The sequence below is a fragment of the Aspergillus karnatakaensis genome (genome assembly GCF_047715665.1).
Source record: "Aspergillus karnatakaensis strain CBS 102800 unplaced genomic scaffold BJY04scaffold_11, whole genome shotgun sequence".
Classification (NCBI taxonomy): Eukaryota; Fungi; Ascomycota; class Eurotiomycetes; order Eurotiales; family Aspergillaceae; genus Aspergillus; species Aspergillus karnatakaensis.
This window is the reverse complement of record NW_027395723.1, coordinates 414,524-546,397: the sequence shown is the minus strand read 5'-3', so window position 1 is coordinate 546,397 and position 131,874 is coordinate 414,524. Positions and strand designations below refer to the sequence as shown.

Below are 131,874 nucleotides of genomic sequence, written 5' to 3'. Positions count from 1 at the left end.
CTACAGCAACAACGCTTTTCCCAACAACAATTTGTGAAGTAGGCGGTAGAGATGTATACAGAATCTCGAGCAGCCTGCGACGTTCCAGAAATGCAAGGGGTAATCCAAACCTTCCATCCTCAGAATCAGAATCAGTGAACACTCCGCCAGAAGCAATACAGCCACAAACTAGGTAGATTGGCAGTTAGGAAGTAGGTACGGGGAGACTAACCGCTCAAGAATAACCGTCGGCGACCGATTCGTATGGCGAAAGCCATCCGGGTACGCTACATGCGCTGTAGTCAGCGGCTCGACATGTCTCTCAATCTCGTCAAAGAGGCCCAATTGGTCGAGGATGCGTCCGCCGTGCGGCAAGATCCCGATTGAGGCGCCCTCCTGGGGGGCGATTTCCGCTCGCTTTTCCAGGACGATAAAGTCCACGTTTGGGAGCTTGGTGAGGCAGTGGGCGAGGGTGAGGCCTGCGATCGAGCCGCCGACGATTATGACTTTGAAGGTGGTTGAGGATGTGGATGACATCTTGCGGACAGCTGAGGTTCCTTTCTCAGAGTATCTTTTTCTATCTCCTGGGGTAGGGGGTGTACTTCGAGCTTGTCTGGCTTTGTTTGTCTGGTGAGATGGATTTCCCTGGTGTTGGAGTACCTAGCAGTTGAATCCTTCTGGCTCTCCCTTGGAGACACGGCCCGTGTTCCCTGGCGACGTGATATGGATGTTATATTGCAGTAGCCCTTGGATAAACAAGAAGATATCTACATGGCTTTTGTATGGTATTGATGGTAATTTGCAATACTAGGCTGCAGAAAGAGAACAGGGGTATCTGCAGCTAGCCCTTCTCTGCAGGGGTAGGAATCCATCTGCTTTGCTTCCCCGCGCGGGGCCAAAAATACAGATGCTGGAGGTTTTCTTGTTTTGCATGTTTAGTGTCTAGTCTTCCGTCTTCCATTAGGTATGATTTATGATGTGATATTAGACAATTGTCTTATGTAGTGCTAACTAGCCAGAGTCATTCCAAGGCCGACACCACCATAGGAAATCCAACAATGGCTCTATCTCTATACGACGTCTTTACTACTTCAGTGACTGACCCTCGCCATCTGACCCTGGGAATCCTGTCTATTTCTCTCCCATTGATCTGGTATCTGCGACGAGGAAAGCAGAGTCAGACTGCGCAGCAGCCTCAGAGCAATGTTCCCGCTGCCTGGCCGTTCAACCCGGCAAGCTTAGATCGAAAGGAGGTATTACTCCAGTTTCTATAAACTCCTCCCCAACAGAATGAGACTATAGATAAACTAACAATCCCTCTCGCTCAACCAGTCCGAAAGCCCAATCCTCACCTTCGGAACCAATATCATCCTGCCAAACCGCTACGCGCACGAGATCCGGAACAACGACATTCTCAGCTTTCGCGATGGGTTGGAAAAGGTGCGTACCTACTTTCCAGTCTCTCAAAGACACAGTAAAAGGAACATCTGGTTGATCGATTGATTGATACTCCCCAATAGGACTTCCTCACCACAGTCCCCGGCCTCGAAGCCCTCTTCCCGGGAACATTCCACAACCATATAGTCTGGGACACAGCATCCGCATTCTCTCGCAAAATCGCTACTCTCATCGAGCCCTTGTCTGCCGAGACGGGCATCTTCCTGCGTGAGAATTGGTCTGATGATACAGGTACCCCACCCTCCCCCTGCTCTCTTCACTTCAAATTTGGTCCCCAAGTCCAGAGTTAACGTGCATTGCGGTCTAGAATGGCACCCCATCCCCCTCCACCCAACAACAACCCTCCTCATCGCCCAACTCACAGCACGCATCTTCATCGGCGAGGACCTCTGCCGCGACAACGCCTGGCTCCAGAACGCCATTGCGTACACGAAACATCGCACAGCCGCAATGAAGGAACTCCATGGCTACGGCAGGCTAATTCCGCTCGTGCACTGGTTTCTGCCGTCTTGCAGGGCGCTCCGTGCTTGTGTCAGGGCTGGGAGGCCGTTTGTTGAGCGGGTTTTGAATGCCAGGAGGGCTGCACGCGCACAGGCACAGGCACAAGGAGCAGAAGGAGAAGGTAAAGGTCAGGGTGAGAATAGCATCGATGCACTATCCTGGATCGACAATGTCGCTGGTGAGAACGGTACGAGGTATGATGCTACGCTCACGCAGCTGCGGCTTGCGTATGCGGCTGTGCATACGACGAGCGATCTGATGACGAAGGTAATTGCTGTGCTCTGTGAGCATAAGGATCTGGTACAGCCGCTTCGCGAAGAGATAGTTGCGGTTGTGAAAGAGCACGGGTGGAGCGAAGCCGGTCTGGCGAAGATGGTCCTGCTGGATAGTGTTTTGAAGGAGACGCAGAGGTTGGAGCCGCTTGCTAGCTGTATGCCAGCCCCCCCTCTCTTTTCCTAACATTATGCATTATGGGGTGCAATTGCATGCAATTTTGGTGACTGATAGTATCATGTGCAGTTACGCTCTCCCGCATCGCCCGCGAGCCTCTCGTGCTGGACGACGGCACCCGCATCCCGAAAGGCGCGCAGGTCCGTCTGACGACGGAGAATATGTGGAATTCCTCTGTGTATCCTCATGCTGCAGAGTTTGATGGCTATCGCTTTGTAAAGCTCCGTGAGCAGGAGAGGGATGCCTCTGCTGGTGCTGGTGGCGGAGGTCTTTCGTTCGTCAGCGTAAGCGCTAACCATATGGGCTTTGGATACGGGAAGCATGCGTGCCCTGGGCGGTTCTTTGCCGGCGCGGAGACGAAGATTGCTCTGTGTCATATTCTGCTCAAGTATGAGTTTGAGCTGGTAAATGGGGCGCTGGCGGGGGCGCAGACGGATGGGATGATGATTTGGAGGGATAAGAGGGCGACGTTGAGGGTTAGGAGGAGGGAGGCGGAGATTGATATTTAGTTTCTTGGACTGTGTGATATTTTGTTGGGTATTGAGAATGAAATGGATACTGGGTGAAGTTCAGGAGAAAGTGGTAGCCAGCCCTAACACCACAACAAGGTGCAAGTAATTGGATTCCTCATCTCGATCTCGAAATGTATGCTCAAAATTGCAGACTTCTGAAGAACATGATTGGATACTACTTGACATTCCACTTAATCCTCATCAACTGATCGATCACTATCGAAAAAACCGCCTGAAGCAGCCAGAACCAACCCACCACCCCTCTCCCCAGCTATTCAGCCATTCCTACCCTACTGCATCAGCTACAGAACCAACTCAACCGCACAAACCCCCACCGTCCAAACCCCCAACAGAAAATTCTCCCTATGCAACCCACCCCCACTCTCCGGCTTTGCTTTCTCAAACCTCCCCAACTGCCCCAGGAAAGACCAAGTCCAAACCCCCATCCAACCCCCCCAAAGCCACCCCGACCCCTGCCCAGCCAGATACCACGCCAACGCCCCCAGCGTCAGCCCAGCAAGCAACACAAGCAGGTAGTGAATATACGAACCAGCAGCTACATACGACGAGTTCACGTTCATCTTCCGGTCGTCTTCGATGTCCTGGTAGCTGTATGCGGTGTTGAGGTAGAGCGTCCAGGTAAAGACCATAATCGCGAGCGGGAGGGATTCAGACACAGAAGCCGAAAGGGGCTGTGTAAGACCTTTTATAGCCATCACACCGACGAGAGACGGGTACGCGAGCGTGAAGCCGAGGAGGTACTGCGGGTAGATGTGTAACCGGCGGAACAAGGGGCGTTTGGCGAAGGGGTAGAGGATTGTGCTGAGTGTTACGGGAAGGATCGCTGCTGGTCTTTTTGTCCTTCACTGTTAGCCTTGGACAGACTCTGAAAGGTAGGAAAGAAGCAACATACACGTTCTCCCCCTCTAGCATATATGAAACCAAGAACCAGCTCGCCATGTACTGGGCGGCCATCCAGAGCAATGCTTCGGATGTTGTGACGGCGCCCCGGGCAAGCGGGCGGTTCTTCGTGCGTGCAACCTGCCGGTCGATGTGGAGGTCTATCCAGTCGTTCCAGACCATGCCGGCGCCGCAGAAGATGAAGGTGCAGGTGAAGCAGAGGAGGGCTTGTTGGAGGACGTATTCGGGCGAGATTGGGGTTGTATCTGCTTGGCTCTGGGAATGGGTAATTCTGTCGGATCCGGCGAGGAGGGTGGCCCAGACTGGAGGAGAGGAATTAGCTTGGTGATAGTGGAGAGAAAGAGGGTTGAGTACCTCCGGCGAAGGTGGCCAGGAGAGGGTTATATCGGTTGAACCTGGAGAGAACGAGGAGGTCGATGGCTAGTTGGGATGGGTCTCGCTTGATGTGTGTCATTTTGTCGTTGACTTGCTGGAGAGGAGATCTGAGATCAGTCAAGGTGCTTTCCTCTGAGGTATGAAGGACTAGAAATAAATATTGAAGGATCTAATCATGAGGACTCACGACGTAGTATTGCTCCGTTACCTTTCGCGGCTTCTACGGGAGTAGTGTCCTGTATGATGATCAAGCTAATTTCCGTTATCACTCTGTCAAATAAGCCATTGATCCTTCTGACCGTTACAGCATGTCTGAGAGCATGGGCTAAAGATGATATAGACCCAGTTCGTCAGGGCGCCCGGACCGTCAGCCCGTTAGCGTCCAGCCTGCAGATAAATTACTAGATCGTTTGCAAATACAAATTCCAATAATGAATTACTCCTTCAGCTCCAGGAAATCCAAGATCCCAAGCAACCCCGCAGCCCCCGCCGTCTCCCTCTCCCCCTCCCTCTCCCTCTCCCTCAGTCCAGCCAGCATCTCCCTAGCCCTGGCTGTCAAATCCCTCAACGTCTGCCTGGTATACTCAAAACTGCCCGTCTTCTCCAGGATCCGAATCGCATATTCCTTAACCGCTTCGTCCTCCGTCTTCTGCCGCAGAATATTCAACAGCTGCAGACTGCCCTCACTACCGCTGCCACCCCGAATACTATGCACAATCGGGTACGAGAACTTGCCCTCGGTAATATCCTCTCCAAACCCTTTATTCTTGGCATACTGCTCGCTCTGCAGATTCTGGTAGTCGTCTCGGATCTGGAAGATGATTCCTAGCAGGTCTACTAGCGGGACGCAGTCTCTGTATTATAGTCAGTCAGTTAGTCAGTCTGCTGGACTCCTGCGCTCGCTGGAATGGTAGAGGGAACAAACTCATCAATGTCACTTTCCAACTGTATCAGCTTGATAGCAAGCCTGAATAGCCCGCCTGTCTTGTTCGCCACCATCGCCAGGTACTCATCTTCGCTGGGGCAGGTGAGGGAGTCTCGCCAGTACAGATCCATGCCCTGACCTCTGTGCAGACGTAGAAGCTCATCTGTGAAGATCCGTAGGGCGTCTTCGCACCGTCGCAGTTTCAGCACCTCGCTTTGGGCTTGGAAGTAGGCGTAGTTAGCGGCGTTGATGGTCTGCGGGATGCCGAAGATGCTATGGGCGACGGGAAAGCCGCGGCGGAGCTTGGAGTAGTCTTCGATGTCGTCGATTCTGCGTTCACAAGTTGTTAGTTTGTTCTTTCTCTGGTCTGGTGGATGTCTTGTTTGCTGGGTCGGGGCGACGGCCTACAGCAATGAAGCGACGTGCAGGAGCCCAACTGCCCGCTTGATGATCTCCAACTGCTCGTCTGGGATTTGGAACCACTCGTTGAAGGCGGAGATCAGCTTTCCGCGGATGTCTTTGCCTGGGAGGGTGGTGATGTAGTGCACTGGGGCGGAGATGATTTCTTCTTCTTTGTCTTTGGGGTCGAGCTGATGTTGGTGATCTGCTCCCTCTCCATTGGTAACTGCTACTGCGGGTTTACCGTTTGGAGTGGCAGAGTGTCCGTTTGTAAAAGGGAGGGATGGGTGGACGTGCCACCGGGGTGGATAATGCTCTTGATACGGCTGGGGCGCGTTGAGAGTATCGAACATCATTGCGGGAGGCATGACGTGTAGACTGCTGGGATTGAGCCTTTGGTTTTCCTTTGCTTATATATCTAAATGGTCATTTTGTACGCAGTGACACTTGTGCTTTGAATATCTGGCGCGGCGGTTGATACAGGATACCAAAACCAAGAGCGTTATCCGTTGACAGTACGACAAGAACTATAGTCAAAGTAACGATACTAGTCTCTGCAGCGTCTAGAGTGAATCCTGCCCTAGAGCTGCAGCCTTGGCCGCCAACGACAAGATGCGCCGCTGGTCGCAAAATCGACACGGAGGCCGGTCCGAGCGTTGGTCCACTAGACATGCAGGGGTCTGATTTAGCCGTAGTAAGTCCGTCCTTTATGCGAAGAGTGTATCTTCACAGCATTCATCTGAGCGTCCAACTATCCGCAATCTCTCAACCCCAATTCCCTCCCAGAACCTCCCAAACCAGCCCCCAATCGAACTTTCTGAATCCACTCCATCACCATGGAAGAAGGCTGGGACTTCGACGCCGCCCCGGCCGAGTTCAAGCAAGTCCAACCCATCCTACTAACCCTCCTCGCAGCCTCCGGCACCGGCTGGCTACTCAACTACATCACAACGATCCGCACAACCCTTCAAGATCGCACCCCGGGGGTTTCCCTAGTAGCCCTGACCAATAATCTTGCCTGGGAGTGTGTCTTCGCCATCTTCCACCCGCCGCCGCTGCCCATTGCAACCATCATCGTCCGCTCGTGGCTTCTCGTCGACATCTTCGTCATTTACACGACCGTCAAGTTTGCGCGGGTCGCACAGGGGAAGGGAAATGCAGGTTCGCCGCCGCCTCTTGTCAAGCACTACCTGCCGCTGTTTGTTCTTGGTGGAATCTTAGGCTTCTTCTCGGGCCATTGGGCCCTCTCCGTGCTGCTTGGTCCGCTGCATGCTTTCTACTGGAGTGGTATGGCGTGTTTGGTTGTGATGAGTGGTACGGCGCTGGGGTTGCTGGTTCAGCGGGGACATACGCGTGGGGCGTCGTGGGGGATGTGGTAAGCCTACTCCTTAATCCCAAACTGGACTGGATGCTCTGAGTATAGATGGCGGATTTTCTGAACTATGCATAGGCTCTCACGATTCATCGCATCGATATTCGCGGTGGCGAGTCTGTTTCTTCGCGCCGCCTACTGGCCGCGGGTTTGGGCGTGGTCGGATAATATCCTCATGCGCTGGTTTGCAGGGGGGTTTGTTGTGTTGGATGTTCTGTATGGGGTTTGTTTTTGGTATACGCGAAGGCTGGAAGGACAGGCGCGCAGACAAAAGGTTGCGTAGGAGTGGGGTGGTGGATTGGATAGTTTTGCACAGTATGCGAGTCGTGGACCTCAGCGAGCTGGGTCTACATGGGTCGATATGTGGCTGTCATTGCTCAGGGTCACGCTATGCTCTGTGGCTACAGGCCAGGTTACAGAAAGTCTCTATTGGAGGTATGATGGAGTTCAACAAAATATCATTAGCCCGAGATCAAACTGATTTTCCGCTTCATTTTCAAAAGAAATTGGCGTCGTGCAACCGAGTTACACATTCAAGTCTCAACTGATATCATGGTAGCCCCAGCCCCATCCCATCAGCCATCTACCTATCTATCTAACCCAACTTGCCCTGCCTTACCTACCACCCCCAATCCCTAGATACCACTCCCTCCCCTCGTCTCATCCTTAAAAACAATCTCGAAAATCAAGCAACAACCTCCCTCCAGTTAAAAAACCACTCCTCCCCACCCCCACCCTCCAGCTCCTCCACAACCCCCTCCCCAATCCCCGCCCCAACCCCGCCAATTACCCCTTCGCAACTCCCCTCCCCATTCCCCAAAATAGAGATAACCCTCCCCTGCTCGCCATTTCCATCGCTCGACGCAAACGTCACGCCAAGCGGGGGCTCCAAAACCCCATCTTCCACGCCAGCAAGTTGCAGAATCTGCGCACCGTCGTTGCGCGTCCAGTCCCAGGAGAGCCAGGCCTTGGAGGTTGAGAGCGCGCCGTCGACGTGTTGGATCCGGATTGACGTGCAGGTTAGACTGGGGCAGGGGGAGTCGCAGACTGTTGTGCAGTCGGAGGAGGTGCGGATTGCGAAGCCTGAGACGTCGGTGCAGGGGACTGCGAGGGTTGTGGCTGCTAGGGCGAGGAGGGATAGAGTGGTGGAAAACATTTTGGTGTGTTGGGCTGGTGGTGATGAATGAATGGTTTGTTGGAAGTGGACTTGGGTGTCGCGATAGTCAGATGCTGTTGGTTTGGGAGGTTGGATAGGAGTGAGGGCGTAGGGGGTTTTATACTATTTTTCTTGCCTGCGTTGCTGGATAGTGCACGTAGGAGACACTTGTCACGTAGTTAGTGAGTGAGACACAGTGATTGCCCAGCCATTCGAGGGATATACGTGTAGAGGGCCCGGATCCGGTGGATTCTAGGTAATGAGACACGCTAGTTCCTCGAGAGTGAAACATGCAAGGGCTATTAATGCTGCGATATACTATATTTGGTGTCCGGCTCGACTAGCCCCGGAGTCACGGTTCGCAGTGTAGATCTCTGCTAAGTTGCGCTCGGATTCCGGGTAGTGTAGGTCTAGCTCATGTTTCCAGGGCATCTATGCGCCCCGAGGGCCTGAGTGGCAGGGCATACTAGTCCTCCTGATAGTCAGGTTACGCAGCGGTGAGTCTTACTAATATACTACAGGATCTTTTCACCTCATATCGAGCTTCACCGGGTTTGTTTCAGTCTAGATCGTCCTTCATACGCAAGAAGAATCTCGGATGTCCGTCTATACCCCCGAATTCCTTTCTAAGGATATTGAACTACAATTGGGAGCTCAATGGCCAACTTGACACTGCCGTGTGTCATTTATTCTGAGAGAATGGAGAGCATTGGAAATTACTGGCTCCAGTCGAAAGAAGGGCACAGAGCAGCTTACTCCGCAGAGGCCAGCCCCAGCGGTGCAGCCACCGTGGGGACACATCATAAGAATAGCGTCACGATTCTGAACAAAGCCCCCCTCCTGTCGATCATACTATAAGTTAGCAAGACATCTGCGGAGTAGTCAAGACATGGCGTTCCTGAGGGCACTAGTCCACCCGGAACCCCGGATTCTGCTTGTCCCAATATGGAAAAGCTCTTCTCAAAAGCCCTGACTCTTTCTTATAATTACGCCTAACTGTGCAGGGCGGCAGTAGTCCTATCAGTGGATTTTCAAGGGAGTGGCGGTTTGCTCTGGTTTGGGAAAGCTGATTCCATGCTACAGAGCATCGAGATCTGCGTAAGTCTTCTTCCGTAGGGTCGTCGTCCGGAGAAGCGGCTAACTAAGGCCATAAACCATGCGAGCAGGCCTCGGCATAAGGCACATGTTCAGTAGATGGGGAATCAGCTAGAAATTCTAGAGTATCAGTTCACTGCCTGCTAGTCCTAGATGATGGTTGGTTGTCGCCCAACAACCTATATGAGAAGTGCATAGCTTCCAACTACCTAGCAGTGTCTGATGGATAGCCTTAGAAAATCTCCCCCAATCTGTGAGCTAACTCCTCCAGCTAAACTGCGCCGTCAGAGAATTCCCAAACATCGCATCGTCCGAGTTATTTGCTCGATAAGTCAACGAGTCGGCAGCCCCACCATGAGACACCCGCCAGCCCTCGGTGTTGAAATCAACAATAGACATTCCATCACCTTGATAATACACGGCCATATCCACCGAGCTCTCGTTCTTGATGCAGTCAGGAAAGTCAATATAGGTCTCACGGCCCCATCTGCCATTCGTGTATTCATTAAAGATGATCTGCTGGACATGGCGCCGGAACGAAATATGCAGACAGATGCTACCGCTCCCGGTGTAGAGGTTGAAACTCGTATTGTCGTTCTTGCTCGACCGGTATGAGGAGGAGTAGCCGTTGAGGTAGCAGTGGACGATCGTATTGCCGACGTTCATCTCCTGACCGAACTCGAACGCTCCGGATCGGACGTAGACGGTCTCTTGGGTTTCGTGCCATTTTACACTATGGGGGTCTCATCCAATTAGACGTCTTTTGATCATAAAGCTTGAACGAACGTATTAGGTGCTCCTCAACTTACAACATATTAGGGGATTCGGCAACAGGGGACACATGGTGGTGGGCTTTGTTTGAAAGGCTGGCCCTGATACGCTGAAGTTCATCATCGCTTACACGTTCCGCTTCTTCTGAATCTAGATCCTCGGGGTAAGGAGGAATAGTGAAGGATTCCTTGACGTTCTCGTGCGACGTTTCTGCCATAGTGTCGACTTCCCTGGAATCAAATTGAAAGCGGACAATGTCACGGGTGGTAAGCTGGCCATGAGCTTTTCTTCGATGGAAGAGGGGGTCTTTATATAACCCGAGTGAATATGTGCGAAATGGAGGGGCGGCACAGAGAGAAAATTCCTAGCGACAGCATTGAGGGGTTACCCATGGCTGGCTGAGCTCCACGAAAAAAAAATAGAAGGCCGACCTTCGGAATCAATCTCCGCCAGTAGTTCGTGTTGGGGTTGTGCAGAACTCGCCAACTCATGCATAAAGCGGGGTTCTTCAGCTCTGCTGACGAACGCCATGAAGATATAATTCCAGAGCGAGAACTCGTTTCACGGCAGTGTTTGAATGGTGAGTTGGAGCACGGTGTGGCTGTCACTGCGAGAGCTGGCTCGGTGTTCAAAGTAGGAGGAACTGTTGCTACCTGCATGGAAAGGCTGGCTGATGACTCGAACACCAGACAGATGGCTGGATGATGTCTCACACAGTAGGTAATCCTGAGTAATGGTCAATAACCGACTAGAGGACGCTGTAATATAATTTGATTACCTAGTTCCGAGATGCTTTGTGTCCGTGACTCCGTTGCAGAGATGATTTGATGCAGGCTCAATGTTCTCATAGTGAGAGAGCACGTGACCCGCTTCTTCCGGAGTTGGCCACTGCAAACCTGCCTCTCTCTCTCTCTCCTACGACAACCCCCCATTGCCCAGAACCCATGCTATCGTCCAAACGCCGTCAAAATACCAGCTGTGACCCGTGTCGAAGAGCCAAACGCCGCTGCTATTTTTCTGCCTCTGAAAATGGACTTGGTGATGTGGCCTGTGCCAACTGCAAGACCCGAGGCCGTTCTTGCACCTTTGCATTCGCGGCGTCCAAGCTAAACGATCGACGATCACGAAGGCTGTCATTGAAATCTCACCAGGCAGTTGGAGATAATGAGCTAAACACTCTGGATGAAGAGTTCCAGGCACTCGCTGACAGCGAAGACCACGACCCGTTTTCGGCAAATCCGGATCTCCTGGCATCATGGCTAGATATGGATGCCGGGCAGTCTACTCTCTCGGGTGGTGATCTCGACCCTACTGAAAGAGTAGTCGCTTTGAATACGTGTTTTTCTCCATCCTGTAAACACGATACAGGCCTTCAGGCGCAACGCCAGAAAGCCCCATACACACCAGAAGATCGAGCCTCACTCTTGGCTCTGAGCACACCTCAACACCTCGCTAATATTTCATCAAGCAGCCCCATATGTCTCCTGAATACCAAACTGAGTGCGACCGTCCTTGACCAACGTCTAGCTCAGGTTCATAACACCATTGTCTCCGGATGCGCGTCAAGATTTGTTGATTTCGATTGCAATTTATACGCAACAACGTCACGCTATCGACTTGCAGACGGAGATGATTTACATCCGTTCTACGAACAAAGTAGCCACTTCCCTAACATGTTCCCCGAAGGAATAGTTGATGCTTCACGACCTGTGGGAATCCCTTCGCAATCGCCACAACCCGACGACCCTGGATACCACATGACCGTTCTCGGAGTTGTGCGTTTTCTGGATCATTTTGGGAGGTTGTATGGCAACCGACTTTCGGCATCTGCTCGAAGTCAGTCCGATGCAGTATTGAAGGCTGTGCTTCGGATCTTTTCAATGCAATGGTTGTCTACATCAGAAACCGAAGCAACTGCAACGCCCGGCTCGTTGACAGCCGCTTTTCATGACGCTTGGTTTCATGCAAGGGCTCTCTTACAGAATGCTCAATATATTCGATCTTTCCGAGTTCTGTATGCAATACTGCTATTTGAGGGCATCAGCATTCCAAGAGAAGCAAGAAACTCGGTCCCAGCGCATAAATTCCTCGGTCAGGGCTTAACGAGCTTGCAGTACCTGAACAAGCTTATCCAGGAGTATTGCTCCATTCTAGGCCCCCATTCGATGTACTCGTCTCTTCTCAAGGCATGTTTGAGCGTCGTCTGCTGGGGTGGGTATATCCGGGATATCGGTGCCGCTCTTGTTTCAGACCACTGCTGCAGGCTTCCATGTGCGAGCCCTCCAAGTGGATTAAAAAGCGCCGTCCAATTGACCTTGAGCACGAACCGCAAGAGCATATCTGATCTGGCCACCAAGTCAGCAAGTCGGCCTAGCACGGATCAATATCCGGACAACGTTGTCCCCGCTGTATGCCGAAGAGCAGTCGCGGAAGCGTTCCATGCTTGGAAGCAGATAACCGACACAAAAGAGCTCATCTCTTCTGGTGTATCAACTTCACAAATATGCGATGCTGCCTCCTCAGCGGTAATTGCGGTTACCGCATTCAATGACACCTTCAGCGATTTCATCAAGCATTGTATAAAGAATCTGGAGCGGCTGTCGACTGCTTCGAAAGTTTCGTCTAGTATGCACACTCCCACCAATTTTTGAACAAGAAATATTTTCGCTAACACCTAGCAGTCTCCATAATCCTGTTCTGGAACCTCAGCATCCTCATACTCGCCGAATCAGTCCTTCAACCCACCACGAATATCAGGAGCACCCCCACGCTCCCCATTAGGTCAACGATAATCAGTCTTCAAGCCGAAGCAACTTCAACAATAACCCGAATATCCCAGCACCTCCTCTCTCTGCCCTTGGAAGAAACTTTCAACATTCACAATGGCCTCAGCTCCGACGTCCCAATCATCGCCTATCACATCACGCCCAGTCTAACCGCGACAGTTTTTGAAAAGGCCATTGAAGCTATAGTATCCCAACATTTGTCTGCTGTTTCTGAGAAAGAGCAGATGATGGATGATAGCTGGAAACATCAGGTTGATACTTTGATGAAGGTGCTCAGCTCACTCGATGCCACAATTGGGGGTGAGCAAGCATCAAGAACGGCAATTGGTTTTCTGATGAGGCAGTACGCCGACACTCTGATGGAATGTTGGTCTGAATCGTTCGAGACTTGAACAGTATGTCGCTGAACTTCTCGGAATGCGGTATCGTCTTGTGTATCAATATGATTCTAATGTATGTACGAGTCTTGCCGAAAGACGCCTCTGGTATTTCCTTCCTTCCTATCTCAACCAGCTTTCCCACTCCCCCAATAATAGCGCCTATGCCAATGCTCGACGTTCTCTCCCTGCAAGTGGTGACCTTTGATGCCGAGATCGAATAAATCCTCACCCTAATACCGGTCAGTCAAAGCATCAAAACAATTGGAAGGCCCAACCTGACCTGGAAGGTGGCAATCACTTCCACCACCCGCTTCATCTCCAGCTCCAGTTCACGGTCGTCGATGAAATGGAAACCAAAGAGTTTAGGTAGCGATCTCGGATGCGCCATTCGATTCCGCAGCACATTCATCGAGCTAATCCCCTCCCAACTCCTACGCAGCCGAAATCCCCGCAAAGATTCTGCCGTGGCATCGACCAAAACACGGACCCCATGGCCATCAAACGGACAGCCCAGCGCGGTGTTCCCATACTGATACTCCTCCAGCTCCTTCCTCAGCGACTTGGCGCTCCGCTTCTTTGCCTTGCTATACCGCACCCCAAGAACCACCCTGCTACCATCCTTGTCGATGAATTCTATCCCAACAATGCGCGTCGCACTCTCCCTTGGTTTTGCCCATTCAGAAAGCCTAGGTCTTCCACGAGGACCTACCCAGCTTCCCCAGAAGAGCATCGGCCCCGAGACAATAGAGATTGCGATTTTCGCAAGATTCGGCGAGATCATGGCCCGCTCGACCCTTTGGCCTGGGATACAGCAGTCATTCGAGTAAGACTGCAGTGCTCTTCCTGCGAACTCGAGAGGTTCAGCTACTGAGCCGTTGCTCGCACGCACATAATCTTTTATCCATTGAATGACCTCCCACACTTGTATCGTGAACTGGGTCCTACTCCCAAGCTGTGTACAGGCCTGATACAGCATCCGCCAGTTGACAGGAACTGGCTCGCCTTTACGAGCGGCGTCTGCGGCAGCCCGGGTCACAAGATGCCGATAAAAACCTCTCTCTCCGTCCCTGCTAAACCGGGACTTCCAGAAGTGATTGTCGTCGAAGATGCCTGCCATTGCCCGGGACGCGAGGCGGAGCGTCAAGAAGTCGTGTGTGTATAGGAGAATCGCAATTTGCTCTCGCAGCTCAAGAGACAGGCGCCCGAAGCAGTCTGTCGCATTTGACGCTTCCGCCACGCTAACACGGGATGCCGGGAAAGGCTTCGCCCACTTAGAAAGTTTCTCGATTGTGGGCCTGCGGTATGGATACTTTCCTGGATCATTCACAGGTACTGGAACAGCACAATCTGGTCAACACAGCACACAATTCCTCTTCCGTGGTATAGAGAAACGGTGCTCTCTTCCGGAATCATAGGCGGAATACAGATTACGAACATGGAATACTCACTACCTGGCCTCGCCAACTTCCAAAAAGCATCAAATATTACCTCCAAGTCCAGCTCCTCCTCCCTCTCCCTCCCCGTCTTCCTCATCCCCACCACGTCCGTCCCCGCGAAACACCTCACAAAAAACGGCCAGCACTCCACATGGAATATCACCAGCTTCGCAGGCCCACTCTCAGAGCACATGATCCTTATATTCGAGAGATGGTCCCACCGTATCCTCGCCCCGGGGTTCATGTCTTCTTCTTCCGGGCCCACGTGCCGCCTTCTTAGCGAGTATGGGTCTGACAGAATAACCGTGCCGTGCCACTCATAGACTGCGCGTGTGTGATGAGAGACATTAGCCTAGCACGGTTTTCAGAGGGGTCTCATCATCCCGCCCCCGGGTTTTATGCTAGCATTTTCTTTATTATGGAATGGAAATCATGTGCGTGAGAAAGTGGCAGGGCAGAGCAGGACGGGGAGTCGCTTCTGGTGGAGATTTGAGATGGATCTCGCGGGGGTAAGAGAGAACTTACGGACTCGGATGCAGTCTGTGAAGACGGCGTGATTGCCTCTTGTGTCGCAGCCGCAGAGCATGCACCGCGTGAAATGGTAGGGGAGGGCGATGTCGATCCGGTCGGGGGTGTCGGAATCGGTAACGGACGGCATTTTGCGGTCGGTATTGGGATTTAGAGGGTTGTGACAGGGGAAAGAAAAGATGTCTACGTGTACAGATGGCGTTGGAATGAGGGCGACGTCGGTTTGGTTCGCGAAGGTGGTGTGCAAAACCCTATATGGATTGTCGGAGGGGAACTGCCGGTGCGTAGGTTTGGGGGTTTTGGTGGTCACCTCCATTGATCTGGCATATTGCTGGCAAAGTACAGATGATTAGATCGCTTTTCTCTATTTCTATCTATTGCTAGTTTGCTATTTGCATAAAAGGATGCGTTGCTCGGCTCCTGCGACGTTCATACCGTGGTTGTTATGCCTCTTCCTGCTAACCCCCAAGCTCTCAACTAACTATAAGCCGCACCGGAGCCGCTCAGGCAAAGGGTTACAACCGGGGAGAAGTTTCATAGTCCTGGTAGTGCAGCTGGTTGTATTAGAGAAGATGTAATAACAGAAACCCTCGCTTGCTCTCATGCCAGACGCGAGATCCCCTGGCGTAGTTGTCGTTGCGTGTGAGCCAGATTCAAGACGCTCAGTTCACGGACTCGCGGCCGCTCCATTGAATGGAAAAGTGATCTTCTCGTTGGATTGCGAGAAGAGGGAGAGACGTCCCGAAGTAGCCCCAGCCCAGCCCGTGTTGGCTGGTCGCCTTATTCAGAGCATCAGAAGCTGCAGTTAGGCTGTCAAATGGTGTCCGACAGGATGGTCTTTGTGTGCGTTGTACGTTCTTCCAGTCCAAATACGCGATCGTTGGATTGGATTCGGCCGCGGGGGGATAGCATAATAGCATAACAGGGAGGAAAGGAACTAGATTTGGTAACTATGTATCCGGTCAATAGCGCGCCACCGGGTGCAATTATGTATGTATGGATGATCGTCGGGAACTTCCTTCTAGGGGGACTTGCAGTGACCATGTTTCAGAACTTGCGTGCGCACCTTACTCTCAGGATGGATGTCTGTGGTAACTGCCATCGCAGGATCTCCAATTAACCTATTCAATTCCACTCCTGTGTGTCTGCTCCAATGGACCTTACCAGGTACTCCCTGCACTCCGCATGGATAAGGACGAGCTTGAAGGGAGAAGACGTATTGATTCTCGGCCATGAAAGCTGCTTCCAGTATATCCCATCAAACGGCACGGCTCGGTCAGGTTCGTTCGGCAGTATTTGGTGGAAGAGCCAGTGGACTGATGGTGTAGCGGAAGCTATAGACTGCGATGGAATCAGTGACTCGGTAATCGGGCCGTCATCAAACGAACGAGAGAACGAAGACTCACGGACGCCCCCTCATAAGGCCAAGTTCTAGATCTGTTTTTGGGTATGCAGCCATGGGGCTTTCATGTGGTTGAAGTGGAAGAGATCAGGAATGTCAATGGGATATGAAGAGCTGGACGCCATCGCTGATATAGCCCCGTAAGGAGCAGGGGTGGAAGAGAAGACCAGCAGTTGAGCCGTTGAGTTGTTGTGTCAGAAACCGAGTGAGGCCCGCGGAAATCGCATCCGACAAAGTTACCGGAAGAAGCTGCCGGTACCTACGTCCTAAGGGGAACAAATGTTTAATGAACGGACCATGATTCAATGCATTGGGTCGTTAAATAAGCTACCGCCAGGGCGTTATGGCAAACTATGGGTATTCAAGATTCTCTCCGACCAAGACAGCCATTGCAGAAGGATCTCATCTCATCTCATCAACAGAACATGCGTGATGCGTTTCCAGAAATCATCGTCAATAGCCCCCGTGTCCTCTCAAGCAACTTGGGTATCACAGAGCATTGCATATCATTTACTGCCAGCCGCCACCACCGCCACCGCGGTTGTAGCCACCGTTGTAGCCGCCGCCGCCACCGCCGCCGCCGAAACCTCCGCCAGCGCGACGGTCGGTAGCCTTGTCAACGCGGATGCGACGTCCGTCGAGCCTGGAGTGAGGAAGATCCGTCAGTAAAGTGATCAGGTGCGGCTGCCAGAAAAGCCAGAAAATGGAAGGAAAACTCACTCCTGGTCGTTCAGAGCGTTAAGAGCGGCGTCAGCTTCCTGCTCGGAGGCGAAGGTGACGAAGCCGAAGCCCCTGGAGCGGCCGGTATCGCGGTCCTTCATGACGATCTGTAAATTTTTCCAGTCAGAGAATGTTAAAAATGATGCGGTGGTGCGGGAGACAAACAGCATCAGTGACTTCGCCGAACTCAGCAAAAGCAGCGCGGAGGCTGTCGTCGCTAGTGGCCCAAGCAAGGCCGCTGAAATCAATATTAGCAAAACCATCACATCTGAGCGAAAACTCCAGAATGAATAGCACCAACCCGATGAAAAGCTTAGACATGGCGTGAGAAGAGTGTGTGTGGTGATGAGTAGGGTGGCGGGGTAAGGACAGAGGGAAGTTGAAAAAGAAAGGATCGATTTTCAGGGACAGCGGGAGGCCAGAGACCAGGAAGAACAGTCAGCAATTTATATCACTCCACTTTCGGTAAGGGAAGCTAAGCTGCAACAGTGCAAACAACCTGAGGGTGACGCGTGGATGACTGGCAGTGGCTGGTGTGGTGAAGGGTGGGAAGATCAGCAATCGAGGAGAGAGAGGCCCCACGAGATGCTCGTTTGCCATCTACCCCGCCTTGGCTGATTGAGCGCATGGGCCATTATTAATTGTCCATTCTTCACGATTTAATAGAAGCGTCATCTTCATTGTTCTCTACGATTACACGTAAAATTCATTCTATTATGCTCTTCGTCCACACTGTAGTTTCAGAGATGAATCAGATTTTTCCGCGGGTGTGGTGCGGGGCACCCACGAGGACCTCGGGAGGGAACCAAGATGTTTTTTTTTTCGATCTTTTCTGATCCGCAGCAGCAGAGTTTGAGGCTAAGGTGGTTGTTATAAATAAATAGGGCTCGAAATTCAGTTCTCTACCCGTGTTCTGCACTGCTCAACGCATTGGAGTATCTACCTGGTTCGCTTTCTTCTCGGATCTGGGCTATCCGCAGGCACACTTGGCCTCGCTTAGCGTTTCGAACATGAAATTCACGATGACTTAGAAAGAGAAAGACAGTTGATTCGTCTGCCTGTTTGATTACTCGTGGGCTATAATATGGTTGTACAGCAGCGATTGTGTTTGCTAGATTTTGCTATTCGCAATATATATCTCCGGTGTCGCAAAGAGACGAGGCCGGATGCCCCGCTTATGAGGGGTCGTCTTACCGTGCGCATACTCTTGATTAGTACGAATTGGAACTAAGTTGCATGTTCTCTCTTTTTTCTTGTTCTCTTCGATAAAGAGGCCAGAAAGAGCAAGCCTCTCTTCCTAAACAGATTAGTGCGCCTGGTGGCCTGTAGGTTCATTTTGGCGGCTCATCCTGAAGCTGGAGCTGGCGTGCATTGACCAGTAAGAGCCCAAAGCGTTCAACGCGACTCTCTGACCCCGCCAAATCGTGGTTACACTATGGGCGAACCCATGTCTGCGTGGTCTTCGTCTCGGAGTAAACTGGCCTGCCTGTAGATTTCGATCACTTGCCTTGGTGGTTACTGGATGTCACATGACATTGATGCAAAACATGAGGCCATAGCGGACGCACGGGGACACAGTAGAACGGGGTTTCAAAATACCTGAGCGGGGCTTCAGGACTCGACCACAAAAAATTTCTGATTTTCAAGCCCTAATTAGCTTTCGGCCCTAGATTAAATTCTTAGCCCCTGTTTAGTAAAACAAAGAAATTCTAAACAAGAAATTATTTTAATTAATCTACTTTAGCTATATATTTATTTTTTACTTAGCTTATGCGTAGCATAAATTAAAGGTAGGGCTTGTTAGTACTAAGTATTTATATAAACTCTAAGAACCTCTTACTAGATAGTATATATAATAGTTTAAAAAGTATATTTTAAAAAATATAAAATACTAATATAAAACTTACTTAAATAGAGTATATTTAAATAAAAAAACTTTTTTTATTAGGGTACGGTCGCCTTTATTACTATTATAGTAATAAAGCAAGTAAAATATATATCTTTTCCTAAAATTAAAATAATACTATCTTCTTCCCCTTCGTTTCTTTTTCGATCTATTTTTTATTCTCTTCTCGCATATACTTAGTATATATATAAATAATAGCGTCTTTACAGCAAGTATCTACTAACTTTATCCTAAAAAACTAACTTAATAATCCTTAAATCTAGAATACTATAAATCTATCTAAGTTCGGTTATTACTATAGTATTACGGAAGAACTAACCTCTGGCTTCTTCCTAACCCTGGTAACCTCTCGTAAGCTCGTAATGCTTAACTTAACTTACTTAATCCTTTCTCTAAATAGCTTCATATCTAACTAGTATAAAGACTAGTTATAGTTAGGGTTAAGCTTAGTTAAAGTAAGCAAGGCTAAGTATCCTACATATAAGGTACTTATAGAGTAGTTTATACGAGTATATTACTATTCTAAAGATAACTCTAAGATAATAATTTATATTAATCACAAAAAATAAGTAAGACTTAGATATAGTAGTAATAAGCATCCTTAAATATTCTTTTGCGTTGTATACTATCTTATATACTTTTTTAAGGTATACTAAGTAGTATACTTAATAAGAGTACTTTTTTATTTATTATTTCCCTACTAGTTCCTGGTCTGCTAGATAATATACGCACGTGATTTCTTTTATAAGCGTATTACTAGGTAACTTTTATTATATAATAATTAGTATCCGCCCGTGCCTGTTAATATTATTAGGTCTATCCTAATATTAAAGATAGTTAATATATCAAGAGCCTAAATATTATAATAACATAATTTTCTATAGCTAATAATATTTCTTTCTTAATAATAGTATCCTAGGATACTATTATCTTATTATAATATTATTAGTCTATATTATTCTACCATATAGACTACCTTAGCTAGGTTCTTAATACTATCTCCCTCTTTTCTTATTTTTTATCCTAGAAAGTATAAGTATTATAAGTTCCCCGCACACCGTGAGTTCTTAATTTCCCTTTTCCTTTTTTTCTTAAAATAGCTTATTATACTTTTTAAGTATAACTATCTTGCTAACTATATTACCTAGTCTAAGAGTATTACCTAAAATAATCTTTTTATTTTAAACTCTTATAAATACTACTCTACCCGCGGTATTATATATATTATAGACTTGAAGAGCTAGAACTACGTATTATATACTTATTATAATTAAAAATATAAAAAGTAATTTTATAGTAAAAAATAATAGTCTAACTTAAAACACGATAAGAAGTAAATAAAGTATAAAATAGCTAAGGCTAAAGAGGCCTCCGCTCATCTATTCGCGAAACTATTTTATCTCTAAAAATAATAGAAATTCCTAAAGGAGCGTGGTATTAAGATATTAGATTATAATATAATAGTAATAGATTAGTTAGATAAGGAGGATCCTTTAACTACTAAGGATTATTTTAAATTTAAGTACCTAGCTAATAAGTATAAAATTATAGTTATTTAGCTAGCTATAATATTAGACTAGACTAGTTTAACTTAGATAATTAGGTCCCTAATATTCTAGTAAAATATAAACTTTTCTACTTTTAAGATCCTTAGTAGTACTCCTAAACCTTCTTTTAATAACCTATTAGGTTTTTAATAGGTTCCTAGGTATTTTTAGAGGTATTATATTTTTTTTACTTTACTAGGTATTAGGTTTTGCCGCTAACTTATTTATAGTTTAGAATTTTTTTAACTTTATATTCTACTTTATTTATTTTTTTAATTTTTATATATTTAGTAAGTTTAGTATTAATAGGTACTAGTTCTAATAATAAGATATAGAAAACTAGGTATATATATTTTATTAAAGCTAGTAGCTTTAATTAATAATTAACTAGTCCTAGTTATTTCTTAATTTTAAATAATCTTAAGCAGACGTGGTCTAGCTTTATACTTAATTATTTTATCTTAATATTTTATTATAGGAGGAAGACTTTCCCCCCCTCTTCTAGATCTAGTTCCTTAGATCTTTTCTTATTATAGTAGGTTACTATTTATATATTAACAAATTCTAAGTCTCTTAATAATTAGGCTTAGATTATTTTTAATTTATTTATAAAAAGGTTAGCTTCCTTAGTTACTAGTTCTTTTTATAATAATTTCTTATATATATTTAGGTAATACCTATAATTAGCTTTAAATAGTGTTATACTAGTTATACTATAAACTAAATTATTATATATAAACTAGGTTATTAGTAGATTATCCTCCTAGTTATCCTGTATATAATTTATATAATATTATAAGTATTACTTAATAGTTTAGTTTACTTTTTTTATTTATTTATTAGATTATAATTAGTATATAGTAATTATTTATAGCTTGATCCCTATTTAATCTATAACTAATTTCTAGAATTTTATAGTAAATAATTTATTTTTATCTAATATAATATATTTTAGCGTGCTATAATTTATAATAATAATATTAATAAATAGGCGACCCATATCCCTTGCGGTTATGGTTATTATTATTAATACTAGGTAAATATATTTTATAAGTTTATCTATAATAATTATAAGATAATCCCTTCCTAATACTATAATTAGTAAAGGACCCACGAAGTTAACTATAATTTATTCCTATAGTTTTATTAGTACTTCTAGGTTTTATAGTTTCCTATATAAAGCATGCCTCGCAGGTTTATTCCTAATATAGCTTTTATATTTGCTAATATATTTTTTAATCTTTTTTCTTATATTTCTAATATAATAGTTTCTTGTAATCTTTTTACATATTTTATTAATTCTAAGGTGTCCTTTTATTAGACTATTATAATATAATAAAATAATCTTATTAATTAGTATAAGTAGAATATAAATTAATCCCTTAATTTAAATTATATTATTTTAGTATTTAATCCTGTTATTTAATACTTCTAGGATCTATTATATAAGTTTATTATTTTTTAAGGCTTTTCTAACCTTATCTAGGATTTCTAGTCTACTAACTTCTATTATTATAGCTAGGATTATAAGGTTATTTCTAAGTATTTTATCTTTATTAACTTGTAGGATTACTAGTTTTAGATTTTTTTTTTATTTTTATAATCTAGTTTTTAGCTGAGGGCGTCTACCTGCGTGTTCTTAATTTTTTTATAATATATTATCTTATAGTTAAATTATAATAGTAGTTTAGCTTATCTAGCTTGTCTTCTTATTAATACTTTAGTTATTATAAAGTAAGTTAGATTCTTATAATTAGACCTAATTATAATTTAGTATCTTATATTTTCTAGGTAAATCTTTTAATATTTAAATACTACTATAATAGCTAGTAGTTCTTTATTATAAATATTATAATTTACTTCTAGTAGCGTGAACTTCCTTAAGTAAAAAGCTACTAATTTTTTCTTACTATTAGTTCTGGTTTAGGTTATTATAACTCTTAAAGCATAGTTTAATATATTTATTTCTATTATTATAAGTAAAGCAAGATTATACTATTTCTAAACTAGTAGATTAGTTAGCTTCTCTTTAGTTTTTTTAAAAGTTTTGTTAAGAACCCAGCCAGGCGGCCTACGCGGCAGAAACTCGAGCAAGGAAGAGGACCAGGGACATTAGCCTAGGAGCAGAGAAACCCCACAAACAAAGACCCGGGGAGACACAGGGCCCGAGAGGCGGGAACCAGGCAGGAGGGCCTGGGGCCACGGCCATAAATAAAAGAGAATAAACGGGAGTAAAACTAGTAGCAGATGGGGTGCTAAAAGCCAAGCCAAACTAACTATAACCTTGATCACTACCTAGCGCAGTGTCTCGGTAGTTACGTGCGTATACTACCTAGTATACTAAATAATAGTAGGAGTTTAGTATATAAGGAAGGCCATCCTATTAAGTATACTACTTAGTATACCTTAGAAGGGTATATAGGATAGTATACAACGCGAAAGATATTTAAGGACGCTTATTACTACTATATCTAGTCTTACTTATTCTTCGTGATTAATATTAATTATTATCTTAGAGTTACCTTTAGAATAGTAATATACTTATACAAACTACTCTACAAGTATTCTATATATAAGATACTTAGCCTTACCTACTTTAACTAAGCTTAACCCTAATCGTGACTAGTTTTTATACTAGTTAGATATAAAGTTATTTAGGAAAAGGATTAAGTAAGTTAAGTTAAGCATTACAAGCTTATAAAAGGTTACCAGGGTTAGGAAGAAGCCAGAGGTTAGTTCTTTTATAATATATTAATCACTAGTTAACACGAGTATCTTGTCTTAACTTAAAACAACTATTGCTATAGCTTCTAGAGGAAATCAGCAAGCTAACTAACCCTCTACTAATATAAAGTAACTCTAGTCTATTATTTGCACCATACAGGAGTAGTTAAATAATTAAGCCACGACTATTAATAGCTTAACTAACAACTTTAACTAGCATAACGCTACTTTTACTAGTAAAGCCTAAGAAATAATTAAACAGCTCTAGGAGCAGGTCCTCAAACTTAATAACAGACTTACCGCAAAAACTATAAAGCTTAAAACCCCCGAGCCTTTTAATAATACTTAATCTAAGCTTAGGTACTAGCAGACCTAGATAAATACCTATCTTAATATTAATAAGGATAAATTCGCGGGACAAGGAGATAAAGTTCTTTTTACCTCTACCTACCTCACCAGGGCAGCTTACGAATAGTTTAAACTTTTTATAAGAGAATACTAAACCACCAACGCGGATGATATGGCTAATAATACTAAGGAAATCTTTGCAGACTACAGTATCTTTAAGAAATACTTAGAAAATATCTTTAGTAATATTAACGCTACTTAAAATACTAAATAAGAGATAAGACAACTAAGGCAGACGGGTAATATATCTTACTACATGTCCAAGTTCGCGCAGTTATAATCGCGTATATCTTAGGACAACAAGGCCTTTATTAGGCAATTCAAGGAAGGACTTAAGTAAGAGATCCTCGAGAAGATAGCTATTATAAATAGACCTAAGACTATTAAAGAAATAGTTAAGCGAGTGGTACGAATTGATAACTAACTCCGAGACCTGCGGGCAAGGAGAGGAGATCACCACTAGTACCAGCGCAATAAATACTAAGTACCACATTTTTATTAATCTGGCAGGACCGGAGGAAACCGCACTAATACTAGATAATAATTTTAACTAAGAAATTAGGGATATAGTAATCCTTACGGACCTTAACTAATAGACCTTAATATGATACTTTCCGAGAAAAAAAGGGAATAGCGCTAAAAAGAGAATTTATACTTTACCTGCGGTAAATCAGGCTATAAAGCAGCGGACTGCTCTTAGAGAAAGAAGCGGGGCTGGAAAAACTATAAAGGTTCTGAATAAAGAAAATAACTAAACGCCACCGCAGAGCCAATAACGCTCAACGCGACTAGGGAAAAAGACCCTTTTGCTATATCCCCGGAAGAAGCAGAGCATGCGGAAAGTATAGACATGCCTCTAACCTACGAAAAAGCTGTAAGAATTACCTAGGAAATAAAAGAACTAGTTAGGTATATGCTGTACCAAGCTAGGGGGCTAAGAGTAAGGGGACGCCTAAGTAACTTACTTCTAGATCAGAGTAAATAAAATAGATAAGCCCTTAATAGTATAATTAATATAGAGCTGGAAGCCTACGTGCGTGTCTAGGCTAGAAAATATAATACTAGTTATAGCAGCAAGGCCCGTAGGCCCATATATAAGTACTATACTAAAAAATGTTAACTCTAACAGATTTCGCAAAATAACCAAGTTAAGAGGTCAGATAGGACCTACAGAAACAAATCCGTTACTAAGCTAGTTTAAGGAAGGGAGCACAGCGAATTCCTAGCTATCACGTGGGATTTCGACCCCCTTAACAAATAATTCGGCACTTAAGTAGAAGGCCCTGATCCTAGTAGGGAGGAACTTATTAAGGTACCCGAAACCCCAATTAAAAACCCTATTCAAGAAAGATTTAAGAATTCTTTCAGACCACCAGGCAACAGAAGAAGGCCTGACTTCACAGAACAAAATTACTAAGAACGCAGGAAAATCAAAAGCAAACAAGGACAATAACAACAACTCTAATAATAAATCATATCTTAGTATTACTATATCCAGCTAACATGCTAGGAAATAACACACGAGGATTGGGCAGAACACGAACAAGTATATAATAAGCACCCGAGATTCTGCAAGACGTGCGGGCGAGATAACTAGGATTATTACAACAGCCTAAAAGATACTAGAAAAAGATAACTAAGTTCTTCTAACTATAAGTACTACTACTATAAATAGTGTAATTATAAGTATCATACTAAGCACCCGAAGCACGAATAGTAATTATAAGTAATATGCTATAATTAGACGTGCCTAGTACTATAGTATAATACCCTAAAAGAAATAATAGGCTATAAACTAATTATGCCTAAATATATCTAATATAATACCGAGTACCTATACTACTAGATAAACTATTCATGCAGAGGGTATAAGCGATACCCAGGCTATGCGCTCGAGCCTTGGGCCAGATACTTTAAAATGCCTTGCATTTACTATGATATAATAAAGAAAGAAGTAGGGATAGCACCCCTACCTATGCTATATTAAACAGCACCCGACTAGGAGCTAGAATCCCTAGAAGGCGATAAACTAGCTTCGCCAGGATTCTTAGCGGTAATATAGTAAGGATAACACCTTAAACTATTAATCTAGGTCGACGGATGGCCAGTAAACGCTATAATTAACTTAGGAGTAACTAGTAATTTTATAAACCCTAAATTCATAGACTTTCACAAATTGCCGAGCGTGAGGAAGGAAATACCCACGCTAATTAACGGATTAAATAGCGAGAACCTAGGAACTCTCGAACTAACAATTAAATTAGTACCGCTGCCTATAGTAGTATATAGGAAATACTACGAACTAAGTTTTAACGTGACCTCTTTAGGCAAGTATAATATAGTGTTAGGGATCCCGTGGCTTAAGGATTATAACCTAGATATTAATTAGAGCAAGAAGACGCTTTAATAAAGAAGGAAACGCCCATAAATAAGAAGAAAGATACTAGTTAGGGCTGGCAGCCAGCAACACGCTTAGAACAAGGCCGAGTAGATAGTTGAATAACCTGCAGGGAGGTTAATACCTAGAGGTGATTATATAACCCTAGAAGAAAGAAGTCTAGTTATTTCTGTTATTACAGCGATAAAGTAATTATTAGAGCGAGCATGGTTAATGAATATCCCTAATTAGGCTACTAGTGAAACAAGATAATATTATAAAATTATAAAAAATAAAGAAAGAGATAGGGAGGAGGCTTAGTAGCTTGTGGTAGTCACGAATAATACTAAGCTACTTTAAAAAGTCCTGAAAGAGTATAGTCGATTTTGAGATATTTTTAGGAAACCTGAGAACCCGGCGCTACTACTATACGGGCCCCACGACCATACTATACCTATTTAGGAAGGAAAAGTATTGGACTACTAATAAATAATCCTATTAAACGATAAACATAATAGGTTACTAAAAAAATACATCGACGCCAAAGAACCTATTAGGATTATCTGGAAGTTAAAGTCTCTAATAGGACACGAGGTCCTATTCATCCTAAAAAAGGAGGGAGAAGAGCAACTTTATATTAATTACTAGCTACTTAATAATATAATAATCAAGGACTGGTACCCTTTACCCTTGATTAACAGCATCTAAGACAGGCTACGCGGGGCAAAATAGTTTACGAAACTCGACATAACCAACGCGTATTATTATATTAGGATCAAGGAAGGAGAAGAATAGAAGACTGTTTTTAGGATAAAATAAAGTCTTTACAAATACTAAATTATGCCGTTCGGGCTAACTAATATACTAGCATCATTCTAATAATATATTAAAAAAGTACTATAAAAGGTTTTACCCAGGTGCACATGTGTGTATATTAATAATATTATTATTTACTCAGAAACCTTCGAATAATATATACTAGATATATAAGAAATACTAGCAGAGCTGCAGAAAGCAAATCTTAAATATAAGCTTAAGAAATACAAGTTCTATGTTAAGGAAACAGAATTTTTAGGGTACTAGATTACTGAGGATAGTATCCAGGCAAAAGTATTAAAGGTTAAAGTAATTTAAGAATAGCTAGTACTAAAAAATCTTAAGGAACTATAATAATTTATCGGTTTATTAAACTATTACTAATACTATATTAAGGGGTACGCCTATAATATAAAACCCCTGTTTAGGCTATTAAGGAAAGACGTCCCCTATGAATAGATAAATAAGTAATAAAAAGCTTTTAAGAAGACTAAAGAAAAACTAACTAATCTACTGGTTCGGAAATAGTATAATCCTGCTCTACTTATAATAGTAGAAATAGATATATTAGATTACGCTTTAAGAGTTGTAATAACCTAAACTAGAACTAACAGCAAGAAAAGATTAGTAGCTTTCTACTTAAGGAAGTTCACGCTACTAGAAGTGAATTATAATATCTATAATAAAGAACTACTAGCTATCGTAGCAGTATTTAAATATTAGAAAATCTACCTAAAAGGTGTAAGATACTAAGTTATGGTCAGGTCCGACCACAAGAATCTGACTTATTTTATAATAACTAAAGAGTTAATAAGAAGATAAGCTAGATAGGCCGAACTACTATTATAGTTTAACTACAAGATAGAGTATTATAAAGGGACTAAAAATATACAAGCAGATGTTCTCAGCCGAAGACTAGATTATAAAAATAAGGAAAGAAGTCTGAAACTAGTAATCCTGCGAGTTAACAAAAATAGGACGCTTGGAAACAACCTAATAATCCTGGCCGTAATAATAGAAGTTAGCAGACTAGAAGTCTTGGATAAGGTTAGAAAAGCCTTAAAGAATAATAAACTTGTGTAACAGATCTTAGAAGTATTAAATAACAGGGTCAAGCACTAAAACAGCACGATTCGAATTAAGGGATTAATCTATATCCTACCTATACTAATTAACAAGATTATTTTATTATATTATAACGGTCTAATAGAGGGATACTTTAGGATTAATAAAACATGCGAAAAGATCGCAAGGAACTATTACATTAAAAACATGAGAAAAAAGGTTAAAAAATATATTAGCGAATACAAAAGCTATATTAGGAACAAGCCTGCGAGGCATGCTCTATATAGAAAATTATAGAACCTAGAAGTACTAACAAAACTATAAGAGTAGATTACAGTCGACTTCATGGGTCCTTTACTAGTTATAGTGTCGGGAAGGGACTATCTCGCAGTTATTACGGACCAACTTATAAAATATATCTACCTAGTACTAATAATAATAACCATAACTATAAAGGATATAGGTCGCCTATTTGTTAATACTATTATTATAAACTATAGTACGCTAAAATATATTATATTAGATAGGGATAAACTATTCACTATAAAGTTCTGGAAATCAGTCGCAGACTAAATAGGGATCAAGCTATAAATAATTACTATATACCAACCGCAATCTAATAAATAAATAGAAAGAGTGAACTAAACTATTAAGCAATATCTATAATATTATATAAACTACATGCAAGATAACTAGGAAGATAACCTACTAATAGCCTAGTTCGTATATAATAATTTAGTTTATAGCGCAACTAGTATAATACTATTTAAAGCTAATTACGGGTATCACCCAAGCATGCATGGGGAATTATTATAAAAAGAACTAATAGCTAAGGAAGCTAACCTCTTTATAAATAGATTAAAGATAATCTAAGCCTAACTATTAAGAGACTTGGAGTTTATTAATATATAAATAGCAACCTACTATAACAAGAAAAGATCTAAGGGACTAGATCTAGAAGAGGGGGGGAAGGTCTTCCTCTTATAACAAAACATCAAAACAAAACGACCAAGCGCAAAACTAGACCACGTCCGCTTGGGACTATTTAAAATTAAGAAGTAACTAGGACTAGTTAATTATCGACTAAAGCTACTAGCTTTAATAAAATATATATACCTAGTTTTTTATATCTTATTATTAGAACCAGCACCTATTAACGCTAAACTCGCTAAATATATAGAAGTCAAAGAAATAGACGAAGCAGAATATAAAGTCAAAAAAATTCTAAGCCATAAGCAGGTTAGCGGCAAGACCAGGTACCTAGTGAAGTAGAAAGGATACGATACCTCTGAAAACACCTGGGAACCTATCAAGAACCTGACGGGTTGCTAGAAGAAGGTTCAGGAGTACTACTAGGGATCTTAAAAGTAGAAAAGTCCATGTTCTACTAGAATATTAGAGACCTAATTATCTAAGTTAGACTAGTTTAGTCTGATATTATAGCTAGCTAAGTAACTATAGCCTCATGCTTATTAGCTAGGCGCTTAAGTTTAAAGCGATCCTTAGTAGTTAGAGAATCCTCCTTATCTAACTAATCTATCACTACTATATCATGATCTAATATCTTGATACCATGCTCTTTTAAAAATTTCTGTTATTTTTAGAGGTGAGATAGCTTTGCGAATAAACAGGCGGAGGCCTCTTCGGCCTTAGCTATCTCATACTTTATTTACTCCTTATCACGTTTTAAGTTAAACTATTATTTCTCGCTGTGAAATCGCTTCTCGCACTTGTGACCGTGGCGGGTATATAATATGCAGTTCCGGCTCTTCGAATCTATGATACACGTAATACCACGGGTAGAATAGTAATTATAAGGGTTTAGGATAGGGAGACTATTTCAGATAATACTCTTGGACTAGGCAATGCGGTTAGTAAGATAGTTATGCTTGGGAGGCATAATAAGCTATTTTAGAGAAAAGGAAAAGGAAATCAGGACTTACGGGTGTGCGGGGAACCTATAATATTTATGCTTTCCGGGACGAAAAGCAAGAAGAGGGGAAGATAATATTAAGAACCTAGCTAGGCGGCTTACGCGGCAGAAACTTAAGCAAGGAAGAGGACTAGGGATGTTGGCCTAGGAGCAGAGAAACCCTATAAATAAAGACCCGGGGAGGCGCAGGGCCTGAGAGGCGGGAACCAGGCAGGAGGGCCTGGGGCCACGGCTATAGATAGAAGAGAATAGATAGGAGTAAAACTAGTAGCAGACAGGGCGCTAAAAACCAAGCTAAACTAATCATAACCTTGATCACCACCTAGCGCAGTGTCTCGGCGGTCACGTGCGTATACCACCCGGTATACTAAATAATAGTAGGAATTTAGTATATAAGGAAGGCCATCCTATTAGGTATACTACTTAGTATACCTTGGAAGGGTATATAAGATAGTATATAACGCGAAAGATATTTAAGGACGCTTATTACTACTATATCTAGTCTTACTTATTCTTCGTGATTAATATTAATTATTATCTTAGAGTTACTTTTGAAACAGCAACACACTCGTATAAATTATTTTATAAGTATTCTATATATAAGATACTTGGCCTTGCCTACTTTAACTAAGCTTAACCCTAACTATGACTAGTCTTTATACTAGTTAGACGTAAAGCTATTTAGGAAAAGGATTAAGTAAGTTAAGTCAAGTGTTACAAGCTTACGAGAGGTTACCAGGGTTAGGAAGAAGCCAGAGGTTGGTTCTTCCGTAACAAGTTTTTTATTACTTATTTATTTACTTATAAGGGATATCTTTTCTTAATAACTTAAATAAGGGTTTTATATTATAGGCGTACTTCTTAATATAGTATTAGTAATAGTTTAATAAACTAATAAACTATTATAGTTCTTTAAGGTTTTTAGGTACTAGCTATTCTTAAATTATTTTAACCTTTAATATTTCTGCCTAGATACTATTCTTGGTAATCTAGTACCCTAAAAATTCTATTTTCTTAATATAGAACTTGTATTTCTTAAGCTTATATTTAAGATTCGCTTTTTATAACTTTACTAGTATTTCTTATATATCTAGTATATATTATTTAAAGGTCTCTAAATAAATAATAATATTATTAATATACACGCATGTGTATCTGGGTAAAACCTTTTATAGTATTTTTTTAATATATTATTAGAATAATACTAGTATATTAGTTAGCCCGAATAGTATAACCTAGTATTTATAAAGACCTTATTTTATCTTAAAAATAGTCTTCTATTCTTTTCTTTCCTTAATCCTAATATAGTAATACGTGTTAGTTATATCAAGTTTTATAAATTATTTTATCCTGTATAGCTTATTTTAGATGCTATTAATTAAGGGTAAAGAGTACTAGTCCTTGATTATCGCGTTATTAAGTAGTTAGTAATTAATATAAAGTTGCTCCTCTCCTTCTTTTTTTAGGATAAATAAGACCCCGTGTTTTATAAGAGACTTTAACTTTCTAATAATCCTAATAGGTTCCTTAGTATTAATATATTCTTTTAGTAACCTATTATATTTATTATTTAATAAGATTATTTATTAGTAGTCTAATATTTTTCTTTTTTAAATAAGTATAGTATAGTTATAGGGCCCGTGTAGTAGTAGCGCCAGGTTCTTAAGTTTCCTAAAAATATCTTAAAATTAACTATACTTTTTTAGGATTTTCTAGAGTAGTTTAGTATTACTTGTAATTATTACTAGCTACTAAGCCTCTTCCTTATCTTTTTCTTTATTTTTAATAATTTTATAATATTATCTTATTTTACTAGTAGCCTAACTAGGAATATTTATTAATTATACTTACTCTAATAGTTATTTTATTACTATAATAATAAAAATAACTAGACTTTTTTTTTCTAGGGTTATATAATTACTTTTAGGTATTAACTTCCTTGCAGGTTATTTAACTACTTACTTAATCTTATTTTAAGTATATTACTAGCCGCCAGCCCTAACTAGTACTTTTTTCTTTATTTATAAATATTTTTTTTTATTAGAGTATTTTTTTACTCTAATTAATATCTAGGTTATAATTCTTAAGCCACGGGATCCCTAATACTATATTATACTTGCTTAAAAAGGTTATATTAAAACTTAGTTTATAGTGTTTCTTATATATTACTATAAGTAGTAGTACTAATTTAATTATTAGTTTAAGAGTTCCTAGGTTCTTACTATTTAATCTATTAATTAGTATAAGAACTTTTTTCCTTATACTTAATAATTTATAAAAGTTTATAAATTTAAGGTTTATAAAATTACTAGTTATTCCTAAGTTAATTATAGTATTTACTAGCTATTTATTAACCTAGATTAATAATTTAAGGTATTATTCTTATTATATTACTACTAAGAATCCTGGCGAAGCTAGTTTATTATTTTTTAAGGATTTTAGTTCCTAGTTAGGTATCTTTTTATACTATAATAGTATTAGTACTAGTCCTGCCTCCTTCTTTCTTATATTATAGTAAAAATATAGTATTTTATAATAGTAAAGCCACTGTTAAGAACCCAGCAAGGCGGAACTACAAGGCAGAAACTCGGGCAAGAAAGAGGACCAGGGGTGTCGGCCTAGGAACAGAGAAGCCCCACGAACGAAAACCCGGGGAAGCGCAGGACCCGCGGGGCGGGAACTAGGCAAAAGGGCCTGGGGCCACGGCTATAAATAGAAGGAAGTAAATAAATATAAAACTAGTAGCAGACAGGATACTAGAAACTAGGCTAAACTAATTATAATCTTAATTACCACCTAGCGTAGTATCTCGGCGGTCACGTGTATATACTATCTAATATACTAGATAATAGTAGGAAGATAATATACAAGGAAAAGATATCTTATTAGATATACTATCTAGTATACTATAGAAAGGTAGGAAAATAGTATACTAGCAAAAAATATTTAAGAATACTTATTACTACTATATCTAGTCTTACTTGTTCTTCGTAATTAATTATAAATTATTATCTTAGAGTTACCTTTAGAATAATAATATACTCGTACGAACTACTCTACAAGTATTTTATATATAAGATACTTGGCCTTACCTACTTTAACTAAGCTTAACCCGACCATGACTAGTCTTTATACTAGTTAGACGTGAAACTATAAGAAAAAAGGATTAAGTAAGTTAAGTTAAGTATTATAAGCTTACAAGAGGTTACTAGGGTTAGGAAAACGTAGAGAGGTCTATTCTTTTATAACATATTAATTACTAGTTAACACGAGTATCTTATCTTGACTTAAAAATAACTATCGCCATGGCTTCTAGAGGAAATCAGCAAGCTAATTAACTCTCTACTAATATAAAATAACTTTAGTCTATTATTTATACCATGCAGGAGCAGCTTAATAATTAAGCCGCGACTATTAATAGCTTAACTAATAACCTTAATTAATATAATATTACTCTTACTAGTAATACCTAAGGAATAATTAAATAGCTCTAGGAGCAGGTCCTTAAATTTAGTAATAAACTTACCATAAAAACTATAAAGCTTAAAACCCCCGAGCTTTTTAATAGTACTTAATCCAAGCTTAGGTACTGGCAGACCTAGATAAATACTTACCTTAATATTAATAAAAATAAGTTTATAGGATAAGGAAATAAAATTTTTTTTATTTTTATTTACCTTACTAGGGCAGCTTACAAATAATTTAAACCCTTTATAAGGGAGTACTAAACTACTAACGCGGATAATATAGCTAATAATACTAAGGAGATCTTTATAGACTATAGTATCTTTAAAAAATACTTAGAAGATACCTTTAGTAATATTAATACTACTTAAAATACTAAACACGAGATAAAACAGCTAAGACAGATAGGTAATATATCTTACTACACGTTTAAGTTCGCGCAGTTATAATCGCGCATATCTTAAGATAACAAGGCCTTTATTAGGTAATTCGAGGAAGAACTTAAATAAAAAATCCTTAAAAAAATAGTTATTATAAATAGACCTAAGACTATTAAAGAAATAGTTAAGTAAGCAGTATAAATTAATAACTAACTCTAAGACCTGCGGGTAAGGAGAGGAGGTCACTATTAGTACTAGCATAATAAATACCAAGCACTATGGTTTTATTAATCCGGCAGGACCAGAGGAAACCGCGCTAATATTAGATAATAATTTTAACTAAGAAATCAGGGATATAGTAATCCCTATAAACCTTAACTAATAAACCTTAATATAATACTTTCCAAGAAGGAAAGGGAACAGTATTAAAAAAAGAATCTATACTTTACCTGCGGTAAATCAGGCCATAAAGTAGTAGACTACTCTTAAAGAAAAAAATAAGGCTAGAAAAATTATAAAGGTTCTAAACAAAGAAAATAACTAAACGCTACCGCAGAGCTAATAATACTTAACGCGATTAGGGAAGAAGACCCTTTCGCCATACCCCTAGAAGAAGCAGAGCATGCGGAAAATATAGACATGCCTCTAACCTATAAAAAAGCTACAAGAATTACCCGGGAAACAGAAGAGCTAGTCAGGTATATACTATACTAAGCTAGGAAATTAAAAATAAGGGGACGCCTAAGCAACTTGCTTCTAGACCAGAACAAATAAAATAGACAAGCCCTTAATAATATAACTAATATAAAGCTAGAAGCTTACGTGCGTGTCTAGGCTAAAAAATATAATACTAGTTATAGTAGCAAGGCCTGTAAGCTCACGCGTGAGCGTTATACTAAAGAATATTAACTCTAACAGATTTCGCAAAATAACTAAGTTAAGAGGTTAGATAGGACCTACAAGAATAAATCTATTACTAAGCTAGTTTAAGAAAAAAAGTACAGCAAATTCCTAGCTATTATATAAGATTTTAACCCTCTTAATAAATAATTTAGTACTTAAGTAAAAGGCCCTAATCCTAGCAGGGAGGAACTTATTAAGATGCCCGAAACCCTAATTAAAAACCCTATTTTAGAAGGATTTAAGGATCCTTTTAAACTACTAGATAATAGAAAAAGGCCTGATACTATAGAATAAAATTACTAAGAACATAAGAGAACTAAAATTAAGCAAGAATAATAATAGCTCCGGCAACAAATCGCGTTTTAATATTACTATATCCGGCTAATATACTGGGACAGGACTAATAAGGATTAGATAATACATGAATAATTTTATAACAAGTATCCATGATTCTGCGGAGCCTGCGGGCGAGATAACCAAGACTATTATAATAACCTAAGGGAAACTAGTAGGAAGTAGAGAAGCCTACTTAACTATAAATACTACTATTATTAATAGTATAACTATAAATACTATATTAAATATCCTAAGCACAACTAGTAACTATGGGTTACTTACTATAAATACAGGTATCTAGTACTATAGCACGACACCCTAAAAGATCTAGTAAAGTATAACCTAGTCGCGCCCAGATATATTAAAAATAACATGGAATACCCGTGCTATTAGATAAACTACACGTGCAAAGGGTATAAGAGATACCCAGACTATATATTTAAAACATAGCTCTACTACTATAAAATACTATATTTCTACTATAATATAAGGAAGAAGGAGGCAGGACTAGTACTAATACTACTATAGTATAGTAGGGCACCCGACTAGGAGCTAGAATCCTTAAAAGGTAACAAACTAGCTTCGCCAGGATTCTTAGCAGTGATATAGCAAGGATAATACCTTAAACTATTAATCTAGATTAATAGATAGCCAGCGAACGCTATAATTAACTTGGGAGTAACTAGTAATTTTATAAACCCTGAATTTATAAACTTTTGCAAATTGCCAAGTATAAGGAAGAAAGTTCCCACACTAATTAATAGATTAAATAGTAAGAACCTAGGAATTCTCGAACTAATAATTGAATTAGTACTGCTGCCTATGGTAGTATATAGGAGATACTATAAACTAAGTTTTAACATAACCTTTTTAGGCAAGTATAATATAGTATTAGGGATCCTGTAGCTCGAGGATTATAACCTAGATATTGATTAGAGCAAGAAGACACTCTAATAAAAAAAGAAATGCTTATAAATAAAAAGGAAGGTACTAGTTAGGGCTAGTAGCTAGTAACATGCTTAGAATAAGATTAAGCAAGTAATTAAATAACTTATAGGGAGGTTAATACCTAGAGGTAATTATATAACCCTAGAAAAAAGAAGTCTAGTTATTTCTGTTATTATAGTAATAAAGTAGTTATTAGAGTAAGCATAGTTAATAAATATTCCTAGTTAGGCTACTAGCGAAACAAAATAATATTACAAGATCATAGAAAATAAAGAAAAAGACGGGGAGGATACTTAGTAACTAGTAGTAGTCATAAATAACGCTAAGCTACTCTAGAAAGTCCTAAAAGAGTATAGTTAATTTCAAGATATTTTTAGGAAACCTAAGAACCTGGTGCTATTATTACACGGGCCCTATAACCACACTATACCTATTTAGGAAGGAAAAGTATTGGATTACTAATAAATAATCTTACTAAACAATAAATATAATAGGTTGCTAAAAGAATATATCAACGCTAAAGAACCTATTAAGATCATCCGGAAGTTAAAGTCTCTAATAGGACACGGGGTCCTATTCGTCCTAAAGAAAAGAGGAGAGGAGCAACTTTATATTAATTACTAACTACTTAATAACGCGACAATCAAGGATTAGTATTGTTACGGAAGGGCAGACCTCTCTGCGTCTTCCTAACCCTGGTAACCTCTCGTAAGCTTCGCAACGCTTAACTTAACTTACTTAGTCCTTTCCTAAATAGCTTTACATCTAACTAGTATAAAGACTAGTTATGGTCGGGGTTAAGCTTAATCAAGATAAGCAAGGCCAAGTATCTTATATATAAAATACTTATAGAGTAATTCATATAAGTATATTACTGTTCTAAAGGTAACTCTAAATAATAATAATTTATTAATCACGAAGAACAAGTAAGACTAGATATAGTAGTAATGAGCGTCCTTAAATATCCTCTATAATATATCCTTTAGTATACTGATAATAGATGGTTTAGTATACCATCTACTCTTGGCCCTACTACCCATATATTATCCCGTATATTAAATATCTTGGCGGTATAATAAAGGTTCCTTCTTCTAATTAGTTCTTGCTTAGCGTGGTTAGGGTTTTTCTTATTAGTAGTGGGCTTGATAGGCTATTAAGCTCCCGCGGCTGGCTATATCTTAATATTATCCCCTCCTTCTTTATTTCTTTATCCCTTAAAGAAACTTAAGTAGTCTCCTTCTCGCTTGTCCTTGCTATTTTTTTCTCTTATAAGTAATATTATATTTACTATATTAAAGCGTTGTGCTAACCTGATTTCTTCTAGTATTACTAAATAACCCTGTAATCAAGTAGCGGTTTGTTCTTCCCAGGCTACTTATATTTAGGATAATAGTTTTGTCCCTTCAGTCGCTTGCGATTATTACTAGTTAGTTAGTGAATAATATATTATAAATCATTCGCGAAAATACTTAAAATATACGTCGTGCACTCGTCAGGGACAACCTTATTATTATAACTTTTATACTAGAAATAAGTAGGATCTGCTGCGTGCGGCTAAGTCTAAACTATTAGATAACCTTAAGAAAACTAAGGGAGAACTTAATCTCCTCAAGCCTAAAATCTCTAATCTCTAATCTTACTTAGCCAAACTTCACCAGTAGTTGCTGAGTAAACAAAAATATTATTAAAAAATAATAGCATAATAGTACTATCTATAAAAGCAGCAAGTTTTTATTAAATAAAAAGGTTTTAATATATTTAAGTATAATATAGAGTTATTAAAAATCCTCGGCGAGGATATATCTGCTTCCTTTTCTCCTAATAGTAAGTAGGTTTAGACTTTAGCTACTTCCGCTAATAACTTATCTAAGTTTATTTAAATAGTGAATTAGATAGGTTTAATTCCTCTATCACTCTAGGACTCCCCTAGGATTTCCGGCCTCAAGATTTTTAGTAGTATTCTTAAACCTTCTTCTAGCACCCCGTCAGGTTCTCGATAAGTTCCCATATATTTTCTAAGGTATTATATCCTTTTTATTTCACTAAGTACCGGGTTTTGCTGCTAACTCGCTTGTGGTTCAGGATTCTTTCAACTTCGTATTCTGCTTTGTTTATTTCTTTAACTTCTATATATTTAGCGAGTTTAGCATTAATAGGTACTAGTTCTAATAATAAGATATAAAAAACTAGATATATATATTTTATTAAAGCTAGTAGTTTTAGTTAATAATTAACCAGTCCTAGTTACTTCTTAATTTTAAATAGTCTTAAGCAGACGTAGTCTAGTTTTACGCTTAGTTATTTTATTTTAATATTTTATTAGAGGAGGAAGACCTTCCCCCTCTCTTCTAGATCTAGTCCCTTAGATCTTTTCTTATTATAATAGGTCGCTATTTACATGTTAACAAATTCCAAGTCTCTTAATAGTTAGGCTTGGATTATCTTTAATTTATTTATAAAAAGGTTAGCTTCCTTAGCTACTAGCTCTTTTTATAATGGTTCCTTATATATACTTAGATAATATCTGTAATTAGCTTTAAAGGGCGTTATACTAGTTATATTATGTACCGAATTATTATATACAAACTAGGCTATTAGTAAGTTATCTTCCTAGTTATCTTGTATATAATTTATATAATATCGCAAATATTACTTGATAGTTTAGTTTACTCTTTTTATTTATCTATTAAATTATAGTTAGTATGTGGTAATTATTTGTAGTTTAATCCCTATTTAGTCCGTGACTAATTTCTAGAATTTTATAGTAAACAGTTTATTTCTATCTAATATAATATATTTTAGCGTGCTATAATTTATAATAATAGTATTAATAAATAGGCGACTTATATCCCTTGCAGTTATGGTTATTATTATTAATACTAGGTAGATATATTTCATGAGTCTATTTATAATAACTATAAGATAGTCCTTTCCTGACACTATAGTTAGTAAAGGACCCACGAAGTTAACTATAATCTATTCCTATGGTTTTGTTAGTATTTCTAGGTTTTATAATTTCCTGTATAGAGCATGTCTTACAGGCTTATTCCTAATATAACTTTTATATTTGCTAATATATTTTTTAACTTTTTTCCTTATATTTTTAATATAATAGTTTCTTGCGATCTTTTCATATATTTTGTTGATTCTAAAGTATCCTTCTGTTAGACTGTCATAATATAATAAAATAATCTCGTTAATTAGTGTAGGTAGGATATAGATTAATCCCTTAATTCGAATTATACTATCTTAGTGTTTAATTCTATTATTTAATACTTCTAGGATCTTTTACACGAGCTTATTATCCTTTAAGGCTTCCCTAACCTTATCCAGGACTTCTAGTCCGCTAACTTCTATTATTACGGCCAGGATTATTAGGTTATTTCTAAGTATTCTATCTTTATTAACTTATAGGATCGCTAGTTTCAGACTTTTCTCTTTATTCTTATAGTCTAGTCTTCGGCTAAGAGCATCCGCTTGCGCGTTCTTAGTCCCTTTATAATATATTATCTTATAATTAAACTACGATAGTAGTTTAGCTTATCTAGCTTATCTTCTTATTAATACTTTAGTTATTATAAAATAGGTTAGATTCTTGTGATTAGACCTGACTATAACTTGGTACCTTACGCCTTTTAGGTAGATTTTCTAATACTTAAATACTGCTATAATAGCTAGTAGTTCTTTATTATAGATATTATAATTTGTTTCTAGTGGCGTGAACTTTCTTAAATAGAAAGCTACTAATCTTTTCTTGCTATTAGTTCTAGTTTAGGTTATTATAGCCCCTAAAGTATAGTCTAATATATTTATTTCTATTATTATAAGTAGAGCAGGATTATGCTATTTCTAAACTAGTGGATTAGTTAGCTTTTTTTTAGCTTTTTTAAAAGCTTTTTATTACTTATTTATTTATTTATAAGGGACATCTTTTTTTAATAGCCTAAATAGGGGTTTTATATTATGGGCGTACCCCTTAATATAATATTAGTAATAGTTTAATAGACTAATGAATTATTATAGTTCTTTAAGGTTTTTAGGCACCGGCCATTCTTGAATTGCTTTAACTTTTAATACTTCCGCCTGGATACTATCCTTGGTAATCTAGTACCCCAAAAATTCTATTTCCTTAATATAAAACTCGCATTTCTTAAGCTTATATTTAAGATTTGCTTTTTATAGCTCTGCTAGTATTTCTTATATATCTAGTATATATTATTTAAAGGTTTCCGAATAAATAATAATATTATTAATATACACGCATGTGTATCTTAGTAGAACCTTTTATAATACTTTTTTAATATATTGCTGGAACGATGCTAGTACGTTAGTTAGCCCGAACAGCATAACCTAGTATTTATAAAAACCTTATTTTATTCTAAAAGTAGTCTTTTATTCTTTTCCTTCCTTAATCCTAATATGGTAATACGCGTTGGTTATATTAAGTTTCGTGAACCATTTTGCTCCGCGTAGTCTGTCCTGGATATTATTAATCAAGGGTAAGGGATACTAATCCTTAATTATCACGTTATTAAATAGTTAGTAATTAATATAAAGTCGCTCCTCTCCTCCCTTTTTTAGAACAAATAGGACCCCGTGCCTTATTAAAGACTTTAACTTTCGGATGATCCTAATAGGTTTTTTAGTATTAATATATTCTTTTAGCAACCTATTATATTTGTTGTTTAGTAAGATTATTTATTAGTAATCTAACACTTTCCCTTCCTAGATAGGTATAGTATAATTATAGGGCCCGTGTGGTGGTAGCGCCGGGTTCTTAGGTTTTTTAAAAATATCTTAAAATTAACTATACTCTTTCAGGACTTTCTAGAGTAGCTTAGCGTTATCCGTAACTACTACTAGTTACTAAGTATCTTCCCTATTTCTTTCTTTATTTTTTATAATTTTATAATATTATCTTATTTTGCTAGTAGCCTAACTAGGAATATTTATTAGCTATGCTTGCTTTAATAACTACTTTATTACTATAATAATAGAAATAACTAGACTTCTTTTTTTTAGGGTTATATAATTACCTCTAGGTATTAACCTCCTTATAGGTTATTTAACTGCCTGCTTAACCTTATTTTAAGTATATTATTAGCTACTAGCCCTAGCTAGTACCTTCTCTTTTATTTATAAGTATTTCTTTCTTTATTAAAATATTTTCTTGCTCTAATTAATATCCGGGTTATAATCCTCGAGCCACGGGATCCCTAATACTATATTATACTTGCCCAAAGGGGTTATATTAAAACTTAGTTCGCAGTATTTCCTATATACTATTATAGGTAGCGGTACTGATTCGATTATTAGTTCGAGAGTTCCTAGGTTCTTACTATTTAATCTATTAATTAGCGTGGGTACTTCTTTCCTTATACTTAGTAATTTATAAAAGTTCATAAATTTAGGGTTTATAAAATTACTAGTTACTCTTAAGTTAATTATAGTATTTACTAGCTGTCTGTTAACCTAAATTAATAGTTTAAGGTATTATCCTTGCTGCGTTACTACTAAGAATCCTGGCGAGGCTAGTTTATTACTTTCTAAAGATTTTAGTTCCTAGTCGGGCATCTTACTATACTATAGTAGTATTAGTACTAATCCTACCTCTTTCTTTCTTATATTATAGTAGAGACATGGTATTTTATAATAGTAGAGCTATATTTCGAATGTATAGTCCGGGTGTCTCTTGTACCTTTTACACGTGTAATTTATATAGTGGTATAAATACTCTATATTATTTTTTATATATCTAGGTGCGACCGGGCTATACTCTACTAGATCTTTTAGGGTATCGTGCTATGGTACTAGACACCTTTACTTATAGCAAGTAATCTATAATTATTAGTCGTGCTTAGGGTATTTAATATAATATTTATAGTTATATTATTAGTAATAATAGTATTTATAGTTAAGTAGGCTTCTCTACTTCCTACTAGTTTCCCTTAGCTTATTATAATAGTCTTAGTTATCTCGCCCACAGGCTTCGCAGAATCGTGGGTATTTATTATAAAACTATTTGTGTACTACCTAATCCTTATTAGTCCTGTCCCAGCATGTTAGCCAGACATAATAATATTAAAATATAATTTATTACTAGAGTTGTTATTACTCTTACTTAATCTTAACTCTCCTATATTCTTAGCAATTTTATTTTATAAAATCAGGCCTTTTCCTATTACCTAGTAGCCTGAAAGGATCTTCAGGTCCTTTTTAAATAGGGTTTTTAATTAGGGTTTCGGATACCTTAATAAGTTCCTCCCTACTAGGATCAGGGCCTTTTATTTAAGTACTAAATTATTTATTAAGGGGGTTAAAATCCTATATAATAGCTAGGAATTTGCTGTGCTCTCTTCCTTAAGCTAGCTTAATAATAGATTTATCTTAGTAAGTCCCGTCCGACCTCTTAACTTAGTTATTTTGCAAAATTTATTAAAGTTAATATTCTTTAGTATAATACTCACGCGTGAGCCCACGGGCCTCGCCACTATAAATAGCGTTATATTTTCTAGCCTAGATATATATATAGGCTTCTAGCTCTATATTAGTTATACTATTAAGGGCTTATTTATTTTATTTACTCTAATCTAGAAGTAAGTTACTTAGGCGTCCCCTTGCCCTTAACTCCCTAGCTTAGTATAATATATACCCGACTAGTTCTTCTATTTCCTAGGTAATTCTTGCAGCTTCTTTATAAGTTAAAGGCGAGTTATCCTCTAATTCCAGGATCTCTTTAATAGGGATAATTTCCCTTGTTATATTAAGTATTATTAGCTCTGCGGTAGTATTTAATTATTTCCTTTGTCTAGAACCTTTATAGTTTTTCTAGCCCTACTTCTTTCTTTAAGAGTAGTCTACTACTCTATAGCCTAATTTACCGCAGGTAAAGTATAGATTTTCTTTTTAGTACTATTCTCTTTCCTCCTTAGAAAGTATCGTATTAAGTTCTATTAGTTAAGGTTTATAAGGGTCTCCTCTACTAAAAGTCCTTCTAGCCTTGTTAGCATAGTAGCCTCCACAATTCTTATTCCCCTTAAGTTAGTAGTACTATCCTCCCCCGCCTTAATAATTATATTATTCCCTCAGCTCCCTAAGCTAGTTCCCGACACGAGATACTAGGTTATATATTTCTATTCATATCTCCAGCCTTAGTAAAAAGGCTAGCTTTTCTTAGACATTGTAATCCAAGGCTTTCTTAAAATAGAACATGAATACGTTGTCTTCTTACGTTAAGTAAGATATAACTTATTAAAATTCTAAGATAAGCTAACTAATATCCCTGCTAGCTTGTCATAGCTTATTAATTTTTTGTTCTATATTTCTAGTTTTATTAATATCTCTAAAGACTTGGGTAAGTTACTTCTTAAAAACACTATAGTCTCTAAAGATCTTTTTAGTATCTTTAGCTAGGTTCTTATAATTAGTTTCCTGCTATTCCCTAACATAAGGTTTAAACTACTTGTATACTTTTCTAGAGAGATAAGTTAATACAAATATAACCTTATTAGACTCGTTTGCTAGCTTATCTATATTAATATTAATAAAGGTTTATATTTAAGTAAGGAAATACTAGAGTTTAGATTACTTGCTATTAAATAGTTTAGGAGTCTTAACTTTAATAGCCTTTACCTTAAGGCGATTCTTAAGTATATTAATATGCTCCTAGAGCTGCTTAATCTTATTATTGGTGCCGGTGCTAGTAAGAGTATTAACTCTTTCTTTAAGTTAGTTAGTTAGGGAGTTAATACTCTTAGACTAACTATTTATTTGCTCCTGCATAATCCTTATATTATTAGCTAGCCCAGCGAGCTATTATTAAAGCGTAATATTTTTACTAGCTAAAATAAGCTAAGCCGCTGGCCTATTAGCTTAACTAGTAAGTTAAGATATTACTTTTTAGTTTTAAATCAAGTTAAAACACTCACGTTAACTAGTGATTAATATATTATAGAAGAGCAGACCTCTCTATGTCTTCCTAACCCTAGTAACCTCTCGTAAGCTTTATAACACTTGACTTAACTTACTTAGTCCTTTCCCAAACAGCTTTATATCTAACTAGTATAAAGACTAGTCATGGTCGGGGTTAAGCTTAGTTAAGGTAGGCAAGGCCAAGTATCCTACGTATAGAATACTTATAAAGTAGTTCGTACGAGTGTATTGCTGTTCTAAAGGTAACTCTAAATAATAATAATTTATTAATTATAAAGAATAAGTAAGACTAGATATAATAGTAATAAGCATCCTTAAATATCCTTTATAATATATCCTTTAATATACTAATAATAAATGGTTTAGTATACTATCTACTCTTGGCCCTACTACCTATATATTATCCTATATACTAAATATCTTGGCGGTGCGACAAAGGTTCCTTCTTCTGATTGGTTCTTACTTAGCATAGTCGGGGTTCTTCCTGTTAGCAGTGGGCTCGATAGGCTGTCAGGCTCCCGCGGCTGGCTGTGTCTTAACAAGTATCCCTTACCCTTAATCGATAATATCCAGGACAGATTACGCGGAGCGAAATAGTTCACGAAACTCGACGTAACCAACGCGTATTACCATATTAGGATTAAGGAAGGAAAAGAATAAAAAACTATTTTTAGGATAAAATAAGGTCTTTATAAATATTAGGTTATGCTGTTCGGGCTAACCAACGCACTAGTATTATTCTAGTAATATATTAAAGAAGTACTATAGAAGGTTTTACCTAGATACACATATATATATATTAATAATATTATTATTTACTTAGAAACCTTCGAGTAATATATACTAGATATGCAAGAAATGCTAGTAGAGCTATAAAAAGCAAATCTTAAATACAAGCTTAAGAAATACGAGTTCCATATTAAGAAAACAGAGTTTTTAGGATACTAGATTACCAAGGATAGTATCTAGGCAGAAGCGTTAAAGGTTAAAGTAATCTAGGAATAGCTTACACCAAGGAACCTTAAAGAACTATAATAATTCATCGGTCTACTGAACTATTACTAATACTATATTAAGGGGTACGCCTATAAAATAGAACCCCTATTCAAACTATTAAAAAAAGATATCCTATACGAGTAAACAAATAAGCAATAGCAGGCTTTTAAAAGAGTTAAGGGAAACCTAACTAATTTACTAGTTCGGAAGCAGTATAATCCTGCTTTACTTATAATAGTAGAAATAGATGTATTAGACTATGTTTTAGGGGCTATAATAACCTAAACCAGAACTAATAATAAGAAAAGATTAGTAGCTTTCTATTTAAGGAAGTTCACGCTACTAGAAGCGAATTATAATATCTATAATAAAGAATTACTAGTTATTATAGCAGTATTTAAATACTAAAAAATCTACCTAAAAAATATAAGGTACTAAGTTATAGTCAGGTCTAATTATAAGAACCTAACTTACTTTATAATAACTAAAGTATTAACAAGAAGATAAGCTAGATAGGCCGAACTACTATTATAGTTTAACTATAAGATAGTATACTATAAAAAGACTAAGAACGCGTAAGCAGACGCCCTTAGCCAAAAACTAGACTATAAAAATAAAGAAAAAAGTCTAAAACTAGTAATCCTACAAGTTAACAAAAATAGAATACTTGGAAATAACCTAATAATCCTAGCTATAATAATAAAAGTTAGCAGACTAGAAGTCTTAAACAAGGTTAAAAAAGCCTTAAAAAATAATAAGCTTATATAACAGATCCTAGAAGCGTTAAATAACAGGATCAAATACTAAGACAGCATGATTTAAATTAAGGGATTAATCTATATCCCACCTACGCTAATTAATAAGATTATTTTATTACACTATAACAGTCTAATAGAAGAATACTTTAGAATTAATAAAATATGCGAAAAGATCGCAAGGAACTATTATATCAAAAATATAAGGAAAAAGATCGAAAAATATATTAGTAAATATAAAAGTTATATTAAGAACAAGCCTGCAAGGCATGCTCCGTATAGGAAACTATAGAACCTAGAAGTACTAACAAAACTATAGGAATAGATTATAGTTGACTTCGTGGGTCCTTTACTAACTATAGTATTAGGAAGGGACTATCTTATAGTTATTATAAACTAACTTATAAAATATATCTACCTAGTACTAATAATAATAACCATAACCGCAAGAAATATAGGTCGCCTATTTATTAATACTATTATTATAAATTATAGCACGCTAAAATATATTATATTAGATAGGGATAAACTATTTACTATAAAATTCTAGAAATTAGTTATAGACTAAATAGGGATTAAGCTACAAATAACTACCGCGTATTAACCGCAATCTAATAGACAGATAGAAAAAGTGAACTAGACTATTAAGTAATACTTCTAACATTACGTGAACTATATACAAGATAACTAGGAAGATAACCTACTAATAGCCTAGTTTATATATAATAACTTGGTTTATAGTATAACTAGCATAACACCCTTTAAAGCTAATTATAAATATTATCTAAGCATGTATAAAGAACTATTATAAAAAGAACTAATAGCTAAGGAAGCTAACCTCTTTATAAATAAGTTAAAAATAATCTAAGCCTAACTATTAAGAAACTTAGAATTTATTAACATGCAGATAGCAACTTATTATAATAAGAAAAAATCTAAAGAACTAGATCTAAGAGAGGGGGGGAAGGTCTTCCTCCTATAATAAAATATTAAGATAAAACAACCAAGCGTAAAGCTAGACCACGTCCGCTTGGGACTATTTAAAATTAAGAAGTAACTAGGACTAGTCAATTATTAACTAAAGCTACCAGCTTTAATAAAATATATATACCTAGTTTTCTATATCTTATTATTAAAACTAGTACCTATTAACGCCAAACTCACTAAATATATAGAAGTTAAAGAAATAGACAAAGCAAAATACAAAGTTAAAAAGATTCTAGACCACAAGCAAGTCAGCGGCAAAACCTAATATCTAGTAAAATAAAAAAAATATAATACCTCTAAAAATACCTAGGAACCTATCGAGAACCTAATAGGTTACTAGAAGAAGATTCAGGAGTACTACCAGGGATCTTAAAAGCAGAAAAATCCATGTTCTACTAGAATATTAGGGACCTAATTATTTAAGTTAGACTAGTTTAGTCTGATATCGCAGCTAGCTAAGTAACCGTAGCCTTATACTTATTAGCTAGGTACTTAAGTTTAAAGCAATCCTTAGTAGTTAGGGGATCCTCCTTATCTAACTAATCTATCACTACTATATCATAATCTAATATCTTAACACCACGCTCCTTTAGGAATTTTTGTTATTTTTAGAAATAAGATAATTTAGCAAATAAACGAGCAGAAGCCTCCTCAGCCTCGATAATCTTATACTCTATTTATTCCTTATCACGTTTTAAGTCAGCCCACTACTTCTCGCTATAAAATTATTTCTCATATTTCTAACCGCGACAGGTACACAACGCGTAATTCCGGCTTTTTAAGTCTATAATATAAATAATATTACAGGAGAAGCAGTGCTTACAAGGGTTAGGAATAGGAAGGCTATTACAAATAATACTCTTAGACTAGGTAATATAGTTAGCAAGGCAATTCCTCCTAGGAGGCATGTTAAGCTATCTTAGGAGAAGGAGAAAAAAGAGAAGTCAAAAACTCACGGGTGTGCGGGGAGTCTACAATACTTATACCTTTCAGGACGAAAAACAAGAAGAAGGGGAGATAGTATTAAGAACCCAGCAAGGCGGAACTACAAGACAGAAACTCGGGCAAGAAAAAGGACTAGGGGTATTAGCCTAGGAACAGAGAAGCCCCACGAATAAAGACCCGGGAAAGCGCAGGACCCGCGGGGCGGGAACCAGGCAGAAAGGCCTGGGGCTATAGCCATAAATAAAAAAAAATAGACAGGTATAAAACTAGTAATAGATAGGATACTAGAAGCTAGGCTAAACTAATTATAATCTTAATCACTACCTAGTATAGTGTCTCGGCAGTCACGTGCATATACTATCTAATATACTAGGTAATAGTAGGAGAATAATATATAAGGAAAAGATATCTTATTAGATATACTATCTAGTATATTATAGAAAGGTAGGAAAATAGTATACTAGCGAAGGATATTTAAGGACGCTTATTATTATTATATCTAGTCTTACTTGTTCTTCGTGATTAATTATAAATTATTATTTTAGAGTTACTTTTAGAATAGTAATATACTCGTACGAACTACTCTACAAGTATTCTATATATAGGATACTTAGCCTTGCCTACTTTGACTAAGCTTAACCTGACTATGACTAGTCTTTATACTAGTTAAATATAAAGCTGTGAAGAGAAGGGATTAAGTAAGTTAAGTCAAGCATTGCGAGCTTACGAGAGGTTACTAGGGTTAGGAAGACGCAGAGAGGTCTGTTCTTCCGTAACAGCCACGTCTTAAATATATAATCTAGGTATTTCCTGTACCCTTTACACGTGTAGTTTATTTAATAGTATAAATACTTTATATTATTTTTTATATATCTAGGCGCGACTAGGCTATATTTTACTAGATCTTTTAAAGTATCGTGCTATAGTACTAGATACCTTTATTTATAGTAAGTAACCTATAGTTATTAGTCGTGCTTAGGGTATTTAATATAGTACTTATAGTTATATTATTAGTAATAATAATATTTATAGTTAAGTAGGCTTCTCCGCTTTTTACTAGTTTCTTTTAGGTTATTATAATAGTCTTGGTTATCTCCCCTGCAGGCTCTATAAAATTATAGATATTTATTATAAAATTATTTATATACTACCTAATTCTTATTAGTCCTGTCCTAGTATATTAGCTAAATATAATAATATTAAAATATAATTTATTACTAAAGTTATTATTATTTTTACTTAATTTTAGTTCTCTTATATTCTTAGTAATTTTATTTTATAATATTAGGCCTTCTCTTATTACCTAGTAGTTTAAAAAGATCCTTAAATCCTTCTTAAATAGGGTTTTTAATTAGGGTTTTAGGTACCTTAATAAGTTCCTCCCTACTAGAATTAGGGTCTTTTACTTAAGTACTAAATTATTTATTAAGAAAGTTAAAGTTTTATATAATAGCTAGGAATTTACTGTGCTCCCTTCCTTAAACTAGTTTAGTAATAGATTTATTTTTATAAGTCCTATCTAACCTCTTAACTTAATTATTTTGCGAAATTTATTAAAGTTAATATTTTTTAATATAGTACTTATATATAAGCCTACAGGCCTTATTATTATAACTAGTATTATATTTTCTAGCCTAGATATATATATAGGCTTCTAGCTCTATATTAGTTATATTATTAAGGGCTTATTTATTTTATTTACTTTAATCTAGAAGTAAGTCGCTTAGGCATCTCCTTACTCTTAACTCCCTAGCTTAATATAATATATACTTAACTAGTTTTTTTATTTCCCGGGTAATTCTTATAGCTTCTTTATAGGTTAAAGGCATATTTATATTTTTTATATACTCTACTTTTTCTAGGGATATAGTAAAAAGGTCTTCTTCCCTAGTTATATTAAGTATTATTAGCTTTATAGTAGTGTTTAGTTATTTCTTTTATCTAGAACTTTTATAGTTTTTCTAGCCCTGCTTCTTTTTCTAAAAATAATCTACTATTTTATAGCCTAATTTGCCGCAGGTAAAGTATAAATTCTTTTTTTAATATTATTCCCTTTCCTTCTTAGAAAGTATTATATTAAGGTTTATTAGTTAAGGTTTATAGAGATTATTATATCCCTAATTTCTTAGCTAAAATTATTACTTAGTATTAGCGTAATTTCCCCTAGTCCTGCTAGATTAATAAAAATATAATACTTAATATTTATTATACTAGTACTAATAATAATCTTTTTTTCTTGCCTGTAGGTTTTAGAGTTAGTTATTAATTTATACTACTTACTTAACTATTTCTTTAATAGTCTTAGGTTTATTTATAATAATTATTTTTTTAAGGATCTCTTACTTAAGTCCTTTTTTAAACTACCTAATAAAAGCTTTATTATCCTAAAATATGCGTGATTATAACTATATAAACTTAGATATATAATAAGATATATTACCTATTTACCTTAGTTATCTTATCTCATGTTTAGTATTTTAAGTAATATTAATATTACTAAAGGTATTTTCTAAGTATTTCTTAAAGATACTATAATTTATAAAGATTTCCTTAGTATTATTAGTTATATTATCTATATTAGTAGTCTAGTATTCTCTTATAAAAGGTTTAAATTATTTATAAGCTGCCCTAGTAAGGTAAGTAAAAGTAAAAAAAACTTTATCTCCTTATTTTATAAACTTATCCTTATTAATATTAAGATAGGTATTTATCTAGGTCTATTAGTACCTAAGCTTTAATTAAATACTATTAAAAGGCTCGGGGGTTTTAAGTTTTATAGTCTTTGCGGTAAGCCTATTACTAAGTTTAAAGACCTACTCCTAGAGTTATTTAATTATTTCTTAGGTATTACTAGTAAGAGTAGTATTATATTAGTTAAGGTTATTAGTTAAGCTATTAATAATCACGGCTTAATTATTAAGCTGCTCCTATATAGTATAAATAATAGACTAGAGTTATTTTATATTAATAAAAGGTTGGTTAGCTTGCTAGTTTCTTCTAGAAACTATAATAATAATTATTTTAAGTTAAGATAAGATACTCGTGTTAACTAGTAATTAATATATTATAAAAAAACTAACCTCTAGCTTCTTCCTAACCCTAATAACCTCTTATAAGCTTATAATACTTAACTTAACTTACTTAATCCTTTTTTTAAATAGCTTTATATTTAACTAGTATAAAGACTAGTTATAATTAAGGTTAAGCTTAGTTAAAATAAGTAAGGCCAAGTATCTTATATATAAGGTACTTATAGAGTAGTTTATACAAGTATATTACTATTCTAAAAATAACTCTAAGATAATAATTTATATTAATTATAAAGAATAAGTAAGACTAGATATAGTAGTAATAAGTATTCTTAAATATTTTTTATCTTAACTACTATTCTAACTACTCTTCTTTTATTATTAGCATAGTAGTTTAAGTAATAGTTCTTAGTAATTATTATTTTAACTACTAATACTTGGCTATCTATTATAGTAGTTATTATAGTAGTCTTATATAACTTATAGCTTACCTTAATTTTTTTTTACTTATTTAATAGCTTACTACTAGAGTATACTAGATTATTATCCTAGGATAATAATTATTATCCTGTAACTACTATCTCTTTCTAATAGTAGTTTTTTTCTTAATAATAGTTTTTCTTAAACTACTATTCTCCCCTAGTAGTAGTCCTCCGTAAACTACTATCCTCCTAGGGTTCTTATTCTTCCTAGACTACTATCCTCCCGCGACTGTAGTCCTAACTAACCTGCTGTCTTTTCCTCCTAGCTATCCTAACCAGAATAGCTGTCCCTATTTCTGCCTTGCGACCCCGCCTTGCTGGGTTCTTAACACATATGCCTATTATATGCTAAGAATATACTTACTTATAGTAAGTATAAGGTATTCCTCTTTTTCTAGAACTTTCGAAACTTTATCTACTATATCCTTAGGAAGATATATTAGGGAAGGTAAAGAGTATAAATATTAGCCCCGGGTTATAAGTATTATATAAGAAAATTAATCCTAGTTCTTAGGGATAAAAAAGTTAAAATAAGAAGAATATTTAGCTTGTTTAAGCTTAATTAGACCGCTTTTATAAGCTTAGTTATATTTAAAAAAACCTATTATAATAAGAGTAAAAAAATAATATTATTCTTTAGGTTATTCTAGCTAAGAATACTCCTTAATAAGATATTTTAAGTATAACTTATCAAGCTTATAAGTAGTTAAGGTAATAAGTTATATTATATACTATATTTTAAGGTCTAAACTTTTATTATACCTAAGGAATTTATACTAAGTTTGTACTTAATATATAATATATATATATAAGATATAAAAAATATATAAACTCTATTATATTAGAATAATTTTGGTCTATTATAAAAATATGTATATTTATCCCCGTACTTATAAGGTAAGGATACTTTTTCTTAATTATACCTAGAATTCTAGTTCTTAAGAAATACTAGCTAATATTATTTTATCTTCTTTTTTAAAAGATTATCTAGTCTAAGATTCTAATATATATACTTCTTATATTACTAAAGAAACTTAAAGTATTAAATATTAATATTATTAAAATTATTATATAGGATATTACTTTTCTTAGATATTATTAACTACTAGTTAATCTAGGGGTAGTACTTAATACTAGTATATTTATATAATTAATATTAAATTTTTACTCTAGTTTTATTACTACCTAGCTAATAAAAAAGGCAGATAAAATAAAGGAATAGACTACCTAAATACTTTATACTAAATTAAATCTAGAGATATATTAGGTATTTATAAAACTATTATAGTAAACTTACTTAAGATATCTCTCTTATAAAAATTAAGCTTATTTTAGTTGCTTCTATCCCTTTAAAGATTAGGTTTTTTAGGTAGTAAATAAAATAAAGAATTCCTAGGTTAGATAAATTTTATAAATCTTTTATTATAGGGTAGTTAGGTATAAGAATATACTTTTAAATCTTATTAATTATAATTTAACTATAGTTATTAGTTAAGATAATAAGGCCCTACCTCTAAATATATAATAGTATAAAGCCTATAAGTAATAGGATTTTAGGGACAAGTATTTTATTTATAATATTTATTTTACCTAAATTAGACTTAGTATCTAAAATATTAGATAAATCTATATTTAATAAGGGAGTTATATTTTTAGGAGCTTTTTTAGTTATATTATTTAGTTCTTATAAAGGGGTTAAGCATATGCGCGGCATATCCAAAGGCAGAATTTATATTAGTATATAGGATTTTATTAATAAAATAGATAACCTCGTCCTTAAACTTAGCATCGGCCATAGTTATACATAAAATAAGTAATCAGGGGTTAGAAAATTAAAAAGTTTAAAGCTAAGCAGGCCTTGGGACACTAAAATTTCAACTAAACGCCAAGGTGTTTCTCCGTTCCGTGCTTGATTGCCTCCAAGCCCCGTTCACCTAATTTTGAAACCCCGTTCTGCTGTAAGCCCGCGGACGCACATCTCGTTTGTCAACAGCTCAACAGTCCCAGAGTTATCCCTGCAAAAGACCGGTTACCTTGTTGTCTCGTCTCCGGAGTCGACACCAAAATGCATTGAAAAAAAAAACACGAGGGTTGAGCTCCGACGGCTCCACGGGCTATCACAGAGTCTAGTTCTGGCGCCCTCAAAGCCCATTGCGACTGGCTTCACTCATGCGGCCGTGTTTCGCCAGGGTATATCACCCAATCGTCCCAATTCCGCCTTAGAATCCATACTAGAAACATAGAGGGCGCTCACGAGTCTACAGAAATAGCGATCGGTGACTATCTCTCGTTCCCGGAGGATCCCACGGAGTCGCGGCATTGCCGGATGCTATCGTCGTCCGTCCTTTTCGAAAAGAGCCGAGCCAAGGGAAGCTCGGCTGCAATGCGCATAAGAGAGCCAACCTTCCGGCACCCCGGCTGCCACAATATCAAGTTGTCCGTCTTTGTTGATTCTTATGAACCTGGTCGCGCAAATAACCGCCATTTATCTCACGCCTCCAAACTCGTCTGATCTGAAGGAATAAATACTCTAGAGCAAAATAGCCGCGGGATTGGCATAGCCAGACACATCATTATATTTATCGACCATGCCAGCCCAGCAACAAGCAGAAGCTGACTGAATTACGACCAAAGGGCAAGTGACCCCAGTCTCTTGCTAATATATGGCAACGGCTTCGAGAATCGCGCTGACCGAACTTTCTCTAGGCTCTCTCGTTACCGTGAATCGGCGAATCCTTAAGGCTTTCGAAGGAAACAACATGCTCAGGTTCAGAAACAGCAGCGGGACCGCATGAAGGCGGCTCTGGAGCGTATCGCACGAATAATGGAAGTGGGAGGTGTCAACGAAGGGACCGGAGCACTAAAGTACGTCATTCACCCCGAAGCGCGCCATGTGGCTGGCGTAGCACGAATCCAACCCATCCCATGGGTCAATCAAGGTTAATGCAGCCATTCTTCTTGGGAACAGATGTTCCTGGCGCACAACTTTCGCTTCCGCTAATGGTATAGAACTCCGCATTGATCCGGCATTGTCCCAGTATTAAGCAATTAGCCGTCTGAGGACTGGGGCAAGGGAGGGGAGACGAACAATATTACAGCAGGCGTTGAGAGGGCATGGGTTGAGATCAGCCAAATCAGTGTCATCATCAGGCTGTTTTGTATCAGCGACTTGAGGGCCAAGATTGCGTTCGCCTGCCAGTGCTAAGGCACATTTTGGTGCCTACCCAGAGCCCCTGCATCAATCATTTCATTGCCTTTTTAACGCCGCTGGGATCTCAACCCTTCAATTTGCCGTCACCCTCGACGCCCTCGCACTTCCAACTCGTTGCAACCCACAATTCTGGGAGCATTTCTCAGCAGATTGGGAATATTCTTCCTCGGACTACACAAGTTTGAAATGTTCAAGGGGCCTAATCGCCAAGGCACTTCAAGTTGGCCCTTCCTAATTCCACCAATCAAAGCCACCGCGGGGCAACCCGATATAACTTCCTCCAGCGGCGCCCCCTATATCAGACGCCTGTCCAGCCGTGCTTTCGTTCCTTTCTCTTGCAAAAATGCCTTTCACTCGTTTGTTCTTCCTAATCCTCACCACGCTCTTTTCTGCCCTCACCACATCCCAGTCTCCCATATCCACCACCATCATCGAACTCGACCATATCTTCCCGCGCAATGAAACCTATGCGCCCATCCACTATTTCCCGCTGGTATGGGGTCTGCAAAACGCAACAGCGGCTTACCCTCTAGGCTTCAGTCTCTACTGGCGCCTAAGTCTGGCAGACTCTGCTGTGTACGTCTCCCAGGGCAGGGGATGGTTCCCTTCCGACGAGCACATGGATGACTCGTACTCTTACGGCACTGCGCCCGCGGACCCGATTGTATTCAACGAGTTTCCCATCACCTTGAGAAACTTCTCGACTGGCCGCTGGCAGCTCGACTGGAAGTTCGGGTTCAGGTCTAATTGCTCCCTGGTGGATCCGGGGACGCCGGATGAACATTATCGCACACAGCCGTACCAAAGCGTCGAGTTTACGATTGCTGAAGGTGGCCGGACGGTTGATTTGCTGGGAGATTGGGGCTGCAGAGCTGACAGTGAGAGTGAGCTTGTTAGCGCGGTTGCATTTGAGATCTCGAAGCCTCACGACTTTGAACCCGACCAAAACTGTCCCGTTGTGAATAGTACCAAGGCAGATCCTTGTGCCCTGCAATTTAATAAAGAAGCTGTAGGAAATGTCACTGCCGCGGCCCGCGAACTAGGACGCTGTGAGTCTTTCGAGGGTGAACTCGCAGACTTTCCTGTGAGCTGTCGAAATAGCGCGATGCCGGCCTCTGCCAGATGGACGGGCAGTTTCATCCTCTTCACAATTGGTTGGCTTGCTGTTGTGACGGGATAGCGTTTGATTCATCTAAATGTACATACTTTTCAATCTGATCATCTGATCATGGCAGTTGCTTCTCGTTGCCAAGTTCAGCTGCTGGACTGGTACGTGCTGAGCTGGTACTTGCTGCACCTGTGATGCTAACTCCGCCTCTATTACGCGTTATAAGATGGTACCTTAGTAGGAGTGCCATTAACAAAGCGTGCGGTGCGGTGACGGGCAGAGCACCACGTCTATAGAGCCGTTTGTATGATTCCGAGGGTCAATGTGCAACGAAAACAACTCACACATTGGCTGGCTGTCGGCTTCTGTAACTAAGTGATGATCTCGCTTGAAAGGATACACATGGGAATCAAAGGTCAAGACACTGGGTATGTTATCGAGGATGGTGCATTACACTGGGACAGCGAGAGTAACCGTGCGGAGAAAGACCAGAACTGGCACTTTAAACTACCAAGTACCTTGTTACAAAACATGAGATCGCGAATGTTTCAGGGACTATATAATGCCTGGGCAAGATGGATTTCGTCTAGCGAATGTGTAACCTCTTTGGCACCAGTGAGCCATTTCAAATCGCAATACAAACAAAGTACCCCTGCCACAAACTGCCGCAGGAGTTCTTCACCATCAGATTCCAGCTTAGGAATCAGCCTGTGCGCATTGGTTGCGAAAACTGGTATAGGAGTCATTTTCCTCGCTGAAACTATTGGAACTCTTAAAAGGTCGTCATAGACATCTTTATTATGAGACTTTTTCAATTCGACTAAAAAGGTGCCATGACACCAGATTATCTCAGGTGTAGTCTATAGTCGATCCCTCAATCTCACATTGATTCTAGAGCTTTTGCATCTATGGTTCGATGCGCTATGAAGAGGCCAGAATAGCGTGTTAGTCTCTTATTCCCTATTCCCTGGCACAGGCCCGAGTATGTATTCCTGCCGACACGCCCCACCACAATGATGACAATCCTTCCTCTTTATCTGTCTTCAGCCTCAATTCGATTCTCTCTTCTTTTGCAGTTGAAAACGCATTTTCAAGGAGGATCTCCCGCCCCCACTAAAGACCTTCGTTTCCACCTTCCAAAGCAACAGAACCGCCCGGGCGAGACAACACAACACGACCCTTTCCACCGAATCGTCGCGAGCTCCAAATACTTGCGATAACCCAGTTTCTGATTTTCTGTATCACTAGAAGCAGCTGCATACGGCAGGGATCTTGACTCCTTTCACTGCCACATGCGGACCCAATGTGAGGAGGTCCCCATTTCCAAGATCTGTGAGAGAGTGTACCGTCTAACATGCTTCTTTAGTTGACTCGCCCTCGAGATTTTTACCGTCGTTTTCGAGTTCGCCTTGACATACTGCTCGACTTTGCCCCGGAACTGATACTGGTGGAAGGTGTTTGGAACACGGGCGCTGAAGTTGGCACGCTACTCGACTCATTACACACCCTGCACCGAGGCCTTGATCCAGGTTCCGTCTTTCAATCTATGGCTTTTGCCTCGCAGTATAATCTAAAATGCTGCCTAAACCTTTCCCAGACGTCAAACACTCATCAGCAAACTGAAGCGCAACCTCCATAAAGGCCACCACATCGAAATCTTTCTCCAAAATTCCAACCTCGCGCAACTCGTTGACCCCACTCCTCGTCCAGCTCACACAATTCTCATCCAGAACACCCTTTCTCGGCAAAGGCAGCTCCCCCATCCTCCTCCGCAATTCCTCAACCGCCGACCCGGTCGCTTTCCCCACAAAGACCCTCCCGAGAATCTGGAACGCCAAGTCTGGATCTGCATCCGTCCGCTCACGAAATCGCCAATTCTCCTTCGTTTCGCCGGTCTCAGGATCGATATACATTGAGTCTGTGACATCTAAGTGGGTGTGAGGGCCGGAAGCTGGGTTCTTGGGAGAAATTAGGATACCCCAGTGGTAGGCGGAGTAGCCGAGTCGTTGGCGCGCTTCACCGAGGGAGTTCTTCCCGCGGGGGTGAAGGGTTATGGAGATGCGAGGCTTGTTTCTCATTCTGCCCTAAAGGTGAAGATCAATCGACCGCTGTCTTGATGATCGCTGATGGTCGATTCTGTGTTCGGATGTGAGGTGTGTGCGGATGCGGGTCAGACGTGGACCGGATCCATTGGCCGACTCCACGCGTGGGGTTACCTAGGGTTAGGACGGCTTGGATATCCGCGTACTATATTCCGACGACGTCGCAATCAGCCGGCGTGCCTTATGATCGATGAGCACGTTGACTATGGCCAAGACGATAATTGTGGGAGGTGAGGAGAGGGCTGTCGGGGAGTAGAGTACTCCACCTCGGTTCGACAGCAATGATCGACGCTTGTTCCTAATAAATGGGCAGTATATGCCGTGAACGCTTGCGTATCAAGACTACAGCATTTCTAACTCGTTGCGCGTAAGATCTTTATTTCTGGCCAACTTGGGTTCTTGGCCTGATTAAGAGAGGTATATACATTTAGCAATAAACTAGAATCTCTATATCTCGAAGCCTCTTCATGAAAATGTGTACTTGTATGTTTAAACACCAACTGAGCCTCTCGTATTGTGCTCTGAATCATACCCATAATGAACTTGCATAGTACTGTTGAGAACTAGTATGTGAGCTCATTACACTGTACCGGCATACTGAAAAGTGGATATGATCTCCCCCCCACACACACAGGATTATCTCGCCCGAGCAAGAACATAATGAATAACTGGATAACTACTAAAATACTAGCTTCAAACTAACCCAGACTCTCAGCATCCCGTGTCCATTTGACCTTCTAAATCTACCAAAAGTTGTGTTGGGGTCGATGTATCCTGAGGCCCCGACCTCGAGCCGCCGCACCTTCCGAAACAGTCAACAACATCCTCGCCAGCTCACCACCCTCAACGCAGCAACCACACTTGAATTGGGAGCGGGAATAGCTTCAGCATTTCCAGCTTCTCATCGCAAAAGCACCGCCAAGGGCGCTAAACGCTGTATACCCCACCAGGGACCCACTCTACCCCGGATATCAGCACAAGATGCTGCTACCTTTTTTCTGTTATCGCCTTTTAAGAACGATGAATGTAGACCACGACGATAATAATAAGCAGCTCTACCCAAAGGCAATCCATTCTGCTGCTCATAGACCCAAAGCTGAGTCTTGAAGACGGTGGTGGAGCGAAACCTCAGTTGACGACCTCAACACCACCACCACCAACACAACTCAGACCTCCCCTGACCACTCACAACCACCCAAGCCACTCCAGCAGCAGCACAAATCCCAAATCCGACGAGAAATTCCCTAACCAGGCCAGGTAGCTCAACGGTTAGAGCGCCGATGATGCAGGAGCCCGGGAGCGTAGTGGGTGCACACACCAAGCAGCTTTTACAGTGCTTGACTCCCGACGCATGATTCATTTCAGGCGTGGGCACCAACAAGCGATTTTCCGGAGATGCTGGGTTCGAGTCCCGCCCTGGCCCCTTTTTTGCTTTTCTTTCTTTTTGGACATGGAGAGAGAGCCTGAGGTTGACGGGTCCATTGTTGTGGTGGTTGCCGGATTGGGAAGGGGAGGATATCATGGAGGTGCCAAGGTGGAGAGCAGAAAAAAGTGGGTCTGGTGGATGAGACACACTGCAGCTGGGATAAATCGATTGTCCCCCAGGTGGTGTGGGCTTGGTTATGAGTGGATCAGTAAGTAAAGGCTAGATATCTTAATGGTAAAGCGTTGGTTGCTCTGAGAGAGTCGTTTCTGAGGCGAGGGTAGCCCACTGTAACAAACGCAGCTGCGGGCGAATCTATATAGATGTCCGATACCTTGAATGACGGTCTAGAGAATTGATATATTCAACACATCTCTGCAAGGATCTCTTTCTGTTCTGCCTTTTCTGTGGCTCTTGTGAGCGCGCTTGTTGGCCGTCTGCTTGCAGCCCAGGCGAAATACCACAGCCCAAGTGGACAGATCTTGCTATGACACTATCTCCACGGACATCTACGTAGGGAAAACACTCAAAACTACCAATACATTCAATACATTAAACCTGATCAGCAAGAAAGGCCAGGTAGCTTAATGGTAAAGCGCCAGTATCGAAATGAGCTGAGGGGGCCGAGCCCCCGAAACGTCGTATTCTGCAGAGCTGAGCTGTGTGAGAGAGAGACCGAAGCCATTGCTTACCGAGGATGTAGGTTCAATTCCTACCCTGGCTATTTCTATTCTTTTTGTTCTTGTTTCTGTTGTGAGGCTGCGGTGGCTCTTAGGTGAAAGCAATGAACCGGAGAAAAGGACAAAAGACATGGCTGACTTGAAAGATCTAGTATTTTCTTAGTTTATGTTAGGGATAGAGTACTACATTAATGCGATGTTCACTGCCTCTATCAACCAATGGCCAGATAGCTTAACGGTAAAGCGTCAGTCATCGAAACGAGCTACTATTATGGACAGGCGCGTGAGGCGCCTTTACAACCCACGTCCTGCAGAACCCGCTTTGGACTGCTAGAGCTCTCAGCGTTAGCTGTATTGGCTTACTGAGGATGTAGGTTCGATTCCTACTCTGGCTATACACTCTCTTTTGTTTTTGTTTTTTTCTTTTGTTGTGAATGTGGTGGGTGGCTCTTAGGTGCTTTTCACAACGGCAAGCTGCTATCCAACGAAGGAAACGAAGGGGATCAACAGCCAACTTGGAAGATCTGATGTGTTCTTAACCTACGTTTAGCATAGACTATCAGTATATCAGCTTTTTCTCATTAATCTCTATCAACAAACGGCCAGATAGCTTAATGGTAAAGCGTCAGTCATTGAATGAGCTAGGAGGGGCGTTGTTTTGACGTCCACTCCTGCGGACCTGGTCTGCTTGAGCAAGTTGCTTGCTGAAGATGTAGCTTCAATTCCTACTCTGGCTACTTTCTTTTTGTTTTTGCTGCTGCTGCTTTGAGGGGTGTGGGTGGTCGTCCTTCTGAGGTGTTTCTCCACGGAACGGAAACAATACAACGAACCATGCAGAAAGAGAGCCGCCCGTGGCTAACCTAGCCAATCTAATGTACTTTCAGCTCGCATCGAACGTAAACTAATACTATATCAATCGAAGCTCGAAGGTCTCTATTAACAAACGGCTAGATAGATCAACGGCAGAGCGCCAGTACTCGATGTGGTAGGGAGAAATCCCGGGAGACGTCCCGTTCTGAACAATGCTGACGAACTACCTTTGCTGAGGCAACTCGGTCTACTGATGATGTAGGTTCGACTCCTACTCTGGCTACTCTTCTCTTTTTTGCATGTGGGATGTCAAGTTCGAGGGTAGAGAGAACATACAGAACTTACAATCATAGATCACGAAATTGCGCTAAACCGAATGTAGTGCCAACAAGCAACAAGAGGCCAGGTAGCTCAATGGTAGAGCGTCAGTACTCGATAAGGTAGGGAGACGTCCCCGGGAGACGTCCCGTTTCTTCGCCTAGCGAAAATACCGGGCTGGGTCTGAACCTGGACTACTGATGATGTAGGTTCGATTCCTACTCTGGCTGCTTTCTTTTTTGTGCTTTGCGTTAATCTTCTCAGCCAGGTGGTGGGGAGATTTGAGGTTGTTTTCGATGTGAGACACCTGACCGGACCGAGGCCAGAGAGGAAGCAGACAACACAGCTTAACAGTGGGAGAATTTGGACATGGTGCTCGGAGCATTGCCTTTTGACCTTGTCGATCATTACTTGTATTATAGTTTAGACAAGCAGCATTTTGCCTTTCATGTAGATAAGTTGTCTTGGTTGCGTGTGTTGGTTGAGACTTCGGTGCGCGGCTTGAATATGGAATAAAAAGCCAACAGACCGATACGGAACACAAGGAGTGGGTAGAACCTAGTATCCAAGATGAAACTCGGAGCTGTGACGCGGGTGCATCAGTGTCAGGGACACATATTGCTGAATGCTCAGCAATTCAGACATGGTGGGGGATAAGAGACAACGAAGGGCCGACGATGACCTTGGTGAGAAACAACAACAGCTCATTTTAAGAGGGCATACCGCTCATTGCTACACTCAACAGCTTCAAGAGGCTGACAAACACTACTCACACTAATTCAGAATCGGCAGAGTAAGATGCCAGGACTCAAGTAGAGAGCGGCGAGAGAACTTTGGCTCCGGAGAATAAACGGATATGGGGCCAACCTAGGGAACCGCCGTGTTGAGTTTGACTGTCGACATTTACACTGAGTACGCATTTACAGCATGATCCTGGCTAAGTATGAGTACTCTAGCTCTGCAACCAAGATGGCTTGGAGATAGATATCAGGACGAGACAGGCAGAGGAAGGTAGACTAAGCCAGAGGATTCAGAGCAATCAAAGACCAGATAGAAGAGACCACAACCAGCTTCCAAACCTACCAAACCACACAATACAACCCAGATCTTAAAGGGATTATCAACAACAGGCCAGATAGCTCAACGGTGGAGCGCCAGAGTGACGCTGTGGTGACCAATCGGGGTGGGGAGACGTCCCCCTAGGTTTAGCTCGAAAGAGCCGAATAATCCTGTTCAGATGGACCTGCAAAAGAACGCTGATCTCGTAGGTTCGAATCCTACTCTGGCCGGTCTTTTTTGCCAGTCTTTTTTGCTCCTCCGTTTGCTGTGTTGGTGGGGTGCTGTGGCTGGTGAGGCGCGCCTGGGTGACTGGGTGCGCAGGTTTCAGGGACGGGGATGGATGACTCTGTACTCTGACGATTCACGCCCAAGTCCTCTATAAGCTGCAGTGTTCAGGATCACCTTCAAAGACTAGACATAGAGTCCATACAGACTAATAGACACTTCATATCTCCGATCCTTACTCTACGTCCTCCAGCAATCTACGTTTCCAAAACACCCCCTGCGTCCATTCCATATACCCAGTCTCCTCCGTTTGAATCTCAACCAACACCAGCCAAATACCAGTCAGCCCAGTACCAACAGGCCAGGTAGTTTAATGGTAAAACACCGATCCTCAACGTCGCATATTGATGCCCAGCACCTTCCATGGTGCGCGCGCCCCACTCCCTTTCTTCTGTAAAGGCGGGGATGAGTTAGGACGGGGTTCACTGTCGTCAGACAATCGGCGATGCATGTTCGATTCCTGCCCTGGCTATGTTTTCTTCTCCTTTCTTTCCTTTTTTGCTCCTTCGCCATTTGTGTTGCTGGGTTTGCGAGGCTGGCTGGGTGGGTGACAGCGCCATTGCGCGGGTTTGAGGGTCGTGTCGAAGAGACGAGGTGTCCACGATGTTTCTACCCTGTCCACTCCAGATTCAGGTCGAACAGAGGCAAGTTCACGTGTCTATACGAGCTAGGTTTTGATAACCCGCTTTCAACGATTGAGTATAGGTTCTATATCAACTGTCAGACCCTTCATAGTCCGATTGACCTACCAGACCTTTCCAGTGGATGCTCTACGTCCTCTATTACTCGACCTTCCAAAACACTCTCCGCGCTTATAACCATCTCCTGCCTTCTCCTCCTCTTTTATTACGATCAACACCACCCTGAACCAACCCAACCCCAGACAACAATAGGCCAGGTAGTTTAGTGGTAGAACGCCAATCCTCGACGTACTGTCTTGGGGAGGACTGACCATCTTCGCGACTGTCTGCAAGGTGGGTACGAGTGATGGAAATGTGACCATGACAATTGGGAATGCAGGTTCAATTCCTGCCCTGGCTATACCTTGCCCTTTTTTGTTTTTTTCTTCCTTAATTTGTGAGTTTCTACTGATATGGTTTCCGTTTCTTTTTGACTTTCCCCTTGCTTGAATGGGAGGAGGTATTGATTTGAGTTTAACGTGGGAGCCATATGGACGTCAGCCGGGATACTTTCAGCTGAGTTTAGGTATCCGTGGGTCTGATTTTGGATTAGTTTTACCGTTGTTTATCCCAAAAGTTACGTAGTGAGGTTCCCCGTTTGGAGGAGTAGGAGTAGAGCGGACTGGCTGGGTCTCGCGACGGAGATTATGCCTCAACTCAACAATAGCATGCTTGTATAAAAACACAAGCTTAAGAATAGGAGGTTCATGACCAGAATAAACTATCTGCATAGAGCCAGCCTCCTTAGAGGCTTAGAGACTTGGATTCGGTTAAATCATTTTCCACAGCTCGGTATCAAATTGTCTCCCTCCCTATCCTCGAAGCCCGTGCCGGGTTCTCTAAGGCCTTCGGTTGTTAACAGCTGTATCTACCTCTCGCACGGCGTGGACGTTTGCTACTTGAATATCTGATTATTGCAATTGGGACTTTGCTGCGCAAATTCTTGAGAGCTTGCAAATGAACGGCGTTTTGAAACGTTGCTCCGTTTTAAATGCTAGAGGAACAGGATCATGCAGGTTGAATCTTTGAGAAATATTGAGCACAGGGTCTATAATTGTATCATTATTCAAGAAGCCTATAACGACGTATATAGATGAGGTCTGACTTGAGTATAGACACCCCACACCTCTCCACCCACTCATCCACAATAACTCCACTCCCACCTCCCCACTACAAGAACCATCTAAACTCCGCCGAAGCAGGCCCATCCCGCAACCTCTCAGTCGGGACATCAATAGCCCTCAACTTCACTCCATCCCGTCTGTCCCTCCTCTTATTGTCAAACACCATATAAAGCCCCAGGAGCCCCGCAAGCACCGCGCCCGTTCCCCCAAACGCGCCCACCGTAATCAAAGCAGGCATGTACTTCGGTTTGTCTTCCGCACGGAAAACGTTGCTTGCAACAAGGCCCATCAGGTTCGCGAGAGGCACGCCAATACTGGTTAGAAGAACACGGCGACCTTCGTGGGCGATGTTGTTGTTGTACCAGGTACTCAAAAGCACGGAAGGAGCAGAGGTTCCCCAGGTCATCATGAAGGTCGCAAAGTATGCGAGCTGGATTTGGGCTTGAAGGTCGTCGATTGAAGCGTAGATCATGAATCCCGTAAAGGTGAAGAGGAAGCCAAGGACAATGAATGGGGATCGGAGTTTCGCCGCGTCGGAGCTGAAGGCGAGGATGAGCAGCATTACAGCGCCGGTGACATTGGGTGCTACAGTGTAGAGGTTTGTCTTGACGGTGGAGTAGCCGAGGCCTTGCACAATCTGAGGCATGAAGAGGGAGACGCCTTGAAGGGGAACACCAAGGCAGATCTCGATTGCAAGGAAGCCATATGTGGTGGGGTGACGGAAGATACCGAGAGCTTCGCGAAGTCGGAGTTTTTCGTTGACGACGGAACTGGAGTCGACTTGGATACGGTGGAAGGCGAGCGCTTTCTCGTCGGCTGACAGAAACTTGGCTTCAGAGGCACTGCGGGGGAGGTACCAGAAGGCGAAGAATGAGAATGACACCGTTGCAGCTCCCTCAATAATGAACAGATAGCGCCACTGAGGCATCGGGGTGTTCTCAATCTGGAAGACACCGAACGCAATCAGCCCGGAGAATGCATTTGCAATGTTAGAGGCCGCGTAGAACAGCGCCAACCGACGAGCCAGCTCGGCACGACGATAAAAAGTAGTGAGGTAGTAAATAACCAACGGAAAGAAGGCAGCCTCCGACATTCCCAGAACCCAACGAAGAGCGAAAATGCCGCCGAAATTCTTCGTCGCCGCCGCAAGAAGCGTAAACGAGCCGAAGCAGAACATCAAGATTGGTAGCACCCTCGCTGGGCTGAACTTTTTACCGAGCATAGCGATAGGCGGCGCAAAGATGACATATGGCACGAAGAAGATCGAGAGCAGCAGATTGTATTGACCGTCCTTGAAATTGAGGTCTGACCGGTTAGCACGCTGCCATTTGTAGAAATGGCTGGTTGATGACTTACCTTTGCTCATCCCATCCGTCTCGGCATTTCCAATGTTTCCCTTATCAAGAGCGTTGAAGAGGTCTATCTCCGTCAGTGGAATGTTCCTCGCGGGACTGTGCGACACGAACACATGACAGCCAGCACGGGCATCAATCGCAGATCGAATCGGCGGCAGAGCGCCCTCTCAGCCTTATGGTCGACAACGTGGGCGACATTCTCAACAACGCCGGGCGCATAGTGGTCATTCTTGGGGGGATCCTCGTCCGGAAGCGAATCTCTTCCAGCAGGTACCGTGTCCACTGCCGTCAACGGAGGCGTAGTCTTGGAGTCCATGACTTGTTCTGTTGCAGTGGAAAGCCGGAGTTTTCGAGTTCAAAACGGGAGCAGAGGGAGAAAAGTGGACGGAGGATTTCGTTCCAGGGAAGGAACGCGGCAAGGGATAGATAACTGGTCGTCATGAGCATGGAGGATGTTAGTGGGAAGATAACTTATCGTATCATTGACCATACCGACAGTTCCATCTCCGGCGTCATTGGTATCCTACCCCACCTTCCCTGGTAGAGTCAAGAGTGACAAGACTTGAGAGGTTACATTGGCTGGTTGGATGTAGCTTATCTGGCGGCGGATGCGACCTCAAGAGAAAGCCACCGCGACGGATGGTGTGCGGGGAAGCTAAATGGGGCATAGGTTGGAGTAACCTTGGAGGCCTTACTGATAACCAGCTTAAAAGGATTGTTAAGACGGAGGCAAATGGAGACCCTGACCCCGGGAGCAGGCTGAGAGAGAAGATAGACAAGAGACAAGAGACAGCCATTGCTCGCTGATTGGTGCCCTCACCGATCGTCTCCCTCCGGCAAGTCACGTGTCTGCACGGTCCAGCCTCTCCAAGCTGAACTCCGCCGGAGGACAATCAGATTCGCTTCGAGATAAAGCCTTGAGTACTCATACAATTCTTTTTTTTATTCCATTATGTCACGTAACTTCACTACTTCATATCATGAGAACCTGCTGATAGGACGCAGAAATAACATAGTTTACTCGTACATCATGGCTTCTCAACAAGCCCCTCTCACTCGAGCATTTCATCAATCTCTCCTTCAGACACACTGTCTCCTTCACTTACTGAATCAACGTCCATTGAATCCCCATAGGTCTCATCAACATCATCCTCATCATCCGCTCCCGCTCCAGCGTCACTGGAGTAGTAATCCTCCTCGTTGCTCGGCGCCTTGAATTGGAGGGACTCAAGACCTGGTGCGTTCTCCCCACTCTCCTTCTCGCTATTCGACGAGAAAAATGGATGGTCGCTGTGCAACGCTCGGTCCTGGCATATGTATCCCATCGGAGTATCCGAGATGTCTTGTCCTTGGCGGCGGAGAGCAAGCCATTCCTGAAGGAAGCTCAGGCGGCTCTTGGCGATAGCCCAGATGCTCGACGATTCGATTTCTTCGTCTGGATCTCCAGAGATTGAATACAGGCGGCGGAGAATGTCTTCATACTCTGAGAACTCAAAGTACAGTCGTCCCCCAAGGACCCCAAGCTCGAAGGGTAGCCAGGAAGGGGGTGTCCACTCCTTTGGCAGAGTAGGCAGGGAGTAGTAGCGCATGGTATTGAAATGGAGCATTGATTTAGTCCAAGGAGCCGCGTACATTATCAAGTAAGTATTTGGCGGACCAGCGCGCATTTTCGGTATGAGCTTTTCGGCTTCTTCTGGAATGATCACAAGGGCGGTTTCTGTAACCGTGTTGTACAGAAACCAATTCACGGGACGCTTATAGATGGAGAAAATGAGCATAGCTATGACAGACAGGAACTAGAACTTACCGTGTATGTGTCGTTTCTTTCTCCCGACTTCTTAAGCTTGATCGTTCGTTCAAACTCCGCAGACAGGTAGAGATGGCCCACAAGTGAAGACCCATCGATATTGTATTCCTCGCCAAGCTGCGTACGCTCAAGCATATCCGACGCCGATTTAATATCGGAGGAGCCAAGTAGGTTTCCCTGAGCAAAGTCGAGTATAGATTGCTGTAGCCCGGGAAACCTAAGAGCCTTCAGGCGGCGTGGGCGCTGAACCTCTCTTTCCTCTTCAATTTCGTAAGCGATCTCGCGCTCCTGCTCGACTTCTTCGAGGGCTGAACTGATAAGAGAAGCAGATGTCTGTGACTCCCGTCGCCGGTCTGCGAGGGTGTGCATCAAGGCCGCTACCCTACCGAGAGGGGCTACCTTGCCTGATGCAAGGGAAGGGTTCGCTGCCTCACCGTAAAGTGGTTTGTATAGCTGCTCTAGAGTCTGCTGTTCTGGCTGTCGCAGGATATCCAGGTATGCTTTCCTATGTTCGGAATTGGAAAGAAATTTTTTATAAGTCGCCGCAGCTTGCATGCGCTGACAGAAGTCTTTTCCCTGGGCGAAATATAGTGGCTGTAGCTCTCTGTTGGCTGCACAGGTCTGATCGAGTAACCAGGTCACGACATCAGAGGAGTCTAGGTCCTGGGAGCTTCTGTTGCAGACGTCCAAGATGCTTTGATGGACTTCAGGAGGAGCCACGAAAGTCACCGATTGCGTAGTCCCTAGCTGGCGTAATCTCATTGCCGCTAAACAGGTTAATGTATGCGGGGAAAGTGAGGCACACTACTTTCAAGAAAGCTTACCTTGCACAGTATGGTCCTTAGTCTGTCCGAGTCCAAGTGTCAATGCTCCGACTGCATTTGCGGGTAGCTTGAGATCCGTCCCTCTAGTATGGGCTTCGTCAAGATACACCACGCACCCATTCAGATTTTCCGCGTACGGGCTTGAAAACAGCGGAGCGCGCTTAAAGTTTCGATACATGATCCAAGGTTTGTTGTCTTCACCGAAATAAACGGCCCCCTTAGCATTCCAGTCGGCTTCAATCCATGTTCTAGCCACCGTAACATTTTCCATCTCCATGATAAAGGCGCCAGCATCAATGAGGATGCGGATCCTCTGACTATGAAGATAATTTAGCAAGCCAGCTTCTGATAGCCGCCTCCCATTTGCGCCTCTGGCCACACGATAGCGTCGGTTTCTTGGCTGCAAAAGATATGTCAAGACTTCTGCGTTTGTGTGAGACAGCCCCGGGAGGTCACACTGCTCAATAGTGAGAGGTAGCAGGCGCCTATTGTCGTTAGTGCCGCTGAATCCAGTGGTGACCCCAGGATGCAGCCATGTCTTCTCGACAGCACGGTAAGGCGAGCTGTTATAAAGCAGCACATCCCATCCTGAAGCTTGAAGTTTTGTCGAAAACTGCTTCGCATGAATAGAAAAGACAAACTTGTTTAGGAAATGATCGATAACAGCCGGTGTGAAACGAAGGTGTCGCCAGATCTCTCCAACTAGTCCTTCATCGTCTACCGATATCGCATTCCAATGACGCAGTGCTTCGGGTAGTGTTGCGGATGTATGGGTCCAACGATCGTATTCAGTAACAGGATGGTCAGACTTCAAAACCGCTTCTAGGCTTTGTTTCAGTTGCTGTTGGCTGAGTCCCTCGTAGTAGAATGCTAGGCAGGTAAAAAGAATGGCCACATCTGGATGTCCCCATTCAGCCTGCTCAGAAGGAACTCCTTTAGCGTGAAATGGCACAGCGATAGGATCTCGACCATGGTGGAGCCCGTACTGCACGTTCCATCTTTTCTTCAAACACAAGATCAAGATCCCGTGCACCAAAATTCCTCGCAGTAGATACACAGTGTTGCGTGCTTTGGGCTGATTCGGAAAGAGATTCGCAATGCGTTTCGTTATCGACTTTTCGACCTTTTCCTGTGTGATGAATAGCTTGATTGCCTGCTTGCCTTTCTCGTTGCAATCGTCAAGCGGTAGTAACGGCGCTCGACCTTTGCAGATATCTTCCGCAACCTTGAAAACCAGCGCTTCCTCCACGTCTTTCCTCAGTAGATGCATAACCGGAAACCCCGTCGAGTTTCGATAATGTACGTCAATACTCTGTTGATAGGGCCGAGCTTGGGTTAGACCACGAACATGGTGTGCAATGCGACCAAGAATAATCATGGCAACTTCCCAGCGGTCAGGGTGGCCATCGACTGCGCGTTGTGCACCTCCGGGGTAGATCAATTGTGTTTTTACGGCCAGCGTGAAATCGCATTCGTCCAGAACATCTCTACACACCTCGTCCAACCAAGCCTGTGTTTCAATCATTGGGACGGCTTCGGTCATTTTAGAATCCGCCATCCGCTGGAGTCCACTGAGCTTAAAGGACAATATATGCTCCGGTACGCCGAGTACAACCCCCGAGTTGCGCAACATATCAGCATGAAGTGCTCGGTACTCTCTGACAAGGCCGGGGATGGTTCGTGTTCGCCTTGAAAACGGGATGTGGATGATCTCTCGTCCAAGTAGCCCGCCAAGACGCGACTGAAGGATCTGTGTAGTCTGAGAGAGAAGTGCCTGGGGGACTAGAAGTCTGTTTAGCATCTCTCCGTTTGCCAACACAGCGGCAACCATTGGCATAATGACAGAAGTCTTTCCCTGCCCCATATTCATTTGGAGCACGGAGTTGGATCCAGAGGTAGGAAAGATCATCTCCAAAGCCACAGTCACCTGTTCTGGGCGTATCTGGATGTTGGCATCTATTTCTAGTAAGATCCAGTCAGGAAAGTCGCTTGGATTCCAATTAACATGGCCAGGATCAGAAAACTTCTCAGCGAGCCTGCTGTCCCCCCCTCTCACAGCGGCCTCGCTCATCCTCAAAAGCTTCTGTAGCTTGGTTATCGCTACTGCGTATGACAAAAACATCTCCCTCATTCCGGGCCCGAATTCGTGCTGAGAGGTCGAGCGTAACTGCTGCAATAGTGTTGTAGGGGTAAGACGAGGCCAAAGGTTGCCCTTCACCAACCAATTATAGCTCGTGTCGTCGGCGGAGAGCGACTCGCTAATGGAGCGGTAATAGATACCAAGGTCTACGCGGGCTGCTCTGATGTTTCCATCTGAGTTCGCAATCTCTCTAAGCCCGCTGGCTTTCGACGCTCGCTTGGTCTGTTTGAGAGCCGCGAGACTTTGTTCCAGATCTTGGGCGTATCTGGTCTTGACTGAACACTCGGACATTTCCAGTCTCTGAACGATATTCCCCAGTTCAACAATCTCAGGTGTTGCGTGTTCAGAGAGAATAGAGGCAGCGTTAAACGCCTTTGGCTCCTCGGCCTTCCGACAACCGTTATGGTCAACGGCAAGAGCACGTAGTCTGGTGGAACTGACTGCTGCCTTCCATAACAAGCTTTCACCAATCTGTGGATATGAGAAACTGCTTTCCTGTGAGTGTCCCATTACCTCCCTGGAAATGCAATCATTATGAATCGAAGCCGTGGGTTCTTCATGATCCGCCGCGTAGTGATGGTTCAGGACCGTTTGGACTTTTGTAAGATGTCGTTGCAACTGCGAATTCCGAAACAACCGCTGCCATTCCGGTAGTATGGCCTCTATAGCCTCGGCCAGGTTCAAGTGCATTGACTCGAATCCCTCAATAGACGGCTGTTCGCATGGCCACTGCTGGATCAAAAGCTCGGCCAATTCCATGCCCTCTTTCTCGCACTCACCGTGGTATCCAAATCTCGTGTTTTCATCCGGTACGACCTTCCTGGTCTTCTTGGGAAGTTTTGCCGGCCTCGGTGGTAAGTATGACATTCTGATGATTGGTAGGAGGGTATCCTTGGTGGGTTCCTCGTCTTCCTTGAACCCCACAAATGATGGGTATCGAGAAAGCCCCATGATTCTTAGCTCGTCAAACACGAAAAAAGATACAATGACCCGCATAGCAGTCATATCAACACTGTCCACAAAGGATACTAAGCCGAGCTGGAACATGAGCTTATAGATGTCTTCCTTTTTCGCATCACGGCACATTCTAATCAGGCCACCCCATTGCTCCGAGAGGTTAGCAGTCAAAAAATCTTTGATATCAAAGAAGCTGAATGTGTCATTGTAGCCACCAATTGACTTCCAATTTTCAAGCATGCCGATCAGGTCCCTTGTGGTGCAAATCTTGCTCGGCTGTTTGCGGATTAACGTCACTATTTCGTTCACGTTAGATGTCGGCCTAGATAAACACCAAGCATCTCTGGACACATAAGGTATGTCTACAGGTGATTCCGTCTGTCGAGGTAGAGTATCAGCGGACTCGAAGTGGGATCGGCGCCATAGTGCACGCTCCCGGAGGTAAATGCTGTTTGCTGGGGTCTTCTGGACGGGATTCATCGATGGTGTAGTGAACTGGGCCAGCCGCTCAGACTTGGCGATTATAGCATCAACAAAGCCTTGAAACCCCTCGTGCTGAATGTGGGACGTTAAGTGAGGGTTCCAAGAGACTGTCTGCTGGCATTTCCTGTCCTTGGGGTAGTATTCCCTTCGCGGCGTTAGGCTACCGAGCACCATTAGGGGACGAAGGGAACTAGAATTATTGGTTAATGGAATTGAAGGTTGACACTGCCCTAGTTGCAAACAGGCAAATGCTTCTTGCGTGCCCGTTCGCTCGGTGAGCGGGTCTGGTAGCATGTGAGAAGTAAGCGCATGCAGCAACGCCTTCGTATAGAGCAGTTCGGGATCAGCAGGACATTCGAGCCTTTGAAGTAGCTCATTGATTCTGTATCTTGCATAGCGGCCCGCATGGTCAATCCGAACTCGTACATGATTTTGATGACGCTCAGTACGCATATTCCCGTGAGGGACGATGATGCTGCGCTGAGACCGATTATCGCAACCCCGCAACACAAGCATACTTTCGAGGCCGTAGAATGCCCCAGGGTCTTGATTGAGGTCGACTAAGGCACCCAACTGCATGCACTTAAGATACCCTGAGTTTGTAATCTGGAATGTAAGATTCAGCAATTTCAAATCTACCCACAAATTGGTATTCTTCCCATGATTTTGCCAAATTGTAAGTCGCGCAGCGTGTTCAAAATGGAGAAATACGCGAGAGATCATCTGCGCGAATTGAGAGAAAGGATCAATCAGGACACTGTCTTTTCTTCGAGCCTCCCGTGTCCGAATATCGACCGCCCAATTACTGTCTCTTCTTCTCCAGATGCGCGGTTTCTGTCTGATCTCAATGACGCCTGTTTGTACATTAATCCAGTGGATGCAATCAGATATCAAGGAGAACGGGAGATCAAAGTCTGGAGCAACTCCAAAAACGCTCCGCGGCACAAGCTCCAAGGTGCTAGTATATGTTCGGGCCTGTATAATGAGTTGCCTTTCTCGATACCCAAGATGAATTTGATGTCCTTCCGCATGGTTGGCCAGCGCATACAGCATACCGGGAATATTCGAAGGTAGGGCAAACAGTCGCTGGTTACCAAAAAGCTCTTTCAGGGTGTCCGAATCACGGATGTCTGCCGGAAGCTTCCCGATGGTTTGACCATCAACCACAAGATGGCCCTCGAGAATGTGTAGGTAGAAAATTTGGGAAAGTCTTCCATTGGAGGCGTATGTCGTGGAGGTGGCCCAGTTGTCGTGTGGTGTCGGCAACAGCTTCCAATCTCCAAAGGGCCTTTGGTTGTTTCCTGCCTCTGGCCAGGCCCTGTTTATGGCATTTCCGACGCTCGCAGAGTATTTTACCACGGCATCGCGCAGCAAAGAAGACATCCTGGCAACTTCCTTGATATCACGCACAAGCATGTTGCGCGTAATTTTCAAGAACTTGCTCAGGTCCACGATCAGACTTTCCTGCATCGCGAGGGATGCATCAATAAAGCATTCCAAGCTCTCTAGATCCAGGCTAGCTTGATCATCCAACTCAAAGAACACAGTTCTTCGACATAGTAGAGCGGAAAGGAAGCAGTAACGTGCAGCCCTGTCTGACTTTATCACGTCCTCGGCGTGTCTAGTCTCTTTTCTCAGTAGGGCAATCCAGGTCAGTGTAATCTCTCGAATCCTCAATATAAGCCGTTTCGAGCTGAACAAGGTGCCTGTATGACCCAGTATGTGTAGACGTATAGACAGCGTTAGCAGTGTCTCCATGTAAACCGTCTCCCGCCAGTTTGTAGCGATCGCTTCCACATGCCGACCAAGTTGCTCCGCCAATCTCCTACAGAAGCCCAAATCTTTGAATATGCAATGAGTAGCACGCATATCGTTATCTGCCAGCATAGGGCCCGCTTGTAATGCGAGATGGTTGAAAAGGACCATGGTGTCTAGGAGGCTGAAATTTATATTGGACGTTCCTAACTCGGCCAGAATAGACAACCACCTTCCGTCTCTCCCCAACATGAGGCTCTGGTGTGCTGTATATTCGTGTACCGTGAGCCCTGCCGGGCAATCATTAGTGCTTGCAATCACCTCGTATGAAGAGGGCCCTTCTCCATCCGGGCTAAACACGGCCGAAGAGTACAGGTCCGAAAACGGGAATTCGTTCGGAATCTTTAATCTGAAATGGTGGGCAAAGCTCACTATTTCTGGGTAGTCACTAAGCCATAATTCCTTCTTAGAATCATAGTAGGAATACCTGAGTCCATGGGGAAGAACAACGTCGGATGAGACTGCGGGAAGTCTCCTCGAGCTGTAATGAGTTCCCAGGAACGACTTTGTGTGTGATGCCAAAGAGAACGATCCTTTGCTCATTTTGCTATTGTACGCTTTCAATTGTGGGTACTGACAGAGCAGCACTTCTGGCTTGGGGTGAGTCGAAGAGTCTCTAATATTGCATAGCTTGTTAACAATAGCCCAGGTTGCCTCGCGATATGCCTCCAGAGCTTTTGGAATGTGTAGCTCAAACATAACAGTCCTTTTTTGGATGACATAGTTGGGGCCCAGAGGAAGGAAGTCTTCGTGAACGTATATCTCCAGGCGTCGCCGACACCTGATATGGAAACAATGTTGACATCCACGAATGTCGTGGGTGCCATCGGGGTTTCGAAGTAGCGTGCAGGAAGTCATTTTGAGCTTGTCAGTCAGTTCATCGAAGGTATCATTGATTTGCTTCAGTTCCTGTATCTTTTGCTCTTTAGCATTTGAGGAAGAACCCTCGATGAGTAGCTGGAGAGTTCGAAGTCCGGCTGCCTGAGGTGAATCAAAAAATTGTTCAGTGAAACAACCTGGCGCAGGATTCGCAAAAATTGTCATTCTGGGTTGTTTGGCCTTTGCACAGCGCGAACGAAGATACACTTGTATAGATTGTAGCTGCTTCAGATTTCGCCAACGTGGGAGTAACAATACGTCAAAAGATTGTGGCTCAAACCAAGGATGGTAGTCGCAGACCAACGGGTATGCCGCCGTGACACATTTGTCCATGGCAACCCACATTCCGAAGATGCTTAATATGAAGAGGCTCATCTGCTCAGGATTACCATCATATGCATCACCGACTGCGTTGATATATTCTGTTATAGATGACGCCAGGTCAACGCATTTCTTCTCGAGCTCATCTTGTAGGAATGGAGTCTGGAAGGTTTTGGATTCGATTTGGGCTTCTTGAGCCGCGAGCAACGAGTAAGACTTGACCAGGGCAGCGAATTGTTCAGTGGTGCTCCTGGCTGTGATGTCTGTGAGTACTTTTGGGTCCAAGTCTTGCATTTGACGACGGCAATTTTGAAGGGGTTTCATGATTTCCCTCAAATATGTAATGCTATTTGGAAGGGTCAATTTGAAGTCGTTGGGCTCGGCACAAGAAGGTAACTTGCGAACTCGTCGCTGATTTTCCCTTTTCCAAGTACTCCATTCTTTCTTCAGAGCAGTTGTGGCAACGTCTACCACCCTGTTGCAGAATGGCTCGATCTGTTTGAGGACGTGAACGTATGACTCTGCAGCTTGCCGGTTGACGCACAAATCTCCTTGTTCTGTCTCGATCTTAGCCAGACGGCGACACAGCTTGATCTTTAACAGATGATAGTGTTCCGAGCTCAGTTCGTGCGTGCAGTCTTTCAGAAGCTTCGCCAGGAAGAGACACATCATAGCCTTGTACTGGATGCGTCCCATCTCGCTATCGAGATGCAGATACAGCAGGCGCTGGACACATACTCGCAAGATAAGCCAGAACGCACTTCGACGCCATGGCAATTTCGATTTGTTCCAGCAAACGTCATCTTTAATGCGCTTGCGAAGAGCCCGTGGACAGAACCTTTCACCATTGGCCCCTAGAAGAGTCATCAAGAATTGTGTTATGATAGCTGGATCCACAGTATTCCTGTCCTCTGATACCTGTGTCCCGGCTTTTCGAATCTTGACAGCGAATTGGTCTAGAGGCTCTATGCTGGCCTTTTCCAGAAAAGAGGCAAGATTCTCTTGAAAATCATGATTGTTGAAGACGGTACGCGAAACAGCAACCGCTGTGCCAGGAAAGTCCCACTGTAACGCGCCTTTCGCTGCCAACACTTGCTCCGCCGACGGGGATAGCTCAAAGGCCTCAAATATAACGGTCGTTTCATCGTTGCTAGCGCGGTATGAGTGTCAGTCTGTTCGTAGAGAATAATAGGGAAAATAAGAGCAAAGTGAGATTATATGGCTTACCAAGCTTTACGAATGAGGAGACCAGCATTTTGCTCTCGGATGCGGACTATGACAGCGACATCTGAAGACAGCCTCTTAAAGACTCCGATAAGCGCCGACTTGTTACAAATGCCGTTTTCATTGACTGGATATGAAGCTGCCAGGGTGTTTTCGATAATCTGCCAAGTGGGAAATAGCTCATCTTCTGTTTTGGCCTTCATGGTTTTGACCACATCCATCAAGCGGCGGATTAATTCCCCCTCAACAGCGTCGGTATGCTCATCGGCGATTCCAGGAAGCTCCGGAGGAAGTACAACGTGATTGAAAATTGAGAGCAACGTATTTCGCTTAGCCATGGTCATGTCAACGCGCCGTACGCGCCGCGCACCCTAGACAGCAAAGACGTTAGCAGTATGAAATAAATAAACTGGCAAGATCCCAAGTCAGCCGTAGACACGTACAGGAAGGCCTCTTTGGCTGTATGTAACCCCGGCAATGGGCAGAAGGCTTTTGGTCTGAGGTTAGGAACTCGAAGGAAACTGGCAAACTTGGCAAGTCTCTCGACGAATGCGGCCGTACAAAACGAAAGACCCAGGGATTTGTGCTGACTGAGTATCAAGTCCCAGCAACAGGACAGAAACAACAGGTCAGAGTTATGGAGGAAACTGGCGAACTTGGGGAAAGCGGCAAAATCGGCCGCCAGGCCTTCTTGCTGTCTGTAGACTGACCACCAAGTCAAGTCGACTAAAACACGTCTCGGGATGGCTAGGTAGGCTGGAAAGATGGAGAAGATGTAAGAAGACGTAAGAAGTTGGAGTAGATTTGGATTGAGGGAAGATAGATGACTGGGAAGAGGATGTGGTTGTGTTGTAAGAGTGAGAACGTGGTTGTTGCTATCTTAGTCTAGGCACTGGCAGCAGCACAACAAAGCCCATCAATGAGTTCAACAGTTAACATTACATATGGTTTAACTTTCTCCCCTGAGCCTGTTGAACATTAAATCTGGGTTTTCTGTTATTTGGACACTCAACACGGGATTAAACCAGGTTGGCGTATAATCTCCTAAGGGCCTTGAAAAAGTATAGACCTATTGATGATAGTTTTGTCGGTTTAGGAGCAATCACACGGCCGCAAAAGACCTCTTCGAGCCAAGCAGATTAGGTATGCTGCTGCTATGCAGGAGCATTGTTTCCCTCTCATAGTGTGCCATTTAAAAGATAAATTTGTGATATATTGTGCCGCTCATGATACGGCCTAACACCGCAAGGTGCTTCGATATGATCCATCGGGGTCGTTTACTGCGTACTATACAAAGTCTCCGAAGGACAGATTCTTCAGGATCAAGTTGGGAGCATTTGTGGGGCAGAACCAGCTCTCGGCTGTCGGGATTATTAATGGGAGCTCCTGTATAAAGTGAGGTCATGGATCCTCTCTTATCGTTCCCTCCCTATCTCTGCCATCTTCCCCTCCTTGAACTAATTCCCTACCTCGTCGTCGGTCAATCCCAGTTGAGTCATGTCTTCAATTCAGCAATGGACTACCAGCCTCGAGGGCCTGGACAGCCTTCAATTTGGCGAAGCTCCCAAGCCGGACCCCGCCAAAGGTGAAGTCCTCGTTGAAATTCGTGCCGTGTCGCTCAACTACCGAGACTATGAAGGTAAGCTTAGGAAGGCAATTTGAGTGTAACAACACCATCAACGCGGCTCTGATTCATTGTAGTCTGCAGCGGAGAGTACAACCACCACAAATCCGTCAGCCAGGACAAGGCGTCGCTTGTGCCTTGCTCGGACATGTGCGGGATTGTGACGGAGGTGGGAGAAGGAGTCACAAGCTGGAAGGTGGGCGACCGCGTGCTTTCGACATTCTTGTCTGATCACCAGACCGGTCAAGTGAAGGAGAAAATGATGGCCTCCGGCATGGGTCTCCCCCAGCCCGGTGTGCTGGCGACATACCGAGCTTTTCCCGAGTATGCCCTGGTGCAGGCGCCCAGCCATATGTCCGACGAAGAGGCGTCAACTCTCCCGATTGCAGCAGTGACAGCTTGGATGGCGATCAATGGCATGCGTCCTATGGGTCAGAACGGTGGTGAGGGAGAGTATATCCTCCTCCAGGGAACCGGTGGGGTGTCCGTCTCCGGTTTGCAAATTGCGAAAGCCTCAGGTTCAAAGGGTATGGTCCTTGACTTATAATTCTTTTGCCTCTAGATGCTAATTGCGGACCTTAGTGATCATCACCTCTTCCTCAGATGACAAGCTGGAGCAGGCTAAGCAGCTCGGCGCCGACTATACCATCAACTACCGCACCAACCCGAACTGGGAAGAGGAAGTTATGCGCTTGACAGACCAACACGGAGCGGACATCATTCTAGAAACCGGTGGCGCGCAGACACTAAAGAAAAGCTTCGACTGCATTGCGTGGGGTGGCTTGATTGACTGCATTGGATACCTCTCCGGCAAAGTTGATGCTCCTGAGGACAGAACAAACGTGAACCTCCTGGCTCTTCGACGCAATGTGACGCTGAAGGGCCTCATCAACGGACCCAGGGATCGATTCCAGGAGATGATCTCCTTTTACGAGAAGCATCAAATCAAGCCTGTGGTGAATCGCGTGTTTTCCTTCAAGGAAGCTCCAGAGGCTTTCAAGTTCCTTGCCAATGGATCACATTTCGGTAAGGTGGTCATCAAAATTGCGTGATAGAGTATAGAGTTCAATAGAATTTTTTATGATTCACCTAACGAGCGAAACATTTGTTCAAGCACACGCTCTCTGCAAACAACACCATCTCAGGATCAGACCGTCCGTGTCTGGCCTCTCATCACACAGGTTGAAGTCAAGCACGATGTGTAAACCCGACGAATAAAGCTACTGTATCAACTAATGACTGGGTTTGATATCAGAAGTCGTCGCCTTGGTCAAATCCTCGCCCAGTTCCTTGCCGTCAACGACCAAAGGTTTGCACTCCTGCAGAACAAAGACCATTCGCGCCCACTCCGTCTCGCTGGGGTTATGCCACGCATGCATAGTTGCCCTTTGTACTGCCACATCGCCTCGCTTCAGAAGTCTTTTCTCCTCAGAGTCAAGAATCATCTCGATCTCTCCCTCCAGGACGATACCATAGTCTAAGCTCTGGGTCCGATGCATAAGCGGAGGTCCCTTCGGTGCGAAGTCGACGAAACGGCAAACGGTGCCTCCAGGGTTGACCAAGCCCAGATTTCCGGAGTGCATGACCATCTCGTGTTTCTTCAGATCGGCGTCGTCGTTAAGATCGGCGGGGAACTGCGTGGTATAGGCGACGGTGAACGCCATCGAGTTGTTTTCGAACGAGGACCATTCTGCGAGGTTTTCGGTCTTCACGATTGCTTTGCTTGCGGAATTGTGGCCTGTGACATAGCGGGTGATGCCTGGGAGGGAGGAAAGTTGACCTGGGTTCAATGCCATTTTGGAGTTCTTGGAGTTTGTGTTAGTAAGATGTTTCAACAGCGACTATTCCAGTAGACATCAACGTACTGGAATGGCTGATGAGGCAGCAGTTGTATGTGTGACTATGTGTTCTCTGCCCCTCACCGAAAGTGCGGTCAAGACAAGGTCATGAGGTGGTGATCAGCCTGCATGTGCATCATGCAGTGCGACAGGGGTATCGGGGTTAGAAATACTCCGTTCCAGACTGTCGCATCGGGAAAGGAAAGCACCTTGCAGGTACAGGTGCAGGTAAAGGTTGCTCCAGAGGGTTACCTAGGTGGTCTTCACACAGTCTGACACAGGTACCCTGATTATGCAGCTCATCTGCTCCTGATATCGAAGCCATTGCCTCAAATTTGAATCTACAGCTGGATCCTGGGCGAAATTTACTTCATCTGTGATGTGCAGAAAAGAGCGTCGCTACAAGACAGATCCAAGAGGGTTGGGGTATTACACGCTGCCCAAGCCCGTGCTCTCCATGGATCGTGACCGGGTTCCCAAGTCTGTCAAGCCTTTGAGCCACCAAGATCCGAGTTCAGGTTCTATATTTCTCATGAGTGCCACCAGAATAGTCATGCTCGATCGCCGGGGCAGCACCTTCCCAGTATGTATAGCAACGCACTTTCCTAACGCAGCCCATCAGACCTCTCTATTGACTTCGCTGTGTATTCGACAGATAATAACCCAACACTCCCGGCTTTACCTACTCGTACATTCGTTTTTATGAAATATAACCTATCTATTCACACTTTATACGAACAGCGATACTCTTTATTCATCCTCATATTCCCTTCGTCCAATATCGAGATATACGAAAGTTCGTGCCATAACCATGGCGACCCGCAGGCAGCGTCCTGGTTATTCTGTAGGACGCGCATGGAGAAGCGCTGCCGAAACATGCAAGCAAATCTTCCAAGGGAATAGAAGACCCTCCAATCCTCATTCCGGCGATATCCCTCTGCAACCCGTGCCACCTCGACCAGGTACACGTCCTACGCCGCCTACAGACCCTCCTCCACGAAGCCCAAGTAACGGAAGAAGAAGAAGCGCGAGTGACGACTCGCAGAAAACCCTTGATGTTGACACAACGGAGGTTGATAACCCACAGGATGATGATCTGTATAGCCCCGACCTGCCCGCCAAAAGCTCAAAAAGAAAAGTCGTCATCCCGAAGCACCCGATTAAGAAAACTGATGATGACTCTGCCACCCGTCTGTTGCAAAGCGGGAGTCGTCCGAGAAGCCTCACCGGCAAGTTCGAGGGGCTCGATGCCACACTTCAGGATTCCCTTCGAAATAATCCGCCAACTGATGGTTCTGATGGGGACAAGAAAGATCAAGAATCCCAGAAGAAGAAGCCTCCCAGAGATAGAACGCCTGCTCCGCCGAGAAGACACCCCGATGATGGAGGGCCCTCTGATGGCAGCGGAGGTGCAGGTGAGGGCGGAACTTCAGGTGGTGGAGGCTCGAGTGGTGGAAACTCAGGTCGTGGAGATTCAAATGGTGGAAATTCAGATGGTGGAAACCCAGACCGTGGGAACTCGAACGGTGGAAGGCCTCCAGACGACAGCCAGTCTTCAAGAGATAGAAGCTCTTCAGGCGGCGGCGAATCCCCGGACCGTAACGGCCCTTCACGCCATGCCATGCCAATGAATAACCGCGGGGAATTTTATCGGGCACTGACCGAAAGGTACCTAAGCAGAGAATTACTCTACCCTGAGATAATCTGCAGCCAGTCACATGCACTGGCTGGCGAACCGATAGGCCACTACTGCACTGGCCATATCGCTCGAGTCTGGATAGACAAGAAAGGCGTCCCTGTCGTGTTTCATGTATGGGTCCTGAGCGCGGCTTATCTGCGTGATTCGATCTAACTATCGCAGGATACAAATCTCCAATCCAAACCCATTGAACGTCTGGCGTTGGCGAAAGTGTCCGAGCGCAAGCGCAAAGCCTTCGACAGCCGTGAGCCAGATCTGTTGAGATTGTCTGATTACATAGATAAGTTCAAGAGGGAGGATGAGGATCAAAACCAAGAGGCCAGGATATACTTGGACATCAAGGTACAGGAAATATACGTTATCTCTCTTCAGAGCAAGCTGACAATGTATCACGCAACAGTCAGCTCGTAAGCCTAAGATTGTCGTCTCCATGCTTAACAGATCAATGAACCGAGCCCCCGAACAGCAGCACCGTCTGAAGGAGCTGCTAGTCATGTTTCTCCCTAGCCTGGAAAGCTATACAACATTTAGTGGTCCATTCGAAGGCTACAGGATAGCAGTGCACTGCAAGGACCTGGATTCTGCCAACGCATTCCTGGAAAGATATCCCGATCTACATTTTAGATTTGAACCCGAGACCCTTATCTCGCCATTGGGGGAGAAATTCGTGCAACAAGCAAAACAGCAGAACCGTGATGTCTTTGTTGGTCTCATCAACCTTCCGGATCAGATGAAATGGTGCATTAAGGCAGGAGTCACAGGGGTAATCACCGAACGTGCCGATCTTCTTGCAAACATTTACTGGGACGAGGCGCAAGAGGCGCCATGGAAAGAAGAGTCAATGCAAACACTACGCACCAATGCGATCCCGTTAAGGGAAAGCACCGTGCCACGAGGCTCTTCCACAGCTGATAAGATCAGAAGAACAATACACCAAGCATGCCTTCGGTCGCATAGGTTGAAGGCCGACAAGAGTTTGTTATCGCAAAAGCCCAAAAAGGAGGAATCTTGAATCCAGCGATTTACACCACGCTAATGTCATGATTGCAACTCATGACTAAAGTGGGAAATATCTCATTTTTCGAGGGTTTGGTTGAACTTCGGCTGTTGGAGTATATATACCCCTTAGATAGACTGTTTGAGTAGCTACGGTAGCTGCGCATTCTTATCTTGATCTGCATAGAACAAACCCCCTTTCACAAAACTTGAACCTACCTTTTCCATCCGGAAGAACCATAATATCTGCATGCAGAATACTTCCACTAGAAGCACCTAGTAGCTAGAATACGCCAGGGCTGCAACCCGATTGACCATCCAGACAAAGCCTGTAACGTCAAGGGTAAGGTGCAGGTGCAAGAGCAGTGTAGCACCAGTACGATAGCAAGCCTTGAGAATAATCGAGGCAAATCCGGAGAAACAAAACCAGGTCAAGAGAAGTCAGTAGAATCATTTCCTAAAGAAACTATGGAGTGACGCAAAGATCGTTTAGCTGGAGTATTTAACTATGCTTCGGACCAGCCCAAATTGCGTCTCCTAGCTCCGACCTCTTCCTGAGCCATAGTGCTAGTACAAAGGCCCCAACCGTTTGGTCCTCCTCATCCCCCCTTCATCCAACACCCAAGAGAAATCCCAACGTTTCTGTGCTGTACTATGCACCGTTCACTTCACTTCTTCCCGCCATTACCGCCGCTAGGAGGAGTATAGGTAGACCCTCCAGTGCCATTGTTGTAGTAGGTACTTCCATTGGGGTTGGAGTAGTAGTAGGAGCCGTCACTGGGGTGCATAGCGACGTTAGCGGGGTAGGTCCGGGGTAGAATTGAAGTTGAGAAGAGAGAAGTGGAACTGGAACTGGAGGGGGAAGGGGAGATGAGAGACGAACTTGTTTGAGTAGTGATAGGAGTTGGATCCGTTACCGTAGTCGCGGGAGCAGTAGTGATTGCCCTGGGAGTTGTGTTAGACGTAGTTCTTGTTTGGGGGAGGGGAGTGGGGGTGGGTTGTTTACTTGGCTGTTGGTGTCGGAGCTGGTGTAGGAGTATCCCTTGTTGTCGGGCATTGTGGGCTGGTTTGGTTTGGTTTGTAGTGGAGTGGGAGTTTGAGAGATGAGAAACGGAAGGATGGGCTTGAAGTTGAGGGGTCGAAGATGAGGAGCTTGAAGAGGTGTTGGGGGAGAAAGAGAGAGAAGAGAAGAGAGCAGAGAGCTCGAAAAGCTAGGAGGGGCTTATAAGGTTCCCGGCTCCAGCGGGGCCATCCGTTTGCTTCCACTTCACAGGTGACTGATTGACCATGAGGCATCCATGAGATTCTGATTCGGAGCTTATCCGTGGTTGGCCTGGTTGTCTGATATTTTTAGTATTCTGGTGCGCAAATCTTTGCTCCCTAGGTATTGAATGTTTGGCTGGCTTGTGGCTTTGTTTGATCATTTATCTGGTGACGATCATGTCAATAGGCCAAGAGTTTGAGGGTGGAGAGGAATTGGACGTTGTTGGCTCGTCGTTTAATGCGGAAGGGGTTAGTGTTAGGGAATAGCAGGATTATTCGGGGTTCAGGATAGGAAGACCCAATTCGATAACCCACGTTTAGTATATGCTCGAAGGAGGTAGTGCCTCCCTAAAAATAGTTAGCCTGCGGCTTTAAGCAGTGACCCTCGTTTGCGTAGGGTCTGATCTCTAGGAACCTTGCAACCAGATCTAAGGATAGAGCAGATGCCATGGAAAATTTGGCTCGTAATAAGTTCAAGTCTATCTTCGCTAGCAAACCAGCAGGTCCTAACACAATCCCAAAGCGCCAATAGTGGAATATATATACGTCCAGCCAAGATGATCCATATCCATGGCCAGCAAAAAGATATAGAATACAAAGGAAATATATAACTATGGCCGTTACATGCTGAGAAGGCTCATCTGCCGCTTCATCGGACTGTTTGATCCGGTGTCGCCGTCTTCGCTCGGCCCGAGACCGCTATCGGTTCCATTATATCCGGCATCGGTGTCGATGTCCCACTCCTCTTCCTCATTCTCATCATCGGCGGCGTCCAAGGAAGCATCGCCGCTGTGCCAGCTCTTTTGAACGGCACCGCGTGTGTTCCATCGTAGAGCTCGTTGGATACTCTGGAACCATTCACCGTTGTTGGATACAACGGTGGGGAAGGGATACTGACTAGCCTCAACGGTGACGTAGTCGCCCTGGCGGAGCTCGACACGGCCTTTGCCGTCGAACGAACAGTACGCTGTCGACCGGGAACCTGCCGGGACGGCAATGCGGAGTAAAAGAGAATCAGAGAGGACCATCGGACGGAACGATAAAGTGTGGGGGCAGATCGGTGTAAGAAGGATGCCTGGAATAGAGGGGTGGATGAGAGAGCCGCCGGCGGACAGTGAGTAGGCGGTAGATCCTGGGCCAAGTTAGACATTAATGTGCACTATAATCATCAGAAGTACATACCAGTTGGAGTAGAGAAGATACATCCATCCGCTTGGACTACCGTGAGGAGGTCGTTATCTGCATAGAGTTCCAGGTTTGAGACGTATGGCGATGGCCCTCGGTCGATGACTAGTTCGTTAAGCACCTCGAATTGCTCGCCTTCTTCCACGGCACCAGCTTCCGCTCCCTTACTCCGGTCTTTCCGGAAAACCGTGCAAGTAAATCGCATCCGAAGATTAACTCGCATGCCCACATCGCCCATAACTGCATTTAGATGTGATTTATAGTTTTCGAACTCAAAATTTGTAAGGAAGCCTAGACTCCCTAAAGAGAAACAAAGGACTGGCGGCACTATTCGTTGGAACAACCAAGATGTAAAAAGCACGGTACCGTCTCCACCCAAGGTGAGCACGAGGTCAAATTTCTCTGGAGACGTCCAGCAGAGATCAGGGGTCCAGTAGCGGAGCATATGTTCATATCGTGGGTTCTTCTGGACCAGTCCCTGGGCATCGAATCGCTTCGAATGCCGAAGCTTAGCATCAACATAAACATTCACGCCAAGATCACTTCCGTACCGGGGAGTCGAGAGGAGCCATTCGGATAGTTCCCGAGTCAGGTGAACCAGGCTGTTGTCGCGTGCTTTCGTGACAATCATGACATTCTTGACAGCGCGCTTGATTGGCCGCCGTTGGAGCTGCTTGGAGACCTCGCGAACTCCTGTCGCTGTCTGGAGCAGACGAGAATGTGACAGCCATTCGTCATCCGTTATCTCTTCCAGCACCTTTTGAAGGTTCACCGCATCATCAAACCGTTTATGGAAGAAACATGGCGACTGCATGACAAGGCGAGCAGTGGAAGAAGCGGGTTCGGCGTACGATGCAAGCTGTAGGTTCGAAAGGGCTGCGGAAAGTTTCTGTGAAGCCGATGTGTGCGGACGACGTTCCGATTCCTCCGGTGGGCTAGTGGAAGAGGTTGGGTTCTGGATATTGAAGGGCGCCGCCAGCGGCATAGTGGAACTCTGATTGCTAGAGATGGAGGGTCGGGAGGCGAGGGCTTTCATGATTGTCTGGTGAGGTATCAGGTCGCAAGATAAAACGTTTCGATTATGTCGGCCGATCGAGGGCGCAGTGCGAAAGGGGAGGAAGGGACTCGATGGTGTGGATAAGGGCGTTGCTTGGTCTTCTCGTGGTTGCGGGGAGCTCAAGGGGGCAGCACCGGCAGCGGATCTTCTGAACGGTTCCTGAGAAATGACCCTCCTATCAACTTCATTCGAGGTCTGTGAAGGGTCTATGTGGAAGGCATAGTCGCGTAAGAGTGAAGCTCCGACGTTCTTGGAGGTCGAGGAGGTCGAGGGAGGAGCAGATGGGTCTGATAGTGGTGGTGGGGCTGCGGAGTTCGGTGTCGCTGAGGATGAGCGCGGCAGATCGGATATGTTCTGGGAATTTATAGAATCGTGACGGGAGACTGAAGAGGCCATTGAAGGATGATTCAAGGCGTGTTAAGCCCGTGCAAAGCGACGTGGTTGCTGTGTCAGACTGACTGGCTGGTTCGAAAGTTTGACGGCACTCTCACAGAATGGGGGAAGTGGACGGCACGCCAAACCGCCGGACGTATCGGTGTTTGGCCGGAGACTAGCAGGGGGAGTAATACGAAGGATAAGCTGACCAGAGCTTAGTGCGATGATATGTAATCGAGACGGGGCTTTATATGAGAGAAACAGTCGAGCTGGCAATTAGGAAGGCAGCAGGAATGAAGGATGGAGAGGAGTTCCAAGTTTAATATCGCGGTCCCCCCACATTTGGAAAATGGCCGAACTTCTGCGAACAGCGAGCGCGCGCCGCGGAGCATTGGACCTCTCCGCTCCGGCCAGCTCAGGACACTCGCAACTATGAGTATTCGATTTCCAGGCAGAACTACATTACTTTCCCATGAGAGATTCGATATTAGCAGCGCAACTGCGCGTTTAGGAGCTTTAGAAGGGCGTTTCTCGAGTACGGAGTAACCCACTCATCCCGGGATTTGTCACTGATTAATAACGGGGGAACCTAAGATCTCAACTCATGCATCTTGATCATGATTTAGCATAAAAGCCTGATTGGTAGATTCCTTGTATTCAACTTCGCCATCCCGATCCGTCCTTATATGCAGCCCGAGGTGGTTAATGATAAGGCTGGGGGTTGAGCCTGAGTATCCAGAGCATCCCACGTCAGCGATCACGAACCCTCAACCCCGCGTTTTGATATCAGACAAACCATCTTTCTGCACACCGCCGAGTCTGTACCCACCAATATGCTCGAGGAAGGGTAGAAGAGATTGCCGATAGGCTAAGCGTGTCCCAATCAGACGGCCGGAGGCTTTGACGCTGTATCTTGCCCCTCACGGGCATCTAAGACCAGTTCGGCAATGATGGTATATGGGGGGGTCGGTATACACTTTTGGAGTAACCGACTGCATGTATGAACCCGACAACCATAGTTTTTGTGGCGCAGGTTTGCTCTCGTTGACTTGGTGGTCAATCACAATTTATCAAGCGGTGTCCAGTTTCCAGGCGTAGTCGGAATGAATTTGATCTTGAACTGTATCGCGAATGATTCCTTCAAGCGGCTGGCTTTCCACGCCCTCGGTCATGGCCACATCCCCGTCAGAGCCTAAAGCCGAAGTTCCATGGCAAATGGCCATAGCGCGCTCGTAGACCTTCTCCCAGGTATCAAAATCAAATTTCCCCTCGCTTTCATTCAACAAAAGATGACCTTTGGATGTGAACGCTAGAGCGTGGAGGGAGGCTGCGGCCGCCGCGTCTCTTGCGGAGGGCTCGGAGATGATTTCACCAGATGTATTGATGGCCAACACAGTGGCTGATAGTGTCACTGACAGCGGAACCGAGGCCGACAATAGGGCAAGAGTGGCAGTATGTAGAAGGGCAGGAAGGAGCGGGAGATACTGTTCATCAGAAAATATGTTAATTGACAGTTGATCATCGTGCTTTACTGATGACTTACAGATCCTCCTCTCTCCACGCTCTCCCCACCAACAATAGCCAGGGTAATGACAACTCCACGTCTCGGATATCCCTTCTCTCGTCCTAGGACCACTCGGCCTAGGGCGCCTCTAAGAATGCCTTCCACGTAACGCTCGCCGATGCCACCGGGGGCAGTGCCTGGTTTCACAAACACTTCAAGAGTGGCTTCTTCGGGCTTTAGAGCGTCTCGGCGCCCGGGAAGCTCGATGGGAGCATTGACGGATCCGAGAATGTATGACCCAGTCGAAGGACATTGGTATGAAGCTGAGCCATCGGCGCGGGTGAGCGGGTGAAGTGAGGCAATCGGACCCCCCATTGTCAAGCTCCTTGCAATCAATTCAAGCTGTTGGGTTTCCTGGTTGTAATGTGGACGAGGTTCTATGGGCGGGGATTCTGGTCAAATCAATGGACATCTGGGAGCTGGGTCAGTTGGAAGCTGCAACATGAAATTTTGATGCGATCCGGCGGAGGGTGCGGGCCAGCTACTGATTGGTTACGCGCTTTCTTAAGGCTAACGTTGATGCCTGGGGCCAGAAGACACCAACAAGGCACTCAGCATCCACCTCACAGGGAGTGTCAGAGTCAGAGAACTCAGCAGTAGGTACGTTTCGTTCGATCGTTCTCCGGCTGAGATTGGTGGCATCATATGACTCCTTGCAGGATGGATCTCAGAATAGAAAATATAGTACTTGGCAAGCCCACTATGCCGGTCAATTCTCCAAAAAACCACGTAGCAAGAAATAGCAGGTTTAAAGCCTTTTGAAGTAAGAAGTCCAGAAACAGGGACGATGCATCAGCCCGGTCAAGCTCTCGGTCAATGCTGGCCCTGTCAACATACTTTGGTGCATTCGTGGTTGACTTTGCAACCACATTGCAAAGTGCCAAGGTTCAAGGTGCTACTCCGTTGACCTGCGCAGGGTCATTTGGGGAACAATTTATGATGTATGATCCCATACGGAGCACCATCCAAGCTTATATGACCAATCGAGCTTTTAAAGTTTGTTGTTTCATTCAATGAGAAGTCCAGGCGTAAAACTTACGAGACATATGCCCTTCATAGGCATATACCATGTGAATTTGTGAGCTCAGTCCTACGGAGATGCCACAGTGGTGCCACGGCCAGCATGAACGCCTTTTCGGAATACGCCCACGGCACGGGGATTATTTTGACTTGAAGGAAATAGGATCCTCGCAGATCAGATCACGCTATTCGATGGATAAATGGTATCGGCAGCTTTGGAAGATATCCCAGTTGCCGACGTCGGGCAAGGCGAGGCAGTGATGCGTGATTGTCTTGGCTGTCGAGATTCTCCGACGCCGATTCAAGAATCGACCACTTAAAATACTGCTCTGATAGCGACAAAGGCTAGACGGGGGAGGAATGAGCACGATTCATGGAAGAGAGCAAGCGCTGATTATCATTGCCTCCAACACGTTCAGCCCAGAAATGCCCAGCCACACGGCGGGAAGATGTGCAATGGTGGCTCAAAGATAGCCCGGTTTTCGATCCAGATCGTGGAGAATGAGGTCTGTTCTTCAACTCAAAATAAACCGAGGAAAGAAGAAAGGTGGCTTGAAATCAACTCTCCTCACTCGCCCGTCAAGCTGTCGACAACCGTGGAGGAAAGCAGTTGAAAGAGTGGCTCCGTACGAAGTGGCTGCACAGGCTCACGTGCCTATAACGACCAGGGTCGGTTCCTTCATCCTCAACGCCGGGATCCATCGTGGCCATGCAAGTTAACTCTGACTGGTTGCCCTGCTCACGTCTTACTCCCAGGAAAGTTGGCCACGACTTATCGCGTTTGAGGCGCGGTCTCCGCCAGAGAGTTCCCCAGACTCTCCTCCATCCAATCTGATACTATGCTGCCTTCGCACCCAAGCCATTAGTGGCTTGATGGGTGGTTTACATGCGCAGTGATTATGACGCTGATGCAATCAGCCAAGATAATGTTCCAGATTCTGTGACTTTCTAGGGAACCTTCTGTGAATGGTGCAGGGAATATGACAACCCCTCATGCCGTGACTCTTGGTCTTGTCCATCCCCCGCCCTACGCCCAGATCCGCTGTCCGGCTATAAAGCTCACCTTCTGAATCCCCCGGTCCTGACTACTCCAACGCTCATCTCCTCTCTTCTTTGTTCGATAAGCCCTGGGGGTTATACGGATCGTCTGCGTCGTCTCTCCGGTTTCAAGAGCATTTTCCGCTGTATCTCATCACACACGCTCTCCGTTTCACCTCAACTTTAATTGAATGGGCATTGAAACAGCACCACTTGATGTCGAGGAATCGACGGAGCCTCCTATATGTGCTTACTCAAGGGAGCACAAATCACAACACCATAATCATCCTGGAGATGTAAAAAACACGCACGATTCTGAGAAGGCTGTCCAACCGCAGGAGAAAGCGCCACCACATAAGACTCAGCAAGCTACCACAACTCGCCACTCTGAAGAAGACGATACAAGTCCGACGCACTATGCTCACACTATTGAACCCTCTCGCCTCTCGGCAATTCTTGATGTCGACTTCCAGTATGTTCAGGTTTATGCTGTGAAAGAGACGCACTGACAGCTATAGACATGGCCTGTCAAACACAGAGGCTTCTTCTCGTCTCGAGCGAGATGGCCCCAACAGTGTTGGAGGAATGGAAACACTTTCCGTATGGAAAATCCTCCTAAGACAGGTTTCCAACAGTTTGACTTTAGTATGGTCCTCCCCTTTGGCAGTTCGAGTCGATATGGAGGAGCAGTTTGTTGACTCTGGATAGATCCTGGTGATCGTCATGGGCGTGTCCTTTGGTATCAACGATTATATTGAGGGTGGTGTGATCACCGCCGTTATCCTCCTCAATATCGTTGTGGGGTAAGAGAGATGTTCAAACTGTCGGAGAGCTCAGATTAATGGTTTGCAGATTCGTTCAAGACTACCGTGCAGAGAAGGACATCCTCTCTCTACAAAAGCTTTCTGCCCCAATATGTAAGGTACTGCGAGATGGCAGGATTGCCTCTGTAAAGGCCGAGTCTATTGTGGTTGGTGACATCGTGCAACTCGCCGTCGGTGACATCGTTCCCGCGGATTTGAGATTGTTCGATGGCATGAACGCTTCAATGGATGAGGCTCTTCTGACAGGAGAGTCTTTACCTGTACTGAAGACACCGCATGTCACCCTTACTTCCCGTGATATTCCAATTGGAGATAGGACCAATATGGCATACTCTGGCTGTAGTACCACCCAAGGCCGAGCAACAGGCGTTGTTACTGCTACGGGGATGAACACGGAGGTTGGAAAGATTGCGCAGTTGCTCCAGGATAAAACTGAACATGATGGCTCGAACATTGTTGTCCGCATGTATCACCGTTTAGTTGCTACTGTAAAGAGCATCCTCGGTCTTGTCGGAACTCCTTTGCAAGTCAAACTGAGCAAGTTCGCCTTGCTCCTTTTTGCGCTTGCGGTTCTTCTCGCCATCATTGTCTTCTCTGTGAGCAAATGGGATATTCAAGGTGAGGTTCTCATTTATGGAATCTGCGTCGCCGTGGCCGTCGTCCCCGAGTCGTTGATCGCGGTGCTTACTATTACAATGGCGGTTGGTACCAAGGCGATGGCAAGGGGCAACGTGATTGTTCGCAAGCTGCAATGCCTCGAGGCTGTCGGCGGGGTTACCAACATTTGCTCGGATAAGACCGGTACCCTGACACAGGGCAAGATGGTTGCACGCACTGCTTGGATACCGGACAGTGGTACTTTGACCGTCCATGAAACAACGAACCCTTTCGATCCCACTAGTGGAGTTGTTCGACTAGACGGCAAGGAGGCTGATCCGAACGACATTCGAGACGATGCATCAAACACTTTCATTACCGCCCTCTCATTGTGCAACCTCTCTGTTGTTCACAACAATGCACTATCTGTATCTTCGAAAGAGGCGGAGGTGCCCGCACAGGTGGCCGAAGGAGAGTGGACTGCTGTTGGAGAGCCTACTGAAATCGCTTTACGTGTTTTCTCAATGAGGTTCGGGTATGATAAAGGCGACATTGTTAGGGATCGAAATCTTCACCTTCACACCGAGTATCCTTTTGACTCTTCTGTCAAGAAGATGAGTGTTGTTTATAGCGACCGGCAAGCCGGTCTTAATGAGGTGTACTCAAAGGGAGCACCTGAGGCTCTTCTCCCTAGTCTCAGCATCAGTGAGCAGGAGAAAGAAGTCATTCAGGAAACTGCAGACAGGATGGCTGGAGAAGGCCTCCGTGTACTGTGCATCGCTTACAAAAGGACTTCTGTCAATGATGAGTCGCAGGTGTCTCCTCGAAAGGCAGCTGAATCCAACCTAGGCTTCGCCGGGTTGGTAGGATTGTACGATCCACCACGCCTCGAAACAGCTGCAGCGGTCCGAAAATGTCAGATGGCCGGTATCACAGTCCACATGCTCACGGGTGACCATATTCGAACGGCCACGGCAATTGCATCAGAAGTTGGTATCCTCGACCCAATTGTGGATGCAAAGTCAAGCCGGCTGGTCATGGCAGCAAAAGACTTTGACCGCTTATCTGATACGGATGTAGACGCTATTGAGCAGTTACCCTTGGTTATCGCACGTTGCAGTCCTACGACGAAGGTCCGTATGGTTGAAGCCATGCATCGGCGCGGAGCATTCTGCGTCATGACCGGTGACGGTGTCAACGACTCACCCGCTTTGAAACGTGCCGATGTGGGAATTGCCATGGGGAAAAACGGTAGCGACGTTGCCAAAGAAGCAGCCGACATGGTTTTGACTGATGATAATTTCGCTTCAATCGTGAAAGCGGTTGAAGAAGGCAGACGTCTCTTCGACAACATCCAGAAGGTATGCTTCCTTTTGCTAACACATGAAGCTTGCTAATTTGACTAGTTCCTGATGCATCTATTGATATCCAATATCGCCCAGGTCATTCTTCTCCTGATTGCCCTGGCTTTCATGGATGAGGAAGGGAACTCAATCTTCCCTCTGTCACCTTTGGAAATTCTCTGGGCCAACCTTGTAACCTCCTCTTTTCTTGCACTGGGACTTGGTCTCGAGGAAGCTCAACCGGACATTATGTACCGCCCACCGCATGACCTGAAAGTGGGTGTTTTTACGCGCGAGCTTATTACGGACAAGATGGTGTACGGTAGCTTCATGGGCTCTCTCTGTCTTGTCGCCTTCGTTAGCGTGATCTACGGCGCTGGAGACGGCACCGCAAGCATGGGTTATGAGTGCAACGACGGCTGGAACGACAGCTGCGGCACCGTCTTCGAGGCGCGCGCGACGACTTATGCTACTCTGACGTTCTTGCTCCTTGTCACCGCCTGGGAAGTAAAGCACTTTTCTCGGTCACTTTTTAACCTCGATCCAGACCGCAACCCAGGCCCGTTCTCTGTTTTTCACTCCATCTGGCGGAATCAGTTCCTTTTCTGGGCTGTCATTGCCGGCTTTGTGATTGCTTTCCCGGTGATTTACCTTCCCGAGGTGAATCGTGTTGTCTTCAAGCACCACGGTATCAGCTGGCATTGGGGAATAGTATTTGGTTGTGTTGTGGTCTATCTAGCGCTAGTGGAAAGCTGGAAGGCAATCAAGCGCCGATTCAGAATCGGAACAGGCAAGAACGCGACACTGACGATGGAGGATGCTGAGATGCGGGCTGGTTTGAGAAGTTTGTCGCCCATTTCGATGAGTGCCAACGCCAGTGTGGACGCAAGTATGGCTGCCAGCGTTATTACGGAGCCGAAGAAGTAGTGGCAGGTGACTACTCATCGCATGCTCAACCATGCTGCCGGACCATGATATGGATCCGCGCCCGTAGACTGATTCAACACAGTCTTGTGACTTGAAAGCGCTCTTGAATCCACAAACCGACCAGTTTCACTCATTAGATATACGCAGACCTAGTACGCAATGTGATCTTATTCCTCTTCTGGATTCTGTGCAACGCTGCAGATGATCAGGTGTAGACTTTTCCGGAGTCCGGGCTTTGTTTGCAAGGCCAGCCAGTCAATATCCCGACAATTCATCAAGTTTGCTTTTGTTTGCTTTTGCAGTGTCACTGGTATCTGCAAGGAGCAGATCGTCGTCACCATCATTCCTCAATCATCATCACCCCACAAGATATACTACTTATTCTGTCGAATACTTACCGTCAGTTGTCCCGCCAAATGCAAGAACAATGAAGGTCCTCTGCCTCCACGGCCGAGGCACAAGCGGCCACATCTTCAAATCCCAAACCTGTCAGCACAAGCGCAAACCCCACCATCTAATAAAGAAACCTCTACTAACAACCTAACTATACACCAGCTTCCATCCGATCTCGCCTCACGGATCTAGACCTCGATTTCGATTTCCTCGACGGCCCATACCCCAGTCCTCCCGCACCTGGCGTCGACCTATTCTACCCACCCCCATATTACTCATACTACGACGAGACACCACAAGACACCACATTCGAGACTCTTCAGCGAACACACACATGGCTTTCCGACATAATCGCAGAGCGGGGCCCGTACGACCTCGTCTTGACCTTCTCGCAGGGATCCATCCTAGCAGCTAGCATGCTCCTTCTGCATGAAGCCGGACGAAAGATCCACGCCTTAACAGATAACACGACGGACAAAGTAGAAGAGCTACCGATACCAGGACCGCCACCCTTCAAATCCGCGATTTTCATCTGCGGCGGCGCACCCCTCCCGCTCCTCGAACACATCGGGTACAATATCCTCCCGCAGACAAAGACCCGTGATCTGGCGTCGAGAGCAGCACTCGCCTCGATGGCCAGTTCCTCATCTATCCTCGCTCGCGGCTCAACGCGTTGGACATCCTCCGGTCTCGATTTCGATTTCACATTGTCCCCTAACGCATCCTTGACATCCTATCCTGGGCCTTACAACCAGATCCACATCCACACTCACGCGCCTCTTCCCTCCGCGTACGCATTTAACAAGGAGGAAGAGATTCGGAGGGAGATTACAGGGCCCGTTCGCATCACTGTTCCGACGGTGCATATTTATGGTGAGAGAGATCCGAGGTATATTGCCGGGATTCAATTGAGTGAGGTTTGTGAGAGAGGTGTGAGGAAGGTATATAATCATGGAGGAGGGCACGAGATCCCGCGGCTTGAGGCTATTAGTGGAGCGATTGCGGACTTGGTGAGGTGGGCTGTTAGGGCTGCGAAAGCGGAGGGTGATGATTGAACGGCGATGGGTCCGGTTGGGGTTGGGATTTGAACTGGAGTTGGAATTGGACTAGGACTGGGACTGGGCGCGGGTGCTTTTTGACTGGATTAGCGGTAATGATTGAAATTGGCTAATTGATGTGTACTGATGCATGCTTGACTCAAATTACATCGGCTCGGGTTTTGACTTCCTAGAGTATATATTTGCGCTGGGGCGGACTTCGGAAGCTTCTCCGACGATCTATATCCAGAGAACATTCAACCAAAACACTCTCCAAAACCCCCAAAAGAACCTAAATACCCCAGAGGAATTATGTGAAAGTGGAAACCAACCAAGGTCCTCAGGCCTCAAGGCTCCTCTTACCCCACAAAGCCCAACCCCCTCCCCGGACAAACCCACCAACAACTAACCCAAGCAATCTCAATTCCCGCCCTCCCATCGGCAATCGGCCTTTGACGGCCTTTGACCCAGTTCCCCGAACTATATAGCTCTACCCACCCAAACACCACCCCATATCCCAAGAATCACCACACCACCCAAGATCGCTCCCTCTTGTCACCAAAACTCCCTCCTCATCCTTCCCTCTTCTACCTTCACATTGCAAAGACCTCCAAAATGCCCAACCCAACAATCCTACACCTCGGCGACCCCATAAAATACAACCACGACATCTACACCCGCTTTAGCAGCCAATTCACCATAATACGCCCCAGCACAGAAGAGCGACAGCGCGATGAATTCATCAAAGCCCTAAAGGAGAACCGATGGGGCGAGTTCGACGCCATCTTCCGACCATTCTGGAACACAGGCGGGGAGATGGGCCGGTGGGATCGAGAACTCATTGAGCTGCTGCCGAAGAGCGTGAAGATCTCGGCGAGCGCGGGGGCCGGCTATGACTGGGTTGATGTGGATGTTCTTGGGGAGTACGGTACTGTTTACTCTTATTTCATTTCATTCTTTCTTTTGCCTTATGCCTTCTTTAAGGAGGGGAAGATATAGCCGAGGGTAGTTTGCTAATGAGGATATTTGTATGAACAGGTATTCTATACTGCAACGGCGCCCTCGCCTCCTCCGAGTCCGTCGCAGACATGACCCTCTTCCTCATCCTAGCCGTCTTCCGCAACCTCGCCTGGTCCCATCAAGCAGCGATCTCGCAAAACCCGCGCCGTTTCTTAGACGCACACCAGAACTCGCCTCTCACAGCCCGGAACCCCTCGGGGCACTCTCTAGGGATCATCGGTCTAGGAGCTATCGGATTGACAATCGCAAAGAAAGTCTACGCGGCCTTCGGGATGAAGATCCTGTACCATGATCTTTTCCGCAAATCCGAGGACGTCGAGAAGAGCGTCGGTGCTACGTTCTACGATAATTTGGATAGTCTACTTGGTGACGCGGATTGTGTTATTGTTGCGACGCCCTTTGCGGGTAAGACGCTCTTGACGGCTGAGAAGTTTGCGAAGTTTAAGCGCGGGTCTCGGTTTGTGAATATTGCGCGCGGGTCGTTGGTTGATGAGGAGGCGTTGCTGGGTGCTATTGAGGATGGGACGCTGGTTGGTGTGGGGATGGATGTTCATGCAAATGAGCCGAATGTGCATCCGCGGCTGGCGAGCAATCCGAAGGTGATGATGATGTCGCACAATGCGGGAGGCACGGTGGATACGCATATTGGGTTTGAGAGGTTGGCGATGGAGAATATTGAGGGTTTCTTCGCGAGAGGGAAAGCGGTTACACCAGTTAATGCGCACTTTATCAAGAAGAAGAGTGTGCTGTAAATATGGTTTCTAGCAATTGGGAGGAAAGATTTCTATAAGGATGCTTTCATGACATGGCTAGACGGCTATACAAGAACAAAACAAACAGCACTACCAAGAAAAGGTCTCTTCGTAGAGATCTATTACCTTCCCGCCCTGCGCCTGGCGGACGGAACTCCGGACATCATCACCCATGCTCCCCGGCCCGCAGACACTCACGGCCATAGCCCCGATCTGATTTTCCTTCTCAGTCTCTAAGATATGGCCGAAGCACGGCTTGCCATAGCCGATACTGACGGTGACGCCAGGAGGGGCACAGAAGGCCCAAGGGCTCTCGGTGGGCGTATACTCCTCGCTGCAGTGTCTGTCTGTCAAATACACCTGGATGGACACGGATAGGCCTTGTGACCGGAATGGATGCTGCTCTTTACAACGGATGGCAGGGTGCTCGAATATGGACGTCATCCAAGGGTGGATCCATGAGAGGTGGTCTTGAACGAGTTAGTATGAGCTTATGGAACTTGCATTTAGGTGGCATACCGAGACTGCGGGCAACCCAGACGAGGTTTACTCGGCGAACCGCTATATTTCGAGCTGTGTATCCTTCCATGAACTGATGCATGTAAGACATTGGATGAGTGATTCCGATTCCGCCTGCGACTAAAATTACCGTTCCGTAGGAGGCGAGCGAATGAAGACCACCTTTGTCAGGTTAGAGAGGCTGACTGTAAATCGCGAGAGAGCTTACCGAAAGGTCCCTCTGCAAAGGCAGTCGCACGGAATTGGCACTCCTCGGAGTCGATAGCCTTCCGCAGAAGCTTGCACGTAAACCCGTCTCTTCGCTTGACGAGAAATGAAACAGTAGTCCGCGGTTTCTCGTTGAGCAGAAGATTGAAAGAATCGCTCGAGTCTCTCTTGTCTGCCACGCTGGTTTCTTCACTCGCTGTCCAAGCCACGGAAAACGGGTGCGATGTCCACAGCCCTAGGGACGGGATGTAGAGGTACATATATTGACCAGCCTTGAACTTCCAAGTCCTTGCAACAGCGACATCTACCCGGGCGACATTTCCAGGAAGGAGCTCGACGTTCGCAGTTGTGCGGTGTTTGCCCAAATTGCGCCATATGAGACTCCCTAGGCGAGCAGCTCGCTGGAGAAGTTAGCTACTGCGAGTCGATACTGGTAAGAACTGGTAAGGAAGTCTCACCTCTAATCCCCATATGATAATGGTTCCAAGAAGAACGTATTGCTGAGTGAGACCACGTAGGTGATACCAGAGTCCAGCGAATGACATTACTGCCAGTAGGATGTGAAGATGCAGAAATATTTCGTAAAATGCGTGTCGAATTGGAGACACGGAATGAATGAGAATAAGAAGGAACCCAATAAATGCCTGACCATATTAGACAGTATTTGCCTAGAGTGCAGAGAAATACTTACAATCATCCCATATATAAAGAAAGGAACGTGCCACACCAGATGGCTAGTATGCTCCACACTCGCTGCCAACGTTAGAAGAGTCTAAAGCAACTTAGGGCTAACTTACTCTCCGCAATCTTCCCAGCAACCACACAAGCCGTGTGGACGATAGCACCAACGACAATAAGTCGGCCAACCCAGCGGTGCAGAAGATTAAACGCATCGAAAGGAATACCCAGAATAGGAATCAATGGGTTATTTCGGCCAGCGGTCAACACTAGCCCGGGTGTATTCATCACAGCCAAGTGGCCAGCCGCATACTTGAGCTGATACAACAGTTCCTGGTAGTCCTTCCACCAGTCAACCAGGGAAACGAAGAAGGCGAGGTTTATCCCAATATACGCTATGAGCAGCGCAGTTTCTATTCGGAGCGGTGTAGTACCCATGTGAAATCCCAGGAGGCGAAATTCGCGGCTATGGCGGGTTGACAGCAGCGGTGCGTAGAAGACATGCTTGTTGAGTCTGGCAATAAGACCACTTCGTTGCGTAAACTTAGACTGATCGTCTTCTCGTAAGATCGTGCGTAGTCGGCGGCGGTGTTGTAGCTGTATCAGAATTCTCGCAATGAAGATGATCACGAATGTCCCGCCGAGTACAAATAGAGGAGTCGCTAGCGCGACATTCATCGACGGATGAACACCGCGAGTGTGCTCCTCGCCAGGCTGTATATAGTCAACCCCCATGATCTCGATATTCGTTGTTGAATGGAAATGTTCTTCGAACAAGAATACCGCGACGCAGCGAAAGCCGCACCCCTGCACTCATTGAAAGCCGCGCAAATGGATCGTCCTTCGGAAGAAAAGGCACGATGCCATCTCCGGATACATATACTCGCATGCAGACTTCCGAATATAGGATGACAGCCATCGTGACGTGCGGGTACTTCCTCTGGCCATCGCAGCGATGCCGTCATCCAGGACCCTTGGCAGCCCGGAAAAGTCATAGGTGGTGGGTATAGCAACGCATTGGTGAGAAACAAGGCTACAACGTGAGTGAGCATGCGATTGCAACCGCGAAGAATGTGGGGAATGACGGTTGCAAGAATGCGAGCGTGTGTATCTCGGGATGGCCTGGACCATCGTCGCGGACAGACGGTAAGATCTAGAACGGCAAGATCGCGGAACCAGACATCTGAGAGACAGGATTTGTCACTAAGACGTAGTATTGTTGGAGTTGGAAGAGGAACAAGGTCTAAGTGTGTGCGTGGAGAGCCGCAAAAGCGTGGATGAAACCACGGCACCGGAAACGGAAGGCGGAGCTTCATCCAACGAGTCACCACGCACAGACACACCCCTCTTCCCCTGGCTCTCCTGACTCCCTGGATTAAGGTATTCCGCTATCAAGATTGTGCCTGGGGTTATCGCTCATGACGTGGAAGTTGGGAGCTGGCACAAGCTGACCATGTAGTGTGTCAAGATAGATCAACAACAGCTGGAATCTCGGCTACAAAGGGGCTGTCTGTGTCAGCTGGAGTGACAGCCCCGAGAAAACGTCACCAAGAACGAATCTACAACCTTAGAACTCGTGTGTAATGGACAACGATGTCATTGCAACGTTATGCTTCTTTGTCTCTATCCTTTGCCTTATGTCGTGACTTCTGGAGTACCCTAAGCATCCCACGCAGCGAAGACACAGATTATGACATTAGAGCCAGAGCGAAGATATCGCATGTTTATGTGGCGGGCATCCATAACGCCTTCCCAATTTCTCCTCCTAGTTCACCGATACACCAGTAGCATCTACACAGCCACAAATCAAACACGCCAGACGAAAAAGCAACAATGAGTATACAATAGCATTCCATGCCCCCGCCATTAACGGCACCATCGCCTGGGACCTTTACTGGACTTCGGCTGCGGAACGCTCTAGCTGTTTATTTTGGCGGTCGACCGCAATCACAGGTTCTTCAAGGGAAGGTTCAGCGAGCTTATTTTGGTGCTCCATCAACCGAGGCTGCTTGTGTTTTGTTTTGTCCTTGCGATGACTTGCCTTCAATCGTTCTCGGTGAATGCGAGAATAGTCAGCGACGTCGACGCCAGCGCCGCGGCACAGAGAGGTACATTCATCTTCGATGATTTGGACAAGATTAGAAGTGAATCCGTAGAAAGTCGGGTTGTAGGCGTTGCGAGCCCAGTACATAAGCTCCGAAGCGACGCGACCAAGAAGAGGGATCGGCTGCGGAGTGAAGCTTTCTTTGTGTGTATTGTACGGTTCATCTTCCGCCTCATCTTCAGCCAGTCCATCCGAAGAATCCCATGGAGAGTCGTTAAGCGCTGGCGACGAAGGGCGTGATGAGTCCGATGAGGACAAGTACCCTGTATCGGAGGCAAGGACATGGAGTAGGTGGTAGACAGCTGAGAAGCCCAAAAGAGTCAAGTCGACTGGGTCAAGAGGCAACTGACTGAACCAGGTGACAGCCTTGTCCATAGTAAACGATTCAGGCAGCGAGGTGTCATCGCGAGAGCGTGCCGTGAAGATGGCAGCAATCATGGCGCAACGAACAGCGATCGATATCTCTTCACGGACTGAAACAGGCAACGAGGAGTCTAGGAAGTTAGAGGCCCGATTCTCTTTGGTCTTGGACTTCTCCTTTGGCAATGCAGCAAGAACGCCATTGATGTTCTCGACCCGGTCTTGCTCAAAGAACACGGCCATCATGACCTGAGCCCGAGTATGAGCAGCAGAAGGCTGCGGGGCCACATCGAGAGCAAGCTGAATTTTCGACTTAAAGAGGTCACGACTCTTCTTTGTGTCTGGACCTCGTGCGCTAGCCTCAAAATACCTGAGCAGCGCACGCTGAAGGAGATGGGAAGACCACCAGGCCGCTAGGGCATCGAGGGAGGATTGAAGGGCAGAATCCTCTTCCACGGCATCCAGGAATGCATCATCACCATCAGACCCTTCCTGTGTGGGGCGATTCCAGGTGAGATTCGCTGCCCTTTGTGTGATACTATCAATCATGACATCCTCACTTTCGCATTTGAGCAAGGCGTCAAGGTGGGTTGGAAGAGCATCAGGGTGGTCCTTCGGCAGTGATGCATTCATCTTCCGGGCCAAGTCCCATTGGTACCTCGCCAGTGCACGAGCAACATCGTTAGAGACTTGGAAGCTCCATTGACCCGGCACTCCGACTCTCCAAAGCAGGATACGGCAATGCAGCGCCTTGAGCATCATCCTCATGGGGCTTCGTGGTAAAGTGCCCGCAGCGAATATAGTGAGTACCAGGCGGCTCTTGCTAATCTCTGCATCACCGCCAGAAAGTTGAGCATCAATTGCGATATCCCAGGTCTTAACACGTTCCTTCTCATCATCTTCAGTGATACCAGTGATTGACGAGTAGAGCTTCCATCCGATAAAGCACCGGATCACATATTCAAAGCATCGCGAGGTCACGACATACCATTCGTGGAAGAACCGATGTCTCGGAACCCCAACTCGTTGCACACTAGTCAGCCAGGCCTGGCGCCTGAAATTCGAGGAAGACAGCATGACATCCGGAGTGATCTGCTTGGATGAGTTCTGACGGCCTGGACCGGAATTGAACAGATAGACGAAGACGATGAAGGCCGACCCAACCACGAGGATGGCAAGAGAGAGGAAATGGAAGATAGCTCTAGCATGCCAGGATGACCAGAAGCTATGGCCAATAGTGTCCATAAACATTGGCGGAATCTCTAGATTTCTGAAGTAGTGTAGCGGGAGGGCCATCAAGCCTTTGTTGGTTGAATCGGTTTCCTTCTCTCTGCCCAGACCCTCGAAAACCATTAATCCAGCAAGAGTGCCTAGAACGTATTTGTTCGGATAATGTGACCGTCGACGACCATTACCAGATTGCGAAGTCCCGCCGTTGGAGCTTGGCTGCATATAAGACTGCGACCAGAGGTCATTTTTAGCCGGCTCGGCACGCATGCGTTTGAAAGAGTCCGGTATTTTGATCATTCCCGAGACGGGGCGAGAGGAAGGAGGCGACGCATCCGTGGGACTGTCTTCAGGGCTAGAGAATATGCTAGGAGAAGAGCCAGATCCAGATTCAGTGGAAACGGTGTAATTGCTCGGCGAGGAAACCGACGCCGCAGAAGTTAGCGATTGATCTGCCGCCTTTTCCAACTCACGGAGCCTATTTTTTAGCGCGGTATTTTCATCTTCGAGACGCGTGTTTCGGGTTTCCAGATGTCGAATATACTCCGTCGCCTTAGAAAGAATGGATGCCTTGTTCAGTTTGCTGGCTGGGGTGACACCCTCATCTTCGTCGTCGTCAAGTGATCCACTACCCTTGGATGAACGGAGGCTGGGAACACTGTCGCGTAACTCGGCAATCTTCTCGTTCAGATTCGCTCGGTAGCGTTTTTCAATAACGTTGTGTGCTCGTTTCTTAGATGGTACCTTCTTCACCTCCGGTGCAACGCCACTGACGGTCGATCCATCGTCGTCACTACCAGATTTTCGCTTCTGACCGGCGCCTGTAAAGGACAGCGGGGAACCTGAGACCACGGAGTTGGCTGAGAAGGTATCCGCAGCGTTGAAAGACGGCGTCGGTAGAAGGTTACCACGATCTTGAGCCAGGAAGGGCTCGAAAGAGATATTCGTACAATCGATGGGAATGTCGGGAGAGAAGTCGCCGGTGGGGAAGATATCAAGGCTTTTGTTACGAGCGGAGAAAGGTGGAGATGTAAGAGAGGGTGATAAAGGTAAGTCTTTGATGACATCTGGGAAGGTCTGGTCGTCCCATCTCATCCACTCATTCCAGTCTTGACCTGTATCGTCGGATCCGGAATCCCCTTGTGAGCTCTTTCTCCCCCTTGACTGAGAGGGGGAGAAGAGCTGAAAGTCACTGCCCATGCCAGGGGCAGCCATCCGAATTAGAGTTCGAGGTTGTAACCATGGGCCACGGCCAGGTTTAACAGTCGATATCGCCTCGGCTCATATACCAGCGAGGGGTTTGTTCACTTCGGCGACAGTATCAGCAAAGCGGTAGCAGTGACGACCTTATGCAGCGTTGGAGACATACAGCGGATGTGAAGGAGAGACTGGGAGTCGGGGTCGAGCCGCCACCTTAAGTTCAAGATTGATTGTCGATCAATTCAAGCCGACGCTAATGGATCCAAACGCTGTAGTGTGGAGAAAGCGCTGGTCGGAGGGTAAACCAGAGCGGTGCCAGTCGAATTGAGTCACTTTGACGTTGTTATACCGATACGGTAGCCAGCTTCGACAGGTCGATAAAAAAAAAGGAAAGTGATGGAGAAGGTAAGTTGCAAGAAGTTCCCTCTCCTAAGATCCGATCAAACCGTTGGGACCCGGGGGGCTTGGTTGAGCGCGCGCGGCCTGAGAAATGGTGGTAGCTAGGCACCGTGGTTCCCCCTTCACATGGAAGGAGTCTATCGTTCCACCAGCGGGACAAACCAAGTGACAGGGCTGGCCTTGTGCCTGGCGCTTCTGCGTCTTTTCCTGTTGGTTTTTTGACTCTTGTGCAGCCTCTCACAGGATGAAGATGGTGGTTTGTCTGTCAAGTATCTCCGGAGGTTGTCAACAATTGGATATCGCCCCTTCGAAAGACATTTGCCATCAAGAGCTGTGCCTCACAGGCATCAGTAACCGCCATCGAAAATTAGAGGTGGATGGCGTTCTGGGCCAATGGAAGGTCGGCGGTGGATGCTCGTATGATCGCGGGAATCTGCGCTTCCGGCACGCCGGCCCTTGACAGCGGCGGTGATCTTCGTATTGGTGGTACATATATTACCGATCCTCTAGCCAGATCTAAGGGTAATATGTGTAAGGCTCTTGTACCATACACGCCGCCCTGACCTGGCCGACGGCAGATTTATCGAGGTGCATAAAAATAGTTTCCTCAAACATAAATGACTAACAGCAGCAGCTCACAGCTAGTATAATTCTACAGCGCGTCCGTTGACGACCAAGTCGAACTCGAAAAGTCACATCAACCTCAGCAATGCCTTTCCTGACCTTCTGAACAATCTTCTTCGCCCCCTTTGCCGGCTCTCCATACCGTGTCCTCGGCTTCAGATTCTCCTCCGCCCCCTCAATCCCCGTTAATCTCGCCGAATAAATCGCCGTCGCGTACTTCGTCCACGCGATGCCGCTCTCACGCGGCCTCTCTGCCAACGCAGCCTTGCTCGGCAACCCAATGGCCTCTGTCGCATATTCAGAGACTTAAAGCTCATTTATTCTTGCCGCGGTGCGGGGAACGACGTTCGCAAAGACTGCAATGCAACCTACAGAGCCGACACTCAGTCCACCGCTCAGAAAATCAGATTATCTGCCGCAAATCGCGAATTCAGATGGCGAGATCGCCGCCGAGAGACGGGTGCGACAGGCTCACAGGTCAATTCCACGCCGCCAACGTCTCATATACTACTGCGCGCTAGTGGGGGCTGATTTACGGACGATTTTCGTGGTCGTTTCGGGAGTCAATATCAACGCCATTGCAGACACTAGGGAAGTTATAGATCACAATGGGGAGGGGACTCTTGCGAGCGACGTCCGCAAAGAAGCGCTTGATAACAACAAAGCTACTCGCCTTGCCGGAATCCGCCGGAGGGAGAACAAGGAGGTGATTAGCGCCAGCCTTGGCTCTATCGTCTATCTATCCTAGCACCCGCTTCGTCGACTGGGCCCCTACACCAGCCTTAAGCGGGATGTCGGGGTCTACGATTTCGCGTGCCGAAGAGAGAAGGTGTGCTGGGCGTACCTCGCGGGTAATAAGGGGGATGGCATTAAGGTTTTTGCCTAGAGAACTGGGCGAGATCGGGTTTCGAAAGGTAGGCGTAGTATCTCTTTTGTGCCTCTAGATCTAGAGCCTCGGTCTCATGATCGGAGAATGTCATTGTTGGACACCATACACCACTTTGGGGACATGTGGTAGCAGGTAACTGCGTGGAACTATGAACCCACTGTTGCTAACTATGGTTCAGAAGGTTCTCAAGGTAGGGCCCGATATGTTGAACAGTAGGGTCTGCACTATTCTTCAAAAAACAAGGCTATGTAAATGCTGAAATTCGATATCGTCTCTGTTTCTGTATTAGGATAGAAGAAGAGGCGCGTTCCAGTTCTACGGGAAACTTGTCCGAGACTGTTGGTGAACCCAAGATGATCACCCCGTGTTACTTTCTTCTTGTCTATATACACTTATGCTCCAGCCATTCACCAATTCAATCATCGGCAAAAGCGAGGATGGAAATGAAGAGAATCAAGTTCGCCGAATGTGTCACTAAAGCAGCGCAAAAAAAACCTCAACGAGGTATGCAATTCCTTAATGCTGTCTCAACCATCAGTATGGGTCAATGTCCAAAGGTAGAGTCAACATACCGTGATATCCTCCCACTTCTCCCAGCCCCGTCCTTTCACCTGTGCCAGCTCTTCCATAGTGTATGATTTGCCGGTGGTGAAATATCCTGCGTTGATCTTCGCATCAATCTCAACTCTCGAATCGTCGGGAATCATATCTTCGGGGATGGGGATGCGCTCGAGAATTTTTATGCCTGAGTCCACAATAGCATCGTGCTTCATATTCGACATGGACAGCATTCGGTCAATTTTTTTTATGCCGAGCCAGTGTAAGATGTCGGGCATTAGGGCTTGGAACCGCATCTACCTTGGTGGTTAGGGCTGTTCCTCACATAAAAAGGTGACGGCTCTACTTACGTCTCGCACTCCTGCAATGTTCTCTGTCCGAGTAAAGTATTTGTCCGCGGTATCGCCGCCTCTTTTGCGGGCGTTGTAGACCAAGTACTTAGTCACTTCACCTAGGGCGCGGCCTTCCTTTCGGAAATAAATGACAACGCCACTTCCGCCATTCTGTGCTTCACGAATTGCCTCGCGAATACCAAAGGCCAGATAAGGCCTGCACGTGCAAATGTCTGATTGGAACACATCGCTACCGTTGCATTCGTCATGGATCCGGAGGGCGAGCTTGACTTTCTCATCCGATACACGCTCCGGGGGTCCGAAGATATATACAGTCAACCCGCCAATCGGAGGAAGAAAGATCTTTAGGTCGGGTCTCGTTATTAACTCCGGATAGCTTCCACCCGTGTGCTCAAACAAGGTCCGACGAAGGGTTGGCTCATCAACGCCAAACCGCTCAGCTACTCCAGGTAGATACCAGACGGGCTCAACGGCAACCTTCGTGACGCGAACCTCACCGGTTTTATCAACCACAATTGTCCCATCAACTTCTAGGAGACCATCGCGGACCGCCTCCGCAATCTCTGCTAGTTTCATGTTGGCACGGGTCACGGCCATGGTGGGCCGGATATCCCAGCCAGCGTTGATTTCATCCCGAAAGTACTTCACGACATCATGACCAAAGGGGTCCATCGACACAATCTTCTTCTTGTCTGCCCAGGAGTTCTGCCATGGAAAGTCAAAGGTCGGTTCCGTGTTAAGGAAGTTAGGCCGGAAGTTCGGATCGAGGTCTCCTGCGGCAATAGCAAGAGCGTTATAGATGCTGTAGCTACCACCATGAGCACCCATTGCGTTTCGGCGCTTTAAAAATGTTCCGCTGCGGGAAACTACAACAGGGCCGCGAGATCTTGCGTCGGAGGCACCCCATTCTAGAGGAACAGGGTCGATACCGCTTTGACCGGGGTAAGTTGTCAGCTAGGAAGTGTCAGCTAAGTGCCTTTTCTTCGGTTGATGACTTTGGTGCTACTTACCACAATGTGCTTACTGTATCTCGAACTCGAGGTGGGGGACTGGACAGTGATAGTCTCCGTGTCCTTAGGAGCACTGGTATCAATCTCGACCATGTTGGAGAAAGACGAAAGCGCGACTTTTGATGCAAGGCCCAGAGAAGAATTGAGAGACGCTTGGGAGGACAAAGAGAGTGAGAAGAGAGGGGAGAGGGGAAGAAAGGAAGGAGGTGAGAAGCAGAAGCTGGGAAGGTGACCCCTGCATGTGACGGGGTTCTCCGCACCTTATCTGCTGCCTTACTACACCGTACATTCTGCTTCCCTCAGCCACGACATCAGCCAGCATGTTACATCAGTTCTACTTAATAATCTTTATCGAGGACTTGAACCTAGCATAGCCATTCTAAGCCTATTCCACATTGGTAAGGCTCAAGTCGCGAGGAGATCTTTTGCACTATCGTTCCTTATCAGCTCCCCTCATCGGCCGCTATCAGGGCTATCGACGGCGTGGGAGATAAGCCCACTACTAGTGGCCCACCTAAGCTCCTCAAGTGCCTGACACTAAGAACCACGGATGTCTCCAACTGAGCCCAACAAAATCGTGCTCTCTGTCCACGTTGGCAAAGTTGGATGCGGTTGTACTACTAACTTGTAGGCCGCTCGTAACCTGGCCAGCTGGTTGGGCCGCAAGGGAGAACATCCCCGCATGCTATGATATCATATACTCTACGCACGCAGAGTGGAGAAGTTTGCTTTTGCTCTCTGCAAATCATATGGTATCTCTAGATTTTCCTTCACTTCTGGAAATGTTAAAGGAAAGAGTCATTAATCTTCACACATGAACCGCGCATAATATCCATCGAAACCTTCTCATAATCATTGGCCGAGGTCAAGCAGTTGCTAGCTTGCCCGTCAATCTAGACGGAGAGGCTCCTACCATGCATCCCTTGGGGCAGCCATCGCTCACCGTCCAAAAGTGCCCTGAGCGCGGGTGTTCTTGATCGTCTTCTTAATGATATCTTCCACCTCGTCCCAGTCCTTGGTATCGATGCGTTGAATATCTGTGTTGAAGTATTTCTGGATTTGGTTGAGCATGTTCCATTCTTCGCGGTTGGAGACGAATGAGATCGAGACACCAACCCGACCGAAACGGCCGGTACGTCCGATACGGTGGAGATATGTTTGGAAGTCAGCCTGGCGCTCGACACCAGGGCGCTGCTGGTGGATTTCGGGAATATCCTGTGATACTGGTCAGTAATCTGCTTTCAATGATTCAATGTGAGGAATGACTTACGTAGTTGATAACCATAGACACCGTAGACACATCAATACCACGTGCAAGAACGTTGGTTGTGATTAGCACCTTAGCCTGACCGGCACGGAACTGATCGATAATTTGATCACGCTGGGAACCTTCGATACCACCAGTCAAAGAGGCAACAGTATGGCCCTCGGCGACCATTCGCCTCTCAATCTCTGCAGCCGATGCACGTGTCTAGCAAGTTGTCAGCTAGAGTATTCACGTTGCGAATTTAGAAGCAGAGCATACCTTGACGAAGATGATAGACGAGCCAACTGTCAGCAGGCCATAAAGCTGCACAAGCGTCCTATATTTATCCTCCTCGCTCGCGCAGTCAAGGTACAATTGTTTGATACCTTCCACTGTCAACTCATCATGTTGTAGGGTAAGTTCATTGGCATTAGGCGCGAACTTCGCAGCATATTGGTGCACGTGTGTGGGGAAGGTGGCAGAAAAAAGGACGACCTGGATGTCCCTTGGTAACAAGCTAAATTCATGTTAATAAGGTGTTGATAGCACGGCAGCCGAGAAACTAACGCTTTGACACGGATACACTGGTCACCTAGCCCCTGCTGGTCGAGCATGTTATCTGCCTCGTCCAAAACAACGACCTTCATCTTGGCCGCCACCATGATACGCCTTTTGATCATTTCCTGGACGGTTCCAGGCGTACCAACAACGACAGCAGCCTCCAGTCTAGTTGGCCGCGAAGACGAATCCGCCGGAATAGCACTACCGATGTTCAGGCCTTCTAAGAACTGCCCCATAACCTGAATAACACCGACAATCTGACGTGCCAATTCTCGCGTTGGAGCTAAGATTAAAGCTTGTGGGGTCTTCTGGAGCTGCTCGGTGCTTAGGTCAATGCGACTGAGAACATTCAGGACGAAGGCAGCGGTTTTTCCAGTACCCGACTGGGATTGGCCGACCAGGTTTTTGGGGGGGTTGCCCATCAACAAAGGTAGGGCTCGCTCTTGGATCTTGGAGGGCTTGCGAAAGTTCATAGCGGACAATCCTTGCAGAATGCGGGGATCCCTAACGGTAGCAAAATGATTAGAAAAATCTTTGGTGAGCTTTTGCAGCATATAGGTCATCGACTCACAATCCAAGATCTTCGAAATTCTTCACTGAGAACAGAGGGTTGTTGGGGTCGGCTTGAAGATCGCTGAGTTTGACCTCAACTGTGTACTCTGGCTCCTGAAGATCCGAGCCACCCTGCTGTTGAACAGCACCATCAGTCTGGGCATTTTCGACGCTGGTCTCTGCTGGGCGTAATTTTATTAGCGATCGTTGAGCCGATGGAATCCAGCAACGAGTTGATCGGATCGAACTGTATCGGGGCAGCGCGCGTACCTGCGGGTTGCGAATCTTCCGGTTTCGAGACGCGGTCAGCGAGAGAGCCACCGCTTGGAGCTTCAGAAGACATGATGTAGAATGTGACGAAAACGCAATCACTGAGCTGAAGGAATATTGGAGAGTTGAAAACCGCGCTGTTTTGGCGGGGTGGGACGAAAGCCGATCAGCAGTCGAGCTAGGCAAGGCAAAGGAGAGAACAACAATTTCGGATGATGTTGTGTGGTGATACAGTGAGTGATCCCCTGAACAATGCCTGAGTTCGGTCAAGAAGAAGCTTGAAAAGTGAGAATGGGCAGTGTTCAACCCAGCAAAAAGACGATAAAGCAACTTCAAAATGCCAAGCCTCAGTCTCGTTTGGGCGAACAGGGTCAAGTTGGCTTATCCTGACCAGGAAGGCGGTAGAGACCGCGGAGTATCCTGAAGTGACGTAAGTTTATAGCGGGTATTCAAATTTGGTAAATTAGATTACAGGACTCCAAAAAAGCCACAGTAAAGGCAGCCAACGTGGCCTGATACAGGTGTTATGTATCGTTACGGAATTTAGCCTCTCAGTGTGCCTTCCCCGCTCTCCCGCATTGTCCGGCCAAAGATCGAAGAAGCAATACTCTCCTCACAGGTACTGGCGCGCTGTCCGCTGTCAGTGAAGAATACACGGCGAATTAGCTATCTGCAAGAATCACCAGAGGTTATCTTGTCCCGCTAGCGGCTTGCTTGATCTGCTCCGGGCTCTCTTCAAGCGTGAAGGCGAGATCTTCCCTCCTCTTTCCGCTGCTGCCTTAAGATCCACAAGTCGCATGTGCCAAAGTTTCTGGGTACTGTCAATCGGACAATGGCAGCCGCAGAGGCCGCTCCTCATTTCGGGGCAGAACTAAAGGTGAGTCTTCCTCAATCAGCGTACGTCGAGCCCACTGATCTAACGTCTCTTGTGACTAGGATGCCTTCAAGCCAGTCAACAATTGGGTACGGTTCTCGATATCACTCCCCGCATGTACGATGCCTCGAGCAAAATACAGCGAACGCAGTTGCAGTACACTGGCACCGGTGCTAAAATGGTGATATCTAGGTTTCCAATGGGATAGGCTGGCTGGAAGAAATACAACAATTTTACCGGGAGCGCAGTGTCATCGAGAAGGAATACGCGGCGAAGCTGACGGCTCTCTGCAAGAAATATTATGATCGCAAAGCGAAGAAGATCAGCCCCCTGAGTGTCGGAGACAACCCTTCCATGACCCCGGGGTCTCTCGAAAGCGCTTCACTTACAACATGGACGACGCAGTTATCAGCTGTTGAATCGCACGCTGCTGAGCGGGACAAGTATGCGACAGACCTGCTAGCTCAGGTCGCGGAACCATTGAAGCAGTCCGCCACTCAATTCGAAGAACTGAGGAAGTGCCATGTCGACTTTCATGGGAAGTTGGAGAAGGAACGAGAGGCCAGTTACAGTGAGCTCAAGAAAATGAAGGGCAAATACGACGGTGCCTGTCAAGAGGTCGAGTCCAGGAGAAAGAAGATGGAGAGCGCTTTTGACCACAGCAAAAGCAAAGCACAGACGGTATATCAACAGCAGATAATGGAGATGAACAACGTAAAGGTATACGCCGTCATTCCCTTCTTTTATATAAGGTGCTAACGGAGGATAGAATACGTACCTCATAAGCATTAACGTGACAAATAAGCTCAACGAAAGGTTCTTCCACGAGTCCGTACCAGAGCTGCTCGATGTAAGTAGTGCCGGGTTTATCTGGCAAGCACATTATCTAAGATGCAACACCAGGGACTCCAAGATCTGAACGAAACTCGGGTAGCACGGCTGAACGCGCTATGGTCGCTTGCAGCACAACTCGACAAGAATTCTTTAACAGCAAGCTCCGACCACATGGCACATCTCATGAACGAAATCCCCCGCAATCAACCTCATCTCGACTCCCTTATGTTCCTGCGGCATAACGTCACACAACGCCAAGAACCAGCAAGCCTGGTCTTTGAACCTAGCCCTGTGTGGCACGACGATGAAGCGCTCATTACCGATGAAGCAGCCAAGGTCTTCTTGCGCAACCTCTTGAGTAAGAGTAAGACGCAGGTCCGCGACCTGAGGGTCGAATCCGACCAGAAGCGGCGAGACGTGGAAGGCGCGAAACGTGTACGACAGAGCATTCAACAAGGGCGCGACAACCGGAACGAAGTAGACGTCGTGAGGTCGATTTTCTACATACAAGAAGCTCTCCATGAGATTGAGCGTAAGCGACTAACCGCTGAAGTGGAAACGTCAACTATCATCTCGGTGGTTGGAGATCTCTCGCTCGGTGCTAAGAACCACAATTTCAAATCACAAACATTCAAGATACCGACCAACTGCGATCTTTGCGGAGAGCGTATCTGGGGGTTGTCCGCCAAAGGTTTCGACTGTCGAGACTGTGGGTACACGTGCCACAGCAAGTGTGAAATGAAGGTACCCGCAGAATGTCCAGGAGAGCAGACCAAGGAGGAGAAGAAGAAACTCAAAGCTGAGCGACAAGAACATGCCAGTGCAGCGCCAGCCGTTGACCTTGGTCCTACAAGCGCTTCCTCTGTCGCTCCATCCCTCGCTCGGCGTGACACAATGAATTCGTTGAGCTCCGGTTATGCAGCCAGTGCTGGCAGGTCTCTGTCCAACGTGGGAACACAGGAATCTGTCGCCGAACTCCCCTCTCCTAGCGCACCTGCTCCTACTTCGCCTACTGCAAGCAAGCCAGCTGTAAAACGAAACAGGATCCTCGCTCCTCCACCCGCTCAGTACGTCAGCAGCCCGCCACCTGCGGAACTACCTCCCGCTACTTCGTCACAAAAGGCCAGCGACGGAGAACCTCGCGGAAAGATGCTCTACCCATATCAGGCTACTGGCGCGGACGAAATTACCGTCCAGGATAATGAGCAAGTAACCATTCTAGAACCGGACGGTATGTACCGATTTCCACCATATTCTATCGCACCACTAACGAACATAGATGGCTCCGGCTGGATGCGCGTCCGCTCCGAATCCTCCGCAGAAGGCCTCGTCCCGGCCTCCTACGTCGACGTACTACCCGCGCCCCCTCCCTCTGCCAGCCCCGCAGCCCCCGTCCGCCCCGGCTCAACGTACTCAAACTCCTCCGCATCATTAGCAGGCAGCACAGCAGCACCCGGCGGCAAGCGCGTCGGGCCTGCAGTCGCACCCCGCCGCGGAGCAAAGAAACTCCAATACGTAGAGGCACTGTACGAATACGAAGCCAGAAGCGACATGGAATGGAGCATGGCCGAGGGCGACCGCTTCGTCCTCGTCACCAAGGACAGTGGTGACGGATGGGCCGATGTGGAGCGCGGAGGCGTCACGAAAAGCGTCCCCGCGAACTATATTCAAGAGGTATAGATCTGGCAATTTCAATCTCAATATCCTTGTATAGCTGCAGTACACAAATCCTTTTTCTTTCCCTCTTCGCGCAGCTTCCCTGCTTCACATTATGCGGCCCTTGTCCTGTTTCTTCTGGCTTTCCTTTTCGATATATACATATCTCTGTCCACCTTGACTTGTCTTGCATTATGGAGTTGGAGACTACTGAACCTACCTATCCCATGTAGCGGTTTCGCTTCGCCTTGCCATTTGCTTTTCTTCTTTTTCCCCATCATCGTTTCATTTCCTTGGTCTATCCTCTCTAGAATATCGGACTTTTATGAAGCATTACATTTATGTCTTGTTCATTTATTTACGTCTTACTTTTGAAACGCTTCTGCGTGCTCGCACAGTGTAGCGGCTCGGTAAAGCATCTATAGATAAGAATCATGGAGAATGGTTGACTTCGTCAGAAGAGGGATGAGGTCTCCTAGATGGTTATATCATGCTTGACCTCCTACAGATATTCTTGAGTCTGTGCGAGTGTGTTCTAGTGGTTTGCTAGAACTCTTAGAGCCCTAACTCGATATATCAAAGTGGCTGGTAACTAACTGCTGTTGTGGCTGGAGTAGCCCCAATTTTCTATGGGCCATTCGTCTTAGCCCTACCTTGTTATTCTTGACAATTTGAATTAAGCGATCTTTTCTCGAATATCGTGTTCATTTTAGCGCCATGTAGAAGAGTGTATTTGATCAGCGAAAAAGATATATATTCCCGCCTCCCTCTCCCCCCACCCTGTTTTATCAAAGGTAGGTACTGTTTTCACCCTGCAGAGCATGATCTTGCAGCTCATCATGTCGTGTCGTTATCGTCATTGCTATCATCGTTTGAGCTGGTCGTCATTGTCGACACCTAGGGTCGATCTCACCACCGTCCCAGGGTAAGTCGATCGACGACAAGCAGAAACTGAAACGAATGGACGTCTCAGAGCTAAACTACAAACGCTCAGCTCAGAGACAAGGAACTAGGAACCCAAGAACGCAGCAAAAAAATCCACAAATGTTATCGCAGCTGATGATCGTTTTCCTCTTCAAACCACCTCCACTCCTCCTGCATCATCTCATCATGCAGCGCGAGATCAAAGTCCTCTAGCGATGGAAACGCCGCGGCCCCGCCCGTTCCATCTAGCAACGACAGGTCGCCGTATTGATGATCAAAGGGGCTGATCATTGACATTGAGCCCGGAAGATCGGAGATTGAGCAGAGTGGTGGGGAGAAGGAGCCGAGAGGCATGGATAGAGGGGATAGATCACCCCCGTAGTGAGCAAGGCCCTGCTGTGGGGCGTATTGCTGGTGCTGATGACGATGCTGATGGTGCTGATCATGCGAAGAGCGCGAAGCAGAAGAGGCCATTCTCGACGACGGGTGGTGGGATGTAGTGCGGTGGTGCGGCGCTCCCGGTGGTGCGCCTCGGCCTCCTACAGCTGTTGGTGCTGCGCCTCTGCTTCGAGGAGAGGCGACAGGGGCAGCGTCAGAGGATCGAGAACCACGACTGTATCCCGGACGAGATGACGACTGGGTCGTGGACGACAGAGGCGATGAAGACGTTGGACGAGGCGCGAGAGGGAGAAGCGCGGGTGGGTTTGGACGAGCGTGTCTACCAGATGCTCTCTGTGTGGCAGACGAGGGAAGCCAATTAGTAAAAACATCTCGCATTTTCCAAATTGTGTGAGATGTGCGGTTTTGGGCTTATTCTAGTGCAGATTCTGTCTTTCTTGAGTGGTACGGTTTGTGGTCTGAGTATCATGGGTGGTAGTTCTCTGGCTGAGGCTCTCTAACATTTTGCGCTTGTGCTCTCAGCTCTGCCTCGCGTTTCAGCCTGTTGTGCTCGTCTGGCGAGTTACAGGGTGTGCAGTTGCATATCGAACAGGTCGAGAAGGGTCGACCCTTCCGGTTGATTCGAATTAGCGGTCGATCTAGAAATTAGCCGTGGGTTTAGTGGAAATAGACGAGGTGGGAATGGGAAGGGAAGGGTACCATGGTGTTTACAGGTTGAAACACGATGGCCGCGAACGCAAGCTTCACAAGCCCACTTTTCACCGTCTATGAGCATCCCTTGAAGGCGCAGTGGTGAGAAAGAGAAGAGGAGCCATGGTGACGGGGGAGGAAAAGCGAAGTGATTTATAGGTAGGAGTGGATTGTGGATCGGACGAGACGAAAGGACGGGGAGGAATTAATGGAGAAGCTTGGGAAAAGGGAAAAAAGGATGTAAGAGGTAGGAGAGAGAAAACGGTAAGAAAAAAGCAATAGAAAGAGAGAGAAGCAGGGTCGTACTAGTTAGCTAGGTAGAGTGAGAGGAGGAGCTCATCACCTATTGCATTGGACTTTCCTGGAGTAGTTAGGTAGCGTAGCCGCGGTCGAAATCGCACAGCCACCGAGGGGAGATGGGGAGATGGGGACCCTCATTTCGTTTATCCTGCTGCTAGTCTATATGATGGAGTCTGCGTGGTTTTCTTTGTCCTGTTCTCCTGCTTCATCCTCTTCTACCTCGAGATTTTATACAATGCAGCAAAGGAAGCTGGATGGTTGTGTGGTGGTGGGCTAAGAGCTTGCAAGCACCCCCCCCCCTTCTCCGCGCCATAGTACGTATAGATAAATAGTTGCGGTGGAGGAAGTGACGGTGGAAGGAAGCGGAGGAACAGGGAACAAGAGAGGCTAGAGAGCTGAGATCGTGCGGGATTTTCCGAGCAAATTGAACCTCAACTTTGAAGCTCTTATGTCAAGCAGCAGCAAGATTCCCCTTCTGTGCTAGCTGCAGAGTGGCCGAATGGAACCAACAATTCCCTCATACATAAGACACAGGTTGGTGGCAGTCGCATTCCTGAGGCGAGGATCCTCCCTGTGCGATCCCGCTCCAGCTGGCAGCTGCCTTCTCTCTCCATCCCCAATCGAATGCCTAGGTAGCAGCAGTGTGAGAGTCTGACAGACATCAAACCATATCAGCAGGCTAAACTGCGCGTCATCCAACTCTTCCCCAGATTCATCTTCAATCCCAAAGTCTAATTCGCACAATTCGCAGATTCGAACTTCAGGGGGAAAAAGAAACGACAAGAGAACCAAAGCTCGGGGCAGCATGCGGCTGGTGATGCAATGCGAGCACAGAAAAAGTACCAATCATATGAAAGTGGACGAGGGCCGAAATGAATGGAGGTGGCTGAGCAGATGCTGCTGTCTGAGGTTTTTTGCAAAGCTTATCGCGAGAGCCAATCTAATGCTGTGGCGCCGGCGATCATTTTATATCCCATCATGTCATTGTTGGTCACCGTCAGAGCCTCGGAGAAATTATTGATTTGGCTTCAGTGATGGCGGCTGTCAGTTTGTAATTCTCCTTTTCTCACTCTTGACCGTGTCCGAGTCGAGTAATATTTCGCGACGCAGTGAGCAGAGTACGGGAACAGCCAGCTGCTAGCTGCCGATGCCTCTCATTCCTGACTCAGAAGGTTGGAGGCTGGAGTTAGTCAATTTGGCAACATGCTGAACCACAACAAAACCTTGGCAGTCAACGCAAACCGTGGCTAAACCCAGGGGAAACTCCAGCTTGCAGCCCTACCTAGGCAGCAACATTACCAGCCACACATCGGGAAGCCATTTCCAATCCCACGGAATCAAGGCCTGGGTATAGCTTCCTCTAAAAATTCTTGGAAGAGAAATATCCCTCATATATAGTGGTACTCCAGTTCCTTTACGTACTGATTTGACATAATCTCCTGATTAATGGTCGCAGCCAAGCCACAATATACAACCTGAGCAAACCGCCGGGAGCCCGTTCGAGCTGTCCAGGAAGACCCTGAACGAGCTGAACTAGACAACCAATGAGACCATCAGGAATGATCATTCTCGGCACTAAGCGCTAAATGCATGCAGTGATCCATGCAACAGCCTTGTAGCTCGTTGGCGATCAATATTAGTCCGTTACTATATTCCGTAAGACGTTTGATTGCTTGTTATCTTATGTGCGTGGCGTCATGTAATCTCTGTTACCATGAGATCCAACAGGTGGCACAGGCGGCTAGCATCGCAGCGGTATTCCTGCTGCAATGACCAATGGTCTCCATGGATGCGCAGCACACAGTGAGTCAGGTTCCGGTGAGTGAGGCCGCCATGGCGGCTGGATGGGCATGTGCGCACTAAAAGGCGGCCCCAGTACCGAAGCCATCTCTTCGCCAAATGGCAAAGACAACTAGTCTGAAATCTAAAGCACTGACGTAAACAAAGCTTGTAAAACGTTCGGTCATTGACTACGGCTCTAATACGAAAAAAAAAAAAAACTGTAAACGACTAACAAATGTCTTTCAACTGTACAATCCTGGAGGTCCCCAATGGGTAGAGCGCAAAGAGGGCAAAGGCCATATTAATGCAACTCAGTCGGTCAAATAGAAAAACTCCGTGAGAAATATATGAGACAAAACAGGCTAGACAATTCAATCACCATCACTTAGAGAAGAATGACACCAGCTCCCACCATGGTGGACACGAGGGTGACGAGTCCGACGAAAGCAGGGGCAAGAGTCAAACTGGGGATCTGAAGGCCAGCAGCAGCATCGTCCGTGGGGTCCGAAGATCCGCTGGCGGAAGAAGAGGAGTCGGTGTTAGAGCCAGAGCCAGAGTCGGAGTCGGAGTCAGAGTCGCTGTTAGAGCTACCGGTGTCCTCGCTGGTAGACGGGGTACCAGCAGTCTGGCTGCCAGAACCATCAAAGCCAGGTCCCTTACCAGCGCCGTCCTCGAAGTACTTCTTGGCCTTCTCCGGAAGAGCAGGCAGTTCGGCATCGGAGTCAACATCCCAGTTGGGGGCATTCTTAACTGGGCAAGGGTTGGCTCCACCAGTCTTGTTGTAGCCACCGTCACCAGAGGGGTCGGAGGTCTTGGCAAGAGCACTCTTCAGGGCATCAAAGTCAGGGAGGTCAGACACCTTTCCGTTCTTGATCTCAACGATACCGTAGTCGCTAGGTTCCTGGGAGTATTCGTAGACAAGACCGCCAGAGTAAACACCAGTCATCTTAGTCGAGTACAGGGCCTCAACCTCACCGAAATCACGGTCGTTGGTGTTACATCCATACTCAGAGAGGAAGAGAGGGAGACCGTATCCGGTGAAATTCTTGACCTTCTGGTCCCAGCCGGAGGTCTGGAAGTCAGAGGGGCTGCACCAGGAGTAGTCATTGAAAGCAAAGAAGTCGCTGCGCTCCTCATCGGTACCGCAGTTCATGTACTCGGCCATCTCGAGGCGGTTGGTATTGACATCAGCCTAGAATGACGTATTAGCATTGAATCAGAGACTTAGACCATACGCTCGAAACACTTACAGCAGAGTATCCAACTGGGACTTGACGGTAGTCGCGGGCCTTCAGGTAATTGCGAAGATCACGAGTCACGGCCTTCACGTAGGGAGCAGTGACGGAAGAAGGACCGTCGTTGATAACTTCGTTGCCGGAGAAGAACGCGAGGGTGTTTTTGTACTTGGCAAACTTGTCGACAGTCGCAAAAATATACTGAAGGTAGACTTCGTTGTAAGAGGGGTGCGGGTCCTCACGGTTGATGGAGTAGTCGGGAGTGTTGACATCGAGCACCAGGTAGATGCCAGCCTCAGCCAGGAGGTCCATGCACTCGTCGTGCTCCTTCGAGTTATCAACCGAGTAAACACGGATGGTGTTCAGGCCGAGGTCTTTAAACTTCTTGAGGTCTCGCTTGCAGCCCTCCACGTCAGCAATGGGGTCGGCGAGGTTCGAGGAGCCACCGGGTTGGTAGTCGACACCGCGCATGTAGAAACGTTCGTTGCCCTTGAAGAAAGCATTGCCCTTGACAGTGATCGGGGTGATGCTGCTGCTGTCGGCGCGGGAAGAGAGCGAGGGGACGGCGAGAACGGACGAAGCGCTCAGTGTAAGAGCTGTAGCGATGGTGGAGCTCTTCATGATGAAGGAGAGGTCGAAACGAGATTGCTAATCGAATGTTGGTCCAAAAGTGCGATTAAGCGACTAGATGTAGGAATCCGCAATAACGTGGTAAAGAGAGTGAGAAGAAATCGGAGAAGACAAGTCTGAACGAGTGACTAGATTGTGACTTGAGATGGAAGGAAAACAAGAACGAAAGGGCTTGCAGCGAGAGGACTTGGAAGGGATGAAGGAGGCAAGAAAGAAAGAGGAGCGTGAAAGGAGGAGAATGAGAGCGCGGGAGCCAGGAGGGCCTGCACTGGGGGAGGTGGCCCGGGCGCCCACCTTGTCTTACACTACATTTCCTGCACTCCACCACTCAGCACACTGGCGGTCTTCCACCATTCCGCGCTACGTCTATTAATATTCGGGGCAATCGAATGCCTGTTTCACCGTGGCTGCGTGGCCATTCAATCGAACGATTCTAGGAGTCCTCTCGCCAAGTCGTTACATGTGTCTCTTCCTTGTTTGAACTTCCAAGACAAAGCCAAGTTATCCCATCTGAGAGCAGTGGCCGCGCCAAAGCAGCCAATCTCCTCCCGGCTGGAGCATTCGTCATCCTGTAACAGTTTCAAGATAGTCGGCGGTAGATCACCTCCTTCTGTGGGTGGCGATAGGCGGATCGCCAGGGGATGCAAGTCTTGAATTGCCTGTGCGTGTCTCTGACTGGCTGAATCCTGGCTACCAAAATCCAATCCAGAACACAATGTTTATAGGTAGCGGCGCGAGAGAGCAATCGTCAGCAAATAGGAGGTTGCGAGACTGGCAAAGGAATGAAGATGATTCCCAGTCTGATGTCGCTGGTGGGTCTCTGTGGGTCGTGCACACTAGGGTCATCTTTGTCCCTGAAATCCCTGGTATTACCCTTCAAAATGGTGAGTGACGCTGGATGTCATGTCATGATGAACGACGACTCCTTTCAAGTTCGACGTGTATCTATCTGCAGCCTGCATGTACAGTGCTGATCTCTACACTTGAAACTCCAGTCCACTGCTTACATTTTTTTCTTTTCCACTTTGGACTTCAGGAAACTTCTGACTGTAACAGAAAGCCTTGGCCGAGCTTATCACGTGTTCCACAACAAGGCATCCGCCTCAATCCGACACCTATCTTGATGCGCCTCCAAGATTCCTTGCGCCAAGTCGAGATACACTTATATCAAAGAGATTTTTGATGAGGTTGCAGCGCTCTATGATGGGGGTTTTTTTTCGTCTGTTCGTCAATGGTTCCTGCCAACGCATACCTACATGATCAGGATTTTGCTTCTGAGTCCCAGTTTTTCTCGAACTTGAGAGATGAATTGTCTCACCAAAAATAGGCAGCTGACGTCAAACTTCTATCGCTTGTACTCTTCAAGCGAGCAAATCAGCATTGGCCATTCTATGCCAGACATCCAGGCCCCGTCGCTCTCCCGATTTCACCTTGGGAAGTCAGACCCAACGGCCCATGTTTCATGTTGATTTTCCCTGGGTTACAAACATGAAATATCGGGTTGTCCCGTTCTCCCTCTTCGGTAGAAGGGGTAGAGCCCGTGACCTCCCACCTTGAAGGCAAATATAGCTCTCGTATGTTGCAGACTAACGTTCCGGTCTGCGGATGGTGTTTCAAGAATGCAAGTCCCAAGCTTTTTGCTGCACTTGATGAAAGCATTGTCTAAGCGTGACTCTGGTTGTTCGTACCAGAAATGGCGCTCCTGAGCACGTTCGAGAGAAGAAGGCATCACCCGATGAGGTTGCGAGTCATCTTTGTCTTGAAACTAGCATTTGGTGGTGTTGTCTTGAGCATGAGACTAAACTACTCCGCACTCATTGACGAGCCCAAACACTGACCCTTGTCCACGTTCCACATTTCGCGAGTATGGCTCTGGAGATGTTTACATATCTGCTGAGACAGAATTCAGTCTTGCGATGAGTGAATCTCATGAAGGCAGCAACATCTGGTCGAGCGAGACTTATCATGTTCTCTTAACGCCAAATAACGGGAGACGACTTCTCTCGAGTCTCTCGTACCCAGAAAGCATTTAATCCTATTTCCACACAATGCTTCTGTCTATCCTCAACCCTCCCCGAAATCGTTACCCTTATTTTAGGGCATCTTTCCTGGATCCTGATTTGCTTCAAGCCAAAAAGCATTTGCGAGACTATCTATACCGCATCAATGTACTTGAATAGCAGAAAACAGCCTGCTTCACGAAAGAATGGGCAACAAAGCAATTTGATCTACACGCGCAAAGTTACAGAAAGCTCGCTCATCAATAATTGCTGGCGATAACCTCAGTCCCGACCTGCCCCACCCGAGCATCATCTTCATAGAAAATCGACCAGGTTCGTAATCTCTTTACGAAAGAAAACTTTAATGTTGTGCATATAGTCCTGGCAAAATCCATTCTGCATCACGACCGGCGCGAGGAGGCAGTTAGGTTTCATCATGGGGCTTGGAGCGGACAAGGCAATTTGCTGTTCTACACGGCCCAGACAATCTCGGAGATGCATCTAATTTGGCACGCACTACATTGATAAAATGTTGGCCGTTCTAGCTGGACAAGTTGTTGGCCCAGATAATATGTGACAAGAGCGATAAAGGGTACCCTGCAGCATGCACGAGAATCTCACGGGCTAAGAAAACGACTCTTGCACTGCGAAGCGCCAAGTGGGCTTACGAGCACCTGCAAAAACCAGGCGACTCCTCTTCCGGTCATGTGCTTACCAGCCCCAATGGTACTAACGGAGGACAGCATCTGGCTCAATGGCCGTTGTAAGGAAGGAGAAGTCCTCTGCAGCGTTGAGGCTATCACAAAGGTAACAAATTGGGGCAGCTGTCCGTATCACCTGCAGCAAGACCTCGTGGGTGATGATCAGAACGCCGTGGGGTGAAGTGCGAGAATGTACCGCACCCAAGCTCTCGACTTGTTCGTTTTCGAAGACGGAGACTGATCGACGATACCACCCAGGTATGTACCTAGGCTCTATCACTGTTCTCTTTGTTGTGATCAATACAGTCTGACCTTTCCCTAGGATACGGAAAAATGTTGATTTAGTCCTAGTGTGAGCGGCAAGTACAACACAGACTCTGTAGAGTGACGTTCAGACGGCTGAAAGGATCGAGAAGCTGGCACGATCATACCGGAGCCATGTGCTGGACGAGCTCCGGGCTCTTGTTCAACTCCCTCTCGGCCAGCCTGCGAGATTGGGCTGTTACGGACGTGTTGACCTTTATCCATGGATAATCGGGGGCCTTTTACAACAAGAAGCAACACCGTCACCCCCGATTCTAACAGAGTTAATGGATTGAAGCTGGATGGAGGCACGGTGATCCTGCCGAGTTAAGCTAGATCGACAAGAAGACCTTCTTTACTCAGACTGCCGTGCCTGTATTAGTCAGATACATGCCTCAGTATTGAGTAACGGCGAAGTGCGAAGTCTGCTTCATCTGCCCTGAATGAGCAATCAGGTTGAAACTAGTATAGTTCTAATATGCCTTATTTTCCATTGTCAACATTGAATACTGGTGAGGCGGTCTGGAGTAGTTGACACCTGGGAAAGCCATCGAAGATTGAAGTAGATCTCGTTTAGGCATCTAAGTGCGAAGTGCGAAGTGCGAAGAGCGAAGTGCGAGTTGCGGCTCGAGTGCTACGTTCTGAGTTTTTTTTTTCGATCATACTTTACATGTTATTGTCTCTTATTCAAGAAGAGTGTAAGCCCCCAGATGTCAGTAAGGAGATCAACCGACATTGTTCGTTCGGCTGCCAGGTGACACTTCGCCAACAACCAAAGGCAACCTAACCGAGGCCCTGGACCAGTCAGATCCACATATAAAGAAAGAAATCGTATACTTTCCGAGTCAACTGTGTTACACTCACCATGGAACAGTTCTGGGGTCACATTGTTACGGTCTATTCGAACCTCCAGGTTGAGTTCATCGGCACTCTTCTTATCCAGCTCTTCTCGTTCTGGATACCGAGCGTCTGCTACCTGGCACTCGACTTCATATTCCCCGAGCTCTCTCAGAAATACAAAATCCAGCCTGCGCCAAAGCAGCCGAGTCGGAAAGACGTCTTGGATTGCCTAGGAGTGGTGTCTAGGAATCAACTTTTTAGTTCTGCCCTTCACCTCGCCACCATCCTCATCGGTCACGGGAACCCAACATACCGAATCAGTGTTGCCCTTCCAAACCTCCCAGAACTTATCCGTGACTTCATTCTTTGTGTCCTTCTCCGAGAAGTACTGTTTTACTACAGCCATCGCCTCCTTCACCAACCCTATTTCTACACCCGTATCCATAAGCTGCACCACAGATTTACCGCACCAATAGCCCTCGCCGCACAGTATGCGCATCCACTCGAGCAAATATTCGCAAACGCACTGCCAATTTCGCTGCCGCCAAAGCTGCTGGGAAGCCATATCGTTACATTCTGGACGTTTCTGGCATACGAGCTCTTCATGACGGCGACGGTGCATAGCGGATACGATTTCTTCGCCGGCGAGGCTCGCATGCATGACTTGCATCATGAGAAATTCAATCTGAATTACGGTTCTATTGGACTTTGTGACTGGATCCATGGGACCGACAAGCTGAAAAGGCGGACAGAGTGAGATATTACAGCTGTGGTCCGATATTGATGGGTTCGATGAGCATACTAACTAGTATGTCAAACATAGTCGAACGCCCCATTCTGGAAAGCGCCCACGGACTCTCCTTCCCAAGTTGCACCCTCGTCGACTGTGGGCTAGCGTCGCGCCTTCCCGAGCGGTTGCATCCCAGCATGCTGCAACTAACGCCGTCGCCTCGGGGCCGAAGACCTGGACTTAGCGACACCTTCATCACTTACAGCACAATCGGCTACGCAGTGAGACGTCTATATCCCGTCCTCCGCACGATATAACTACCTTCCACCGTGAGTATATAGACCCCGTTGTGATAGAATGAGTTCATCTGACGTGGCAAGATGCGTTACTTCCACTATGCTGTCAGCTACCTGCTACTCATCGCCGGCGCCAATTCTAGGCGACACAGCAAACTCTTTACCAGCACACCCGCATTCGCCGACCATCCGTTTCCGACGATTCCAATGGAGTGCACCGAACTTGGTCCATCTGGGACCTATCTTGACAAAGACCACACTTCTGAAGGCGCCGGTCTGATCCCAGCACTATCCTGGCCTTCGCCAACCGATGATACGGTGGAGTATGTTCTTGTCGTCGAGGATCCCGACGCGCCAATTCCCGAGTCTGTCATCCACGGCTTATACTATCGCATCTCCCGCGACAAGACTGGAGTGCAGCACCCCGATTTTCGCCTCAAGAACGACAGTTGGGAGCCGTATATGGTTCGCGGTGGTTTCAAATATGGAAAGAACAGATACGATTCGATCTATGTCCCGCCTAGCCCTTTCTTTGGTCATGGGCCGCATCGCTACGTTTTCGAGCTTATCGCGTTGAATGACTCGATTGAGACGGATTACATGAGCAAGCTGGCGACTATCAACGAGGTCAAGCGGGAGGTTCAAGGAAAGGTCGCCGCTTGGGGTGAATGGATTGGAGTTTTCGTGGGACCTTGAGTTTGAGAGACTGGCCTGCTTACTGGTGTATAGTATTATTCGGAGCCTGTCATTGTTGGAAACGTTCTGTCTTCTGCGGTTCTCGGGGTCATCATTATCCCTCAGAAAGATATCTCAAGTGCTGCGCCTAGTACGTTCTCAGAGGACGAGAGTGATTTCCAACGGCGATCATTATGCATATTTTTTGCTTAGTTTCTGGCCCTATACACTTCAGCAGTACGCCCTTGCAATGCCCGACATCGTATCAGAGCCTTGAGGTTCAAGGCGATCAGCCTCAACGAAGCTGAGTAATTTCCCATAGGAGGTAGGTTAGTGGAGTCACCGATTTTGGAACCTAATGCTTGAGGTTGTCTCACATTCGATAAACCCAATGACGCATGGACGAATATGTAGCACTCCACAAACTCACAGCAAGGGTGCGGCACCTGAAATCATTTCCCCGCGTGCTGTACATTTTATGCATGGGACACAGAGCTATCGTTTTCTGGACAAAAATAGCCCAGCCAGTGATGGCATGATGCAAAGGCCCAAAGGGAGCAAGCTGCATGTCAGAAGTTAATGGCCACTAGGATCATTGAGCTTATGGTTGCGCCCTCTTTCCCGTAAAGAGAGGATGGGTAGGACCGCTCTCACAGCTCTACTCTGTGTGGATGGGTTTCAGATATCGCTTTCAGTCTCTGAGGGATTGACGTAGCGGACAAAGGCATGTTGGAGCTCAATGAAGTCTGCACTGGCATTGTTCAGGAGCTTCGGTGGGCTAATACCCATGCGGTTAGGTTCAGTCCTGACGATCCAATAGTGCCGTTATTTCGATGCCAAGAATAGAAGCCAAATCCACTGGTAGACTGCCCTAAATACGGTAAAGCGTTGCTCGGCTCTCGCACTCCCGGTGATGCTGAGGAACCTGGAGTTCAACGGCTGGACTCTTCGCAGAGCTTCCAGATTGTTGATGGGCTGATAAGCGAAGATTCATGGGCTTGATGCTCGGGGTATATTGTGTATGAAGTGGTAAATACTAAGTAGGCGGTGATGAAAACTGCTTTCCTTAAGCTGAATCCCCACAGCACATGACAGCTAGGAACCCGAGCATTACCTATTAGATTTGAGTTCCAATTGTTGTATGACCCATCCACGGAATTTCTCAGGTGCTGCGTCATATCCCTGGCGGAGAAAAGCCAACTATTTTTGTAGAGCGGGGACAATTGCAAATGATCGGTTATCTCCGACAACCTCAACCTCAATTGAGGAACTTGAAGTTTTGGACACGCTGAACAGTGATGGACATGGATGATATGCCCGTCTCGTATTCTCAGCCGTTGCCGCAGCATTCTCAAGAGCCTCACAAGAATCGATTGGTACGCTTCCAGAAGGATGCGATTAGTATGCAGGATTACTGTCCTATTACACGATCATCCTCCCCGCTTCTTCGTATATAGTCTTGTAGAAGATGCAACCCAGGCCACAAATCATATCATCGAGCTAGATGTTCACGGCTGTCGCTGACGCGAAGCTTGGTCAACCTTGGAAAAAGCACCGCCTCCATCCACCGCGACTGGGTCGGTTTGCCACCAACCAGGGCGCGTCGTCAATTCTGGCTCAACAAGGACAATCCATTCGGGTTCGGGTTTTGTTGGCTGACGTCCGACCAGGATAGAGGGATGCGCTGGACAAACTATTTTAAATAGCTTGTTCTTCGCTGCTTATTATCCATTGATTCTTTGTTGACGTTGACTTTGCGCTTCCCCTCACGGCATCAGGTTCTTCAGATCTTCTCACAAACGAGCCGCTATTGGCCCATCGCATTATTTACTCTCCACCTAGAAGCGTCTTCCAAGCTGGAAGTGGAGTGGAGTTGTTCATCGAGCAGATCGGACGTCGGAGCGTCAGGCAAACGGCTTTCTTGTTTTGAGCTCAGGCCTTGTCGAACTTAAATCCTGCAAAGGTTTTCGGGCACTTAAGGTTCTCTCTTGCGGCTGTTATTGAAATTCTGAGTGCAGTTTTTTTTCCCACCTTCTCCCGGCCGCAGTCCACTTAGCTTTTTACCCCTCACGACTACTGAACTTTACCTACGGCAAGCCGACACTCCGACCACCATGGCCATCATGAACCGGCTCGTGCAATTCCTCTGCGTCTCTCTAATTGCGACATCCGCGGCGTCGGCTCCAGCTCCCGAGAAGCCGAAGTTCGACCGGGGCACAATTTCTCAGATTGAGCATGCGTACCGTGAAGTTACTGAGACCGTCGACAGGGAAGCTATTCAGAGCCTCGTTGAGAAGCTCCGCACTGCCCGTGCAGACCTCAAGGATCGGGACTTCGCCATTTCAAATCATTTAACGTTCGTGAAGAGGCAGGATGGGGGAAGCAATTCGCCTGGTCCAAGTGAGACTGTGACCGATGCACCAACAACTTCAACTGAGACGGAGGAGACGGAGACTACCGACCCCCCTACTTCTACTTCGGAGACTGAGACCGAGACTGAACCTACAACGACGTCGGAGCCGGAGCCTACAACCACGGAACCTACGACTACAAGCGACCCGCCCGAGCCTACTTCCACCGAGACCACAGCTCCTCCTACAACTACTAGCGAACCCACCAGTACCTCCGACGAGCCGACGTCTACCACCGCGACCGAGACTGAGACACAGACGGAGACGAGCACTTCAGAAACCCCAGCGCCAACCTCCACCTCCACATCAACAGCGACAGAAACAGAAACCGAGACAGAGACAAGCACATCTGAAGAAGAAACCACCACCACCACGGAATCCGAATCCTCGACAACTACCGACATCACCTCCACATTCACCAGCACATCCACCCGCCCCGATGGTGTCCTTGTCACTGTCACCGCGACCACCATTGTCCGCCCAACCCCATCCTCCACTGACGAAGAAAGTACATCCACCCGCCCGCCACCAGGCCTGCAAACAGGCGACAATGCCGCGTCTACTTCAGGATTTGCCAAGGGGCTCTTCGCCATGATGGGCGGTGCTGCTATCGCAGTGGCTGTCATCTAAGCCTTGTCCTCATTCTCATCCTCACGCCTCTACTCCGCACAAAATTATACCTTAATTCAGTTTTGATTCAGCCTACGATCGACATTCATTACGAAACCACATATTACGCTCCTTTGCATAGCATATCTCCAGCCATTCTTTTATTCTTGCATCCAGCATTGCCGGCGTTTTATATCACTTTCGCATACTGACCATTTGATTTGTTTACGCCGACCCGATACGATCCTTGCATTATAGACTTGCGGTGAATTGCTTTACATACCTAGCTTTGGTATTATGAGAAGCTCGATTCGACTCGATTCGGTGCTTGTTCTGTTTCTGCTTTTGCAAAATCCACTCGCTTCGCAGGCCGTGGATATATTAGACTTGCCTTGATTTCTGGGATAGGTAGTACATAATGGAAATATTGACATATTATTCTTAGTTCGGAGTAATGGAATTAGGTCTTGTAGAGTCGGGTATGTGGTCTTATAGAGACGCAAGAGTGTATATATAAATGCAAGCGATATAAACAAGTCCTTCTGACAATCAAAACAGGCAATAAACGAGTCATCACGGCGTATGCTGTATACCCAGTCCTATCCATTCCATCCAAGCCAGCTTCAATCCACAGGGGCGAATACCCTCCGCCCCCAAAGCTTCCTAACACCACACCCCAACCATTATACCACAAATGCTCCCTCCAGTTCTCGGTCAGATCACCCTCATTCTCTCCCTCCAGAAGAACACCTAAACTCTCCCCCTCCACCTCTCCTCCCCCGTCCAATACCGCACCAAGCTCTCCCAAGCAGGAATATCCCCATCCCTCAAAAGCGCCGCAACATCAACGTTCAACGGCGAATCGGGTCGCGGATCCGTCAAAAGTTGATGGATCGCACTAAGCGTACTCGAAAGCGTATACACAGGGCTCCAGTGTTCGGTCGTCAACAGCGTGAGGCAGATTTCGCCCGTGCTGAAGGAGATGTTTGGGTGCGAGATTCGGGTCGTGAAGTGGATTGTGGGTGGGGAGAGGGGGTAGTTCTGGGGGATTTTTATGGAGAGGGACCAGAGGCCATCTAAGCGCAGAGAGTGAGATGTTAGTGAGGGCGTTTGTGGAGGGGTTGGTGGTGGGTTTGGAGGTGGGTAGGGGAATGAAGGGGGGGACGTGACGGACCTTCGTAGGGTGTTCCTTTTACTCCTTTTAGAACTGCTTCCCAGTGGAAGAGGTCGTCTTCGCTAATGGGACCGAGGTGGAGGAGGGCTTCGTTGGGCGAGCTGGTGTAGTCTTTCAGTTCGCGGAGGAGGCGTTGCGTTGTTGATGAGGGTGGCATGTTTGTGGATGTGTAGTTGGTGGCGAATTAGAAGACTGTCACAATATAGAGATAGGAGGTTAGCCCGATTGTCGTGGGTCGAGGGCGAGGGAGGATGTGTTGGCGAGTGGTGGCTGGTGTCGTGATAGAGTTGAGGACTGCAATGCGCATCTCTGAAGCGGCACGGCCGAGGCTTAATGCGCGGACGCGAGTGGGTCCTCTTCTCCAGAAGCTCCGCGGTCCCGAGTCGATACCAAACCATGTGCAATCTGGGAATCATGATTCAGTTGCCCCTGTAAATTTTCGTCGATCTTTAATCTATTATTCTACTTCGATTCAAGTGAATTGTCTGGCTATTAGCTTTGAAATATCTACAGACTTGGTCAGGAAAATGCGTACATCGCGTACGTCTAAGGACACCGCAAAGGTTTTGCAGACATTGTCGCCCCCTGCGCGTCGCCAAACACGCAGCACTGCTCACTCCGGCTTTCTAAGAGAGTTCGCGTATAATGGAGGCCTGATTGAGGACAAACCTACTAAGGAAGAAGATGATAGCTCTTCTCTTTCATCGATAGACACTGTCGACATTGAGGACATCTTGGCGCCGCCGGCAAAGCGACGCAGGACTAGGACAAGTACTGTGGCCACAACCATCAGTGCCACTTCGGAAGCAATTGGGAAGGCCGAGAATAACGAGGTCAAGAGTTCAATCAAGACCGAGAGCACACCTCAGAAAGCCCGTCGAGTTCCTGCTCGCAAGATCAAGAAGGAAGACGGGTCTCTCACCGTTGAGCCTCCTTCGAACTGGGAGACAATGTACTCGATGGTCAAAAAGTGGCGTGATGCCAATCCGACTGCGCCTGTTGACACGATGGGGTGCGCGGAGCTTTACTGGCGCGCGTCGTCCCCGCGAGACCAACGCTTTCAGACCTTGATTGCATTGATGTTGTCCTCTCAAACCAAAGACACGGTTACTGCGGTGGCGATGCAGCGATTGCACACGGAGCTCGGGGGCGATGCGCCCATCATCAAGCAGGAAGTGGAAGACGATAAAGGCTTGACGGCTTTGCCCGTTCGCGACAGCACCTTGAATCTGGAGAATATCTTGGCTGTCGCGCATGAACGACTCAATTCGCTCATTGGTACCGTTGGCTTTCACAACAACAAGACAAAGTACATCAAGAAGACTGCAGAAATCATCCGCGACCAGTATAACTCCGACATTCCTCCCACTCCTGCTGAGTTGATGAAGCTGCCTGGAGTTGGCCCGAAGATGGCTTTTCTGTGTATGAGTGCGGCGTGGGGAAAGCATGAGGGCATCGGTGTCGACGTTCATGTCCACCGTATCACGAATATGTGGGGTTGGCAGAAAACAAAGACGCCGGAGGAGACTCGCATGTCGTTGGAATCGTGGCTACCTAAAGACAAATGGCACGAGATCAATAAACTGCTTGTAGGCTTGGGGCAGACGGTTTGCTTACCAGTGGGGAGAAGATGTGGTGACTGCGTCCTTGCCGGGACGAAGCTCTGCAAGAGTGAAATCAAAGGCATGGCTCCTAAAAACACCTCTCAGGGCCTGCCGAAGAAGGAAGAAGAAATTCTCTCATTGATGGGTGGAGCTAAGATCAAAATAGAAGGGGTGTGATGTTACTACAGCACCCAGTGTGTCTGGATGAGCTTGTTTTGTTCCAGGTTGTGGCGATGTTTTGATGTCTTCTATCATCACCCAGTGTGTCTTCTTCACAGGGAAACTTCACTCCTCACGCCTCCCACCCTGTCCTCCCACTCGACACGCTTGTCCATGTCAGTTAGCCACTACATCCGACACCTGTGCTCTTCAATCCCTTCATTCATCTTTTGTCTTCATCTGTCTGTCTTCTCTACTTGCTTCTCTTCTGGGGTCTTGCCTCGTGGTGTGCATAATACTGAATTTTACTGGTTCAAGCTGTAAGTATCAAAACTTCGAGGTCAAGCTTTTTCTCAGGCTTTTTCAGATTTTTCGAAAGAGATTTTTCCGGAGAATCGGACCTGCTGACTTGATGATCGTGTCTTCGTCTTAGATCACGATGAGGTTCAGCTTTCTCCAAAACGAAGATGAAGACGATGTTTTTTTCCTTGACGCGATGTTGCCAGAACCAGTGCTTGACTACGATTCAAGCAGCTCGCCCACGGATCTTGACAGAGGACCTGTAAGCAGCCAGAAAGGAATTACCTTCCTCGACTTGCCGGAAGATATCAAGATAAGAATATTGAAGTACGCTGGACTGATACGGCCTTGTCTGATCAACATCGCCTACGAACAACATCGGAGGAAAGCCGATGGCGAGACGTGCAGCAATGGCAACCCGGTCCGTATGTCCCGGTTGGGGTGGACTGGAACGTGGATCTCACCTTATTATGGGCCGACTTGTGATCATTCTTCTTTGCCTGTCGGCGCTCTCCAAGCCAGCCATGCTGCTCATCGTGAGCTTGGGGCTCTTTTCTACGCCCATAATCACTTTACTATCGACCTGTGTGGCAAGGCCGAATTTGACATGTTCAACTACGTGACCAGATCGGGTTTGCAGCACCTGAGACACCTGCATCTGGACCTAGGTACCCGAAACCGGTATCTCAAGTTGTCCGGGGGGGTTCACAGAACATTACTGGGTGTCTGGATGAAGTTTTGCGCAGATTCTAGGGAGAGGATGCCCGCCCTCAGGAATTTCAGCTTGAAATGCAAAGTAAAAGAACTCGAGGTTGCCAGCCGGCTCATGTGTATCATGGATCCATTTCCCACCCTTGCCCACTGTGCCTTCCATTTCAACTCGACACCTGATGACGATATTCGCCCGGTCTTAAGACGAGCCGCTTGGAGGCTGACAGGCAAGCTTGACGAGAGGCCTCCATTTCCGTTCGCAAAACTGCCCAAGGAAATTCAGCTTATGATCCTAGAGTATGTTTTAGTCGGCCAGTCCGATCCGTTCCTATCCTCTCCAGTATGTGGTACAAGGGCGATAGGCTTTATAGATCGCAGGGGTGGGTCAACGCTGTATTGCTGCGGCACTTGCTCTCCGCTCCGAGCGATGTGTTTCTGTTCAGCCCGACAAACTGCGTTCTCTACAAGCTGCACCTGCTTTTCTTCTCCGATGCCATACTTCCTTGTCAGTCGTGAGTTCTCTCAGGACTGTCGCCGTCTATTCTTCGCAAAGAATCAATTCACTGTTGTGGAGGAGGACCCTGAACCCGTCATGCGCTTTATGACCTCTATACCAACCTCGTCATTCATGCAAATCCGCCATTTGTCGTTTAAGTTTCCCAAGTCGTACAGATTATACCACAGGAATGCCAGGAATGAAGACGCTGCGATACTCTCCTGGTGCGTTCTGCGCCGCTTCATTCTCGAGCATTTCGATCTCCCACGCCTGTCACTTCGTATAGTTGACCTTGGGACGAATGGCAGCATCCCGATTCGCAACAAATACTTGCGTAAAATGCTCAAAGGGTTCACGGACTTGCAAGGACTTCGCGATTTTCAGGTCTGCCTTGCAGACGACCGTCCATTCGAGAAGGAGCTGGAACTTGCTGTGCTAGGCAGACCGAGCATTAAGAAAGACTCGCCGGAAGTTATGCTATCCATTGAAGCCGCTGGAAACGATTCCTTATGATCCATGGACTCGAG

At 45.3% G+C, this 131,874-nt stretch overlaps 37 protein-coding genes and 3 non-coding genes across 40 annotated transcripts in view; 18 read left to right on the top strand and 22 right to left on the bottom strand.

Moving 5' to 3' along the window:
• The window catches only part of BJY04DRAFT_206077 (FAD-dependent monooxygenase spyC), a gene marked incomplete at both ends in the record, with an annotated part of 1,624 nt that extends 1,108 nt beyond the window's left edge, over window positions 1–516 (bottom strand). The window contains 2 exons of the mRNA XM_073713672.1: window positions 1–110; window positions 212–516. The exon at window positions 1–110 is cut by the window's left edge and continues 171 nt beyond it. Coding sequence (XP_073574089.1) covers window positions 1–110; window positions 212–516 — 415 coding nt within the window. The remainder of the gene's footprint in view (window positions 111–211) is intronic.
• Window positions 517–1,037: 521 nt separating this feature from the next.
• On the top strand, window positions 1,038–2,897 carry BJY04DRAFT_215702 (cytochrome P450; the record flags this gene model as incomplete). Its single annotated transcript, XM_073715539.1, has 5 exons — window positions 1,038–1,232; window positions 1,312–1,419; window positions 1,500–1,668; window positions 1,745–2,368; window positions 2,458–2,897. The coding sequence occupies 5 exons, from the start codon at window positions 1,038–1,040 to the stop codon at window positions 2,895–2,897; spliced, it is 1,536 nt and encodes a 511-aa protein (XP_073574088.1).
• Window positions 2,898–3,202: 305 nt separating this feature from the next.
• On the bottom strand, window positions 3,203–4,275 carry BJY04DRAFT_206075 (prenyltransferase spyF; the record flags this gene model as incomplete). The annotated part of the gene is made up of 3 exons (XM_073713671.1): window positions 3,203–3,752; window positions 3,814–4,123; window positions 4,176–4,275. The coding sequence occupies 3 exons, from the start codon at window positions 4,273–4,275 to the stop codon at window positions 3,203–3,205; spliced, it is 960 nt and encodes a 319-aa protein (XP_073574087.1).
• Window positions 4,276–4,632: 357 nt separating this feature from the next.
• BJY04DRAFT_206074 (FPP/GGPP synthase family protein) lies at window positions 4,633–5,876 on the bottom strand (the record flags this gene model as incomplete). Its single annotated transcript, XM_073713670.1, has 3 exons — window positions 4,633–5,007; window positions 5,118–5,451; window positions 5,530–5,876. The coding sequence occupies 3 exons, from the start codon at window positions 5,874–5,876 to the stop codon at window positions 4,633–4,635; spliced, it is 1,056 nt and encodes a 351-aa protein (XP_073574086.1).
• A 408-nt stretch (window positions 5,877–6,284) lies between these two features.
• BJY04DRAFT_226038 (uncharacterized protein) lies at window positions 6,285–7,175 on the top strand (the record flags this gene model as incomplete). Its single annotated transcript, XM_073718322.1, has 2 exons — window positions 6,285–6,895; window positions 6,971–7,175. Exons 1-2 carry the CDS (start codon window positions 6,357–6,359, stop codon window positions 7,173–7,175), a joined length of 744 nt encoding a protein of 247 aa, XP_073574085.1. The 5' UTR covers window positions 6,285–6,356.
• Window positions 7,176–7,577: 402 nt separating this feature from the next.
• BJY04DRAFT_215698 (uncharacterized protein) lies at window positions 7,578–8,048 on the bottom strand (the record flags this gene model as incomplete). Its single annotated transcript, XM_073715538.1, has 1 exon — window positions 7,578–8,048. The coding sequence occupies one exon, from the start codon at window positions 8,046–8,048 to the stop codon at window positions 7,578–7,580; it is 471 nt and encodes a 156-aa protein (XP_073574084.1).
• A 1,175-nt stretch (window positions 8,049–9,223) lies between these two features.
• On the bottom strand, window positions 9,224–10,219 carry BJY04DRAFT_183274 (uncharacterized protein). The gene is made up of 2 exons (XM_073710435.1): window positions 9,953–10,219; window positions 9,224–9,876 (listed from the first exon to the last, which is right to left on the bottom strand). Exons 1-2 carry the CDS (start codon window positions 10,129–10,131, stop codon window positions 9,402–9,404), a joined length of 654 nt encoding a protein of 217 aa, XP_073574083.1. The 5' UTR covers window positions 10,132–10,219; the 3' UTR covers window positions 9,224–9,401.
• A 639-nt stretch (window positions 10,220–10,858) lies between these two features.
• BJY04DRAFT_226035 (Zn(II)2Cys6 transcription factor domain-containing protein) lies at window positions 10,859–13,378 on the top strand (the record flags this gene model as incomplete). The annotated part of the gene is made up of 3 exons (XM_073718321.1): window positions 10,859–11,068; window positions 11,111–12,539; window positions 12,596–13,378. The coding sequence occupies 3 exons, from the start codon at window positions 10,859–10,861 to the stop codon at window positions 13,090–13,092; spliced, it is 2,136 nt and encodes a 711-aa protein (XP_073574082.1). The 3' UTR covers window positions 13,093–13,378.
• Window positions 13,206–15,174, bottom strand: BJY04DRAFT_215695 (uncharacterized protein; the record flags this gene model as incomplete). The annotated part of the gene is made up of 4 exons (XM_073715537.1): window positions 13,206–13,310; window positions 13,361–14,412; window positions 14,529–14,840; window positions 15,042–15,174. The coding sequence occupies 4 exons, from the start codon at window positions 15,172–15,174 to the stop codon at window positions 13,206–13,208; spliced, it is 1,602 nt and encodes a 533-aa protein (XP_073574081.1).
• A 359-nt stretch (window positions 15,175–15,533) lies between these two features.
• On the bottom strand, window positions 15,534–16,501 carry BJY04DRAFT_16799 (uncharacterized protein). Its single transcript, XM_073709154.1, has 2 exons — window positions 16,111–16,501; window positions 15,534–15,994 (listed from the first exon to the last, which is right to left on the bottom strand). The coding sequence occupies exons 1-2, from the start codon at window positions 16,276–16,278 to the stop codon at window positions 15,707–15,709; spliced, it is 456 nt and encodes a 151-aa protein (XP_073574080.1). The 5' UTR covers window positions 16,279–16,501; the 3' UTR covers window positions 15,534–15,706.
• Window positions 16,502–16,956: 455 nt separating this feature from the next.
• Window positions 16,957–17,487, bottom strand: BJY04DRAFT_215694 (RNA recognition motif domain-containing protein; the record flags this gene model as incomplete). The annotated part of the gene is made up of 4 exons (XM_073715536.1): window positions 16,957–17,089; window positions 17,167–17,273; window positions 17,332–17,404; window positions 17,468–17,487. 4 exons carry the CDS (start codon window positions 17,485–17,487, stop codon window positions 16,957–16,959), a joined length of 333 nt encoding a protein of 110 aa, XP_073574079.1.
• A 37,012-nt stretch (window positions 17,488–54,499) lies between these two features.
• BJY04DRAFT_183255 (uncharacterized protein) lies at window positions 54,500–55,543 on the top strand. Its single transcript, XM_073710434.1, has one exon. The coding sequence runs from the start codon at window positions 54,655–54,657 to the stop codon at window positions 55,489–55,491; it is 837 nt and encodes a 278-aa protein (XP_073574078.1). The 5' UTR covers window positions 54,500–54,654; the 3' UTR covers window positions 55,492–55,543.
• A 1,420-nt stretch (window positions 55,544–56,963) lies between these two features.
• BJY04DRAFT_215690 (uncharacterized protein) lies at window positions 56,964–57,497 on the bottom strand (the record flags this gene model as incomplete). The annotated part of the gene is made up of 1 exon (XM_073715535.1): window positions 56,964–57,497. One exon carries the CDS (start codon window positions 57,495–57,497, stop codon window positions 56,964–56,966), a length of 534 nt encoding a protein of 177 aa, XP_073574077.1.
• A 2,727-nt stretch (window positions 57,498–60,224) lies between these two features.
• On the top strand, window positions 60,225–60,361 carry BJY04DRAFT_t41. The gene has a single exon. It is a non-coding gene; the product is annotated as a tRNA-Gln (tRNA).
• Window positions 60,362–60,834: 473 nt separating this feature from the next.
• On the top strand, window positions 60,835–60,982 carry BJY04DRAFT_t42. Its single transcript has one exon. It is a non-coding gene; the product is annotated as a tRNA-Arg (tRNA).
• A 2,006-nt stretch (window positions 60,983–62,988) lies between these two features.
• Window positions 62,989–63,137, top strand: BJY04DRAFT_t45. The gene has a single exon. It is a non-coding gene; the product is annotated as a tRNA-Arg (tRNA).
• A 699-nt stretch (window positions 63,138–63,836) lies between these two features.
• Window positions 63,837–65,994, bottom strand: BJY04DRAFT_16667 (putative MFS transporter). The gene is made up of 3 exons (XM_073709137.1): window positions 65,367–65,994; window positions 65,257–65,319; window positions 63,837–65,205 (listed from the first exon to the last, which is right to left on the bottom strand). Exons 1-3 carry the CDS (start codon window positions 65,569–65,571, stop codon window positions 63,947–63,949), a joined length of 1,527 nt encoding a protein of 508 aa, XP_073574076.1. The 5' UTR covers window positions 65,572–65,994; the 3' UTR covers window positions 63,837–63,946.
• Window positions 65,995–66,307: 313 nt separating this feature from the next.
• Window positions 66,308–76,043, bottom strand: BJY04DRAFT_215688 (uncharacterized protein; the record flags this gene model as incomplete). Its single annotated transcript, XM_073715534.1, has 4 exons — window positions 66,308–67,009; window positions 67,063–67,829; window positions 67,887–75,631; window positions 75,709–76,043. 4 exons carry the CDS (start codon window positions 76,041–76,043, stop codon window positions 66,308–66,310), a joined length of 9,549 nt encoding a protein of 3,182 aa, XP_073574075.1.
• A 1,159-nt stretch (window positions 76,044–77,202) lies between these two features.
• On the top strand, window positions 77,203–78,473 carry BJY04DRAFT_226031 (zinc-dependent alcohol dehydrogenase family protein; the record flags this gene model as incomplete). The annotated part of the gene is made up of 3 exons (XM_073718320.1): window positions 77,203–77,344; window positions 77,407–77,856; window positions 77,912–78,473. 3 exons carry the CDS (start codon window positions 77,203–77,205, stop codon window positions 78,379–78,381), a joined length of 1,062 nt encoding a protein of 353 aa, XP_073574074.1. The 3' UTR covers window positions 78,382–78,473.
• Window positions 78,351–79,338, bottom strand: BJY04DRAFT_183246 (cupin domain-containing protein). Its single transcript, XM_073710433.1, has one exon. It carries the CDS (start codon window positions 79,123–79,125, stop codon window positions 78,562–78,564), a length of 564 nt encoding a protein of 187 aa, XP_073574073.1. The 5' UTR covers window positions 79,126–79,338; the 3' UTR covers window positions 78,351–78,561.
• Window positions 79,339–79,394: 56 nt separating this feature from the next.
• BJY04DRAFT_183244 (uncharacterized protein) lies at window positions 79,395–81,998 on the top strand. Its single transcript, XM_073710432.1, has 4 exons — window positions 79,395–79,750; window positions 79,823–80,977; window positions 81,029–81,208; window positions 81,267–81,998. Exons 2-4 carry the CDS (start codon window positions 79,979–79,981, stop codon window positions 81,876–81,878), a joined length of 1,791 nt encoding a protein of 596 aa, XP_073574072.1. The 5' UTR covers window positions 79,395–79,750; window positions 79,823–79,978; the 3' UTR covers window positions 81,879–81,998.
• A 628-nt stretch (window positions 81,999–82,626) lies between these two features.
• On the bottom strand, window positions 82,627–83,082 carry BJY04DRAFT_183241 (uncharacterized protein). Its single transcript, XM_073710431.1, has 2 exons — window positions 82,869–83,082; window positions 82,627–82,807 (listed from the first exon to the last, which is right to left on the bottom strand). Exons 1-2 carry the CDS (start codon window positions 82,917–82,919, stop codon window positions 82,658–82,660), a joined length of 201 nt encoding a protein of 66 aa, XP_073574071.1. The 5' UTR covers window positions 82,920–83,082; the 3' UTR covers window positions 82,627–82,657.
• Window positions 83,083–83,600: 518 nt separating this feature from the next.
• BJY04DRAFT_16554 (putative NAD+ kinase Utr1) lies at window positions 83,601–85,902 on the bottom strand. Its single transcript, XM_073709126.1, has 2 exons — window positions 84,308–85,902; window positions 83,601–84,257 (listed from the first exon to the last, which is right to left on the bottom strand). Exons 1-2 carry the CDS (start codon window positions 85,761–85,763, stop codon window positions 83,746–83,748), a joined length of 1,968 nt encoding a protein of 655 aa, XP_073574070.1. The 5' UTR covers window positions 85,764–85,902; the 3' UTR covers window positions 83,601–83,745.
• An 808-nt stretch (window positions 85,903–86,710) lies between these two features.
• BJY04DRAFT_16551 (putative exosome complex subunit Rrp46) lies at window positions 86,711–88,012 on the bottom strand. The gene is made up of 2 exons (XM_073709123.1): window positions 87,286–88,012; window positions 86,711–87,226 (listed from the first exon to the last, which is right to left on the bottom strand). Exons 1-2 carry the CDS (start codon window positions 87,619–87,621, stop codon window positions 86,813–86,815), a joined length of 750 nt encoding a protein of 249 aa, XP_073574069.1. The 5' UTR covers window positions 87,622–88,012; the 3' UTR covers window positions 86,711–86,812.
• A 1,543-nt stretch (window positions 88,013–89,555) lies between these two features.
• BJY04DRAFT_215681 (putative potassium/sodium P-type ATPase) lies at window positions 89,556–93,055 on the top strand (the record flags this gene model as incomplete). The annotated part of the gene is made up of 5 exons (XM_073715533.1): window positions 89,556–89,836; window positions 89,883–90,009; window positions 90,073–90,167; window positions 90,217–92,146; window positions 92,192–93,055. 5 exons carry the CDS (start codon window positions 89,556–89,558, stop codon window positions 93,053–93,055), a joined length of 3,297 nt encoding a protein of 1,098 aa, XP_073574068.1.
• Window positions 93,056–93,269: 214 nt separating this feature from the next.
• On the top strand, window positions 93,270–94,548 carry BJY04DRAFT_16528 (putative EF-hand calcium-binding domain protein). Its single transcript, XM_073709115.1, has 2 exons — window positions 93,270–93,543; window positions 93,611–94,548. Exons 1-2 carry the CDS (start codon window positions 93,483–93,485, stop codon window positions 94,501–94,503), a joined length of 954 nt encoding a protein of 317 aa, XP_073574067.1. The 5' UTR covers window positions 93,270–93,482; the 3' UTR covers window positions 94,504–94,548.
• Window positions 94,549–95,100: 552 nt separating this feature from the next.
• On the top strand, window positions 95,101–96,257 carry BJY04DRAFT_206064 (D-mandelate dehydrogenase-like dehydrogenase; the record flags this gene model as incomplete). Its single annotated transcript, XM_073713669.1, has 2 exons — window positions 95,101–95,413; window positions 95,524–96,257. 2 exons carry the CDS (start codon window positions 95,101–95,103, stop codon window positions 96,255–96,257), a joined length of 1,047 nt encoding a protein of 348 aa, XP_073574066.1.
• A 45-nt stretch (window positions 96,258–96,302) lies between these two features.
• On the bottom strand, window positions 96,303–98,553 carry BJY04DRAFT_16495 (ferric reductase family protein). The gene is made up of 6 exons (XM_073709108.1): window positions 97,781–98,553; window positions 97,675–97,736; window positions 97,442–97,627; window positions 96,985–97,384; window positions 96,777–96,938; window positions 96,303–96,727 (listed from the first exon to the last, which is right to left on the bottom strand). Exons 1-6 carry the CDS (start codon window positions 98,394–98,396, stop codon window positions 96,348–96,350), a joined length of 1,806 nt encoding a protein of 601 aa, XP_073574065.1. The 5' UTR covers window positions 98,397–98,553; the 3' UTR covers window positions 96,303–96,347.
• Window positions 98,554–99,247: 694 nt separating this feature from the next.
• BJY04DRAFT_16511 (basic helix-loop-helix domain-containing protein) lies at window positions 99,248–102,881 on the bottom strand. The gene has a single exon (XM_073709112.1). The coding sequence runs from the start codon at window positions 102,565–102,567 to the stop codon at window positions 99,553–99,555; it is 3,015 nt and encodes a 1,004-aa protein (XP_073574064.1). The 5' UTR covers window positions 102,568–102,881; the 3' UTR covers window positions 99,248–99,552.
• A 1,794-nt stretch (window positions 102,882–104,675) lies between these two features.
• BJY04DRAFT_16484 (putative GTP cyclohydrolase II) lies at window positions 104,676–106,578 on the bottom strand. The gene is made up of 3 exons (XM_073709103.1): window positions 106,386–106,578; window positions 105,373–106,329; window positions 104,676–105,318 (listed from the first exon to the last, which is right to left on the bottom strand). Exons 1-3 carry the CDS (start codon window positions 106,476–106,478, stop codon window positions 105,028–105,030), a joined length of 1,341 nt encoding a protein of 446 aa, XP_073574063.1. The 5' UTR covers window positions 106,479–106,578; the 3' UTR covers window positions 104,676–105,027.
• A 746-nt stretch (window positions 106,579–107,324) lies between these two features.
• Window positions 107,325–109,087, bottom strand: dbp5 (ATP-dependent RNA helicase DBP5; the record flags this gene model as incomplete). The annotated part of the gene is made up of 6 exons (XM_073715532.1): window positions 107,325–107,600; window positions 107,656–107,856; window positions 107,911–108,148; window positions 108,199–108,696; window positions 108,764–108,926; window positions 109,015–109,087. The coding sequence occupies 6 exons, from the start codon at window positions 109,085–109,087 to the stop codon at window positions 107,325–107,327; spliced, it is 1,449 nt and encodes a 482-aa protein (XP_073574062.1).
• A 676-nt stretch (window positions 109,088–109,763) lies between these two features.
• BJY04DRAFT_16393 (putative actin polymerization protein Bzz1) lies at window positions 109,764–112,447 on the top strand. The gene is made up of 6 exons (XM_073709090.1): window positions 109,764–109,891; window positions 109,951–109,977; window positions 110,081–110,608; window positions 110,658–110,738; window positions 110,792–111,953; window positions 112,002–112,447. The coding sequence occupies exons 1-6, from the start codon at window positions 109,847–109,849 to the stop codon at window positions 112,400–112,402; spliced, it is 2,244 nt and encodes a 747-aa protein (XP_073574061.1). The 5' UTR covers window positions 109,764–109,846; the 3' UTR covers window positions 112,403–112,447.
• A 373-nt stretch (window positions 112,448–112,820) lies between these two features.
• Window positions 112,821–114,933, bottom strand: BJY04DRAFT_16410 (putative Cu-dependent DNA-binding protein). Its single transcript, XM_073709093.1, has 5 exons — window positions 114,698–114,933; window positions 114,401–114,478; window positions 114,203–114,339; window positions 112,976–114,034; window positions 112,821–112,913 (listed from the first exon to the last, which is right to left on the bottom strand). Exons 2-4 carry the CDS (start codon window positions 114,474–114,476, stop codon window positions 113,426–113,428), a joined length of 822 nt encoding a protein of 273 aa, XP_073574060.1. The 5' UTR covers window positions 114,477–114,478; window positions 114,698–114,933; the 3' UTR covers window positions 112,821–112,913; window positions 112,976–113,425.
• A 1,728-nt stretch (window positions 114,934–116,661) lies between these two features.
• On the bottom strand, window positions 116,662–118,486 carry gel1 (1,3-beta-glucanosyltransferase gel1). Its single transcript, XM_073709088.1, has 2 exons — window positions 117,724–118,486; window positions 116,662–117,665 (listed from the first exon to the last, which is right to left on the bottom strand). The coding sequence occupies exons 1-2, from the start codon at window positions 118,327–118,329 to the stop codon at window positions 116,859–116,861; spliced, it is 1,413 nt and encodes a 470-aa protein (XP_073574059.1). The 5' UTR covers window positions 118,330–118,486; the 3' UTR covers window positions 116,662–116,858.
• Window positions 118,487–122,207: 3,721 nt separating this feature from the next.
• BJY04DRAFT_206057 (sterol desaturase family protein) lies at window positions 122,208–122,939 on the top strand (the record flags this gene model as incomplete). The annotated part of the gene is made up of 1 exon (XM_073713668.1): window positions 122,208–122,939. The coding sequence occupies one exon, from the start codon at window positions 122,208–122,210 to the stop codon at window positions 122,937–122,939; it is 732 nt and encodes a 243-aa protein (XP_073574058.1).
• Window positions 122,940–123,099: 160 nt separating this feature from the next.
• On the top strand, window positions 123,100–124,009 carry BJY04DRAFT_16302 (YbhB/YbcL family Raf kinase inhibitor-like protein). Its single transcript, XM_073709075.1, has one exon. It carries the CDS (start codon window positions 123,293–123,295, stop codon window positions 123,902–123,904), a length of 612 nt encoding a protein of 203 aa, XP_073574057.1. The 5' UTR covers window positions 123,100–123,292; the 3' UTR covers window positions 123,905–124,009.
• Window positions 124,010–125,627: 1,618 nt separating this feature from the next.
• On the top strand, window positions 125,628–127,354 carry BJY04DRAFT_183202 (putative GPI anchored cell wall protein (Dan4)). The gene has a single exon (XM_073710430.1). It carries the CDS (start codon window positions 125,998–126,000, stop codon window positions 126,922–126,924), a length of 927 nt encoding a protein of 308 aa, XP_073574056.1. The 5' UTR covers window positions 125,628–125,997; the 3' UTR covers window positions 126,925–127,354.
• On the bottom strand, window positions 127,355–128,371 carry pex4 (putative ubiquitin conjugating enzyme (UbcJ)). The gene is made up of 2 exons (XM_073710429.1): window positions 128,078–128,371; window positions 127,355–127,979 (listed from the first exon to the last, which is right to left on the bottom strand). Exons 1-2 carry the CDS (start codon window positions 128,232–128,234, stop codon window positions 127,654–127,656), a joined length of 483 nt encoding a protein of 160 aa, XP_073574055.1. The 5' UTR covers window positions 128,235–128,371; the 3' UTR covers window positions 127,355–127,653.
• Window positions 128,372–128,604: 233 nt separating this feature from the next.
• BJY04DRAFT_215667 (endonuclease III domain-containing protein) lies at window positions 128,605–129,858 on the top strand (the record flags this gene model as incomplete). The annotated part of the gene is made up of 1 exon (XM_073715531.1): window positions 128,605–129,858. The coding sequence occupies one exon, from the start codon at window positions 128,605–128,607 to the stop codon at window positions 129,856–129,858; it is 1,254 nt and encodes a 417-aa protein (XP_073574054.1).
• A 210-nt stretch (window positions 129,859–130,068) lies between these two features.
• The window catches only part of BJY04DRAFT_16221 (uncharacterized protein), a 2,171-nt gene continuing 365 nt past the window's right edge, over window positions 130,069–131,874 (top strand). The window contains exon 1 of the mRNA XM_073709064.1: window positions 130,069–131,874. This exon is cut by the window's right edge and continues 365 nt beyond it. Within this exon, the coding sequence (XP_073574053.1) occupies window positions 130,280–131,860 (1,581 nt within the window). The 5' untranslated portion in view covers window positions 130,069–130,279 and the 3' untranslated portion in view covers window positions 131,861–131,874.

Excerpts from the sequence above, each read along its gene's own strand:
- BJY04DRAFT_183274 (XM_073710435.1), bottom strand. The coding sequence starts at position 10,131 with ATGGCAGAAACGTCGCACGAGAACGTCAAGGAATCCTTCACTATTCCT. Across the intron at positions 9,877-9,952 it reads GCCGAATCCCCTAATATGTT|TGTAAAATGGCACGAAACCC; the intron begins GTAAGTTGAGGA and ends AGACCCCCATAG.
- BJY04DRAFT_16799 (XM_073709154.1), bottom strand. The coding sequence starts at position 16,278 with ATGGCCGAGAATCAATACGTCTTCTCCCTTCAAGCTCGTCCTTATCCA. Across the intron at positions 15,995-16,110 it reads ACATCCATCCTGAGAGTAAG|TTACCAAATCTAGTTCCTTT; the intron begins GTGCGCACGCAA and ends CCGGATACATAG.
- BJY04DRAFT_183255 (XM_073710434.1), top strand. The coding sequence starts at position 54,655 with ATGCCTTTCACTCGTTTGTTCTTCCTAATCCTCACCACGCTCTTTTCT.
- BJY04DRAFT_16667 (XM_073709137.1), bottom strand. The coding sequence starts at position 65,571 with ATGGACTCCAAGACTACGCCTCCGTTGACGGCAGTGGACACGGTACCT. Across the intron at positions 65,320-65,366 it reads GCCCGTGCTGGCTGTCATGT|ACCTCTTCAACGCTCTTGAT; the intron begins GTTCGTGTCGCA and ends TGACGGAGATAG. Across the intron at positions 65,206-65,256 it reads GACGGATGGGATGAGCAAAG|ACCTCAATTTCAAGGACGGT; the intron begins GTAAGTCATCAA and ends CTAACCGGTCAG.
- BJY04DRAFT_183246 (XM_073710433.1), bottom strand. The coding sequence starts at position 79,125 with ATGGCATTGAACCCAGGTCAACTTTCCTCCCTCCCAGGCATCACCCGC.
- BJY04DRAFT_183244 (XM_073710432.1), top strand. The coding sequence starts at position 79,979 with ATGGCGACCCGCAGGCAGCGTCCTGGTTATTCTGTAGGACGCGCATGG. Across the intron at positions 80,978-81,028 it reads GCGTCCCTGTCGTGTTTCAT|GATACAAATCTCCAATCCAA; the intron begins GTATGGGTCCTG and ends TAACTATCGCAG. Across the intron at positions 81,209-81,266 it reads GGATATACTTGGACATCAAG|TCAGCTCGTAAGCCTAAGAT; the intron begins GTACAGGAAATA and ends ATCACGCAACAG.
- BJY04DRAFT_183241 (XM_073710431.1), bottom strand. The coding sequence starts at position 82,919 with ATGCCCGACAACAAGGGATACTCCTACACCAGCTCCGACACCAACAGC. Across the intron at positions 82,808-82,868 it reads GCTCCGACACCAACAGCCAA|GGCAATCACTACTGCTCCCG; the intron begins GTAAACAACCCA and ends CACAACTCCCAG.
- BJY04DRAFT_16554 (XM_073709126.1), bottom strand. The coding sequence starts at position 85,763 with ATGGCCTCTTCAGTCTCCCGTCACGATTCTATAAATTCCCAGAACATA. Across the intron at positions 84,258-84,307 it reads TATCTTCTCTACTCCAACTG|GATCTACCGCCTACTCACTG; the intron begins GTATGTACTTCT and ends AACTTGGCCCAG.
- BJY04DRAFT_16551 (XM_073709123.1), bottom strand. The coding sequence starts at position 87,621 with ATGGGGGGTCCGATTGCCTCACTTCACCCGCTCACCCGCGCCGATGGC. Across the intron at positions 87,227-87,285 it reads GCGTGGAGAGAGGAGGATCT|TATCTCCCGCTCCTTCCTGC; the intron begins GTAAGTCATCAG and ends TCTGATGAACAG.
- BJY04DRAFT_16528 (XM_073709115.1), top strand. The coding sequence starts at position 93,483 with ATGAAGGTCCTCTGCCTCCACGGCCGAGGCACAAGCGGCCACATCTTC. Across the intron at positions 93,544-93,610 it reads CATCTTCAAATCCCAAACCT|CTTCCATCCGATCTCGCCTC; the intron begins GTCAGCACAAGC and ends ACTATACACCAG.
- BJY04DRAFT_16495 (XM_073709108.1), bottom strand. The coding sequence starts at position 98,396 with ATGGGGGTTGACTATATACAGCCTGGCGAGGAGCACACTCGCGGTGTT. Across the intron at positions 97,737-97,780 it reads TGCTGGGAAGATTGCGGAGA|CGAGTGTGGAGCATACTAGC; the intron begins GTAAGTTAGCCC and ends TAACGTTGGCAG. Across the intron at positions 97,628-97,674 it reads TCTTTATATATGGGATGATT|GCATTTATTGGGTTCCTTCT; the intron begins GTAAGTATTTCT and ends TAATATGGTCAG.
- BJY04DRAFT_16511 (XM_073709112.1), bottom strand. The coding sequence starts at position 102,567 with ATGGCTGCCCCTGGCATGGGCAGTGACTTTCAGCTCTTCTCCCCCTCT.
- BJY04DRAFT_16484 (XM_073709103.1), bottom strand. The coding sequence starts at position 106,478 with ATGGTCGAGATTGATACCAGTGCTCCTAAGGACACGGAGACTATCACT. Across the intron at positions 106,330-106,385 it reads GATACAGTAAGCACATTGTG|CTGACAACTTACCCCGGTCA; the intron begins GTAAGTAGCACC and ends GACACTTCCTAG. Across the intron at positions 105,319-105,372 it reads ACATTGCAGGAGTGCGAGAC|ATGCGGTTCCAAGCCCTAAT; the intron begins GTAAGTAGAGCC and ends CCACCAAGGTAG.
- BJY04DRAFT_16393 (XM_073709090.1), top strand. The coding sequence starts at position 109,847 with ATGGCAGCCGCAGAGGCCGCTCCTCATTTCGGGGCAGAACTAAAG. Across the intron at positions 109,892-109,950 it reads ATTTCGGGGCAGAACTAAAG|GATGCCTTCAAGCCAGTCAA; the intron begins GTGAGTCTTCCT and ends TCTTGTGACTAG. Across the intron at positions 111,954-112,001 it reads AACCATTCTAGAACCGGACG|ATGGCTCCGGCTGGATGCGC; the intron begins GTATGTACCGAT and ends TAACGAACATAG.
- BJY04DRAFT_16410 (XM_073709093.1), bottom strand. The coding sequence starts at position 114,476 with ATGCTCATAGACGGTGAAAAGTGGGCTTGTGAAGCTTGCGTTCGCGGC. Across the intron at positions 114,340-114,400 it reads TTCAACCTGTAAACACCATG|ATCGACCGCTAATTCGAATC; the intron begins GTACCCTTCCCT and ends GCTAATTTCTAG. Across the intron at positions 114,035-114,202 it reads TGAGAGCACAAGCGCAAAAT|AGAGCATCTGGTAGACACGC; the intron begins GTTAGAGAGCCT and ends TCTGCCACACAG.
- gel1 (XM_073709088.1), bottom strand. The coding sequence starts at position 118,329 with ATGAAGAGCTCCACCATCGCTACAGCTCTTACACTGAGCGCTTCGTCC. Across the intron at positions 117,666-117,723 it reads TCCCAGTTGGATACTCTGCT|GCTGATGTCAATACCAACCG; the intron begins GTAAGTGTTTCG and ends ACGTCATTCTAG.
- BJY04DRAFT_16302 (XM_073709075.1), top strand. The coding sequence starts at position 123,293 with ATGCGTTACTTCCACTATGCTGTCAGCTACCTGCTACTCATCGCCGGC.
- BJY04DRAFT_183202 (XM_073710430.1), top strand. The coding sequence starts at position 125,998 with ATGGCCATCATGAACCGGCTCGTGCAATTCCTCTGCGTCTCTCTAATT.
- pex4 (XM_073710429.1), bottom strand. The coding sequence starts at position 128,234 with ATGCCACCCTCATCAACAACGCAACGCCTCCTCCGCGAACTGAAAGAC. Across the intron at positions 127,980-128,077 it reads AAAAGGAACACCCTACGAAG|ATGGCCTCTGGTCCCTCTCC; the intron begins GTCCGTCACGTC and ends CTCTGCGCTTAG.